Here is a 107,046-nt window from a genome sequence, read left to right as displayed (position 1 = left end):
ACAAGCACTTTAGAACTGCGTGTACACTTGTTCACTAATGGAGAATTAGTTGCTGCCTAAAAATCTTGCAAATTAAGCAACTTGCAATGCAATACAGTAATACGTTTCTTTTACAAACCCTCATGTTCTCCAAAACCAATTTTATTTTCCTAGGATAAACAATATTTCTACTAATTTTATTCATCAGGACTTACTTCAGTCTCAAAATACAAACCTGGAAAATGCAACTGGAGGTTTTCAAGTGATGTCGAACTTTCTTGCCTGTTATTTTCTCTTCTTTCTCAACAGGTTCCTTCTCATTGTGATCAAAGCTTGAACATGTGAATGGGTTTTCTTAGTTTCCTCTCCCCAAACCTTTTAAAAGTACTATACAAAAATGAATTTCGGTCACTCTGATATGTTCAGGGCTGTTGCTGTCTCTGTGATGAGCCTGTGAGCTTGGAGCAACCTCTGCAGCTGGAAAAGAACATGCCACTGACTGGCCATGCCAGTTACTTGTGCTCTGTTTTCTCCTAAGCCTGGACTGCACTGCACGTCATAGGGACCGCATCCCGACTCCTTTTTGAGCTAATACTGGCCAAACTACGGTCGGACTGTGCCGAGGAAATATTTCCCCTCTTCCCGACTTCTGTTCCTCTAAATCCTTGGAATTAAAAATCCTTTCTTTCTGATATCCTAACTGTATGCAAAAGCAAACTTCTGCCTGCTCAGTCTGCCTTTGCTACAGCCCAGCACAAACGCACCTTGTGCTGTCACAACTGTCGCTTTGACTTCAAGTTTCTGAAGAACAGCCCACTTTGCAATTCTAAAGCCTCTTAACTATGGTTTGAGCATCATAAACATCACTTTAGCCAGAGTTAGCACCAAGAGTGGTCCCTCATCCTTTCTCCAAATTTGCTCCTTCCGCAAGCATCTTCCACCTGTAGAGGCTGTTCTGCTTCTCCAGTTTTATTGGAAAAATGGGAGGGTTTTGATTTGTTTTGTAAATCACTTGAGCTGTATTATGGGAAAAGACAAGCCTCAGAAATTCAGGCCCTCTGATTTTGCTCTTGTTGATGAATGTTGCTGCCTTTGTTGAATGATGGAGCAGGTTTCTTCACACTTTTCATTTTGGAGCTCATGCTTAGCAACTAAATAACTGAGGCAAATATCTGATGGACTCAGACATTCTTTTAAGGAACATATTCTGTGTTCTTTGTCAAGAAATAAGAACCATAGGAGACATGCTGAAAGCTTTTATTTTCAGGACTGACGTGGAGAGCTGGAATGTTTAGGACTTAGCAAGGTCATTGGTGGATGAGAATGATCTTTCATGTTCCTCTGGTTGAAGAGATTGAGCCCTGTATAAGGAGTGTGGTGTAGTCAGATAGGGGCTAAATTAAAAGTCTTTTCACTGACCTAGTGGCCTATGGAGTGGATGCAACCTTAGAAGCTTCCCTGTACTTTCTGAGATACTCTTCCACATAGACAGGGTATCTCTGTCTTCGCTTACCTCACCTCTTTTAAAGACACGGAAATGGGTAACAGATGGGAGCGGAGTGCAGCATGGAGCAGCGTGGTCCACCATAGATAGCACACTTAAAACCTCTCTGCTTAAGACATGGGAAGAAATGAAGGAAAAAGGATTTTGCCCATTACTAATTCAAAATGAGAGTAGTTGATACATGATTTAAAGTATGAGGAGTGCTGTTTGTAGCATCGCAGGAAGAACCTGAAGATACAGTGAAGCCCTGAAGTCATGAACAGAGCCTTGCCTTGCTCTGCACAATCTATCACAATCCAAAGGATAAAGCAACGGAGAAGCCAGTATGTTGACATGCAAACTATTTTATGGTCATGTGGTTTTCACCATTTGAGGGCAGGATCTGGTATGACCTGAGAAGAGAGCTTAACAGTTACTACAGAAGATAAGATTCAATTAGGAGATCTGCAAAACACTGTGTGATTGAAGATGTACGAAGATCACAGACTATGTTGAACTGACAGACAAACAAAATGATAGCAGGTAGAAGTCAAACAGGTAAAAGATGCAGATTAGGGCAGGAGGCTGAAAAGAAAGGCTAATGAGGGCATTGAAAGGCAATGCTAAATTTAGCAAGAGACCTAACTTTCAAACCATGAACAGATGATCAAAGTTACTCTGTCTTCTGCAGATTTTCACTCAAAGTACAGCACAGAAGACTTTTGATTCTCACAGACAATATACAGTCTTAAAATAGATCTCAAGACATGCTTTAGGACACTGTGCCTAAGATCTTCCCACACAGAAACACACTGCTAACTCTTGATCTAAATGAGGTCTGACGTTTCCAAGGTGTATTTTCAATGTAGAACAAACCTAGCGTAGAAGCATGTCAGGATTTTTCTTTTTAAAAAAAAAAATTGATTTATTGTTATTGCAAATCCTGATGTTGCAACTTGTGTGATCACTGCAAAAAAAGGTTTTCCATTTTGTGTTCCTCCTCACCACGAAATCCATGCCTGAGCTTCTCACACAAGCTACCACACCACTGCTCACACCGCTTCAGCACGTAAGGGAGCCTAATTGCTGAGACCCATCGCTCTGACCTACAGCGGTTCGCAGCTGACTCATTCTGCTAAGAGGCAACTGCAAAAGTAGCATCCCATTTTTCAGCATCAAAATTACTGCCAAAAAAACCCCCAAACAAAACAAAAACAACTTCTAGAGAAATCATCAGTATTTGGTTATATGTTACTATCACACAAGAAATTGAAGTTTTAATAAAACAGTGATTACTGAAAGATACGGTACTTTTTAAATATATTGTGTGGGAAATGATTACAGAAATAAGCTTCTAATATTCTGTCTTGATAGAAATAATACACACACACACAAACTAAGAGACAGAAAGACAATATGCAGTACAAAAATTTTATTGACATGAATTTGGCATGACTGTTTTACATATAAAGGTGAAGTGTTAGGAAACAGTTAGGTAATCCTTTCCTCTTCCAGGCTTAATTTGAGAAAAAAGCTACTTCGGAAATTATTGGCGTGACCATGTTACTGTCCATAGCTCTCAAAACCATCTCCCGATAGCCCATCAGAAGGCATCGAAGTCTGATCTCAAGAAAACTCTGCACTTTCCTCTGCCTTCCAGATGAGGTATCGAGACAGTGAGCGTTTCCACATTCTTACAGTTCACAAGTCTGTAACTGTAGCTACCGTAAAGAGAGATTGGGGAAATATTCCCTTCACAGAAACTCTCCCTCATGGGAACATGATCTATCTCTGTAATGGGGGGAAAAATGAAAAAGACTTAATTTTAACTGCAACTCAAGTATAATTTCACAGCAATTACATCTTAAATCCACAATAGAAATTGATAATTACATAGTAACTCATATTATCGCTACTACATTATCTCTGATAATACTGTAGTTAAGCTTGTGCTCCAATTCCTTTTCAGTAAAATCTGTTTCTGTAAAACACTATTATTTCCCGGATACTTTTAAAACACTAATGAAGCATATAAAAGTTTTTACAGTATACAAGAAAAACTAAGTTAATAAATGATCACATTTTCTTCAATTCTATCAAAGAATAAGAGTCTGAGAAAAATAACTTTTATTGCATTTTAATTTCTCAATCTCTTTCCTTTTTTAAAAGAGAAAAGCTATAATGGAAATTCATGACATTTTAGATGAAGAGAAGTTTGGGAGAAACAAAAATCACAATTCAGCAGGCAGATGATGGGGAAATCAAAGTATTTAATATGGCTTGTAGCTGAAAGTAATTGATCTGCATTTCCAATCATTTTAGTTATTGCCACATTCCATTAATTTTTCATTAAGTGAAGATAAAAACATGTCTTTAAAATGCATGTACAATAGCTTTAAGCCATTGCTGTACATATTGTGCAACTCATCTGGATGCAGTTTAACACGTGAACTTAATAGAATATATTTATGTACAGTATATACACAAACAGAATCCTGTGGTAGTACCCCTGAATATTATCATTTAAATGAGTAATTTCCATAATAAAAGAAAAAAGAAAATCTATGAAGGTGGCAAAACTGCCTATTTCTGAAGTTTAAATCAATATAATTTCTAGCTGATTTACATAGAAATAAAACTGTGGTCCTGTACAAACTTTACATTACAGGGAAACAGTTTATTTTTAAAAAATATTTACATATTTGAGTACTTGGTTCTTTGCAATAGAGATTATATGAACACAGAAATTGTACGGTAGGCAGGTTTATTTATTAGATTTTTCTATTTGTTCTTTTTTGTGCAAATTCCAAATCTCTCTTTTTGTGTTATTATCTGCTTCTATTTGCCTTGTATTACTGCTGCTGCTTTTTTTAGTATTCTGAGAAGGCTGGGTGACTTTACTTCTAGGAACAGGAAGAAAAGATTTAACTCTTGAAACACCCAACTCTGTCTTTGATTTACTGTTGCTGCTTTCCACAGTTCGACTGCTGCTGAGAGGACGCATTCCATCCTATGAATAAAAAAAAGCATTTTCTGTATAAATAATTATTGCTGTTTGACCTGAAAAACAACCAACCAACCCACCTTACCAGCCCCATGGAACCCTTGTTATTTACAATCTTTTGCAGTTTAATATGACAGCTGCTTACTACTTGGTGAACAAACTATGGCTCTTTTTTGCTTCTTTGACTGAAAGGAAATATCATCAACATCTTGGAATACCAGAATAAGTCAATGCGATTTTTGCATTGCCATTGAAAAAAACTTAAATTTGATTCTCAGAGGTCTCAATTTCAGAAGTACCTAAATAAAAAAAATACATGTTCTTTCTTTCATTACTGTGCAAATATGACAGCTGCAGCCACAGCTAAAAGGAAAAAAATAGGTAGTTATGAGCAGAAAATTCAGCTTTACAGCTTGAATAAAGATATTTAACTTTTTTGTACCATCACTGCCACAAATAAAAACAAAATAACCATGAGAAAAATAATACTTCAAGAACGGAAGTTGAAATGCTACATTTTAATCCACAATCTCATAGATTGTTCTCTTATGAATTAGATTTTAGCATCTCAAATTATTTGTTCTAAGAAGCTACATTCTTAAAAAGTGGACTATATTCACCCTCTCCAAATTTAGATAGCTGAAGTGCCAAAGTGAGGTATGTTGTCACTTTTTGTTCCTTTGTAGTCAAGGAGAAAGAGGTTAGTTAAGCCATTTTACGATGGTCACTAACATACATCATAACATACATAACATGAGAGATGCCTATTTTTCCACTGACAGGAAAGGAGAATTAGGACCTTAACTGTTAGCATCAGTTGCATCCAGATCACCCTCTGGGAAGCAATATTAAAAAAGTTCATTTTCACCATCAGCTACTGCTCCTCACATAAAGGTTGGTAGCATGAAAACAGACTAGTCATTGCTGTCTATTCCTTATTAATCCTTGATTTCATCAATTTGTGTCCTGGATCAAAGATTTTGCATCTCTTACCAGTTTTCTCTTTCTCCTTCACATACTTGAAAGCTTTTTTAGTTTTAGCCAATTAAAATAACATTATGGGTATGTTGCCATTTTAAGTAATTTGTCTTATTACTGTTGATAAGATCTCCACTGCTCATGCAGCATTGCTTTTGTTACCTACAGATTTCTATTTACCTTTTGAACAGAATGCTTTTCTAACCTCAAACTCTTTTTCAGACACCAGTTCTTGCAGCTGCATAGGTTTATCATCATTACTATTGCCTCTAAAAGTTTGACTTCTGCTTCCGAACTGAGTGTGCGCTCTTCTAGATTTTTGATAAATTTGTTGCAGTAATTATTAAATCTAGAAAGAAAGCTTGTCATTCAGTTAGACCTCTTTCCCCTCTAGCAAAATGTTGGCTTGTGTTTCCTTCATTTTGGCCAACATCTCCCCAGAAAGATATGGGAAATAATTTTTTTTGTAATTCTGTATGAAATCTTTTGACTAAGTTCTTCAAAAAATTCAAAGGTAGCTAAGCTTGTCTACCTCCAGAGTCAATATAGTTATGCCTTACATTGTTAGAATGAATTTTAAAAGGAAAAAAATTCACTAGGAAAAATTTACAGTAGGAACAGGTAAGGAACAGGTAAGTCAGCTGACTTACCAAATTATCCAGGCATCACTACTATGTGAAGCTCTGATTTGGAAGGTCTGAAATTAATGTATTTACAGAAATACTCAAAAGCAGCATATCTAAATGTGGATCTGCAATGTTAAAATTGTTTCTGTTCAGCAGAGACTGTTCTCTGGATTTTAAGTGAAATTACAGAAACTATTCTAACATTTTGAATATTTGGATATGAAAAATTCTGATGGCAAGGGTGGCAAGTCATCTCATCCAACTTAACTTTTTTAATGCTTAGGTGTGCAAGTTAAGCTATTTTCAGGGCTACTTCATTGTACCTGCAGAAAATAGACAGTTTCTCTATAAAACAATTTATTGCAGTCAGATAAAAGTGTCTGGATTGGACTCTAGAGGACCCTTTATTGCGGGAACACAGAAGGCCTAGCAAGGGAACATAGACAACAGATTCTGCCCTGGCTAATGTTAGAGCTGTGCGCTCTGAAGCTCTCTTGATGCTCAAAAACACAAGGAGCAAGAAAGAAAAGGGAAAAAAGTGTAACAATGAATAAAGCGTAATTTTTACTTTATTATCCAAAGAATGAAAAGTAAGCGGGATATAATTTCATCTTCATATTTAGTAGGGAAGTTAGCGCCCACAAACAGTGATTTCAATTTCAAGAAGAAGAAAATACAGTGGACCTATTATACCTTTCAGTAGTACTCAGCTTATCTTCCCACTCTGAAATGGCTCTGAAGTTAGTAAAGTGTGTTTATATTTAGACTATCTTTTCCCAGAATCACCAAACTTATAACATAGGGTTTCTTTTGATTTCTCATAAATAACGTGGCAAGACAACAGTTTATTACAACAAATAGCTAGGTAGAAAAAAAGAAACTGAATCCCTTCTTAAAAAAAGATAACGCTATTCTTCACAAACTCTGGTAATATCAAGTCTTCTCAAAATTTCTGCCACTGAGACCTTTGACACCAGAGCAGCTCAATTCTACTTAGATAATAACACTTAGGAAAACAGTGGTTTGAAATCATATATATTTGGGTAATCACGAAAAAAAAAAAGGTACAAAAATAAACCATGAGCCAGCAATTTTACATCAAGAATTTAAAAAAGTTTTGCACTTTTGCAAACTTACTGAATAGCATTAATTGGGGGAAAAAATGAACCTGGGGCTTTTCTCTTAAAATCTGATGCAAATAACTTACAATATCAAAGTAATGTTAACAATACTTGGCCTAGGGAGATGGCTTTATGTAAACATGAAAACTGAAACAAATACATCCATTGTTTAATAAATCTTTAGTTTCCATTAAGACACATGGAAGAAACTTGGCATAGTATGTCTAGCAAGTTTCCTAAGGATCGTGACAGTTTATTCTTGTAATAAACAGGTCACTGGATCTTTGGACCCAATCAGGAATTCAGATTTTGGAGCAACTCAAGACACCTTCCCTATCCTACTACAAAACTTGTTTCACCTACCTTTTGTGCTGTTGTTTTACTTGGGTTAGTACCACTTGCTGAAAACACAGGACTGTTCTGAGAGTTATTGAACATCAATAGCTCATCCTTAGAATCTGCAATCTAAAAAACATAAGAAAATGTTGATTTTTTAATTATTCACAGCACAAATTATGTTTCAATTTGCCAAATTTTGGAGTCCTGATTTTATTTTCATGTAGTTTCTGTGCAATGCAATGCAAAAATATCCAAAGAACAATTAAAATATCCTTCCTTTACTCTTGAGTGCATTTGTAGGAGGTGGGAGATAAAGACAGAGATTTCACATCAACTATTATCAGAGGAAGATTAAACGTACATTTCCAGAGCAATACTATTCAGCAGAGCTTAAAGGCAGTTTCACGTTAAGTTTTGTTCAGCCCCAGGAACATCACAGAAAGGAATGATCCTTTTCTCTTCCTCCTGCCATGTTTCTTCCCTACTATTTTCTATTAAATCTTGTGACCATGCAATAGCAGGTAGAGTCTGATCAGCCTTCCGTCCTCACTAAGAACTAGCTATTTTATCCTGGGGCAAGCTGATCCGATTGAACTCTGCAACTGCAAAAGTACTCAATCCCAGCAAAACAGATGGAGAAGGAACATATTTGAGTGAAAGGGCAAATGAGAGAGTAGAAGCACTTATTTTGATGGCAGCCTGAAATTACATCACACAAAGAAAATATGCAACAGCACCCTTACTTCTGTAAGGCTCTACTAGGCAGCTAGGGAATTAACAACAGAAATTCCAGCCATGGATGGTTCCACCCATGGTGAGGAAACTGAACAAAAGACAGTGACATCTATCTCCTTCCTTATCTAACCCATATTTCCTTGAATTGTCAACAACAAGCAATTACATTTTACATGTTATTAAACACAATTTTAAGTTGGTTACCATTTCTTTAAGCACATCTCATTCTTTCAAGGATAGATATGGTAAATCCCTGCTAACTGACTAGAGATTAGCTTGCCAGCTTGGTGCATGTGACTCATGCAAGTATGGTAAGTACTTTAAAAAAAAAAAAATCTTCCCAAACACAGTGTTTCTTTTTTTAATAAAAACTTGGTTGACTTCTAAGAATAAACAGAATACTTAATAAAGCAAAACTAATGGAACTGCTATTCAGGGAGATCCTAGAAGATATAATGCACAGCCTAAGTGGACAACAGCCTAAGACTGACTCTGTCTGTGTTTTAAAAGAGATGGATCAGCCGCTCCAGTGTGAGCACAGCCTGCTGCCACAGCCATCTACTTCAGCTGTGCTAGGAGGAAAAGAGGAAAAGACTAAATAGCTACAGCCTCAGGGACAACTGGATGCTTTTGGTGTAGAATGAAAAATGAGAGAAATCCACGGCTCTACTCCCCACTCCCATAGGTTATGGCCTCCCATAAATACCCAAAACCCATTCCAGCATAGAACTTAGCCCGAAACCTATGAGCCTTGCAAGCCTCCTCCACCCTCTTCTCCCACTGTTAAAGAAAAAGAATTAGGCCAATCCATTCTTTCTTGCTTGGGGCAGCAAAACTGAATTTTGCCTACACAGCAGAGGAGCTTTGAGCCAGTTCTGTGATGGCTAATGGGATTATATTAAACAAACCAAATGTGCAATGTGTATTAGGAAAAACTTTCTATGTCTTTAAGACTACAAAACAGTTTCCCAGTGGAAGCAATGACAGCGTAAAAGATAACATGGAGAACAATAATGCAGAGAAGGCTATTGTCTCTAGCATTTATGAACTCATAAATTTCAGCCTCCATTGCAAAAACCTCTACAAAAAAAATAGTGAAGGTGTAATTTAAAATAATGTACATTAAACCAGAACAGTTACCCTCAAATGTATAATTTATTAGTTGACTTTGGCTTATTCCCAAATAATTTAATAATTTTCTTCAGTTCAGGCAGCACTTGCAATTTAAAAATTTATTTTAAACATGTAGCAAACAACTGCATATGTTAATGACAAAAATTATTTAAAAACCTTGTGTTTACCTTGCTTATATCAGGCTCAGATTTGCTGGAACACATACTTTGAAGTTCCTGCACAAGATCTACTTCATCATCCGAACCAAGGGACAGCCTTTGCTCCAGATTTAACTTTCTCAGTTGATCCTTCTCTGAAGATCTAATTAAAAAAATCCCCAAGCCAAGAGAGGAATTAAAGTTAATCTATGATATACAATTTAAAAATAAATATTATACACACCTGGAAAATAGTAATTTCTTTCCAGGTGATCTTTACTACCGCGAACAGAAAGAAAATAACATCTAATTAAGCCGCAGCAATAGCTGTCAATAGTTGTTATATCATAACAGATCTTTCTATTCAAATTATTCTCTCCATTCTGAAATTTTAACAAAGGATTCTTCTGCCCACTATCTGCCAAGATTCTCCTCTTTTTAAGATGCAGTTTTATTCTGCTTTCCTTTTTGGACTTAATTCCAAACACTAAAAAAAACCCCTGGCACACTGGAAGCATAAGTGTTTTATGCTCTCTGTGCCTGTGAATATGGTAGAACCAAGGTTTCAGACTGAAGAACAGTCTCAAATGCAGTTCCCTCTGGCTAATTTGTACACTTTCTTAGAGAAACACTGTATCATTTAGACTAAAGTGCATGTACTGTACCATTCTGAATTGCCATTCAGTAAGCTAAAAGAGCCAGAGGAGTTTTTAAAATATAATGCCAGGTGAAAAAAAACATACGGTTGGCTTTTCATGGCAGAGTAAGTGTTACATAATATTCTTAAGTCATAGACTATCCTGTTACATAAAAAGACATGTAGTGCTGCAAGGTTTGTATTACAGAAATGGATTCTAAAATTATATTGAAGTACATAAATTTTATTTTCTCTCGGAAATGAAAATGAAAAAGGTTTCCTTTCGTCAGATGTAGAACCAAAACATTACCAAATACAAACTCTTCGCCTATTCATTATAATGTGCTGCTTTACAACACAATTTTATCATCTTTATTGTTTGCTAAGTGTTACAAATACCAGAAATTAAAACTTACTTTGTGGTGAGAGAAGCTCTTTTCTTACAGTTTGGTGGCAACATAGTCTTAGATTTTATACCTGCACAAGAGAGAATGACTTGTTAGTGTGTTATCATGTGCGTTGATTTCTTCATTCTAAAATCTGTGATAAACAGGGAAAATGTGTTCCCATTTACTGGCTAATTATATCAATGAAGTCTGTTAAAGATCAGAATACATCCCTTGAAACTGCTCAGAGTCGCATTAAGGCCACATGGAACTGCTAAAATGGCAAATGAGGCATGAGTTGCCCAAACTTTGGTGGAAGACAGAACATGAGGTTTCTGTGCGAGGCACTTGAACCACCTTTACTAGTTCTCTAAAAGAGAAATCACTTGTCAACAGGAAAAGATTTAAGTTGGCTTCATTTAAGTAAAGTCAAACAACTTACCCTTACTTGGAATCAGGAACAATTGATTCTGATAGTTGGAAATGGAAGGCTACTAAATTAAATTCACCATCCCATTTTTTACTTATATTCACAGTTATTAACTGGACTCCAAGAACATTCTCAGGTACAAGATACAGTATCAACCATCCTACTTCAAGTTATGTTCACTTGATTTCTTAAGTCCTCTTAGAAGGACTAGATAAGTTCACAATTCAGAGAACTAGCAAGCAAAATCAGGACATTAGAGTTGCAGTTCAGCAAAAGCAGACTTCTTTCTGAACAACAGCTGAAGAGATGAGTATCTCAATTTAACATTACACAGTAGCAGACATCAAGTATTTCAGTCTTTTATATATGAGGTAATTGAGGCTAGAATCTTACTGTGTCTAAAGTATGTGTGTGGGGAAGCCTCTTTCTCTCTAAATCCCTTCCTAACTCTTCTCTCTGAAGGAGTTACCCTCATTTTCTAAAAGCAAAAATAAGTAATTTGATTTTGCCCTCTAGAAGTTTTCCTCTTTGATATTGTATTCGGTTATGGTATTCCTAAATCTTCCTTCTAGACAGATGTGTACTTTTCGAAGAATGATATGTTGCTTCTGCACATATCCAGACGTTATCCTTGTGTAGTGAACTGCTTGTTAGATGGCTTATCATCTTGAGGTGAAAAGACATTTCAAAAGTGTCAGCTACTAATACAACTTTCACATTTATACACATGCATAGACCCAGTCATATAAAGCCTTCTTTATCAAGCAGCATACTGAAAGTGATGTGGAAACTTATTAAAAACTTTGCAGTATCTGTGACTACACAGGGTTTTTTTACATTTATTTTTTGCAATTAAAGTGAAAATCAAACAAAAATCTTCAATTTAAAACCAAATATCTCTTCCTTCCACTACAGGGCTTCTAGATTATTCTACGCAATTTATCTAATAAGATTGAACAAGGGATGCATGATCTGAGGATGCATGTATTAATTTATTTTTACTTGGATTCAGACAATAGAAATTATTGTAGTGAAGCTATAAAGTATATGTAAAAATGCCCCAAAAGTAGGTATAATGTAAATTACGTGCAGAACTAAGGAGTACCAATTAAGTAATGAAGCTTTCTCTCATCCGGTATTGAGGAAGAGAATGATAGAACATCATTCCATGCAATATAAGGTGGAACCACTGCTCAATCTTCCACCATCTGAGCCAAAGCCTACCTCATTATCAGACAACAGGAAGGGCATTAGAACAAACAAACAAACAAAAATGATAAGTAAGATACCTCACAGTCACAAAGAAATATTTTTTTAGGGAAAAAAGTAAACAATTTTTTACTGGTAAACATAAACACAAGTGCCATTTAATTGAGAATTTTTAATTCATGATGTAGAAGAAAAGTTAAATTCCTATCTACGCATCTTAAACCCCCACACCTTCTTTCAGAATTGAAAATAGAAAGCTTTACCTTCAGAATTTGTCTCCTGCTTATTCCATGACTGGGAGGATAAATGGCCTGACTTTTTGCGAGGACTTGTGCTCACTTTTCTCCAGGAAGCATTCTCACCTCTTTTCTTACTACAATTTTTGTAGCTCGAAACCACGGATAAAGGAAAATTTCCTCCCTTAAAATCTGCTATATAATTATCTAGCTCTGAAACAAAAGTAGAACAATGAGAAGAATTGACTGTTGCAATTTGACTACCTTATACAACTACTTAGTTTAGTGACTGTGAATGCTTTTAACCACTCACCTCCCATCATAGCTACAGTTATGTTTTGTTAAGTTTTAAAAAAAGGAATCAAACAGTTAAAAGCCCCACTTCGGCAATGTACAACTACTTGCCTTTCTGACTGTTCACTGTTACCTGTTCTGGGTAGAGGACAGCCATGCAAAACAGCTTTATTTAGCAAGATACTGAGAGCAGCTTTAACAACAGCCTGTTGACCTTGGCTAGGATTTTTTTTGGCTATTGTTTGTCCTGGTACAGATGGTCTTTTCACAGAGGCTCTGGAGAGTATTGCTTCTTGAACTCTGGGAGCTATCACAGCATTCCATAATTTTGACATCCACCTGTAGGGCACATAAACAATCCCTTAACTTCAGAGACAATTATCAAAACCCAAGATTTTATACTTTGGGTAGCATATCAGATTTTGCATTTTCAGGAAGCACATATATTTTGGACTTCCTATTGTACCCCATTTCAGAGAGGAATTGATTTTATTTAAGGTAGGGTTTATTTGTTTGCTTTATATTAAATTATTTGACCTAACTTTCTTCAGGCAAGCTATTTACCATCTGATGCTTTTTCTCCTTCAGATAAAGACTATAAAACATCCTTTTCATTTTAAGGCTTAAAGAAAGAATGTCCCAGAAAGATCTGTGTTCATGTATATACAAAAAAATCCCCTTTCACCTTTGCCAGTGCATGGAGAAGTTTCCATGCTTGCAGGTGTCCATTCATAGCCTATTTGCTGCCAGGGTGGAAAAAAGGAGGTATTCAGTTATGATTGCACCCTTTCCAGTATTCTTCCGTTTCCAAACTTCTCCAGCTTACAAGACCTTTCTATTCATACAGCTGCCTTGCTCTCACTCTCCTTTTGTTTATTTGATCTATGGTGAACTGTGTTTCCAGGATGCCGTGGATATTCCAGATTGTCTGGTTTAGAGACCGGGTCTGATTACAAAAATTTGATTCAAAGGGACATGGTTCTTGTGGGATTTTTGCTTTTCTAAGAGAGAAATATTACATTCTTTTAGCACAGAAGTGAAAAATTTGTATCAGGGAATAAATAAATGCTATTTGTTACAGCTTAGAGTTCTCAAGGGATAAAGGCTAGGAGTTTTAGGGTTAAGGCTCACCTTGCACCTATAACAGACACCGAGACAATGTTTTTTAGATCAAATCCAACTCTTTTTTTTTCCTTATACCCTCTTAAGGGAAGAAGATGGTAAGATTGAGAGTCAGAGGGTTTATATTAAAGGTCTACAGGAAATGACAGGCTATAATACGGTGTTTCAGCTTTGCAGAAATCCTTTTAGAAAAAATGAAGGCTAAAATGTCTGTTTGACTTAAATGAACCATTTTGTTGGATATGTTGATACACAGAAGCCATCTTATTACCCAAAAGATTATGATTTTTTTTGTTAGTTAAAAAGAAAATGCAGGCTTTTTCTTTTCTTTTTTTTTTTTTTTTTTTTTAAAGTTAGAATACATGAATCATTTGATAGATGTATTTTTTGTCAGTTATGAAGCATAAGATTGAGTTTTTATGATATATATCCATGCTACAAAGTGCTGGTATAAGCTTGATAAAAGTTACATTACTTAGAAAAATAATTAGTACAGTTGTTAAAATAAGATGTAAAATGCATATTGGAAATGTTCCTTGAAGCTTCCTTAGCGTGATGTTGTGGATACCATTCCATATAGACACAGTCTGCTTGTGCTAGCTGAGTTAAGCTACCAAAATAAACAATTGCTTTCATTTTAGTGATACAGAACTCTGTCTCTTGATTTCTGCCTAGCTAGTATAAATGGTCAGAAATGAACGACGGAAAGAAAAAATTATTTAAGCCCATTTTAATCTAACAGTTAACAGTGAATGGGCTGTACAATGCCGTCCTCTCAATAAAATTCCAACCTGGTGTTTAAATTCAGTCCTACATTTGCTTTTCATTTGTGCTCGTCTTGATCAAGTCCACAGTTCTTTGATATATGTGATACTTTGGAAAGGTATAACACTCCCCCGCCCCTGAAAAAGAGCTGTAAAGCAAAACTCTTTACTGGTGGAACATCATCTTTAATTCCCCAGATCAAAACCAAGAAAAAAATGTAGCTAAAATTTTCATTTATTCATTCTGCTCTCCAAAACGTGAAGCTACATGAAACAGCACACAGCAAGAAACAATTTCCTGTCACGCCTTCTCTCTTCCTTCCCAGCTGCCTGCTTCTACCCCTTGCCTCGTGCTAATACTTAGCCCAGAACAAACCAAATTTGTAGATAGCTGTCTGCTGTCTTAATGAATTGAACTGACTCAGTGAAGCTTTAACAAATGCAGAAAGTACCAGAATAGCACAGTGGAGAGGAGGGGTAAGAGGACAGGAGTGGTTAATTAGATCGAAATAACAGCAACCAGTGAGCTGCTAATTAAACGTATTTATTGCTAGTTACATGACCACACTGTTAGTCGTCATGCTGCTAAACTGAAAGCGTCCAGTAAGTGCTCACTGGAGCTGTACTTTTTAATTGTTTATTGGTGGACCAAAACTACATTAAAATGAGGAGTCAGATGGCATATCACTACTGTAAAAGACATTTTGGGCTTGTGCTCTATATAAATAAATAAATAAAGCATTATGAATCCAGTCCAAATTACACTTAGTAGAAATCCAAACTCAGAAATGCATAATTAAGGTATCCAAAGAATATTTTTTCTGTCCTCTACTAATGCCATTGCAATAAATAAATGATTAAGACATTTCAGAGGACATCATTCAAGAGGGAGACAGGAGATAGATGCATGGTATACTTCATTCTTTTTTTATTTCACAGCACCCATAAAATTTCAAGTCAATGCTACATCCACATTTAGACTTTGATAATTACTCTGGATATTAGATAATCTGTCCTTTTTTAAAAAAAAAGGAAAATGAACAAGCAAAATGTATCAAGAACTGCAGACAGAACAAAAGATGAGAAAGCCAGTGCACACACTAAGCAAAGGACCCTGGAAGAAGGGTCAGCAGAAACTAGTACACAAGAGAAAAGTCAGAGAGGGAACAGAAGTGGCAATTCAGGAGAAGCAGGGTGAGAAAAATAATGTTGCATCTCCAGAAACCAACGTTATTATTTGAATTCTAAATAAGTTTGAATCTTAATTAGGGGCTCATTACCTTTCTAATATAGCCAAGCAACATCTTAGCATGAAATGAATGTATTTTAAAATTCTATAACTATTTCTTGTACCACTTGCGAGCATTAGCAGAGAAGTTGGAATGTGAGCAGATGTTCATACAATTGTAGGCAAGAAAACATAACATTTTCATCATTCTTCTTTTATGTTACTGGACATCTAACCATGTGTATAGCTAAAAAGTATATATCTGCCTTATTTACTAAGATAATACATCTGTGAAATTGTATGTATGTTTAAAAATTATATCCGGTACTAAAAAGAATGAGAAATCATTCTCCAAATTTCCCTCATATACAACTTCAAAAGGAAACTTTACCAATTTTCAAGCTCATATTTCTTGAATCTTATATTGCTCTGTTCACTAATGAACAGCTTTCTTTACAGTGCTGTCTTGAAATGAAGAACAGAACCTCTAAAGGGTTGAGCAGTATTAGCCATATTACACAAGTAATATTTTGCAACCTCTGTTGTCAGAAAATAACTGAAAGATCACAACAAGACTGAGTTTCAACCAGCATTAGACAGCCAGTTCCTACTTGTGTCCCTCAGAATTGGTCTTCTAGTAATTAAATATAAAAAAAAAAAAAAATCTTTAAACTTTCAATAACTTCTCCACTAAAATACTTTCAAGGTTGCTGAGTCAGATGGGTTTTGGGAAAAACATAACTGCTACATTTGTAATAAATATCTAGTTGGCACTGAACAGTGTCAAACAGGAAATAGAAATCTTACTTCACTGTCGCTTGGCCATGCCCTGGCACCACAGGACAAGAGAAGAAATGTTTTGGCCCCATAAGTGCTTCAGGCGCTCCTAGACGTGATAAGCAAGAGTTCAGCTGGTGCCAAACAGCAAGAATCCAGTCTATGATCTTGCACACAGGATCACATGGAGGAGGTACTTTGCCTCTGAACTGCAGTGAGAAAAGATGTTTGATGTGACATAAGACCTCTGCTGCAAACACTTTCCTTGAAACCCCAAGAAGGCTTGTTTTTTTTTTTCCTGGTATATTGCTATTACAAAAATCAGGAACAGTCAAAAACTGGTCAAACCTTTTTATGGAATATATTGAAGTCTTGTTGTATTAAAACTTATTTCCCCAACTATACTTTAAAAGATACCTCCTTATCAGTAAATTGACATGCGTCTACTTTCTTGTGGGAAACTGAGACACAAATTTGTCAGCAGTGCTTTTTCTATGGTGTTTAAGATTAGGATTACAAGAGATACCTGCCATACCCTATACAATGTATATGATATAAATAAGGCATATAAAAGAACGTACAATCACACTGAACAGGAATGTCTGATTCAGGCATGTTCTCAGTGGATTTCCATATTGATCTTAAGATTTAGTGGCAATGAAAGAAAGATGCCTTCACCTAAGACTTACATTTTTTTAGTATGCCTTGTTAAAGGCAAATTATTTGGTGCCAGAAAAATCTTCTATTTCATCTGACTCCAAATTACAGTCTTCATCATCCTAATCCTAGGATTATCCTCTAGAACAGTTTGAATTAAAGGAAGCATTAAAAGATGCACTAGGGATAGTATTTGCCAGCACTGAAGCCAGAGCTTCTTGACAGAGTCTACATGTAAACAATATAAAGTTAATGTAGAAAAACATTGAAACTGTTCCCATATACCCTAATAGTCCAAAAGAAGGGGAAAAGAACTTTTCATCTGAAAACATAAATATTAAGGCACAAACAAGGTATCAGAATACAGAGCAAGGATCTTTTGAAATAATCTATTGTTCAAAAAATAAATGTGCTTTTACTTTCCCTTAGATTTTTTAACAGATTAATCTTTCTTCTATTTTTAACTTTGGAATCCACTATTTTAAGCCCCACACCAACTGGCATTTGAGTTTGCATATGGCACTTGTATGTATGGAAAAAAAAAAAAAAAGTACTAGTACACTGGGCATTTTTATTCATTATTTAATTAGGGAAGATACAGGAAGACACATGGCTTTTTTCTCCAAATAGCCACTATCTGCATATATGCTTTAGAGAAAATAAGCTCAGTGAGATTGCTACCCAAATTCTGTTCAACTTCAGTCAGAGGTAGGACCCTATTACATTGTTAAACTCTAACCTATGGGACTAAGGATTGCTTTTAAGCCTAAACAAAATAGCCTGAAAATGACATCTGTTACATGATGCTGCAATTTCTGGTAGCCAAAGCAGTTTGGCAGAGTAAGTTTGATCCAGCCTTTGCCTGTGAACAAGTCAGAATACCACTGCTTCTGCAATCGTCTGCATTGCTGTATTTCTTGGCCTTGTGCTCAACTGAAGACGGGTCCTTCTCTTTGATCTTGAATGCTCTACGATCAAAGTGTTTCTGTCCTTTTACAAAGGGGCTTAGATCACTAGATATTCTCTCCAGTGCAGGCTTGGAATACAATCTTCCTTCTCAAGACAATGGAGGAGAATTCTGCTACATAGTTTTATTGCACTGTCCTCTGGCCTATATCTCATTCGAGCACTATAGCGTATCTGCAAGGTACCAGCTTCAACCAACCCACCTACTTGCCTACAGACAATTGCTACCCTCCCCATCCCCTGCAAGGATTCTGGAAACTATTCATACCCTCAACCAGACAACCACTCATAATGGTTCCAGCTTACTATGTCTGCAGGGACTCCAAGATTTAAAGCACGTGGGGAAAAAAGGAAACATTGTTACACACAGAAAAAAGTACTTATAAATAACTATGCACCTGAAAAAAGTAATCAAAGGGAAGTATTCTATTAAGAGTTTCATTAATACATTTCATGATTCTTTTTTAATATTCTGTATTCCTGTTGTTGCTATTAAAATAATACATAGGAATGTTTCTAAATTTCTTCATTATCATAACTGAAATGTTCAGTTACCACACATTTCCTCTTTAGGATCTCTCTGAATCAATAAGCTTTTATAGATGAGAACTGTGGCACAGGGTACAGGAGATGACATCCCCAAGGATAACCAAGATACATGCAGCTGAACACTCATGAGAACCGACAGTAGGTCTGTTGTCCCGAGCAGGACTCTCTACTACTGACAGTTTTTTCTATTCCTAGAACAGTCTCTCTTTTTAAGCCTGTTCAGAACTCCGCTGCCAAGACTATTTTCTTTTGCAGCTGTTTCGATTAAACTCCCCCTCCCAACATCTAACACTGCCTGACTGTCTGCAATAGCTGCTATCACACTGGAATAGTTTTCTTCCAAATAACTTTCAAAATTCCACAATTCTGCTTTTGCCCACATCTTTCTTTTCATTTCCCGTCCTCCATTTATTTATTAATGTTAAAACAGACTTCCGATCTTTATTCTCTTTTGGACTTTTGTTCCAGCTTCAGCAGACCTATTGGCTCAAATCAACTCCCTACTAATATATTTTCACCCCTCTTTCCTCTTTGATTTGAAAATCATGAAAACTCTTTCTGCTGCTTAAAACTCACAGAATGCACGCAGAACATACTAGCTTATTTTAGATTTGTAGAACAGACTTCTCCAGGAAGGGATTTTACGTTTGCCGGACAGATTCTTACTATCATGCTCACACAGAAGATGAAAAAAATTACTCAAGGACATTTTCATACAGTGGATAAGCAAGTATCCACAGTATCATTATTTGCAGCCAACCTGCGTGTTTATGCTAATCAGCCATGGCGAAGCACAAGAAGATACACAGCCTATATCTTCTCAGAAATGAATGCTTTTTCCCTGAAACAACTTAGTTATCTGCTCAGCTTTTGACATTACCATTGTACATATTTCACAGACCTGGTGATGAACAAAATTGCTGAAGCTGATTCAAGTTCTTACCTTGTTTATAACTTTTCTTCTTAAAAACCTTTGAAGCAAGCCACACATTGGTTCCCCATCCCACCTAAGTTGAACCCAACGGAAATGCTGCTGAACCAGCAGGTCAGAGCCATGAAGATGACACTTTGCGATTGTCCCCAGCAAAAAGCAGTTCTCATGAAAGTAAAAGGCACCAGAAACTCCATTTGCTAAAAATGAACCATAAAACATTTTACTGAAATACTCAAAGCTTTGACATGATTCCATATGAAAGCAAGAAGCAGTGACATAATTAGAAAGGAAAAATCACCATAAGGCTAATGCCTTAAAACATGCTATATTTTGGTTAAGAACAACTGTTTGCAATCAAATATGAAAACTGAACAAATTACATTTTTCTCCTGTTCCCCGTTTGTCACGTATTATAATACAACTGTACTGTAGTAAAAACATTTCTCCATCCCAAATTCTTTAAATACCTCTTTGAATAGTGCAAGGATTTTCCGAACTCCGATTCTCAAGAGGTGCCAGAAAATCTCCTAGTAATTCAGATAAAGAAGCTCTCTCCAGATTTTCTAAAATCACAATGGTTGTCTTGCTTACAGGAGGCTGTTTAACTGGGACCAGACAAGCTGAAATATAAAAATCTTATTAATGTCTACTTATGAAAATTGGCTTTTATTTGTGTACACAGCTTTTACTGCTACTAATGCAACAAAGGATTTTTTTTTTTTCCTTTTAACTTGTTCACAGAAACAGACAGACTGTATAATATTTTCAAAACCGGAAGCATAAAATCAAACAATGGAAAGTATATGATACTGTACAATACGAAAAAAAAAAGTAAGCTACTATTAAAATAAATTCCTGAAATGCCTATAATGGGAACTTCATAGATAGGAAGGATTTCAGCACACTGAAAAGAAATACAACGGAAAAGATAGCAAATACCTTGGAAAAATGTCTTTCATTTGCTGTAATACATCTTAAACTTTTAACATGTACTCTTTATAACATGTAGCGATAAAAGGATTCAGAATATTCCATGTTTATAAGAAACTCAATCATTCTATAATTCCCTATTTGTTTGCTACTATCCTCTCTTCAAAACTTCCTTCAATATTTTATGAATCACCCAAATAATCAGAGCTAGTCTGAGGCACAAACAGTAGCACCTGAGCCTAATAAATATTAAAATGATACATATAACCTTTTTTCACATTTCAGATATTTTCCTTTATTTTTCCAGATTTTAACATCTTATTGCCTAAAAGAGATATAGCCTTTGCAATTGTTCCTGTAATACTAAATACCAGATGAATGCTTCTGTAATACAAATATTAAACGAAACACTTGTCTTGAGTATAATGTGCCTTGTATTGTTTCAGAACTTTTTGAAGGTAGTGCTAAAGATGGTCATTAAGGAAAATGATGAGTAATAGGGCAAAACTTACAGCAACTGACTGTAGCTGATGATTGCTATTTATTTGCAGTTTCCTGAATACTACCGCCCTGTTTTACTAAGAAGATATAGCTGGATTACAGGGAGGACAGGTACCTCCTCTGTGTCTGATGGATCCATTTAAAAGAAGAAGAGGAGAGTGCTCTCCTAGGACAGGAGATGCAGCAGAACAATGGAGCAAAAAGCAGGCAGAAAAATGAAAGACTCAACCAGCAGCACAATGCTGAAATACAAGCACAGACTATTAAGAGGAGTGTGTTGCTGACAGAGTAAAGCATCCAAAAGGAGAAGCTTTCCTAAGAGATAGTGGCTACTAAACAAACCGGATTATGAATGATTTTCTCGCCTCCAGGCCAAACACCAAAGCCTAGCTGACTAACTGGTCTCTTCTCTCCCAGCGATGTGATGGCACTCAAAATGACATGTGGGAATAATCACTGGCACAAGCTATCCTCCAAACTGTGACCAGGATTTCCTGGGAGAAAAAACTGGCATAGACTGAAGTTACACCAGGAAGCTAACAAACAGAATGGAGCACTGCACACCATTGTATGAGCCCATGAGATGGCTCTACTTTTTGTCATGAGCACAGATGTTGTCAGAGGGGACCGTGCAGGGTCTGTTGCAACCAAGAAAACCAATGAAAGCTACAGGGTGAAAGCATACTTGAAGAATAGGCCCCACACTGCAAACATACAGCAGGTAGAAGACAGCATTCAGTCTCACTCACTGAACTGTAGTTTTTCTGTTAAAAAGTTAGTAATTCTAGTTTGTTTGTATAAAACATTTGCTTATGAGATTCAAATTCCTCTTGGTGTTTCTGGTCTGCCCATACTGAGAAGGGAAAAGGTAGGGGCTGATCCTCTCAAAGCCCTGGCTGTCTCAAAGTTTCATCACCGTAGCACATGACAATGCATCCACAGGTGTTGCATTGGTACAACTGAAATTGGTACAATTTAGAACGCCTAAAGCCCAGCCTCTTTTAATACAGAAAGTGAAATGTGAAAATCACAGCTCCTGAAACACAAGGTTATTCCAAGCAGTAATGACATTTATCACATTTATTTTTAATGTGAATGACCATATTGAATGATAGATAAAGTTAAGATCCTAGAGCTGTAGAAGAGGCCATAATAATAAAAGAGAAAAGCCCAACATTTTTGGATGAAAATGAGGTCTTGCTACCAAGGTTAGATTCAAACTATATTGCTAGTTTTTGTCAACAAAAAAACCAAAGCCTAAACACTCATAAAACAGAAACGGTAAAAAAAAAAAAAAAGCAGCAAGCTGCAAAGGGGTGAAAGCAGCTACATATCTGAGAACTGCTTGCAAACAGCAAACTGTATTTGAGCCAAAATTAATTTGAACTGCACCAAAGAAAAGGAAGCATCATATCACCTTTCAGGCTCTTATATTATTACTGTATGCATAATATTATAAATTATATGTCATTGGTATATTATTTTATACATTATATATTATATATTAATATTATATACTACATTATTACTGTATGGTTCATACTATAGTGAAATAGAAGAAATCAGAGTTCGAATGCATGAATGTGGGCAAAATGCAGCACAACCTGCCCATGACAAAGCCCTCTACAGAAAATACTGCTTTTTCCTTCACTTTTAGCACTATTCTAGTCCTTTTTTTTAACGTTCTCCTTCCTACTGACTGACCCATGTGCTCCCATTCTTCTGCTTCCATAATTAATTTGCCCATTTTCACTGTCATTCATCTTTGGCTACTTTGTCCTTTTTTCACTCTTACCAATCATTCATCGTGAATTTACACACGTACAGCCTACTGACCACTCTGAGAATACTTCACTGTGGAGCACCCAAGTAACAGGACTTTAATCTACATGTAGCTATTCGCATCCATTAAGAGAGAACTGTTCATTTCAACAGAAATTCAACCACCCACACACCCACAAAAAAAAAAAGAAAAACAAACCCAAACCCCAAACCAAAAAACAAACATTTGCCTGCCTGGGTGACAAAATTTGGCTCAGATCCACACGTAAGTATCTAGTAAACAAGCATCTATCAAAAGCAAGTGGTCTGACTTTTTAAGAACTCTTTCACTGTTCCTTTTATTCCCAGAAAGGTAATAATTATAGCTTCCCTTCTCATATCTTTTTTTTTAAAAAAAAACAACATTAGAACAGCTACAATAAGGCAACAATAGACCTTCATTTCTGATTCAGTAGATCTGAACCATAGCAATCAACTTTTAAAGGCTCACAAACAAAGGGAAAAAGGAATGAGACAGAAAAAAATATTAAGAACTATTAATTTTACTTAAATGACATGAACTTTTGACAGAGCTCCCTATTGGACTGTCACACTTAGTTCTGCCTCAGTTTAGACTCTTATCATTATTGCCCAAGCACCTGGAAAACTATGGGTTCTGTTAAAACATGCCACCCGCTATACAAAATGTTTTAATATATTTCTTTACTTTGTGCCATTAAAAATTTTCCTACAAATTACCAAAATCAGTCCTGCTGAAATAACCTTACCACTACTGATGAACAATTCTGCAAGCTGCTCCTTGGAGAAACCAGCATCCACTTCAACTTTAACGATTTCACATGTGGATCCTGCAGCCACTTGCTTTTGCTGTGTTGAAAATTTACAGATTTGGTGAAATAGTGTAAACTCTAATTTATGAAGTAATTTACTTTACATGTTTGTGTTAATACCTTCATGCAGGCCGCTATCTGATATGCTATATAGTCTTGCAAACTTCCTTCTGGACCGTGGAAAATGACATTACGGTATTGTTCAACCTACAGACAGACAATAAATTATTCTTGAAAGTTCATAGACTTGGATTTTTTTTTTGCCTAGATAGGACAGTCAGCACCTAACAGACAAAATTCTTCATTCTGCACTTCTGGAGTTGATAATCCTTACTATATTAGTTTCAAAATAGGCAATATTTGCATACAACAACTTGGAAATATATTGATGAATTTATATCCTAATTTGTAAAACTACATGAAAAGATATTTTGTCATTCAATCAATCATTAAAACTTGAAAAATTCCTGTAGGAAGGATGAGTTTAGGAGTCACAAATATTGCCTTAATTTCAAATTAAAATAGCTAAACCAGAATGATGTTAATATCATCAAAGAGTAGTTTAAGTCACTCCTAACTTATGGACCTGGACTAAGGAATTTATTTCCAGTTGAAATGGGATCATGTTATCAATACAGTAGAATAAAAATTATTTCATCTAATTTAACTGTAAAATTACTTTATCTCTAAAAAGTCAGTAAGGGACTACACTGATATCATTGTGCAATATTGTTGAATACAGCAGAAACCTATGGCATGTAACTGTTCTTCTAACAGCATAAAATACTATCCAAGGACACAGCAGGAATTATGCAGATTTTAAACTAATTCTGATTTGATTAGCAATATTAAAACAAATGATCTATGAAAGTTAACTCATATTATCCAATTATCCTTACATTTTGAGGTATTAAATAAATTGTAAGGGTTACGGGGGGGAGGGGGGAGGGAGAGAGAGAAGCTAATAATAAAATTCAAGTCCCAAATAATTGCTTACATGAATGTTACTCTAATTTACTTTCCCCTCAAAAAGTGGAATGAAATAACTTTGGAAAGAAATAAGATATCACAGAGCTTTGAATATATTTTCTAAGCAGTTCAGTTAATCAGATGGCAGTTATTTAAAGAAGAAAGTTAATATCCTCACGTGACTAAAGTTCTTGGGCTAAGATTTAGGGGGAACTTTATGTTAAAATAATAGCTTTCATCCCATTTCATTTTTTGGAAGTCTTGACTTCCTTTCACAGAGTAGAAGATAAATTTTTTCAGTCAACATTATTACAGAAGTATTTTCATGTATAAATAGCATGCAGAGAGGAGCTAGCCTAGTACTTACCAGGCGGAGGTAATTCTGAAGTGTCTGAAGATGGATCATAGATGCGTAAGTCACACTATTTAGGCAGCCTTCTTGAGGTCCTTTGAAAAGAGATGCACAAATAACTTTTCTAAATCTCTCACGTTTTTAAGGATGTATGATGGATACATATACTTTTCATGCAGTATTCTACAGCGATCTCCTAAAATTACAGGCTATGCAAATTAAAATGGTGAAGAAATGAAAGGCATTTATCTAGCAGCATAGATGCATCCATGACATCAGTAAAATGGATACTATTATATAACTGAAAAAGGTAGTAGGGCTTTTATGTGCCAGCATATTTTCTAAATGTTGTAGACCCTTTCAAATCTACTTAATTAATTGGATATCATACTTCTGAGGATCAAGTAACACTGAAGAACAAAACCAGCAGCAAATGATTCTCAAATTATGTATTTCATCTGGCGTGTCTTAACATTCAAAACTGGAAATTACAAATTGAAAATTACCAAACAAAAACACTGTGATATGCTCAGCTCTGTTGTTCTTGAGAAAGTCCCATGGTGGCTGGGAAAAAATCTGACCTGTTGACCATGAAATGTTTCCTGTTAAAAAGAAAAAAGAGAGAGAGAGAGAGAGATATTCCCTGTATCTATATAAAGTGTCCTGCTCAAGCATATTCACTTGCTTACAAAGATTGCGTGCATACACTGACAAATTTGACAAACAAACCAGTCCCATGTACCAAATCATACTATTATTTGATACATGACTAAGGATACTAGTACTTCCTGCCAATTGAGGCACAAGTTTCAATAGCTAGCCTGTCTATACATCTTTACATGTAAAATAAAGTAAAATAAGATAATTTGCCCAGTCTAATGTCAACAGGACTTTTTTGGGGTGGTGGGCACGTGGAGGGTGGAAGGGGATTTAAGATGAAGCACATTAATTTTCAGAATCCTATGCAACTGTTACTACTACTGCCACATTTTGGCCAATTTCTCACCATTTTAAAGATTTTTCTGTTTTACCTTGATAAGTGAAGTTACATAAAACAGGAGTAGTTCTGTTCTATCTGTTCTACCTATGCTGATGATTTACAGTCTGGATTTATGGTACATTCTGGATGTACTGCGAAGATGTAGTGTGGGCTTTGCTTTGAATTTTTTTATTTCACCTGTAATACAGGTCTCTCCTCCAGAGTACTAAATTGAGTAAAGGACTAATTAACATAGGGCCCCGTGGTCCCCAAGATGATATTAAAGTGCTTAATGAATTGTACCATACACATAGCTAAAAGTAAAGAATGCTTTCATGCCAGTGCTGTTTGAAGTTTCATAGCTAGTATTGGTCTTTCTTAGTCTAAGCTTTAAAAGATCCAGAAATCTAAAGATATTTTTATCTTTCTTACAAGATTTCACAAATCCAAGAAAATCCCCAGTTTTTCCTTTTCTTATTATTGATACCTAGTTTGACAGATAATATACTGCTTGCACTGAGGCCAATGTTGGATTCTGCAGCACTATTAAATGACAGGTCTTCTAGGCTCCTCCATCCATCAGAAGCAATTGCTTGGAAATGGTTTGTCACTGCCTGACTCACTGCTTTTGAAAAATCATCCCATGATGTCTGTTTGCGGATATTTAAAGCACATATTGTGTTTTCTGTATCAAATTCCTCTGTACCACAATGGGCTGGTTCAATGCCACTGACTGAAATCCTTACAGGTACATTAAGAGCATCTGTTGAAAAACAGAAAACCAAAAATGAGAAAAACTGTAAAACTCAATTAAAAAAATCCTATTATTAAAGACCAGTAACACCTAATATTGCAAAGAAAAGCTACAAAGTAAGTCCTGCTACAGAAAAGCAAATGTTAAAGAGCAGCACAGATCACCACCACAAAATCAGAGCAGTGATGAAAAACAAATATCAAGGTATATATCTTTTTTTACATTACAAAAAAATCAATATTATTATGCTTAAATAACAGGAAGCAGGACAAAACTTACTTAATCTTTTATTCCCTCTTTACAGACTAATTTCTTATAAATTAAGACAGATGGTAGGTAGTGTCTTAATGTTTCAGTTCATTATGGTTGTGGACATTTTTATTATCAATGCAGAAAGGAATTTTCTGGCACTAGTGCACAAGTGGAAAACACAGTTAGCTGAGCCAAATATTTTTAAATAAAAAGCTAAGAGCTAAGACAGAAAATTCACTTGGAAGTGTATATTTGATTTGCTATAGAATAAATTGACAAAATATTAAAAAAAGAAAGTAGGAAACTTACATGTACATTCTAGAAACAAAATTAATTTAATGAAGTTATTTTAAATCTTGCTCTTTGAAAAATGGAATACAACTCAACAGAAGCAGCAGCAGTCTATACAGATCATTTAGATGACTAAAAGTGAAAATGAAACTATCTTCTAACTTTAATGCCAAAACAATACCTTTCAGAAATTATCCCTGAAATTAAAAATAAGTGCACCACAAAAAAAAAAGGTATCAGCTTATTATGAGATCTTGCAACATGATCTTAATTTTGCTTTTGAGTTCAGAAGCCAAATCTTCAGCTGATACAAACCAATGAAGCCTTTCTGATGTCAGAAAAGCTCTGATTTAAACCCACTAGCCTACCATAGGGAAAAGATTATTTAAAGGCATCCTTCAGATGTGGGATTATGAGAAATGTATCAAAGGCTTGCCCTTCTGATGGCTGGACCTCAGGGAAATGAGCAATGACTATAAGAAATACTTCTCTACAAGGAAACAGGCCCCTAGGACAGAGGTACAGTGTATGCCTAAATTCCAGTGCATGTGTCCTCTATGGCATAGCTGACGATTCTGTCCCCCAGTCTTTCAGATCTGTCAGAGCACATTCTCCTGTCTTATATGCATGTAATTCCTTACAGTGGAAACTTTACTGGGCTGTGAGGAAGGTAGAGGATGGTACATACACAGCTTACCCACAATGCAGTCTTGGTTTGTTGAGGCATAAACCCAGATGAGAGCGGTGTTTCCAAGCTTCCACAGATCAGGTATTGTGGAGGCAAAAAAGCTACTTATGATTGCAGTGATGTTAACTACAGGCTTAACAAATGAAAGAGAAGAGAAATGGAGTCCAAAGGTTCTGACCCGATAAAAGCAGTTGGATCCATTATAAGCCCGACCAGAGAAACAGGGTACTAGGACTGATGGAAACAATACAAGCACCGATTTAACAGGCTACAGATTCAGCCATCAGAAATTGGCTTCAGTCTGATAAAGAAGTAGACCACAGAGGAGTTTCTAATAGAAAGTGAGTTGTGTTCCCCTCTGCACCTACAGAAAAATGTTAAGATACTATAATACTAGATACTATAATAGCTGAAGAAGAAAATCAGAAGCAGCACACAGAAAGCTTCCCTAATTTGTTGATAATCAGTGAACTTGACTACCCACAGCCCTACATACCACAACACAAACACAAAAAAAGGGGATAAATACAAAGCATACAAATCTACAAAGACAATACTTCTGACTAAACAGAGAAATGGAAAACACAGAACTTGGGAGTGCATGGACTAAGTTCTAACTCACATAGGTCAGCCTGCTCTACTGAATTTTGAGAAAACTGACAGAGAAGGATGACAGGTTCCAACAGAAGAACAATCTTCTGACAGAAGTTATTGATGTGGAAAAAAGAAGTTGTTTGATGTTATCTCCAAGACATTTTTTGAAGAATAAAACAATCAATCCCCTCAACAATAAACAAGTGACAAATAAAACTACGTTCTAAAAAGAGATTCATATATGACTAGATGATTGTCATAGTCTGAGGAAATTTGACAGCTATCCACCACTAAATGATTCTCCTGAAAGAATTTGAAGAAAAGAAGAGGATAATAGCTTTGGAAGAAGTAATTACTAATATTAAATTCAGAAATTTTAAGAGGATATGGATGCTTGCACATGTACAATATATATCATCTTTTCAAATGCTTTAAAAACTAAGATATAAGTCATTTAATAACATCCAACAAAATTTTATCATATGCTTTTGCAAAATTTGGAGAATAGAAACTTGCTAAAAACTTAATGTAAAAAAATTAATTAAAAAAGAAAACTTAATTTTGTGGTGCCAAAGAAGTGACAACTGCCCTTTTAATATTTCCCACTTTTGTCCCACAAGCTCTTTACTAAAAACTTTTTTATATAGTGCTGATAGCATTTACTTACTTAAGTTTTCTAGGAGGTGTTTGCAATCGTCAGTAGCAACATCATGCAATGTTCGATTACACTTATCTTTTCTCTCAGCCTCTAGTCCACCATGGCTACAAAGTATTTCTAGACAGTTCTGCAAAGGTAAGAACTGTATTATTTACTTGTCCATTTGCTGCATTAAAGAATTCTACCAATATGCAGTTAGACTCATAATTGAAATTCTTACGCATGCATTTCCAAAGATAGTCAGCTATGGAGTTTCTATATATGAGCAGCCCAATGATGTTCCTCACAGAGTTGAAAACCAGGAGTAAAAATATTTTATAGCAGACTTGAAAGTCTCAAATCAAGATTTTGAAAAAGCAGAACATATGCAGCCAGGTTTCTATAGTCTCCAAGCATCAAGTACTGATCAACTGAATTGAGAAATTCTTAACATCTGGTCACTAGTTTAGGTATTCACATAAGGAAATAGATGCCCAACTATGCATCCTGTTTTGAACATCTTGGCCTCAATGTTCAAGCAACACTAAAAACGCAATTCTAAATCTTAATACAGACTAATTAATGAATCTACTCAGATGGCAATCCATAAAACCAGTTTTCACTTTGCAATTCACCAAGCAGGAGTTTCCATCATGCCTGACATCCAAGTGGGACACAGCAAAAGAAAAAAAAACATTTTAAAATCACCTTGCAAGCCTCTTCTTTCAGTTAAAACTGAATTTCTGCAATCATAGTAACAATGCAGTGAAATAAAAACACATTTTTATTAAAGTCAGACCACAAATATTTTGCGGATGTCAACAACATGATGCCCTCTTAAAATTCAAAGACTTAAAAAAAAGTCACATGCTCAACAACAGCAACAATCCATTACGATTCATTAGAAACAAGCTATTAGCAGATAAATTTGGATTGGTACAATCATACTGTAACATGAAAAAATATTAATAACATAGACCCTCCCAAACTAGGAGGGGAAAAAAAAAAGCCCTCATAAAACTACATTCAAATGTTGATTGATCAGTGATTAGAAGACTGGTTAAGTTCTGATTTCTAATGATCATCCATTTAGCAACAATATAGGTGGCCTTCATGAAAGCTTTGCCATCCTCAGACATGTCTTTCAAGGACAGATATCCATATTAAAAAAAGACACCATCAGAAATTATACTAGTTAATACTGTATTGATAACCTCTGGGGTTAATCATAGCAGAGAAACCGAAGCTTGAAAACACAGAGAAGTAGCTATGAATTTTGATTCAGAAGAGTGGTTTGTTGCAGGTTTGGCTACTGTTACCTATTTTGTAGCTGTTCTAACAGAAAGACTTTTGTCTTTCATAAACATTACAGTCATTCAAGCTATACCTCCCTGTGAGATGAAATTTTACCAGATTGTGTTTCCAGCACTTGTAAGAACTTCTAAGAAATCAATTAGCTCACTTTGCCAGAAGAAAATTAAATAGAAAAAAGTGCATATTTTCTTGCCAGGTTAGTAAGTTAACTCTGTATCTCAAATGGGTGCAATGAATGGCAAGGACAGCAGAAGGCAGAGGACTGAACCGTGAGGCTGGAAGTGGGAAGTAAAGAGGGAAGAAGTGGGAGAGAACAAAGAAATGAGGCTTATTTCCTTAGTAAAATGAGAAGTTTTGTTTGCTCTGTTTGCCCTAGCGTAATCCATCTGTAAAGAATGGCACCTACCAATCTTGCAAGAAAAGGGTGCAAGTGCCCGCACTGTTTATATGCAACTATCATGTAGCGTCATGAATGACATGCAGTGCAGATAAAGGATTAGAGATGAAGTCAAAGTTAACAGTACTTGAAGATGGCTATTAAGCTTTCTTCAGCTTCTTAATATCCCAAACACCTCTCTAGTCAATAAATGCATTTAATTAAATACAATTATATAAAATCTCGGCAACATCAAACCCAGGCATCTGACTGCCAGCTACATATTGCCTTCATCACCTAAGAGAATACCCTCAGCCCTCAATGGAGACCTTATTAAACAGTTGACTTGGAATGTGCTCAGAAGCTCAAAACCATGAGTTATTCATGAAAGGTGTATGTGAAGATTTCCAGTATCAGAGTCTTCAGTGAGAATACCTAGCCAAAGCCTCTTTTAGACAGTAAATAAAACCTAGCTTCAAAGTTCCTGAGGATTATATTATTGCAGAAAGAAACAACATATTGCACACTATTTAAGTATTTGCAGACTATAACAAATACCTTAAACTCCACCTAAACTGAGATGAGTGGAACCTGAAATAAGAGTCTGTACCTGCCTAACAGACGCTGGTAATGGAACATTGACTCTGTAATGCAAAATGCTGAGTAAGCAGTGGCTGGTCCCTAAAACCCCATGATTTAATAAACTGAATCTTAAATCTGTGCCTATTTTGAATATATCATAGTAAATTTATCAGGGAAAAAAGCAAACATAATGATAGATATTGAATTAGTCATGTAATCACAAGATGATTTTCAAGTCTTGGACTATACTTTCCTAAAATTCACTTTCTCCTGTGTTTAGTACCCTCTATTTTCTTCCTAGGTAAAAGTTTCACAGTAAGATCTGACTGACAGCTGTCACTACAAAAAAAAAAACAAACCCCTTTAAACAGTCAGTGTTAGAAGTGTAAAGCTTCTGATGTCAAATCCTTCAAGTAATATTCAATTTCCAGAAATCCTCCTGTTTATCATCAGTGAGACCTGTAAGGTCATTCTCCATACCATCAGTTATCCCAGCTCCCAAAAAACTTATTCATTGCCTGCCAGAAAGGCTGCCCAAAATCACAAATTAAACAATGTATTACTGAACAAATCTGATCCCTCCCACAGGAAAAACTGTTCATAGTTAAATGATCCCTAACTGTAACTGGAAACTATGCCCATCTAATACTTATATTAAGTACATGATACCCCATGAACTGACATTTAGGGTGGGATTCACCTCACCTTACGTTTGAAAATCTGAATCTCAAGTAATCATGTTTTCCCTTTTTATGCTGTCCTAAAAGTAAAAGGCATTTAAATATGACAGTTCACCCCATTTGACACCTAGGATGTCTGGGGTAAATTATCCACTGGAATTTTCTCTCTTTCTCTTAATCAAGTGTGACAATAAACTAGATAACAAACTTTGGATTAAGACCTAAGTTTTAGTTCTTCAAAGATAAAAAAGAAGGATCTATCTTGCCTAAATTCTATCAGGTTACTGTAATTTGTTCACATAGACTGACCTTAAAGCCTTTTGATGCTGCTATGTGGGCAGCAGTCCAACCCTCTTTGTCAGCATGGTTGATCAGATCTGCAGAAATAACAGGCTTTACTCTACTGCTATAGTTGTCTTCTCTCTTCTCCAAATCCAAGTAGTCTAAATTAGGCTCTGCATCAGTCAAAGAGTTCCCATTGTTTGGCTCTCCATAGTACATAAGGAGCTTGAGACTGTCAACATTACCAGAATCCACTGCTGCATGAATTGGTGACCAGCCATCCTAAAAAAACAACAGCAAAAAGCACACTCCCACCAAACACATACAAAAATGTTTGCAGAACTTGTATCAGCAATGAAACTGAATGGAGGGCTCTGTTTGGAAACTAAAAAGATAAGCAAGAGTAATATAATAATCCTTTGGGAAAACTGAGTTGCTTGTATGTGTTTGGGGTGGAAGAAAGAGAGGGAAGAAAATGTACCAGAAAGAAAATTTACAGCTTTCTCCAGGGACAGTCCAACAGACAGAAACTTCAAAACTTTCAGAAAAGTCTAAGTGATATATGACTTACATGAGGCAAACAGACTGTTTCCCTATCATATATCAAACATGATTCTAATGATCAATAATTTGTTTCATGTTGCATTAATCAATTTATTAGTCAGATATTTTCCTGGTTTTGACATAGTAACTTTCTCTCATTTCAAGTCAAATCCAAAATACATGAATCAAAAAAATTCAGTGTAATAGAGGAGCAGAATGTATTGTGAAGCTAACGCTTTGTGCTGTGTTTCTGGACAGCCTACATCCCACATCTATTGTCATGTTTACATCACTCTTAAGAAAAGCTTCAGGAAAGCACCTGAAAAGGGCAATACCTAGATGTTAATTTTGAGACAGTCCTCTTCCATTTCTCCTGTATATACATTTTTTTTGCCATATTCTCCCATTTGTGATATATGAGACTTTACAATACTGGTTGGCAAATCTGGGGGTGAGGGTCCCCTCAAGGACAACAATAAAGCACCCTAATATAAAAGGTGGAAGAAAAATCCCTATTTCCACTTCTCTGCCTTAAAATAAGTTAAAACAGAAGAGTTCTCTTTTGCAAATCCAGTGCTGAAAAGTCTACAGCAAACTGCAGGCAGAATCTGAAATATGTAAAATAATATCGAAGCTGCATAATTTAGGAGATTTTAGAGACAATACACAGCTTAAAAAAACTGCAGAAAGTATGGTGAAAAGAACAAAATACTAATTTCAAATTCCATGGTTTATTCCAGCTTTAAGAAAACTTTAAACAAATATTTTAATGTAACCATTTCCTAGGTGTTTGCAGTTATTCAGTACTATACAAGGTACTTTAACTTTACAAATTGTTTTAACTTACACTGGTTTTTACTGTTCGATCTGCTCCACTTTCCAACAATAGCTTAATACAATCATTATTTCCATTTTTACAGGCCAGGTACAAAGGTGTCTGTCCTCTTTCAGCAGCATGGTTAATATCAGCCTGATACATAATTAATAATTCTGCACACCTACAGCAAACAATAAGGTAGTAAAATTATCTTGTATTCAACATCCAAAAACTCTTTATAACTTACAACATTTAAATATTTTTTTATAAAGTACTGATTTTATAGATACGGATCTACCTGTGATTTTATCCATCACATATACACAAGTATAAGGTATAATTTTATACATTCACATAGATATAAAGACAGAAAACCAGGTTATTTTAAACCTGTAAATCTTAAACTGCTGTAGATGCATTTAAAAACTGTGAACATAAAACATTTAATTTTGCAAGGCTGGTAAAATCTTGATGACAGCTGCTTAAGAAAAACCTTCAGCTGAGCAAAGAAGTAACATTTCTCTACTGACTACTGATATTAAAAATAATTTTAAAAAGAAAAAAAAAAAAAAGAAAGGACTAGGACTAGCTTTAGATACCAGAAAAAGGGACACTGGCCTGGGGAAGTAAACTGGTAGGGACAGCAAAACAGCTATGGCTGGTATCTCTGGATTAAGACTTGCAGTGAAAGATGCTCATTACTTGATAAGCTTGAAGTCCTCTAGGAAGTGGCAAGAATGTCTGATAATCCTTATTTACTCATGGAAGACCGTGAGAAGGACAGGGATCCCACTGTTCCTCATTGCTGGGTCAGGGCCTATCACAGTATAATAACACTCAAAGACTCTGACCCCCTATATGTTACTATATCAGAATAAAATCCTTAAAAATAGTAAAATGCAACATTAAAAGAATCAAAAACTGAAAGATAAGCAAAACCAAAGATACATAAATAAAAGGTAAAGTCTGTAATAAAGATTTCTAGCCATGCTGTTTAAGACTTTTTGCATTTGTAAAATAGTTTTATCTGGATAAGGATGCTCTGGAAGAGGTTATCTAGTGGTTGCTTCCAACTTTCAGTTCTCCTTCCTATGATTCTGTGATACACAGTAAAGCTGTAGAGCAGAAACACAACATCAGCCTTCAGCTCCTCTGATGAAGGGAGATAAACCCCGATCATCTGGATGAATTGTTCTGTACTGGTTCTCAGTATAGAAAGAAGACAGAATTTTCTAATAATGCTGTCATAAAACACCAATCTTTACAAAATCAGGAGCTTCAAAAAATAAAAGGAAATTATTGTAAGTGCATTTTGAAGAGTGTTCTTAGAAATACTCTTTGACTCATATTATTTTCTGTTTTTCAAAGTTACTGATACAAAAAACTGTACACCTTAAAAAAATCTGTTTTGTTGTTTAAAGTATTTGATTCTGTATCACTCAGGAGAATACTCAGATAAATGTTCTTTTGTCTCTGAATACGATATTCAGAGTTCTCTATGCTTCAAAAAATCAGTGCAAAAATAATTTCTTTCCTCCTTCCTCTGTTAATCCTGTATTATGGCTGATAACTTGAAGAAAATTAAGAAATTCAAAAGGTATGACGCCCGCAGAGACCAGTATCATATTGCAGTTAGTAAGAATACACTTTCAGCAACCTTAAGAGCTGCAACTAAAAACAAAACTAATGGAAAATATTAAAACCAGAATGGCATATGAATATGAGTTTCAGTAGATGCTTTCAAAACGATAGTTAAATGTGCTTATACGTAAGAATGCAACAGTAATGTAATGAAAAAAGTATATAATATAATGTAAAGAGAATATAAAATTGAGTGATAGCTGATGGGCAAAATCTTAAGACTTCACTTACTTGACATGTCCCTGAGCAACTGCTGAACACAAGGGTGTAAAGCCATTTTTATCAGCAGCATCAACTTGTGCTTCCGCAGTCAGCAGCAATCTCACACAATCTATAAATTGAGCATAAACAGACTGATGCAACAAAAACAAGTGGTTAAAACTACCGGAAGTTAAAACCTGCTCAGGGGGCAACAGCAGCCAGCCTTTTGACTGTACACTACACCCCTTAGTGAACCGAAGTAGAAGCTCAGGAAATAGTTTGTGGGAGAGAGGTGAGAATGGCTCCCTGGGGACACCACCACTCTACTGCAAAAACGGCCTAGGTTGGGTTCTACTGGGATCCAAATTCGTGCCCATTGCTGGCAACTCCCAGTGTTAGCTAATTTATTTATTTTTCCCCACCTCCAAAGCGGGCAATTTGAATTATCCAGCAGCCCCCAAAGGCAGCACAGTCCCACAGTCCCACGTGACACATCCCAGATATGACAGCCACAGGAGAGATGCTCACAAGCTACACATAACTCAAACAACAGGCTGGCCAGTCTTGGTTTTGGACACTGACATGGGATTGCAATGACAAATAAAATAAGCTGAAAACCTCAAACCTCCCCAAACCATTTCCATTCATATATTTCCAAAATGACATGCTAAAAATAGTACCAGCCTGATTCCACCATCCTACAGCTAAGTTAAGATAATTAATTACATAGTAATTAGAGTGCTTTTCATCCTCAAATTGGAAAATCATTTGATGCAATTAAGTTTGAAAATATTTAATCTGCTCTATATTCTTGAAATTGGTTCTAGACCAAAATAAAACAAGTCTTTTGTAGTTGAAACTACTACTTTGAAAATAAGCTCGGCTAGAGCACCAATTATAAACTCCTGACCTGATTTCTGAGCAAGCTTAATGCACTCTGTTCCAGCACTGGGTAAGATCTCGGAGCCAAGCTTTGCTAGTGAAGTTTAACTCTTGATATCAGAAATGCATATTTAGAATTACTCAGAAATCTGACTAATTGAAAACATTCCTGAACGTATTTACTCCTGTTACAATTCTTTCAAATATTAATACAGATGTTGTGGAGTTGATTGAATAAATAATTTAACATTAAGAAATAAGATTTTAAAACACTGTAAACTATTATATCGTAAATTAAAATTCTTAAATTCTTAAGTAAGTAATCCGACCTGAAATGACTTTTTTTTTAGAAGTTGGTTATCAGGATAAGCTACCAGGACTTCATCTGTAATAATTTTTTTAAGTCAGAAAGAAGCTCTCAGTTAACTAACTTTCCTAGTATTTCCACTTATAAGATAATATCCATTAAAATCAAATTATATTTTCAATCACTTTGTAACAGAAAAAATACTCCGCTAACGATGACATTTTTTTTCCTTCTTTCCATTGCCAATCCCAGTCTTATATTAAACAATTGACTTGAAAATACATATTCCTGCTTGACATCCTAAAATACTTCTAAAGTTTATGAAGGATGTTGAAAAAATTTTCTTCTAGCAGTTTCAAGTATTTGGCTAGAATGCTCTTTGGTGTCTTCACAAAGCATATGTTAGCCATGCAAAAGTCACGAAGAACGCACAGGACAAGACCACTTTTGTAGAAAGGTATGGTTAACTCACAACTATCAATTGGCATATCATTCAGGTGATAGCTTACCTACGTGAAAACACTGTTTCTGATGAAGATCACTGACAAGAGCTGTTTATTTTCAGCGATAGGTGCAAGCATGAGGAAATACAGCTACTTTCATAAGGCATACCATGTGAGCTGGTAAGGTCTACATGACCTGTTCTGGTGGCATATCAAGCAAAAAAGCAATAATCTCCAAGAAGCCTGGGTCCTCTGGATGGACTCTTGATTGGGATTTGGAGAAGGGTAATTTGGGCCAGTGCAGGCTCATTAACTCCAGTTCACTGCTGTCTGCCACAGAAGTAATCAGCAGTGGAGGGGACTGGGCAGAAGGGCAGGCACAAGACAGACACTGATGTTGTCACTCAGTTAAAGGTTTTGGTCAAAGCAAAAGCAAAACATGGATGCTTATTAGCACAAACACCTGGAGACTTTACTGCTCTCCACCACAGCTGGGTAGTTCTTCCAGAGTGCTGGCAAACACCATGCAGATATATCCAGTGGCTTGGCAGAGCTGACTCCATGTAGCTGTATGTCTCTGCACCTCATTCCTCTCTACTTCCCACATCAATTCCAGTTTTTCCTATCAATCAGGGTGCCACAGCCTCCAAATACTCAGGATAGAAGAGAATCAATTATACCATAAATGCATATGATTAGCACATAGCTGAGTCCAAAGGATATTATTATTATTCTCTTCACATCTCTCAGTTTCAGGAACTCTTATTATTTCATTCTCTCTTTCTCAACCACCTCATGTGTGGCAGAGAACGGTCAGGACTGGCAACACAATACAGATATGCAGATATATTAGCTAAGTGAACTACCGTACATGTTATCAAGTGCATAGTAGACTAAAGCAGCTCCTGCTTTGTTAATGGATCAAACCGAGACGTCCTGACAAAACAATCTGTTCAGCTATCCCAATCTAGTGGTTAAATCATAAAATCAACAGTTTCCTCGTGTCCATTCAAACACAAAGGAAGTATTTAGTGTATATTTTTAGGGCGAGGTTCTTTCTCTCAGACCTACAGAATTGGGGACAGTGTGTGCAGGAAACAAAGCAGCTGCTATGAGCTTCATGTGCTGGAAAAACCCTCAGCTGCAGCTCTCAAAAGGCAACTGTTTACAAACAGGAAGGCTACACATTTTGCAAATAGGACAGATTAGGAAAGAATGTTTGAGTGCTTTCTTTTCTTGTGTAACCCCATTTTCTCTACAGACTGGGCTGAGAGCACATAACAGCTGCTGCCACCATGCTGCTTACAATGTGGTCTACCTTTCTGTAGTTATCTACACATCTCAAATACTGTATTTCTTCACTGAAAATGTGTGGACATCACTCACTTTCCACTCTTCCCAGACTAGATGATCTTTGGAGGTCCCTTCCAACCCAAACTATTCTATGATTCTGTGGTGTTTGTTTCTGAAGGGAGGTTCTCACCATGCTGGCTCTTAACAAGTCTAGAGCTACTCTTTTCTTCTGGGCAACTATTTCCCAGAAGAAGTCAGAAAATCTGGTTAGCTGACTTAGAAGAAACAAGGGGTCCTGGAAATCTCCAAATCTGTTTGGTCACTAACTCCAGGTTGAAAGTATTCTCAACAAATTAAATCACGGTTGTGATCACCCACCAGGGTAAGCTTATGTGTTAAGTCTTATGGACTCCATGATCTTAAGGGTCTTCTCCAACCTAAATGATTCTATGATTCTAAGGAAAAAAACCAGCCAAAAGACAGTAACTTACCATTGACAATCCTACTCAATGCAATGAAAAAGTTTGTACAATAAATTATTTTATCCTTCTTAAAATTACATCAGTGTCATTTCTTTCCACATGGTTGCTTAAAAAAAGCTATTAAAAAAGACTTTTAAAAAAATAAATTTATTCCTATACTTCCTTTCTTAAGCCTACATATTTTTACATAAATTTGTTTTTACAAGTCTCCACTTTGAAGAGCTGCATCTATCCACGCACTTGGGGACAAAAGGCAAGTAACAAAAAAAAGGGTTTTGTGCTTAACTTCAATATATAATCCTTCTAAAAATATTATAAATCTATTAGTCTCAATGTTCATATCAGTTATTAAGGAGACATCAATATTGCTGCTGTGTGATTCTCTCATTCAGAATTCATACAATCCATTTAGTCACTAAAATGCAGTGATTTGTACAATGAAGTGTTTTTCGCATCCCGTCAACTATAAACAGAAGTGCAACACTAAAACCTTTGTAATATATTTTTTATCTTAAAAAGTAAAAATACTAAACAATTACAGGATGCATATGCATGTGTTTGTTTTTATTATTTCATACTTCTGTCAAGTGCCTCTCTTATTTGAAATTTTGACAATAAAACAAGAAACCAAATTGTCTTTGCTGTCACTAAGAGCTACTCAGTAACTGTAACTGAAAATCAGGGCGTTTGCTTTGAAACATTTTAGGAATACAAGATGAGTAAAGAAGAATTGGGTCAATTACAGTCTCCCACAAACACCAGCAATGATAAATGGATGTAAGCCTAGAAGAATCCACAGAACATCCATTCAGTTGGGAGGGGTGGGGGTGGTGGAATCCACACAATATAATAAACTTGGACTCTTAATACTGAAGATAAAAAGTTGAAAAAAAAAAAAAAAAAAAAAAAGGATAAGTGCCAAAAGAAGAAAATAAAATAAAGAATTTTCCAATATTTTAAGGGTCTTGGCAACAGCAAAGAATCTGTCAGATGAAAAGGCCCAGATGTTCCTACGAAGTAAACCATAGCACCTAGCAAGCAAAGACAAAATATACCATTCTGAACAAAGGGAAAATTCCTCCTATCCCTTTGCCTGGTAGCAAAATTAACCCTGAGCATGTCAGAAAAATGTACACTATCTGCCTAGCTATGGATTTGGGATCCTAATTTTACTTTGATTTTTAAAATACTTGAGAAAAATAATGTAATAGTCTCTCTAAATACTATTTTGAACACTGCATCAGGGTTTTCTAATTGTGTCACTAACAAATACATGGTTAAATAAAACCACAAAGCACCCTTGAAAGCAGTGGCTTTAAAGGCACTATGTTCCACCTTTTACTGTGAAATAAATTTTTTACTTTACTAAAAATTAATGGAATTTTTGTCATTGGCATTGGTGGCTTTCATCATTAGTGTCCAAAACAGCATGATATTATTTGTAATATAATAACCTAGGAGATTTTTACAGAAGTAGAGAAAACGACAGTAACGTACACTGGAATTTTAAAGAAAGCTGCTGTTCGAGAGCTTTATGTTAACAGTCTGAAAACGATCGCTTGGAATTTGTATACATGAAATTCGTATCTGTTACTAACATATTTGCCTCATTTCATAAATATATTCATAAAATTTGAAGACTGACTGTTGAAAGGTTCAGAGATGCTACCTCCTCGAGACCGAGGGTTGGGGTAGTGGGGAGAAGAAAAAGAAAAAATGTTGACTATCTCAGTAGAGCCTAGAGAACAAACTAAGGCTACTTCATCTAGTTCAAAAATAAAGACAGTTCATTTTACTTCACAAGTAACACACTACTCTGAATCCATCTTCCATCATTTTCACCACTGCTGCAGAAGATCGAAACACTGGTGATGACCTATTCTTTCCTGCTTACTCTCTGTAGAGGAAAGTTCATTTGTTCTTTCAAGTTGCCTTTGCTACAAAAGATCTTTGGTTTGTCACAGAACATGGGGTGATGATGTCTGGTGGCTTTTTATAGGAAGGGAGTGGAGAATTAGAATGGATGTTCCTGTAGAATGTTACCACAAGCAAGAATGCTTTCTATGATCCAAAATCCTGCCTCTGGAAGTATTGCTTATATATACACTATACTATGACGTTTGTCATATAATCTATATATCTCAGTTTCAATTTCACATTTTTAAAAAACATGCATTTGACCTAATTTTGTATTTAAAACTTATGAAACAAGCTTTCACTATTTCACTTGAATGTCATAACAAAACTTAGAATGTTACCTGTATGTCCGTTCGTAGCAGCAGAATACAAGGCAGAATAGCCATCTTCACAAGAGTAATTAATGTCCAGTCCTTCTTCATTAAGCAGCATTGATAATAAAGTGACATTTCCCTGGGCAGCAGCTTGGTGAAGAAGGGTGGGCCTGCCACCCAGGGGGACAGGACCACCACTTGTTAACAAAGGGGTTAGGGAGGAAGACCAGCCTGCGAGTTAAAGCAACAGAAGTTAGACGGAAGACACGTAAATAAAGCTCTGCATTTTCTGTGTTCTTTTAAACATTAAAAAGGAACTTCAAAATGACAGGATTTGTTAGTTTAGCAAAGTTTTGTGATGATGCTTTGTCTATACATCAGAAGGCATTCTTAAGAATAAAAACTGTGTACAGGGGTGACAGTTGTTAATGCAAATGAACAGGATCTCATTACAAAAGGTTAACGTGAAATTTGTTATGAACAGTAGTGGCAGCTGGATGTCTCAAAAAAATTACTATTAAAATTCAGAAACTACCAAAAATTTTATACAAGTTTTAATTTAATTGCTAATATCATATGCTGGGAAGTTTTTTTAAAGTATCTAAAGAAAGGTTTCCAAAACAAAATGCTTATTTTCATATGAAATTCCATCCTCCTTTACAGTCTTAGTGAAAACTTTAGTATTTCTATCTCACCTGCAGTTCTACAGATAAATCACACAGAGAGCCCTTAATAACTTTAAGCATCTTTCAATAAGTCTGCAAAAAAAATGTAGAAATCATTTACACAAATAATACTGAAATAAATATCTTTATTATTGAACTGTACCTTAAGGTAATGTTCCTTCTACTCAGCAATACTTAAACTATATATTATAAAATGCTCCAGTGTGAATGAATAACAGGTTATATAAAATTTATGAGTGACAGCTTTCAAGTCACCCCGTTAAAAAAATAATATTCAATTCAAAGCTTTGAAAGCTTAGGAGTTATGTTGGTTAAATGTTCTGTTCATCACTTATCAGATTTAGTAGGGAGTTTGTTAAGAATATGAAGTTTGCTGCATAAGGCATAGAAAATTTTGTGCATTCTTCCTTGATCAAGGACTGCAAGAGAAAATAGGAGAAAGATTTTTTTTCTTATTTTCACTATTACCTTTAGAAGATCCACATCATATTTCTCTCTTGAATAAGTAACTTTGCATTATGTGGCCACACATAAGCTATTATATGAGGCTGAAATCTGACAATACAAAGCAAGTTTACGCAGCTTTTACCGTGGTTCTGCAACATCCAAGACTGAAGAGGAGCTGCAGGGCATTACCTACAGCTCCATCAAGCTGATCAAGTGCTATCCAACCTCCAACACCTAGAACTTGAAAAAGCATGCGGCAGTAGCTCTACCATGCTGGGATGATCTGCTCCGCATTTTGGAAAAACAAAATTAAATATGGAAGTTCTCAGTAGAATTTTATAGAAGCAATAGATCTGGGAACCTTGCAAGATCTGGGCAAATATTAATTAAGGTCCAGACTTACACCAGAATCCGTCATCTGAGCAGGCCCGATAAAGAACACATAGTTTGATCCCAGTTCAAAACAACAAAAAAATAAATGCTTGGAGTATTTTCGTATTTGTTTCTCAAGTAAGCTACATCTGTCATTTCAAATTATGTTTACTAGTTTAGTATGTAAAGGAAATGTACTTGTCATATTTTCACAATGTTAGCTTATTATTCATCTTAATTATTTGATATTGACTATAAGAAGTCATCACTACAGCTATTAAGTTACCTTATAAATGCAACTTTAAACCCACAATAAACTGTAAAGTTAACTCCATCCATCTTCATATAACTTCAATTCTGAAGCTACCTTCTGACTATTAATACTCTTACTAATATTTGTTTCTCCAATATTTTGAATCAGATGATTTTGAGGGTTTTCTTAAGTTTGTAAACAAAAATAAGCAATATACAAATAAACTGCATCCTTAAAGTGGTAAAAAGTATTTATTTCCACTCCCAAGATTTGAGAACAGTTAACTCTTATAAGATCCCCAAAGGTCTGAAGAGTAACTTTGTTCTTCCTTTCCATTATAAAACTGTTTTTATTTTTCCAACCTTTTGTTATTCTTTGAAACTAATGATGCTGCAGCTGTTGCTATATACATCAATGTTTTTAAAATGGTACTTGTGTAGTTTTTACTGTCTTGCCATGGTAGTTAAGTGATAGTGGACATTGCTTGGGTGGCACTCCAGATGATAACATTCTTTGTCCAAGTTATACTGGAATTATTTAGGGGAATCCGGGGAGCCTGACACTAAGCTTTAAGCATGAAGTTCACTTTGCCAAGCAGTTTTGTAATATGAATAGTATTTCTGTGTTCCCTTCCTTATTGAAAAGGGGGCAAGTTTTTTTTTTAAAGCATCATGAGCAGAAATGCCAAAATAAAAGGAATTTTTTTGGTGCCATATGTGGTATCTTATCTTTCATTTCAACTCCTTGAAATGAAAAATACTTTGTTGCAATTCAGTGATGAAATTCATTATACTAGGTTATCATTAGATGAAAACCTTCTACTGAAAAAGATACAAAAAACAGGTAATAACATAAATATAACTTTAGCTTCTATTATCAGTGCAAAGCAATATAATAAAGCTGAATTCATCCAACAAAATACACCAACGTTAGAAAATACCAATAATTAAGGTACACCATTACAGATGCAAAAAAGTTAGGAAATGTGAAGCATCTGTGAAAGCTTGTAGGGCATGCAGTGATGAAGGGCAGAGGGATAGACAAGAACAGCTTCTGGCATCAGCTTCAGAATGTGAGATGGTTAATTTCAGAGCCCAGATCAGTCCCTAACCCCCCTGCTTTTATCTTCGAAGCCAATTGTATTGAGAGACTAAATCAATCATTATAGAAATGAGCAAAATAAAAAACATACTTCATTGAAGAGTGACATAAAAAGCGCAAAACCAAGAAGAAAGTGAAAACAGAAATCCCAGGGGTATGAAAATCCAACTGCCTACATTCGTTTCCATTTTGAAGTCTTATAGCCATTGAAATGTAGAAATCCAAACAGAGCAGAAGCATTTTGGCACCAGTTCAAAGGCTGCTGAAGTTAATGAAAACACTGTCGCAGATTTTGAATCAGGCCATAAATGTTCATCGTAATTTCTCTATGTGCAGTCTGTTCAACATTAATGACAAAAGCTGGTGTCTTTTCCTACCAGGGATGAAAAGAGCAACATGCAGTACCGTGCCCATCTCTAAAAGAAGGTATCATCACATTAATTTAGCAGAACACATAACTGAAACAATTGGTGCTCTGATTTTAAGTTTGCTCTTAATAGTTGCTCTTTCTAGAACCAAGACACTCCCTTACTGAAAATCAGGCTGTTGATATGTTCTTAAAGCAATCTGAGCTAACTAGGAAACCGTTTTAAAATGAATAAATAGAATACTTTAGTGATTAGGTTATTACCGGTTCTTCTGACTCCACAGTAAGAAGAAACATGAATTTATTGACAAACAAAAAAATATAAAAACGGAGGATTCTTCCAAAGTCTTTTTTCATGTTGTTTCACACTGTTGTTTAAAAATATTAACAAATTCTGATTGAAGCTCACTACTTACTATACAATAAAATATGAATAAGATTTTACCATGCTCTGCTTTAACTGAAAGTAAAACTGAAATTCTAAACATTTTCTGAAAAAAGTAAATAAAATAGATTAAAATCAACCAGAATATTAATAAAACTAACTGAATCTGTGCCTAGAGGGCATGAAAATGCAGATGTGGGAAGGAGGTTTCAGTAATATTTGTAAGTTTGTTAGATGTTGTTCACCTCAAGGAAAATCATACTTAAAGAAACTGAAAAAAGAAAGGGAATAAGTGACAGTATTTCCGGCATTACTGACCACATTATCCTAATGAAAACAGTGTTATTAGATTTGGTTTATCTTTTCTAAGACAAAGTCTATTTCCATATATATTTATAAAATCTATTTTTTTTTTCCTTTTCTCAGTAATATCTTTCCATACGTGCATAACATCTGTTGCTCAAAGTCTTTTTAGGTCTGTATTTGCCAGAACACTTGGCCAAAACAGATTAAGGTCAATTAAAAAACAAAAATAAAATGGGATTGGAGAATAAGTGCAATAAAATATAAGCATTAGTTTGGGTAAAAGACAAAGGAGCTCCTGAATATTTACCTGAATATTTCAGATAAAGTTATTAAAGTTCTTGAGCCTGTTTGTAGTCAGTAAAGGAGGGATATTAAAATAACATCTCTATATTAATAAAATAAACCAGCAGACCGCTAACTAGAGTTTAAGCAATCTTTCTTTGCAGACTTCATTTTATGGGGTATGTTTCCCATTTGCAATTGCAAAAATTCACAAAAGCAGTGCCACTTGCAAAATACTAGCAGCGTCAAATGTTCAGAGCAAGGATTGTAAGGGGATTAAATGAATCCAAATGTTTCCATCCCTTCCAAAAACAAGTGAATGGAGTGTAAAAGAAGGAAGGCAATCTGAACACATAAACCAGCACAATTTAAAAAAAAAAACAAAACACAGTTTTTGACAAAAATCCTATCTTCAAGAATTGCCTCTGAGAACTGTCACAAATTTCATATCAAACACAAACTGACTATTTGGTGGATGAGTCCTGTTTAAAAGGCTGATTGTTCTAAGAAAAAAGTTTATACTTCGAAGCACAAACTGAAGCAATAGCAATACATGGCGTTATGAAATCAAGTGGCGGTAATTTCATTTTTAAGACAGAAGATTTTTTTTTAAAAGAATAATCAAAAGCTGTCTTAAATGATTACCAAACACAAACCAGTTAATGTAAGACTAACTGAAATATACAGCCTAATTCACGCTGATAGGATTTGTGGAAGACAGCCTCTTGCCTACAAAAACTATTCACTTTGAAGCTGATTTTGCCAATAATTTGTTGCATGTTAATAAAGTCTTAGTTTTTTTTTTGTTTTAATGACATTTTAATTCCATTATGGAGCCTAATAGCACCTGAAGGTAAATGAGGTTTGGAGAATATCTGTAATACTGGGAGACTAATGATCTATCTGACATGGCAATCAGACTCAGCTAGGAATAAGAATTTAAGATGAAAATCCAGGGCATCCATGTGGAAACCAGCAAACTAAGAGGCAGCTATCAAATCCCATAGTTGTTAACTCTGAGAAGTAGTAGACAAATGGAAGATAAGATTTCTGAGCTCATATTTTTATGGCACAGTTCAGAAATGAGAGAATATTCTGACAGCATGGTGCCACAGCCAAATGTTAAAAACGTGACTATGTTACTCTAGAAACAATGCAGAAAGTCTTCAGTGAAGAAGAATGGGAATAAAAATTCCTTAATACTGCGAACCCTGGAATCTCCTATATATACAGATACAAATTTGCCACATGCTGCTTTTGGAACAGCTTCTCCAAGAGTCGTGAGTGAGTTCAACTGCCTTATCAGATGGTGGCACAGCTACCAAGCTGTGCAGGGGTTTTATACCCTATAGATGATGATACAGGGACTAAAGTTATGAGGGACTGAAGTACCATAACTGAACTGAGAATACCTGTTGAAAGTTTGAGACCATTCAAACATTCTTCAACGCTGATGAAGGTCTAAAGTGTTCCATAACTGTGTGTCCATCTTCCTCGCTGCAGTGCAAGTCAGGCTAAAGAAGGGCTTCTACCTAATGTTCTAGTGCTATTGATCCCAGCAGGGAAGTATGCTGACAAAAAATTTATAGGAGATCTACAATTAACTGAAAGGTAGATCAGGGCTGTCTTTGTTCATTTAACTGCCATCAAGAAGATACCCTGAAGTTGGCAGCACATTAGGCACACAAATAAGTCCCCACCACCATGCAAAATGAATAGCAGATACACGCACTGACTCCGGACTTAGACTATCAGCGTAACATTTAGATTTTAACTCTCCAACAGCAAACCTTTGCTGATATCTGTTGAAGTAAACTTGTGAGATGCAACACGCAAGTATTAACAGAGCCTACAACTAAAACCAGAATAACTATAGAAAAACGGAGATAAAAATGAAACATATTCTATGGGTAGGAAGTGATATATTTGAAACTGCACTGTTATCCAGGCAATTATATATCTTAATGTGCAACAAGCTAATGCCATAGAAGACTACAGTAGCCCTGGCTATGCACTATTTTCTAAAAGATTCACAAAGCACTGAAATACATATTCCATGTTAGATCACCAGCAGAGGTAGTTTTCAAAACATTATTTCAGACTGAGAAAGCATTTTGAAGTCCAAAATAATAGCCTTCACAAAATAAGGCAAACAAACAAAAAACCCAAACAAAAAAAGGAATTTCTTTAATATACCATAATCTGCAGCCCATTTTGTCCTCTTTACCTTTAAAAAAAGCCTTCAATTTGGAGGCCTCCTATAGGAAGCAAACTAATTTATAACATTACTAAATCAGCAAAAGAATTCCCATACCCCTGGAATGTGGAAAAAATATAAATGAAAATTTCAGCTTTTAGAAAGTAAAAAAGAGAAAGGTATAAAAAGATAAATAAAGCAAAGGAGAGACATATAGAAAAACCAAAACATTATTTTAGAGGGAGACAGTTCATAGCATATCAATCCCTTTACCTGATGCTGTTACCAGGAGGCTGTCTGAATCACATGGTCTACAGGATGAAGCACTAACAGGGTTTATGGAGGAGCTACAGGCAATGGTGGTGGGAATGACAAAGGAATTTTCTGAACATGCAGGTTGGTTCAGTCCAGGGAAGTGGGAAGGCCAGGCACCCACCTGAGATGAGGCTATGGCTGGTATGGCACAGCCTGCAGGTGCCACAGATAAATCTATAGCAGGTTTTGGTGGCAGCTGAGGTGAGGACTTAGAAATAATTTCCTCATTTATTACCCTGATTCCTTGTGGTGAACTTGAAAGAGGTGAGGTCACGGTTTTGCTGTCAGTTTTTGCACTTGTATTTGGGGATCGACTACTATCCATTAAAACTTTAAGCTGTGGGTGTGGTGGAGAAGGAGTTTGAGAAAGCCCTGGTTTTTTAGGAGGAATAGGTGGAGGATTTCCTCTGTCAATTCTTGATACACTGGGAGTCTTTAAACTCATTCTACCAACCGGGGGGTAAGTGCCAACTTCCATTGAATGTGACGTCCCTGGCCGCGATGGAGCGCTGCTCTGAGGGCTTGTAAATCTTGAAAGGACTTGGGTAACGGTATTCCGAGCTACCTGTTTGGCAACTAGGTTGTCACGACTAGTAGGGGATACGTCCCTTGAGGGAGGGCTTTGGGTTGTGTTTCCATTTTGGTCTTGATCATTCGCATTTGCTTGAAATCTAAATCTAGCTGCTTGGATTCGTGGATTTAGGCCTGGATGCCCAGTAGTGTTGGCAGATGGTGAATGCAAACTGTGCATAGACGAAGTGAGCGCGGAATTCTGAGCTGCGGCAGTCGGTGCTGCAGGGGTGCAAAGGGAAGTACTATTTGAAAAAGGGGAAGTGCTACTTGGTAAATCAGGTGATGAGCCTGTACTTGGTCCATTTTCCTCAATTCTGTTTTGATTCTGTGTAAGAACAGGAGTTGCAGGAGGGACAAGTTCACTAGATGAAGACTGCCTGTCAATGACAGGCTTCACAAATGCTGCATTGGCACACACATTCATTTTTGTATTGCCAGACACCAGTGGGTTCACTGTAGAAGGCTTTACAGATACAGTCAAAGGCAACTTCTTAACATTTTCTGTGCTACTGTCCATCACTACAGTATCTGTTTGGCAGGCAACAGTTCTTGAACTTGGCTCTTCTGTTTCAACAGAAACAGAAACAAGACTCCTATCTTTATTTTTATCTTTATTTTTAAGAGAAAGATTTGCTTTACTTTCATTCTCCTTTTTTAGTTGCTCAATCATTTTGATCATTTTATCTCTCTCTTCTCTGAGGTCACTGGTGTGCGCTTCCTCTCTATGAAGTTTGGCACGCAACTGCTCTCTCTCTGTGTCAAACTCAGACAGCTGCTTTTCCATTTGAGCTTCCATTTGTGTACTCCTTTGTTTCTCAGCTGCAAGAGACTCCTCCAATTCAGCAGCCTTTTTCTTTTCCTCTTCAAATTTTGACATCACTTCTTCCAGTTTCTGGGCTTCCTCTACAATTCGGCCAGACAACTGCTTACACTCTTTCACTAGCATCAATACTACATGCTTATTCTTTCCACGTTCTTCTTCAAGACGAGCAGATAGCTTTTTGTGCTCCAGCTCAAGATTCTGTAACTGAGATTTTTCCATTTCCAACTGTAAGAAAGCATAGAGGAAAATTCTCATTAAAAAGATGGAGACTTTCAGCATAACCTAGGATTAACCTGACATTGATATTTTAACCTCTGAGAGTATGCCTAAAATGAGCCTGTCCACCCCAGGAAAGTGATTTGTGATATCTAACACAAGTGCCTATAATCTCACACAAGCAAAAAAAAAGAGACAGGTATCTCTGAATAGCAATTCAGAAACTAAGTAATCGCAGCTATTTTCCACTGTTGACAACACAGACACTCCCCAAAGTGATTAAATGCTTGTGATTCCTGAGTGAGGAGCTACCTGTTCTCCAGAAATTAGACATAAGACATCACAGAAAGTCCTCTTCTCAGTAAAGGAACCAGACACAAGCAAGAGATGAGCTTTGCAAAAAAACTTTGAGCCCAGAAATGAAAGGTTTAGGTTTTAGGTCTTCCTCAGACTGAAGGAGATTAGGGTTGAAATATACAGTCCATCATGCCCATAATAGGTGTCTTATTTATAAATGTTAAAACAAGATATAAGACATTCATTTCTGAGACCAACTTTTTGACACAGACACAAATATTCTCCTGTACTTGCTAACAGCGGAAGGTCTCACTGACATCAGTGATGTATAAACTATGTTATAAGCTAGAATCAAAAAACTACCTACTATGTGCAGATAATGGATAAGAATAGTTTTTCCCCTCATTCATACAGTCTTGCCTCTAATTCATCTTGCCTGCTGATTATGCTTTTATTCAAAGACCCTGTTCTAGAAAAGCACTGGAAAAATACGTTAACGCACCATTTTATAAAATACTACTAGTAATAATGCAACCTAAATTGCTTCATATTCTCCCAAGCAAACTTTTACAGAAGTCAAACAACAACAAAAGAAAATTTGATTTCTTTCTTCCTGCTCCTCCCTTCACATACTGATGCAGTAGCTTCCTATATGGCTTATCTGAATGACTGATAAAAAAACAACCAAAAAAAGCCCCAAGCAACTGCTGAGCATTCCATCTCCTGTACACTTTTTATTGGTTTAGCCTTATCAGTTCTGCGTCATATTTACATACAGATTGATACAGAAATAAAAATTCAGATCTATACCACTAAAGTGCATTTTCTAAGTGGGCATTTTTTTCTGGAAAAATACTTCCAGGTACCTATAAAAAAAAAAAATCAGGTGCTCACAAACATGAATTTTGACTGCAAGAGGAAACTGTTTCATACTTCTACAATAGGAGAACATTTCATAATGTTTCATGCTTCTACAATAGGAGAACATTTCATAATGTTCAAAAAATAATCTAAGGAAAGCTGTGGCAAATAGCAGTACTTTTAAGATCTTACTTGGCATAAATGTTTCACTTCAATAGATGAAGGAAGAATCATAGATTATAGATTCAGATTATAGTCTCATGGTAAAATGATACTAATTTCAGAATTTAAGACAATACAGTGTCGTGAATATATTCATTGTAAACTAATGGGGGAAACATGATGGGCTAGGGGATTGATAATAGCTGTGGAATATCTCCTCTCTCAGTCAATGCTTAAAATACTGTCTTGGTTGCTAGATGAAAACAAACAAACAGACACACAGGCAAAAAAAACCCCAGGCATTACGATATAATAGCTTTTCAGGAACCTGTTGCTACAGCACTCTATTCCCTGTCCTCTCCAATAGGAGATCGAATTTCTTAGGTCTGGAAGCTTTTTCCACATCACTGTAGATGTGTCTACAATTCATTTTTAACTAAACTGCATTTAAATAACAGCTAATATAAATACCATTTTTAAATAACAGTTTTGTTACTCTCCAGTTACACCATAGAGTAGAGTTGAAACTCATGCCATCAAGAGATGAGTACAAGAAGGAGAGAGTGTGCAGCTGTAATAGAGATAAATCCCACCTGCTATAGCTTTTTGTCCCCAGGATAATTTTTTCCCACATGGTAAGCAGAATTCAAACACAAGAAAACGCTTAAAAAGGAAGGGAAGTGAAATGACATAGAAAGAACAAAAATAAATCCTGCATGAATTTACACTTATAGATGGATGTGTGTCTCAGTCTCACAACATTTCTAATCACATTACCTGACTGTAAATTTCTCTTCTGTTTTCTTCAGAAGAGTGGGAAAAAGTATAAAGAGGTGACGGCAATACTGATGTGATGTATATTATAGTAACATACCAGTAACATACCTGAAATCATACCATTATCATAAGAAACAGTGAACGAAGAGGAAGAAATCACTATGGGAAATTATACCTACATTATAAATGCCATCTTGGCTTCAAACACCTCAAAACCTGTTTAGTGGTGGAGGGGCTCCACTGGGGTTTTAGAGCTTCACCCCAGGTTAACCAATAAACTCCGTATAATGCATTTCACAAAACCCAGTCCACCCTTTCTTAAAAACAGTGTTAAATATATAAAAAATAAGGTATGGCATTATCAGTCATTGCTAAACAAACAATATCAGCAACAACATCTCTTCAGTTATGTTAATGACAGTACAGCTGCAAATTAAATTAACACGCTATTATGATGACACTGTATTTAGGAATGGTCCCATTCACAGTTCTTCACATGCAGAAAAATCATTATTTTTTCTCAAGCATTTCATTGTTTTTTTCAAGGCATACAACAGCATTTGGATGCTTCACCGGCATTTCAAAGCAAGTGAAGCACCCAACAGTAACGGTGGAGCATCCAACAGTTTCTTTTTTGTTAAAACAGATACAAAAATCATGAGAAATGTATACAATTTTTAAAGCATGGAAATGCAATAAGATTATAGTGAAAATGTTTTTATCAAGATTTTCTATACTTTATTATTCCTCCATTTTGCTTTTAGACAAGGGACTGGTTCTATAAATTAACTGTTGTGAAATTATATTACTTTCAAATAATTACAAGCAGATTTTAACATATAACTGGGATGAAATCAGCTTACCATACTATTATAGTATCTTATGTGTAAGCATTGCATATAAATAAAGAATCCCTTATATATATATGTCTTCTATTTGATTTCAAATTGACAAGAGCAGCATTAGTTTCTCATTTTACACTGTCTCCTATATCTATCTCTCTACCCACCCTTGTTTTGGCTGCATCATCTTGAATAGGAAAAACCTCTGAATATTTACACTGCATTTTTTCCTTTAGATGACAGATTTGGAACTAGCTGTAATTATTTATGAGTTTATGAACTAACTATGACCTGATTTCTGTGAAGTGTACTATATGCATACACTAAATCGTATCAGTAATGTAAGCATCTGGAAATGTGTTCAAGAAGGATTTGAAAAGGGGTAAAAAAAGGATACTGAGGAAAATAATAGTGTCCCAGAAACCAGCAAAGGCCCTTCAAAGGTGAGAGACAGAGTGCATGCCTTGTGAGAAAAGGTCGAGGAAGCTTGGTTTGCTTAGTGTAGTGAAAAAAAGACTTAAGGCATGATCTAATAGCAACATACTGCTCCTTTTGAAGGGCCCTTACAATGATGCCAGAGTCAAATTCTTCTTGGCAGTGGCAGGTGGGGCCCCATAACAAAAGGTTGACATGAGAAATTGCCCTTTAAGAGGCTCAGTCTTGGAAAAAAGTTCTTCACAAGGACAGTAGTTCAGAAAGGCTGCAGTACTGCCATTCCCAGGGGTTTTCAGGACTCAGTAGGCAAATTCACAGGTGACCAGATGTACTGCTGGTGATAATCTGCTTTAAGCACAAGGTTAGACTAAATCACATCGATGGCCCTCTTCCAACCAATGTGTCTGTATTTGGGCATGCGTTCCAATACTAACTTCTGTGCAAACACTTGACAAATCAAGAACTGTATTTTGATTATCTGGTTTTGAGTTCCCAGGAAACCTCAAAATTAATTTCGATAGGAACTCCAGCAAAAGCATTCAGAGAGATGGAAGAGGATGGAGACTTAACACAAAGCAGATGACATCTGGGGATTAGGTGTTTGGTATATGGTAAGCCTATGACTGACAGTAATTTGTGCACCTATAATTTTTCTACATTCTGGAACATTGCTATGACTTGCTTTTTACGATCAAATAAAAATTTTATTCAAAGAATACTTTATTCACAGATAGTAAGTCCCCAGGAATATGGGTTCAGTCTAAGCCTATTTAAAGTTCAGTGATATCCAGATAAAATAAACACAGCTGTCTACAGTCTTCTTACTTAGTGTAAGAGTGAGACAGTGAGGCGATTCCAAACATGAAGATAGAGGCATCACACATTTAGAGAAGGAGGAATCACTCTTGGGGGGAGGAGGTTCAGCTGGCTCTGTATTTAGGTCACATTTGTCTAGGCCTAACTTTTTTTTTGTTACACTGGGTCACTCTGCTGAGCATTTCTAGAAATCCCTCAAAATACCTTCATTACCCTCTTCCATGGAGGGATTTGAGAGATGGAGAACAGACAGAAAAATGTGGAACTAAGGGAAGGTAAGACACTGAATGAATGGTTTGTGAATGAATGGAGATGGCTGACAGGTATGTAATCTGTTGCCACAAACCCAAGAAGTTTAAGAGGGCACCCTGTCCAAATAGCTTTTCTAATTGGCTTTAAGAGAGGAAGATGTAAGTTCTGTAGAGTCATGCACACAGCTTCTCAATACCATGCAGTTTGTTTTCAGATCCTGTGTTATTTAAATTTTCTATTTGTTACAAGGAGTAAAAACAGTAGAATCATAATGACACACTTTCAAAGCAACACATTTTTTCAAGAGTAGTGCTTTAAAGTTTAGCTTCAAAGTTACAGACTTCAGAATTGAGTGTACTAGAGGTTTGGGTACTTCTCCAGGTAAGAATCAAACTGCAAAATAAAGGTCAAACTACTTAAAGTTTAGATTTAAAGAAAAAAACCTTCATGTATTCTTCTAAGAAACAAAAGACAAGAACATCCTTTCCTGTACATGCAGACTTACAGATATAGACTTTGGTAATAAACTTGGACCAAAAAAAAGTACAAAAATGGAATTTACATATCAATACCCTGACTTTGAGACATATTCTCAGTATGTAAGCCCATCTTACATGCATGTATCTGTCCATATACTAAAAGCCAGAGATAGGTGAAGAATTAGGTACAAGAAGAGACTTGTGGCCATGCACTGAGACAAGAAACTAATCCAATTGTCCAGGCAGATGTGTCAGGGTCTCTCCCAATACCATTCATCAGTCAGATTAAGCAAACTTACTCGCTCTTTCCTATGCTGAGACAATCCCTTCCCCAAAATCTCACTTTACTTACAAAGCATATGAAAAAGAAAATTAACATTTAAGAGTCCTCAAAAAGAAGTGCTAGGTAAGTACAAGTAACAGTTCACCACATAGGCCATTACACTGTTTTAAGACTTATATATCATACATACAGTCTAGTATTATTCATTTTTTTTGAATGCAGTATCCGTTTTTCTGAAGTCTTAACAGAGCAGGGTCGCTTAAACTAAACTAAACAACAGAGCTAAGATAACAAGAAAAGGCTTGCTGATTTAATTTAAGCATGTATTTCCAGCATAATTCTAGTACTTTTGCATGCATATTATTTCCCAAAGAGCAATTACTACCAAAATCAGTTTTATGTCAATTGTCTTAGCATTGTCTGTTTTTTTTTTTTTAAACATCAACATAAAACTGTCATCAGAAAGCTATTTCACAGCTGCTGAAGACATTCTATCCATCTTATACCCAGTGAGGATGATTGAATGCCTAGTGAGCGTTTCTTTTCTAATTATTAAAAAATACCTGGTTTAGATTAGTCTATTATATTACCGTTCCCCTCTCTCCTCTCAGAAACCCCTCCCCAACATATTCAAATTTAGCTATACTTTAGGAATGCATGGCTTACATATTAGTGAAGTACATGCAACCAACCAACCATTCACTTACAAAATTACATTGTTTTATCTTCAATATGACTTTTTTGCAACATACTTGTTCCAAAATAATTTTCTCTTTACAGCAAATATTCTAAATATGCAAAAAGTATTTTTTAGAGTTATAATTTACTTTTACTGATTTATGAAACAGAGCCACCTAATATAAAATGCAAATAAATTATTTATTTTATGCTATTTAGGTTAGAACAAAAATAACAGTAGCTCCTCTAGGATTCAGTGGTGTTGGTTTAAAAATATATTGTGATGACGTTTTCTCAGCTATGCTGAGCTATCCATTTATATACTGCATCAACTTTTACCAGTTATATTTCATTTATTCCATAAGCAGAGCTAAATTCACAGAATGAATGAGGCATGTACACAAAACATCACCAGAAAATCAGCACCTCACTACATATGACAATTAAGTGATACTCTTTTAACACTCGTAATGATAACCAAGTTAGACAAAGATGCAAATTAAAAAAGTGGCATGAAAGAACAAATCAGGAGAGGGAAAAGGAAAAAAAGTTGGTAGCAGGATACCTTCTTTTGTCTGTTTTCAGCAGCAGCCAACTGAGCTGACATTCTTTCTTGCATTTTCCTGCAGTGAGCCATAACAGCTTCTAAAATGGACAGAGGGTTCATGCATATTGGCTTCTTTTCTTTATCACCAGCACCTGCCTCAAAGTCTCTCTGAAGAGCCAGAAATGGGTCACTCAGATTAAATCTTCCATATCGCTCCTGGATAAAAACCTCTTTGCGACGGGCCTAACAAAAAAACCAAACAGACAAAGAAATAAAACTAAATGCATTCTTCGGTGTGCATCCACACATAGAAGAGACCTAAGCCACAGGGAAAGTTATGTTACTTATTTGTGTTTTTAAAAATATTTTCTTCAGGTATTTGTTTACAATCTCTGAAAAAATAGTCAGATATGTTGCACACAGATTTCATCATAGTCAATGCAATTCACTACATTAAAAAAAAAAACCACCTTTCCTTTTTCATTTCAATATAGAAATATCAATTTGGAGCAGTTTCAGAAATATCACAAAAATAACATCTTGTAAATTGGCTGATACACAGAAAGGAAAGGGAAGAAAACCATTCTAAAATAAAGTTTTCTATTTCTGTGTATTGAAATGATGCTAGTAAAAGATATGAAAACATACTTTGTGTGTTCACTGCAGTACCAAAATAAGTATTTTTCAAATACAAAAACTGCCGGTATGTTTACATATACAGAGATTTTCATAAGTAATAGCAGACAAGCAGAAAGCAAAAATACCACCAAGGTTTTTCTGAAATGAAGACACTTTTCATATCGCTGTTCAGGAAGAACTTCATGATCATATGTTACTCTATACCATTATTTTAAAACATAATTATATTTCCAAACTACAGTACATCGCTTTATTGTCATAACAAAAAATATTACACAATAAAGATCAGAGGTAGTTTTGCTTGATAAATGTTTGGTTCTTCAGCCCAACATGAAAACAAGATCAGTTTCAGAGAACGTATTTTTATACATTTCATACACAGTACACAGGAAGGCCACAGATAAGTACTGACTTCCAACAGTCTTCATAGAAAATATTGTTCCAAAATCTCAGGCTTAAGACCCATCTAACTGCGGGGGGGAGAAAACCAAACCAAACCAACCAACAAACCAAACAAAGAAACGCCCACCCAAAAACCCCACCTGGAAGATCCAATGATTTCCAAAGTTTTGTTGTGGTGGTTTTGTGTTTGCACGTGTAACAGAAAGCAGGAGGAAAGCCAAACCATTATAGCACAAATTTTGGATGAAAATGAAGTCTTGTTACCTTAAAAATTAAGAGAGTCACCAGAGCAGCTCTTTAAAGAAGTACGTCTCAAAAAATCAGGAAAAAACCCCACAGTGCAGAGAAACACCATCCGAAAGAGGAATCCCTCCAAAAATGGATAAAACATTTATGTGTGATTTGGTTCAAGTTCAGTTTTGAAGAATAAGCAAAAAAGAGGAAGAAAAGCCAATTCTGAGATACAAAAGAGGAGGAACAGGCCTAATGGTTACCAAACGGGTTAGTAGATCATTTGGAAAGCTTGAAGGTAAACTTGTAACATATGAAAAGGTCATAAAAGGTAACACACATTTCAGGGCATGAGAAACCAAAGAATATAAGAACTATGTTAGAAAAACTCTCCAGAGACTAACTACAAATAGCATACCTTAGTGAATGCCCAACTTTTTCCTATATATTGTCTACAAAATTGAAATGTTGTGGGAAATTAAAAGAATTTGACTGCAACAGAAATAAGTGTGCCTACATACTCGGATGCTTGAAATACTTTTAGTTTATTTTTCAATTGAATAGTATAAATAGAACTTGAAAATATTTATAAAACACAGGCCTTTGAGGTATAACTTCAGAAAAAGCTTAGAGTTCATTCAGACCTGAAATCTAGCTAGGCTTACAAAATCAGGTAGTGATTGGTTGAAGAGAGAAAAATAAGCTGATAGAACCTAGGGTTTTTTTTTTTAATAAATTGCCTTGCAAATAACCCCTAATTAGTCTAGTATTTTAATCCCTTGATTTTTAACTTAGATTTTAAAATAAAATAAAATAGCTAGTTCCAAAGGTAATATTACAAAGTCAGGTGGGGATGGGCTGTATTTGTAGCTCCTGGTTCTATATACTGAAGTTACAGGACAGTATGCAGCTTAGGAATTCAACCTTCATGTAAAGGAAACAATCAAAACCAAAAACCTGACCCTCAATGGATTAAAGTGCTAAGCAGCCAAACAAGATGACAAACCCAAGCAGGTTAAGAATTTAAATGGAGATGGAGGCACAATCCATATATAAAGGTGGAAGGTAAGCCTCCCCAGCCGGACAGGGGAGAGAATTGGAAAAAAAAAAAAGTAAAATTCGTGGGTTGAGATAAAGACAGTTTAATAGGACAGAAAAGGAAGGGAAAATAATAATAATAGAAATAATAAGATACAAAATAAGTGATGCACAATACAATTGCTCACCACCCACTGACCAATGCCCAGCCAGTCCCCGAGCAGTGATCACTGCCCCCCTGGCCAACTCCCCCCAGTTTCTATACTGAGCATGACGTCATATGGTATGGAATAGCCCTTTGGCCAGTGTGGGTTAACTCTCCTGGCTGTGCCCCCTCCCAGCTTCTCACTGGCAGGGCATGAGAAGTTGGAAAGTCCTTGACTAGTGTAAGCATTACTTAGCAACAACTAAAACATCAGTGTGTTATCAACATTATTCTCAAACTAAATCTAAAACACAGCACTATGCCAGCTACTAGGAAGAAAATTAACTCTATCCCAGCTGAAACCAGGACAATCACTTAGTTTATATAAAGAATGTGAGCCATCAAAGTAAAGGAAAAAAACACTGATGTAGCAGCTTAGCTGTAAATAATAATAAAAAAAGACCACCAGAGCCTCCATACTTAAATCCAGAGACCAACAGCAAAAAGAGAAGCCAAGTAGATTAACTCATCTCAGAGGTAAAGGCAACCTCTCATGCCTTTATGGAAACACAGGTAGACAACCAGCGAAATAATGTGTGTTTTCCAGTTTTTTCTGTGACCCATGACCAGCTGTCCTCTCAGCACATACTGTATGTATGCAATATGAATGTATTTGAAATGTGCTCTAACATGCATAGCAATTAACAGAGCAAGCAAGGCAAAGGCTCAGTGTGCATCTGCCAAAATAGTAATGGGACTGGGTGTTCGGATTCATTAACTAAGGAAAAGATGAAACTATATAGAAGGGATGAACTCCATCTGAATGAAAATCAAAACAATCTGCTGGCATGAAGAATAAAAGTGGCTACAGGAAGAGCTGAAAGCTAAAGACTGTGGAAAAACCAACAGGTCTCGAACAGCACATGGTTTGGGATGACAGACCCTGTAGGACTGAAGCCGTACCTGTATACCCTCAAGCACAGGGTAAAACAGGCTGGTGACTCTCCAACCATAAAGAGCAAAGTCATCTCAGGATGCTTCAAACTCAAAAGGGAGCTAAATGCAAAATATTGAAACAAATGTTTCCATGTTTCTATACAGGGACTAAAAATGTAAAATAAAATGATGGGATGAGGATGCATGATTTCAAGTGAAGATACCAGAATAAAAGATAAAACAGAAGCTTGGTAGAAGGGAAACAATGAGTAGTTCCCTAAAACTTAGCACAAAGTGGCAGGCACAAAGGCACAAAGCTAGGCTTGGGGTTTTTTACATGATTCCTCCAGCCCCTAAATAATACCTCTGTCCCTTTGCACTTCACTAACATACATCAGATGGGAGAAATAGAAATACTAGAATCAGAAATTTTTCTCTCTTACATCATCTTTCAGCACTGAATTTCAATTCATAAGGACCAGTAGCAATATCAAGATATCTGGTTTTTTATGGCACTCATTATCTGGGGAATGTACAGTCTAATGTCATATGGGTAGTTAATCCTATAAAATCATCTCTGCATGATTTGGTGGCTGTGCTAAAACAGCATTAACAGTGTCTCATATATTAACTTCAAGTACACAGCAATATATACAGAAAATAACATTTAAAATATTGATTTGTCAATAATTAACTGAATGCATTTTCAAACAGAAAATTTTCAAAAGCAGACAGTATTTGCACCCACTATAGGAGGGAATCAGGAGGGCTGCATTGTGAAAGGTGCTATATGAATTTATGAACCGTCAGCTTTATTTTTCTGTACATACCCATTTGCACAGCGACTAGCCTTTTAATGGAAGGACTGAGATTAAAATTATTTAAAGGTATAAAAAGGTGTCCATGGGAAATGATACTTTTTGCAGCCTATGCCTGTACCATTGGTCTATAGCATTATGTTAGATCAAGGACAGACTACAAGTTTATACTTAAAAAAATACAGTAGAACTGGAAAAATCTTCAGAGAGGAGTGAAAGATGATCAAAAGGTACAACATGGCTTCTCTTCCAGGAAGAGCTAAGTAGAAATAGGACTTTTCAGTGTGAAACAGAGACAATCAGGGAGAAACGTGCTAGAGATCTGCACACTGACAGGACAAGTAGCAATCGTCATCCCATGATCTAATGAGGAAAATCTGAGTTGGACACAAATTCTTCTTGCTGAGAGCAGATAAGCACTGGAACGTGTTGCCAAGGGAAAACATATAACCTCTGTCATTGGGAGATTTCCAAAACTAGATTGGATAAGGCCATCAGCAGCCCGATCCATGTTTGACGTTAGTCCTGCTTTAAGCAGAAGATTGGACTGAACGATCTCTTGAGGTGTCTTCCAACCTAAATTACTCTATGATTAGTGATTTCTTCTAGGACTGTTATTTTTTATCTTGTAGATGCTAGCAATCTTTTCAAGTAACAAATGACAGAAATGAGCTCTCAGAGGAAGGAAAACCAACCAAATACTTATTGGTGGAACAAGTCTTATGTCTTGCTTTGGATCATGAAAATACTTTTTATGACTTAGAACTTTTAGTCTGTGATATTTTCAAAAATAAAAAATCAGTACTGAACAATCGCAGGGATTACACAGCTGTGCGACACAAGGGGGAGGCTTACTCTCAAATTTTCTCTCCTAGGTCTGCAGCCAACAAGAATCTAGAGGATCAGGCTGTAAAATAAACTGCTGCTTTTATTACTCTCCCAGGCATCCTGTCTCCTACCACATACAGCAAGACACCTCATTCACCCCTACACCAACTTTTTTCACACTGTTCAAGTCACCTCCAGGCATCTATCTGCCAGCTCCCTTCCGGACACTTCCGTCTCTCAAGCTGACCCTTTGCAGTCACTGACCCCATTTATCTACTGGCAGATGAAGACTGGCAGTGGGGTGTGAAGGGAAAGGAACAAAAGGAGTGGAGGTATGTGGATGATGGGCTGTGGGAAAAGCTGCAAATCCAGTACAAGAAATGGCCTGCAGTCACTTGTTTCTTAGGTTCCACTTCAGAAGGAAAAAAAAAAAATCTATTTTGAGTGACCAGACTGAGAATTATGAAGTCTAATTAGATTTCTTCCCTCTGTTATTGGAACAAAAATGTAAGGGGGCAGGGAGGCCTTCAAATAATATCCATCTTACTGCAGACTTAAAGCTAAAAGCATAAAAAAAGCAAGGAAAACCAAATATGACCAATTAATATATAAGCAAGAAATAAGCCTAATAACAAAAACCGAAAACCTAATCATAATAATAAGTTATATTGTTAGTTTTCTCCTGGTAATAATCTGCATTGATATTAGTTGCACACGTTTGCTGAAATAAGTTTTCATAATCAGCTTACATAATCAGTAACAGACTATATAAGCAACAGTATTTTTAAAGTTAATACTGCATTTTTCCCCCAACGTATCTCAGAGTTTCCTCTTCGTTTACCTGCCAAGTTAAGAGTTCAGCAAGTCCAAGCCTTCCATGCAGCAATTGATGATAAACATCAAAAATAGGACTGCATGTCCTACACTGCTGTGGAACAATGGAACTGAATTAAAGCTGCCCCAGAACCCTTAAACAAAATTTCCTTCCTTTCAGGAGCGTTTGTTCCTCTGATTAATTTCCTTTTCCACCTATACTAAAATTGTTTCAACAGATGTTGATAGGTTCATATTAATATTTTCTCTTGACATATGTGTTAGGGAGTGGTAAAAAGTTTTAGAAAAGTAACCGGCACAGAAGGGGAGGCAGTAAAAGCTTATTTTATGTGTTATGCTAAAGACGAGGGTAAGCCCTTCATTCTAAATAAAATTGAAAGAGTAATAGATTTTTTAAAAGAGGAAGGTGGCTGAAAGAGAACATGTTTATAAATCTTATTCAGTGGCATTATACAGTGTCTTGAAATTATTTGCTGGAGCTATTCATTTAAGCAAAAGAGAACTATCAATGAGTATAAACTCATAATAAAAGCAGTACTTTTGGAGATACCTGCAAAATACTGCAGTGTGGGGGGGTGGATATGATGTCTTACTATGATTAATTAAGAATTACTCTTTAAAGAATTTTGTAACACAATAAGGTTTGGGGGCTTTGTCGGTTTTTTGTTTGTTTGTTTGTTAGTTTTTTAATGCAGATGTAAATGAATGTTTTCAAAGTATCATATGAGATGTTACTTCCATATAAAGTTTTACAGAACAAACTAAAAATGGAAATGTAAACATCAATGACTGCTGAAGAAATGCTATCCTGCAGCATGATTTTTGTAAGTGAGCATGTGATTCTCAATTTCTCCTTACAATCTTAACTACAGTCTAAATTCCCTTCTTCAGCACTGTGACTGCATACGTATGCAAAGTCTACAAGTGAGTTAGATTTTAATGAACTCAATATTATATGAAAAATATTTAACCGATATATTCAAACTGTCTTCATGTTAACTCTCAATCATCATAAGACAAAAACTTGTGTGTACACTTTCAGATGAAAAAAATGGAAATTCTCTGAAGATGACTGATGATCATAACAGGCTGCTAGCTCAAAAGAGTGAAAACAGTAGAAAGAATTGAGCAATAGGAAGATGCAATCAGCAAGCTAAACAAAACCAACATACAGGTTGATTATGCGCTGACAGACCTACATAATTTTTTCATACTATAAAAAATGCTCTTTACAGATGAGTGATCAGGATCATGAAAGAATGCAAGTCTTTTGGCAGAGGCACTAATAAAGAAAAGAAAATATACCTGTTTAGTAATTTTTAATGTAAGGCACACATAGTCATAAAAAGTATTCAAAACTATCAGAGAAGTGTCTCATAACAGTCATAAGCCATGCAAATATATCAATGAAACTCGTTAAAGTGAAGTAGGCTGCATGAAAGTGGATTTATAATCAGTTTTTCTAGAAAAGTTATCCCAAGCATGAACCATGAAAATGAGAGTAACAACAAAAAGTTGCATTATTCTCTCATTCACAACAACCCATAGAACTTTTCAAAAAATTTGTAATTCGCAGTCCTGTTCTCTCAGAATCACATAGCTTTAAATCCAAGCTTTCAAAAAGCATTCTTCAAGGTAAAAGGAAAGCTCTGAATATAAGACTGTATGTTGTTTTACAAGGCTATCCTCAGTAACCGCCATTTAAGAACCTATAAAAAATCCATCATTTTGAGGCATAAAAGGTCAGATCTTACCTAGCAGTTGATGAAAAAAACAGCAAACCAGTTTTTCTCTATTATCCAAATACTGAAGTGGTCTGCAAAAAGCTGCACAATTTCCTCTTCTCTGCACTAAAAAGCAGGCTTAACCAAAGTACAACATGCCTAACAATTCATCCAAATCTCTCTGTGTATAGGACAAACATTTAATTAACACTTAAACAATCCTGACTTACAATATAACAGAAAGCACTGAAGAAGAATTATACAACCAAGGTAATGATCAAGCCTGAATTTCCTTAGGGGTCTTGACTCCATAAAAAGAGAATATTACCCCATAGCACCAGTTTGCTATTACCCCAATATTGCTAAGTAGCACAACCTCCTTCCTTTTCTCCCTGTTACCTGACAATAACCTCCATGAAAGAAAGAGGTACAGACAGAACAGACAGACATACATATTCTTCCAATTCTTCATTACTTATTTTCTTCCTTAGAGTAATGAAAATCCACGATTTTGAGGCTGCGGATTTAAAAATGAAAAAGCCATATTACAAAGCTAAGGTCAGTTACTAACATATCAGTACCAACAAGAAAAAACAATATTGTCAATATAAAGTGTTCTTCACTTACAGATCTAAAAGGTGAAACTCAGGCCTTGCACTAAGTTTCTAAATGAGGAAGGAGAAAAAGCTCATCATGATTAATTGAGAAGAGCCATCCAGATGTTCTATATAAAGATGATGACATTAGAACCATTTTATGACAGGTTTGTTGCCTGATGCTTAAACATTTGAAAATATAGGCCGATATTTTGTAAGGAAGTATCACTGTTCAATGCTCTGATTATCTAACCACCCAGACATTTATTTCTGAAAATCATACAGATTTTCATACTGCTACTGAGTCTCAATGGATAGAATAGTTTTCTGGTTACTTTAAATAACGGTTTGTCATCTAGACTTTTTTGCATGTTCAAATTTATAGGTCAAATTCATGCAAATCAATTCATGATTCTTTTGCATGGAAATCTGTCAGCCGTTCCTCTGAAGTTCTGAAGGAAATCTTACTTCACCTCAAACCAACGAAGAGTACTTTAACCTCCACGCTTAGCAGTTAAAAAGTGTCTTCAGCTCAGTAACAGACAAAAGATACCAATGGCATAACAGAAAAACTTCAAGTAAATCAATGTGTTCTTTTTTCATTTACAGCATTTAGATTTTCATCTTTTCAAGCTATCAAAATCTCAGTTAAAATAACATCCCATATTGCTGCATGGCAATTACATGATTACCAAACTTTAATTATTTTAATGAAAAGGTATGCAAATTATGAGTTTACAAAGCAATCATCACGTGCAGGCAACATGGGTTCACAGAGGGAAAGTCCTGTTTAACTGATTTCATACCCTTCTATGATAAGGTCACCCACCTAGTCCATGAAAGGAAGGTGTTAGATGTTGTTTTTCTGGATTTTAGTAAGGCTTTTGATACTGTCCCTCACAACATCCTTCTGGACAAGTTGTCCAGCTGTGGGATGAGCGGGTTCACAGTGCGCTGGGTGAAGAACCGGCAGAAGGGCAGAGCTCAAAGGGTTGTATTGAATGCGGCTACATCTGGCTGGCAGCTGGTCACCAGCGGTGTTCCTCAGGGTTCAATTCTAGGGCCACTTTGGTTCAATACACTCATCAACAATCTGGATCAGGAGTTGAATGTGCCATTAGCAAGTCTGCTGATGATACCAAACTGGGAGGGGCTGTTGACTCTCTTGAGGGACAAAAGGCCTTGTAGAGGGATCTAGATACATTGGAGCATTGGGCTATGGTTAATGGGATTAAATTTAACAAGTCCAAATGCCAGATTCTGCACCTAGGACAGAGTAATGCCAGGCACAAGTATAAACTGGGAGAGGAGTGGCTGGAGAGCAGCCCTGCAGAAAGGGATCTGGGGGTGCTGGTCGACAGCAGGCTCAGTACGAGTCAGCAGCGTGCCCTGGCAGCCAAGAGGGCAAACCACATCCTGGGGGGCATCAAACACAGCATAACCAGCCGGTCAAAAGGGGTGAATATCCCTCCGTATTCAGTGTTGGTGCAGCCTCACCTAGAGTACTGTGTGCAGTTCTGGGCCCCACAATTTAAGAAGGATGTGAAGGTCCTTGAATGCATCCAGTGAAAGGCAACAAAGCTGGTGAAAGGGCTGGAAGGCATCTCCTGTGAGGAGTGGCTAAGGACTTTGGGCTTGCTTAGTTTGGAGAAAAGGAGGCTGAGGGGTGACCTCATTGCTCTCTACAGCTGCCTGAGGAGGGGAAGTGGAGAGGAGGTGCTGAGCTCTTCTCCCTGGTATCCAGTAATAGGACATGTGGGCATGGTTCAAAGCTGCACCAGAGGAGGTGTAGACTGGACATGAGGAAGCATTTCTTTACCGAGGGCATGGTGAAACACTGGAACAGGCTTCCTAGAGAGGTGGTCAATGCCCCAAGCCTGTCAGTGTTTAAGAGGCATTTGGACAATGCCCTTAATAACATGCTTTAACTTGGTCAGCCCTGAATTGGTCAGGCAGTTGGACTAGACAACTGCTGTAGGTCCCTTCCAACTGAAATAGTCTATTCTATTCTATTAACAATATAGATTTATTTGAGATATAGTAAGATAATTCAGTGTTTTCAAATGATTTCCAGTATTCACCGGATGGTAAATTGTGAGAGTATTATGTATTACCTCCAAGAATAATTTTATTGTTGTTACTACCCCTAGTGAAGAAGCTCAATGAACTAATAAATTTAGCCAAATAAATTTGATTTGTAGAATGAAACAGTTTAAAGTAAACAGATTACTCATTTGCATTCTACATTTTGGATTTTATGCCCTTTTAAGCAATTTTCCAGCTAGTACTCTCTTTACAGATACCATTACCTAAAAGTTACCTTTTAAAAACCGTCATAGAACAGCTTATATTTCCACAACATCTAGCTAAAATTTTACTCTGCTATTTCAGAGAGAACTCACTATAATCACTGTTGCTCTATTTTCTCAAATTTTCCATTTATTCATACAAATGGAACACTGGTTTTTACAAGACACCTAGGCCTAACTATTTTTACTACACTGGCAGAGCTTCTGAGACAGACGCCTCTCTCTGGGAGAACTGCAGGTGAAAAGACCTATCCACCAGTCAGAACAGCATCAAAATGGAGTGGGAGGGGAAAAAAGCATGGGAACACATACACCCAAGCATAACAGAAGTAATTGCTGCTATGTGAGTATTTTCACAAGTGTTGGATTTGAAAAGGACCCCAGTCAAATCTCTTATCTTATTCATAATATTTTTTTTTTTACAACTTAGTTTCTTGGAAGAACCAAGAACAAACCTTATACATTTTTTCTTCACCAACAGTAACATGAAGAGACATACAAACAAAAGAAAGAAGTGTTATAATATCTGTTGCACTTCAGCGTTACCATCAACAAAATTACCTGTACCATTTATTGGCACAGAGAAAATAGCCTGTGTATGTTCCCTTAACTAAAAATGGAAAATTTCAGTTAACATAATAATACAGATAGGATGACCCAGTTACATTTCTTATTGTCAGCAACGTGAGTAATCATGGCAAACAGATAAAACATTTTAAGTCACTCTAACAATGAAGTCACAGCTGTATTATTCATAAAGATCACAGAAACCGAGAAACAGTTACATCAACATGATGTTGGAATTTTTTATTATTATTTTTTACAAACACTGTGTGTATCTCTACTCACTAGTTTATCTTGGATTACGCAGAAAGATCAGAGGGTAGGAGGAATCAAGTGGGAAAGGCAAGGCAATTATCCAAGTAAGAAACCAACAGAATACTTTCAGCTAAATTAGTAGTTACATGCCTGGCAACAATAAAGGTATTCAGATCTCATGTGAAAAACAAGAAGAGAGTATTACCAGTTCGACAGCCACTGCTGGAAAGGACACAGTGAAAAGGATGGCCTTGCATTGCAAGGCCATAGAGTTTTCATACTAGAAAACTAGTCTCATAGTTTCATACTTGTAGTCTCCAGTTTTAGGAGAGACTAGAATAAGGGTATTTACCTGAATAGTGAAGCTTAAGCTTAGTAAAAACCACATATACAGGACCATTTTAATATGGGTAACCAAAAGTTTTGCTTTGCTCAGTGCTTAATAGCTCCCTTTGGCAAATAGCAAATAACTACCACAAGAAGTGATGTAACACAACTGAAAACTTATTTTGTCAGTGGCTTCTACAAGAGGCCTTTATATGTGTCAAAATATGAGGATCCCTCAGATCAACAAAGTTAATCAGTCCAGGGACTGCTGCTGCTACATCCCCAACATCTATTGGAAAAGGTGAGACTTGGTTCCATTCATAATGAAGTGCAAGAAATACAGGTGTTACTTGAAGGAAAATCCAAATACAGTTCACTTGATACCTTTCACCATGCAAAGAAAAGTATTTATTGTTAGTTATCCATGCTTACAGAACTATTACTACAAAAAACCCACAAATATAAGAAAAGTAAATACTTTCATAGGCATCTGAAATGTCCTTTTAAATAAGACACTATATATAAAGCCAACCCACCAATACAATAAGCAGAATTTCCAAATTATTACAACATAGACGCTGGCAGTATCAAGGGTAAGGTATAAGACTGTCCTTTAATTTCACAACATTTCCTGAAGCATAGTGTTAGGTTTTGCTGTCTTAGGCAGGCTTGGTCATTTTGTTGTGCAACAAAAGCTATATTCTTACATTGTAACCAGTCATGCAATTCTCAAAAATTGAGGTCCACACAGACATTTACTGGAATAGTGTTAGTTTCTTGAACTGTTTGGCAATAAAGCAGTGTATCAAAACATGTCAAGTAATTTTATAAAAATAAATTTAGCTGATGTAATATAAACTAAAAAAAACCCCGAACCAATACATAAACCATGATCAAGATGGGGTAAAAAAATAAAAATGCAACATTCTTTAAAGTTGTGTCTAACAACACTTTTTCAATTAGGTGAAAAAAGAGCATGCTGCATTACTTTAAAACTTTAAATAAGCCACAGATAAAGAAATCATTCCAAACAAAGCACTGAAAAAATAATTTCATTTACTAACCTGTCTGAGGTTTATTCATATTTCATCATTTCCTTGTTATCAATTTTAAATAGCTTGCAATAGTGAAATAATACTTTTTGACAGCCATGTTCAGAAAATTACAATAAACTAATATTAAAAATGTAAAAGCTTTAATCATAACCAGAATCATTGGACAGGTAAGGACAAACTATATTTAAGAGCAGAGAAAATGCATACGCAACCATAATTAATGTAAATAAATCAAAAGTAGTGATCAGATGAGCAAGGACACAAACTGCAGATCATTATCTCTGGAAAATTTAGTAAAAATTAAATTTTTGCAAAGAAATTGCAACATGCAAAAATGACAATGCAAACAAGGCATTATCTGACTTCTATTTCATGGTCCACTTCTGCCACCAAGGCCAACAACTGCCACCATACTGTCTACAACAATAACCTTCTGTTACATGCAGTTTAACATCTTCTGCTCCTCCTTCTAGCTAATCACCATTTTTCAAAGACACCTGCTACAAAACAGGCTGTCTTACTGGCTGCCAGAAACCTCCAAAGCAGCCTTCTGTGTGCTCTTAGCTCCATTCTTTGGTACGAGAGAGCCATGGGATTCAGACGTATAGGAGAAGTTCAGATTTGCATTTTAAATTCACAACAACTTAGCACAATTACTGCAGGTAAGGGTCTTCATAATTTATAGGTGGTGTAGCTTCCTTTGACAGATTGCACTTAATATACATGTAATTTTTCTGTCTATCAGTCAATTTGAGAACAACTAAACTATATGGATTCATTCCCTTTTTCCTGATAGGTCCAAGAGTTCTTCGCCGCTAACCCCAAAGTTTGTTCTAGAAGTACTAAGCCTTATAGTACATTTCTTGCTGACTTTGTGCAGTAGTTTGGGATAAAAACTTTATCCATACACAACTGACCATTATGGTGTTGGTAATAATTCTATTTTAACGTGTTAACTTCCAGAGTACAGGCAAAACCAAGTATCACCCCATCACAAGATGCAGAAGACAATAAATAACATAAAAAGGACATGAAAACTCTAACTGATAAATCAAATTTTCTTAACTAAAATCTCAACCTGCAGTAGGCAAAAGTCTGCCTTGGCCAAGTGAAGCAAGTTCTTTTGCTAGACAGAACTCACTGGGAAGCAGACAGGTCAAATTAGGCAAGTATAGCTTGTGAGTATCTACAGCTTTCTTTCCAAATATTTTACTTAATATTTACCTGAATTTTTCTTTCAAGTAACAGCTAAATCATTACTGAAAATGCAGAGCCAGGCATGAAAGGCTCCACATTTTGCATAGTTATTCCAGTATCGTTCTCAGTCACCCACCAAAAATCTAATATCGTTACGTAGTATACTGTCATGACAAACTATGATACACAGGTTGGGGTTTTTATTTGTTTTTTAATATTGTTTGATCTTCACATACACTTAAAGAATTGCAGAATTAGTACAGAAATATGTCCACACGACAGTTATCATGAAAACAGTTCATGTTTTCAATGAGATTAAAATAAAACTATATTGTTCAGTGCCTAATCATTGTCGGCTGAAATTGAAAGACAAGTTTACTAATAGTAGCCTTCCACAATGCACAGCTCAGGAATTGAAATCAAACTAGCTTGAGCAGAAAATGCATTCTGCCCTTTGGGGAGAAAGAGACTCTAGAAGAGCATTTTACAATGACCCATCTGGCAATTTCACAAGCAAGGTCCATCTGTCTTAAATTCAAGAATGATGGTAGAAAGCATAATGGTAGAAAGCACTGGGGAATTTCTGGTTTTAGAAAGTGAACATGAGGATATAAAGTTTGGGTTTTTTTTTTTTAAATCTAGACAAAGTCAACTCATATTTCCTACTATATTTGCACAAACAAGCCTGGAAAAGGGCTTTTATAGGTATACGGTGACTATGTCAACATTAGCAGGTAATGCAGCACAACAGGAACAAATCTGTAGAGCAACACAATCGGTACTGGGAATCTGCCTATTTCTCCTGTCATTTGGAAGGAGGTGTTACTTAGGACTAGTTCAGTTTATACAGTCTGAGAGTGGCCTGTGAGGCAAATCAAAGCAAAGTTAAGTGGGGACAATGCAGAGAGTTTCTTCAAAAGTGCACTCTTGGTCTGAGTGCTAAGGTAGGTTCACTCAAGTAGTTCATTCACACACACATGTTATATAGATATGTAAAAAATGGCCTTTATCATAATGAATGCCAACATCTTATAAGCTACACATATCACCAGAATTTTCTAACAGAATGTTAGTAGAAAGAAACTTTTGTTGTTGTTGTTCTAAAATGCAATACTTTGCAAAACAACATTCAATTTGATTATATATACTTTTAGAAAAAACAGAGCAGAGTTTTGAAGTAATGTTGGATTATACCATTACAGCCTTGGAAAAGGAATGTCTTTTCATTGCAACTAGTTATTTAAGAAATTTCTGAAACAATCCGATCGTTTCAAAACAAATGATCCTCCTAAAAAGTATTAAAATTTTTTTTTAAGACTTGCTAAACTACTGAATTTGTCATGGAATTGAATACTGACATCCTAGTAGTTCTCTGAAATGATTAATAGGAGAGCTGGAACCTGAAAACTGGCATTCGACATACTATGCATTATCTATTTTAAAGAAACATTGTGTAATCTACACAGTAATCACTATACTTTCTAAAAGCTGTTTATCCTTATTTTAAAATCTTGTCTTTTTAGACTGAAAGCTTTTTAATGTAAAACTAATACAATGGGTTATTAAACTTAAATGTGGCTATGAGGTATTATTATTACATGGTGCATTAATTTCTGTCTTTTGACGTACCTATTTCATTGCATTAATATCCACACCTTCATTACAAAATTCAACCACTCCTCTTCAAGAACTCATATGCCTTGCTAGGGGAAGTCAAAAATTATCTTATATGGATTTTCTACTGGGACATAATATAGAAAGGATGATTCATTTCCAGCTCTATTGATTAGCCTGCAGGCCTGTCAAAATGCTTAGATTCAGGGATTACAATTTGGGCAGAATTAACCCCCACAGCAGAGATCTTTTTCTTCTCACCTTTTATAAACTCAGATAGCCTAACTTAAATTCTCTGAGCAGCTAAATTAAGGAAATCTGATTTTTCCTAACTCTGTATTCTACAGTTTATATACAGTGCTCAATAACAGACACCACAAATCTCTGCCCTTCCTTCAACTAAGGCCCTAACAACAGTATGACTTTTCTTACCTAGCTGCCTGGTTTTATGACACTACCTATTTCTGAAATGCTTAGCATTTTGTCAGATTTTGCAGAAACTGGCTAAAAGATTCAACAGACATTGGTACAAACACATACATAGAAGATAAGCTTTCCTGCCTTAGCAAGTTATGGTAAAAATTAAATACAGTAGGGCTTTATAACACTGAAGAAACACAAACAACCAAATTCACCTTGCCATTCTCATACTGTCCTCCTGACCTGGCCATCACACCCACAGAATTTGTTGATTTGGAGCTCACTTAAGCTCAGAGAAAAGACATTGCTCCACAGCAATGTCATTAATATTGTAGTCAATTTTAATTAAACAAAAATATATCCATTGTTGGTATTGGAAGTTCTTTTAGCCAGTTTTTTATTTCATTGGTGATTTCCCAACAATCCAAAGAAGTTGTTCTAAATCTATGCAGTGTAGTATATTAAAGGATCTAATATGAGAAGAATTTGCATTTTTTTGTTCACATTAATTAATGCATACCATAGAAGCAAGTATAATATAAATTTTCATTTTACCATTCACCACCTAGTAAAATTTACATAGGTAAATAAAATTACTAAAAAAATAAACAAAAATCCCAACTAAATTGGGCTTTAAAATTTTAGAAGAAAAATAACCTACTAATTATTTAACTTTATGAGAGAATCACCACTAAAAGCAGCATTTAGTGTTTGTAATTCCATGCTTGACAGCTAACACTAGCACTTCAATTCATCATATGGGGTCAATGCACTTTAAAAAATCCTCAAGAAAGCAGGCAGATACAGCAACCACTTTACCGCTGGAGAAAAAAAAAAAAAACAAACCAACAAATGAATGCTGTATTTGAGATCACAGTTGTGGGAGGCCAGACCTGTGCTTTGATTATGTGGCCACATTACCTCCACATTAGGAATATATTATCCCCTTATTACAGGCAGACAGTTTATTTGGATAATTGAGACAGATGGAGGCAGCAGCTATAGTTAAGTCTCCCTCCTTTTTTAACTATATGCATTCCCAATTAAACAGCATGTAATTTCTCATTAATGAAATAACTTTAATGCTTTAAATGTTAATCTGAATTTATTTTTAATTGTAGTGCAACCCTGATTATGGAGCTACTAAAATAAATAAATTACAGATTCAAAAAGAACAGTCTTAACTCAGTTAGTGTAGGAATTATACAAAATCAGAGCGCTAATGAGAAAGATTTACACAAAGATCACCTCTTTTGAGGTGAATCCTGATGCTGCTCTCCACAGCAAATTAACTGTTCACTTGGAGAATAAATCTGGAAATTTGACCCTAAGCATGACAAAGGTCTGCTCTTCCAAAGCTGTTGGTCCTCACAAGGCTGAACTTGTCCAGCAAACTTAAATTGGTCTGGTTGATAATAATTACTCTAACTTTTTCAAATCTGAATTTCTCTGACTTCTAAATTCCAGACAGCTAATGTTCCCCAAAAAAGCAACAGTGTTCAGATAGAGATTAATTCAGCAAAATACTGTGAGTTCTGTATTGTACAAATCAGAGTACACTATAACAAATTTATACATGCTAAGGGCAAAACCCCCATCAGTTTCTCTGTTTATAGCAAAGCACCAAACTGCTTTTACAGCAATAGTAGCAGACATTGACCCAGTTAGATAAAGTTTCAATCGCTGAAGCAAGAAGCAACAGCCCTTTTTTAGAAATAGGAATGCTGTGTGTCCTTATGTATCTGCAGTTGTGCATATTATAAAGGAACAAAAACATACTGTGAGAATGTGGAAGTATACAGATGTCACCTGCATACTTCTTATGAATGTAGTCTGGATTTGAAGTTTTGTTCTTGTTTCAAAAGCAGACTTCAAGGCATCAAAACTTTATATAAAATACAATGGAAACTCTACAATACATTATGCGCAAAGATGCAATAAAAAGAGTTAATTGTTATATGTGACACCTTATGCTTGGTTCTCTCCATTTTATCATGTGGCACAAATTCAAGTGCCTTAATAAAAATCTATTATATCAATGCTATTAACTGTTAACTTTACTAACTAAACTTATCTCCCTCCCAGATGACTAGACTAGTTATTTTAACAAGACTTCTTCCCATAATCCCAAACCACTGGCCTCTCTCACTTTTTATTTTTTTTATTTACATAGAATAGACAGAATGGACACTGCACTGGAACAATAGCCAGTGGACAGAGTTAAAATTCCCCAGTTCAATCTTTTCAAAGCAAGAGTAACAAACTCTGAAGCCTTTTGTCTTTATTCTCATTGGACTGCATAAGCAGAAAGGTATGCAACATCTTAAAAGTGCTAAATGAGGAATTAGTAGCCATCTTCTCTGATGGCTACTAGCACCAAAAGAAATTAAACTTAAAGTCATAAGATAGAAATTAATTTTATGATAAAATGAATACATTGTAAATGAACAGCCATAAGACAAGCATCTGAAGACAATACAATTCTGAAATCCAAGGGCATTATCTCCTTGTCAGAAAAGCAATATTACAGCAGTATTAACTGATACAGGGTATCATTTTGGAGTTTAATTTCTTTCACTGACACCTCAAACTGCACATAATTTTACAGGTATTTTTAAATAAGAGAACAAAAAAACCCCAGAAGTCACAAAACCACAACACATTCAGATTATTATTTTAGATTTCTATGAGCTATTAAGTAATAGAGTTTGCTCCATACATAGGACTGAGGCTCAATCCACAAAACCAAAAGACGTCATAAGTGTTTTCTGCTTAATCCATCAGAACCCACACAGGCAAAATTACCATTTTACAATATATCAAGAAGCATTAACCTGTAATCCTGAAAAGCAAATTTCTAAACTAAGTGAAAAGAATTCCTTTAAAACAAGATTTTAAAAGTGATTTAAGTGAGAACTCCATAATACATACACATACATGATAAACATGGCATAGAAAAAAAGAACCCCAACAAAACCAGTAACTTCCAACTCCGTATCTTATCCAGAAATGCTGTTCCTGCTCCCTAGTTCTTACCCCTTAACTCTCTGTCAGAAATCTCTGTTCCATTCCACCAGGGAATACTATGGATAAGGTGTGGATTGTGATGATATGACATGTATACCAAAAGAAAAAACATTTTGCACTGAGTACCATGCTCCTGTAACAGTCAGCCTCAAAAGAAACCCTACCTATGGATGTTGAAGATAGGTGTGGGGTTTTTTTTACATAACTAGCTTTACAGACAGAGAAAAAACAATCAATCAGAGCTGTCTCAGATCTTCAGTAAAGCACATGATGTGGCTCATACAAAATTAGTGAAGAGGGAAACAAGAGAGGTCAGTGCAAGAATTTACATAATAGGAAAACGACGGACTAACAGAAGCATCAAACAGGTCTTGTTAAAACAAGAAACTTCATGCTAGGTGCAGATTAAGAGTTGTACCATGTGAGTCAGTCTTTAATTGTATTCAGTATTATCAGTTCTTTTGTGATCAGTCAAGACTGACTCACTTTAATGCCAGAACTTTCCAGGAGAGGTATTTTCAATAGAGACATAAGTACTATTTCTTGCACAAATTTTACAAATGCTCAGTGAAATCCTGCAAAATGAGTACAGATAAGGGCTCACACATTTAGGAATGATGTAGTTAAGTGATTATAGAGAAAAATCTGAGACGACAACCACAAGAATGAACAGTTACTTTCTAAGAGAGGATTAAAAGATCCAGTTCTATAGTCTTCCAAAAAGACCAAGAACATATAAAACTGCTTAATAAATGTATATAACACAGTGACTGAAAACTGACAGGAAGATCACTAAAGAGGGAAAACAACACACTAGTGTATCTAGTATAGGGACGGAAATTATCAGGTTTTTACCTCTCAGAGAAATTAGGCTTTGAAACAGCCCTTGCAGTACTAGTAGGATTAAAAAAACAAAAACAAAAAACCCAAACAAACAACAAACTCCCCAAACACACACTCACAAATTTTCCTAATTTTGAAACAGAGCTTGATCAGCTTTTGAAATAACAACATAAGAAGTCTTTTCCCTTATATGAAAACCATTTCCTTCTTGCTTTAAGGATATACAAAGCGTGTATGCCAATTTGTTGAAACAAATCAAAGTACCAAATTTGACACAATTCCAATGGAATTCTCTTGTTACTTCTATGGAAGACCTATATTTGGCTACCTAGTAGCTTATTTTGTGCACTGCTTGGATACTCTAGCTGCTAATACTGCTCACTTGTGGCTTCCCAAGTAAGAAGCCAGAAGATCTAGAAGTATCTTATTCCAAGACATCAGGCTACAGCTCTTCAGCAGGTATAACTTCCAAGTTTTCTGGTACTAGTACAGCTAACAAGGCAAGCTGCCTAGAAGATCTGAGTTCCATGTGGGTTTTGTTTAAAGGATTTTACTACAAAATACAAGAACTGGAAATTGAGATGCAGGTGAAGAAAAAACCAAAAAGACAAACGAAAACCAATTTTCAACATTTATATACCTTATGTGAAATTGAGCTGGCTTTTATATTGATCTATATTAGCCATCAAAAAACACTGTGTACATACTACCCATTTCAGCAGGTGCATGGGAATCTGATATAGAGTTTTTCTCTCCTGGGACTTCACGATCCTGAACATTTAATGTTTACTATCATTAAATATGTACTGTATTCTTTTTTTTTTTTTTTTTTTTTAATTTAGTTCAATTTTAATCACTCAATTATTCGGTATGTAGTGTAGTGGCTTGTTCATGAATATGTATTAGAGAAAATTGTCTGAGTATTCTATTTGCATTCCTCCAAAGTTAGAAGAGTCAAAAAAAAAAAAAAGAAAAAAAAAAAAAAAGAGAGAGACATGCATATACCTGAAGGCCAAACACCAAATAACTTCAAAGTGCAGTAACCCCCCAGAAACATATTGCTTCCAGTGTCTTATTGTCATTACAAAATGAAAACTGTATTCTACAAGAAAGGTTTATACCTATAAAGTCTTTAGTTATTAATGCAGGTACATCAGTGGCATCTACTTTAAAGCTCCATTTGCATCAAGTGATCTGAAGCCATCACAAAACAAAATTGAATAAAAGTGCATTTACAATTGTTACTGTGACATTCAAGTGGAAAATGTTCCCACACTACTTGATAATTGTTACACATACTACTAAAAACTAGTATTAGATATATTTTATTACACTGAGGTTTTGCTTTAAGAGACCTTAAAGGGCATAATTTCCCTATGAAGCTATAAATATTTTCAAACTACTTAAGGCTGTTTTTCCCCCTAAACCTACAGTATGTTTGGCAGCTCTGTTAAATTTTATTCTGTTCCAGATCAATTTTAAAACCATAACAGTCATAAAAATTTATCATCTTTTGATTAAAATACAGTTTTGTTTGTACATTTCCGGTCAACTAAGTTGCCTTTCAGACTGCAACCTTATGAAGTAGAAAACCAACATTCACGTGTGCCTAGCACAGCAAAAATCTAATCAAATACTTGTAAGTGCTGTTAAGAGTATATATCCCACATTTCACCTTTTATTTAAAAAAAGAAAGCAAAACAAAAGAAAACAAAAAACCACCACAAAAACTTTTCCCTAAGTGGATACGACCATCCAATTTTGTCCCTCCTTCCATCTCACAGTAGATGAATGCATTGAATAGACTAGATGCACAAATATATAGACCATTAGAACAAATGATGGACTGAATTTTCCTTTGAAGTTATTCCCTCCTTTCACAAATAACAGACTCTATAATACAAAAGAATTTAAAGAGGAAGTAATTTTGCAGTTTTCACACTTACTTCTCTGAAATTTGTTGGTATTTTATACCAAAATTACATAGAATTACCGAATGGCAACAATTAAACAAGAACATATTTTGTGATTACTGAGATTTAGTCAACCTAAAACTTTAAAAATCACAATTTACTCTTCCACTAATAATATTCTATGCACAGTATAAAGGAAGTGGCAAAAGAGAATTTAAAAAAGAAAAGCAAACCACAACAACCCAGTAACTTACCCGCAAGGCTTCAATTACAAGGTCTCGTGCTTCTAGTTCTCCTTCCATTATACTCAAAAGCATTCGCAATTCTGGCTTGCTCAAGTTATCCACATCAAACTCTCTTTTCTGTAAGAAACAAAACACTGATGAACACACTAACTAACTGATTGCCATAGTTACTGTAGATCTGAAAGACAGACATATCAGCATCCTAACTATGGGTTCCTCAAACATCTATAACTGTCAAAAGTTGAGATGGCTCTATTTGTAGTATATAGTCAAAATTAATAGCAAATAAGAATCGATTCTGCAAAGTCTTGTGAATGATATGGGTGAAATGGTAAAGAAACTAACTTTGTGACTAACAGTTCCCATATGCAGCCTCACAGAGACTGAAACAATTTAGCAGACCTGAAATAGCACATCGGGGATGAAGGCAAGAGAGGGTGAAAGAACCTAAACCACAGCGCACCTAATCCAGTGTAACCTGTGCCTCACTTGTAAATAACTACCAAGTCATCACAGTATACTGGGCTGAATGTGAATTTTTGAAGCACAGCTTATGACAAAACATGAAATCTTCTCTGCATGCTTTATTTGCAGTCCCATTTGTTTGGCTGGAGGGTACAGTTCAGGTTTAAGGGGCACTGACAAATAACAGTTCATAGCAACAGTATCTTCTCACTCCACAGTTACCAAGATCAGTGTAAGTCTGACTTCCACCCCTAGCAAGACAAGAGAATGAGTTTATACTGACGAATAATATCACTGAGCACATACATAAACACTGCATGCTGGGAATATCAGTATGGCTTCTGTAAAACCAAATCCACCTCACAAGCTACTACAGTTCTGTAACTGTCAACAGACACGTGGGTAAAGGGGATCCACTGGACACTAATATATCTGGATTTTCAAGAATTTTTTGATAAGGTTCTATATCAAATATTACTACAGAAACTCCTATCCAACAGTATTGGATGAAAAGACACTTCATGGATAGGAAGCAAATACTATGGGTAACAACCACTTTTCAAGATGGAGACAGGTAAGCAGTGGGGCACCTCTGGGACCAGCTTTATTCAACTTCTTCATCAATAACCTGGAAAAAAGATAGAGAAGTGGCAGGGACATCTACCTCATGTGGGAGTTGGCACATAATTCCTCGCTTACAAGGTTAACATGCTCATTTTGCCACTACAGAAAACCCTGGTAAACCCACATCTCAAGTACTGCATAAAGTCCTCAGCTAAAGGTATAGAATTGGCCAACTAAAAGAATGAAGAGAGAAAGAGTAACTACTATATGAGGAAAGACTACATGGCTGGAAGTCTTGATTTTGGGTGTGGGGTGGGGGGAATGTTATTAATATTTACAAAATCACAAAGGTACAAGGTAAGATTTATATAAATCTCTTGTTCATGTACATCCACAATGCTAACACAAGGAGATGCCTAGTGAAATTAGAATGGAATAATTTAAGGGACAGAAAACAATATTTATTCCATCTGCTAGATTCAGCTGACCAGCTTGATTTCCAATACACTATTCACTGCACGGGAAATACTAGAGCCCTTGCCATGATGTAGATATGTGTCCTAGCAAAGCCCTGAGATGCAGACCCTCAGCTATCTTCAGTATGAAGTAATCGGTTGCCAAATTAGCTGAACTGGGTATCTGGATATACTGTCTATTTTCCTTGAAGGACATAAAATCTAAGAGTTCAGATACCCAGGAGCTTAACTTCACAGGAAAAATCCAGTAAAAATTAAAGCAAGTACCATTTCTGCTTTCTCAAGGCAAGAAGAGGGCAAAACAGTTGTTCTTCCCTCAGGCTAGAAGGCCATAGATCCAAACTACCCAAAAGCTGTAACTGTTATTAGATCTACTCTATGTTCCACTTTTACTTTGTAGTTAAAACACAGAGGTGCACACATGGCTAGTGAGAATTGTATGCCAGAACTTCATCTGATGTACATTGGATTGAGCTGCTTCATTTATGTGAACAACATGGATCAACAGGAGGAGCAATGATTTCTATCAAGCGTAACTGTTTTGGGGACAGGGCCATCCACTCTAACCAATATTTCTAGACTGAACAACAGTTACCCTCTATTTTTGCTGCCTGAGTCACCTATTCCTCTAATCCAAAAGATACCTCTTACCCTCCATACCAATGGATCAAGAAAAGCAACTGGTTTCTCTGAAGGCGTTTTCTCAGCATACGCTGCAGCAGCCTCTCACAGTGCTCCTCACAATTCTATACAGTGCTCACCAATCTATGGACATGTATAAAGTGAAAAGTTACTAAACTGTTCCTCATGTAATCTAGTGTCAGTAGACTAGATTTTACCTCATAGGCTGCAGCAGATCTCACTCTCAGCAATTCTAGCTACTAAATTTAATTCAGTCAGATAGCAGGACCCACTTATGCACCCTCCTTCTTCTATGAACTACTTCATAATATCTAATAGCTCAAGGACAGCAATTGATTTATTCGTATAACCTCCTTTATAATAGAGAAAAAACGTCTCCATTTTTCAGATGGAAAACTCATGCAGAGATATTTTTTTCCAAACAACATAGAAAGCAAGTAGTATAAAACACAATATTCAGTAATGGTCTTTTAAGTCTCCATTCAGTGGTTTAACCACTACATTACCTTTCTTTTCTAAAATATGCTTGCCTCCTCTGACAAAAAAGGCACCCAAGGTTTCTGATAGACAGGGACAAAGTATGTCCACAAAAGTCCAGTGCAAGAAACGTGATCCTACTCTTTTCTCCAAGTCAGTAAATTCAGCTTGTCAGGAGGTATAACACAGGAGAGCTCTTTTCAAAAGACTGACTGTACATCACAGGTGAAACTTTTCATTTCTGCAGTCTTCCACAAGACATAAATGAAAACACTCTTACATTCTTAACAAACCAGAGGCATTCTTCAACATATGCGATGCAGTGATGAGCTTTTTTAACTAAGCATCTGATCAAGCAATTAAAGTAAATCTTGCTCAAGTACACACCCTGAATTAGAACACATGAAAAGACAGCAACAACAAGCAATTAAAAGTACTCTCTGGTAATTTATAGTTAGATATAAATAAACACAAAAAATGTTAATAGAAAGACATACCAACAAGATACACAACTTAGTTTTTATATTTTTCATTTTAAAAACTTGAAATAAGAACTAGCAAAACCACTTCATATGTGAACAGTTCTAGCATATCAGAGTAAAAACCCACTTAGCCGAGCATCCTGTCTCCAAAAGCAGCCAATAATGGATGCCTTGAAATCAGTACCAGAGCAAGACAAGCACATAATGATATTTCCCAGAAATACTCTCCCAGCCTCCAGCAATTTTCAGCTTATGCACCTTCTGAGCCAGAAATTGTGATTTTGTATGTAGTAGTCCTTGGCTGACATGCCTGTTGAGAATTTACCCTGTTGCTTTTTGAATCTCTGTGTAATTTTAGCATCCACAACATTCCACAGCACAACTACACATTTTATGAAGAATCACCACCTTTGCTGTCAGTCTGCCATTGGCTACTTTTGTTTGATGTCTTCTGATTTATTAAGCACAGAAAACACAATTGATTATTACCCACCCTCTCCATGCTACACACTCTATCAGACAAGTCTTCACATACATACAAAGAACAAAAAAATTTTCCCCAAACTGATGTCCAAAATCAACCAGAAAAGACACACAAACAGAAAAAGTGAAATAAAGAATTTAAGAGCTTTTTAGGGTGAAAGAGGCTGCCATCATTTTTCAAGTCTTGTTTATGAATAATTCTATGCCCACTGAGGCTTTCTTATCATAACTTTATCCGGCAAATTCCGAAACTGGAATGAACACTTTTTTCCAGTACTTTAAGGATATCTTAGATATGTTCACTGTGGATAAGCAACCTTGAATCCCCTCACACAGGGTAAGAGTGTGCATAGCAGTTGCTGAAGAAGCTACCACACCTCCTCCCCATGCACATCTCTGAATCAGCACTTAGGGAGCTACAATGCAGCTTACCCTGACTGGACCAAATTACATAGTTTGGTATGTATGAGATTGAATATATTCTCAAGCACAGTTGTAAAAATGTTTTTAGGATTTGAGTAGATAAATCATATGATGAAATAAAACTATCCTTCCTCTTAAACGCTCCCTGACATCTTCTGGGGATCAAGATGTCAGTCATGGCAGGCTTGCCTGAAGTTCTTATTCAGATGGACCACTGTTTGCCTAGATCATAGAGAAAACTGTTGTTCATACCTAGAAAAGTAATCTCCGTAACATCTTCCAGTGGAGCAATGAGTCTTAGATCTCCAGAAAATAAAGACTGCCTTAGTAGCTCATGGCTTATGCGTCATCTGGGGTTTAGCTACACCACCTCTGGTAGAGTGCCAAGCTGTAACAATTTACACAACAATTTAACAACCGTGTAACTGACCCATACTTTATATTTGGTTTATAACAGAGATACATGAGTATCTTGCCCTGGGGTTACATTTGGCTTACACAACCAAAACACAAGAGAATTTTTTTCTCTACCTCTATCGGATTTTAAAATGTCTGGTTTATTTGATATATAAGAATAAAGTACCTGAGAAAGACTACAGCTTCAGTCCTCTATGCCTCTAAAACTCCACGTTATTTTTTCAGATCAGTTTTATAAGGGGTGTCTGTTGCCTGGCAGCAAGTGCACTGACAATAGAGCAAACAGCTAATCAGCTACAACTCATTCAACTACCTTCGTATGCATCAGAAAAAGAGTACAGGCAAAATGATAACCTGCATTGCTAAAGATTAAAAGAAGCTCTACCATGAACCAAAAAGAAGACAAAAGCATCTCTTCTGAATAAGAGAAGGATGACTTAGGACAGCAGTGAACAAACTGGACAAGCATTTTCCCACCTCCAACATTTTTTGGAAAGACAGAAAGAGGATGAAATTGGAAGGTTGCCAAGAGGCACAGGAACAGAACGGACTCTTTCCTACACGCATAGTTATTTAGAACAGAGACGGTAAAAGTCTTTAGGGTTAAATTTATCCCACTACCCTCCCTCAAGAAAAAAAAAAAAAAAAAAATTCTTGTGAGGGATTGGCAGTGCCAGTAGTTTGGTTTTGCTGACCTAGCCCAGTTGATAGTACTGGCAACTTCAGAGGCAAGAGTGCTGTTCATCGTGCTACCACAGCAGCTGCTACAAACTCTGCTGCCTTCAGCAGAAGTCTGAATAGGTAAAGCATAAAAGCCACAGCTTTGTACTTTTCCTAAGCATAACAGAGGCAAAAACAAGTTAGCTGTGGATTAATCACAAATTACTATGGAAAAGAAGCTCCTTCCTGCTCAGAAAGCAGCGACACAGCCTTTTTAAAGATGGAGCTGGGTAATAACCCAGGACTTGGGAAAGAAACCTGTGGAGCATAATTGATGGCTGAAGTGGAAAGACTGGGTGGTGGGTGGGGGAGAATTATAAAAACCACGTCCTTTCAGAAGTATTTAAAAAAAAAAGAGTCCTTCAGAAGAGAAGGGAAAGGTACATATCTACATTTGTTACATATTTTATACTGAGTTCCATTAAATACACACAAGAATCCTCTTGAGTATTCACAAAGCAGACTTCCAAGATTAAGTTCTAAAAATAAAAAGGTTTGCTATTACTTATTAGCCTATACAAAGTAACTTTTAATATCATGATGGCTTCACATCTGTCAGACCCATGAAACAACTGCGCCAGGGAAACATAACCCTGATTCATACAATCTACAATATCAAGTATGTCACCCAGGTACAACTCATCTGACCAAGTATAAAGATCTGTTTTGACTAATCCTACTTAGTTGTCTACAAAGAAGTATCTAGTGTGATTTGAAACGTCTCGGGGACCAGAAATATCTTTTGGGGACAGATAGATACGATACAGGACTTAGGAGAATCATCCACGCCCTCTGGACTTGTAGGGGAAGGCCAGCTGGGATACCCCAGAGTATCACATATGGACCACTAAAGGAAGTCCTTGAGATAGGACTAAGACACCTAAAGGCAGGTGTGAGCTATGTAAGCTAGGCACCTAATGTCCCTTTATTTTCAACGGAGAACTGATCAGCTGAGTCAAAACAGCCAGGAAAGCTATCAGCTAACCAGCCACCAGAACTATTTGCTCACGGCTCCACTGACTGTAATAGGATATTAAACAGTGTGCATACATGCAAATTTAAGTGATTTGAACCCCATCCATACCTCCACGAGTCAGCCGCCTAAGTCACTGCATTCAAGAACAGAGGCCCACAAACCTGTTTCTGAAACAGGTTATTCCTTCTAACCACTTACTTCACCAACTATAAAAGGAAGTTTCAAGACTAGCTCAACATAAACATGGGTATGTGGTCAGATGAATCCTAACCCTTTTCTAATAAAGAAAACTCTGCAAATGAGAGAGAATTAGAAGAAGTGGTTATAATATCCATACAGTATTCATGAATACTTCAGAGAAAACCACAATTTATTGCGTTGGCTGTGGGAAGGCTTATTCTTTACTCTGCAACTAGGGTAAGAGTCTGCAACCCCATGCTTCTCCAGAAATTATCCGACACAAAAATACATGTCCATCTCCCACCCCATTCAAGATGAACATAAGAAGTAAGATGTGACCTATAGGAATGATCTTGGCAACAGAAACAAATATGAAGGCAGAGAAATATCTTTCAAGGAAAAGCAATGCTGTGGAACTTGCTCCTCAACTAAGACCGAGTTTCTTGCTGAAGAGAATATAATCTGATGTTAACATCCAGGACTTACATACAATTTCATACAGTCATATCTGAGGGATCCTGAGGGGACTGTACATGCATTTAATTATGCCCATACATTGGCTCAATGACTTTTATTGGGTTGTTCACCACATGAAGTTACCTGCTTATTCTGCCCTCCTCTTCCCCAAGCACAGATCCCTTACTTTCTTGGTTTTTCAAAGGTTTTCTTTAAAAGGTATGGGGGAGGTTTTGCTTAGTTGCTGTGGGTTTTTTTGGCTTGAGCTAACTGCAAAACTTTTAACAGCTTCAACATTAACCATAAACATACCTCAAAACTGGGAAATTTATTTTGGAAACAAAAAAACCAGCCCCCGACCCCTCCAAAATTAGTAAGACACTGACCTTTACACATACCCAGATACTGCCATAGCTGTTAAAACATGTTTGCAATCTATTAACAGGCACAAAGATACTTAGTCATTTTTTATTTCAGTGCAAGTTAGGTAACTAAGTCTTTTTTTAATGGATCTAGGCCCACAACCCTTCAATAACCATGTTTAAATGCTTATTTAAATTTAACAGGTAATTTCCAGTCAGAAAGTCGCTTTCAGATAAGTCAATTCTAAGGCAAACAGCATATGATTAGAGCCAGACAGAGGTACACATTGTTGAAGCTATCTTTAGAAGTTTTCCAGAAGCTATCTTTAAGTCTTGCAGAATTTTACACCTTACCCTGTGGTACAATAGAGCTAAAAATCAATGCCGAAGAAAGCTTTAATTCACATACCGTAGACGCAGTACCTCTCCCCTGAGCCTACTTGACACCTTGCCATTTACATATTCAGGGATTACATAGGTATTGTAAATCAACTGACCCCTTTCTTGGGTAGGAGCGGGTGTGGAGGCAGACCTCAAACTGTTGTCTTCCTGAGCTCTTTCCTTCCTGTCCCAATTTCCATCTCTATTCCTATCTTGCTATATCACCTCTGAGGCCAAAGCAACACTTACACAAATGAAGTCAAAGCGGTTGGGAAACCAACAGCACGTACTGCATCCTACAGATTTGCACCTCCATGCCACTTTCACACATCCGGCTCACAGCATTGCCCGCCTGCACTTCACCTTTAATGACAGACAGTGCGACAAGTCCACAAGACTTTGGAAGAGAAAGGAACATTTACAAAGTGGACTACATTCAACAGCTTTCTTTTCTCACCCCCCAGGACCTTCACAACAAGGGAAGAGAAGCTGTGCTGCAGGTTGTGGAGTAGGAGGCACAGAAAAGGCAATGCTGTAGTTTGGCGTAGGGGGAGGAGAGGCATGAAAGGAGGTTTGAAGTACATCACCGCAAGATGGATCAAGACCAATCTCTCATCACAGAGGAGCACCAGGACTAAAACAGACTGAACTGTGCTGTCTCTGCATCTCACCTACACGCTGGAACACCACAACAGCATCGCGCATCTGACTAGATGAAAATAGCTTCTCTGAACAATAACGCTACGCTGAGAACTCGTATTCAGATGAGGACAGTGGCAGTTAATCAAAGTCCTTTTGCAAGTAACCATTTTCCAGGATGTAGTCCCTAATAAGAGACACAGTCTTTGCTTTTCAAGGGTTATGGTCTCATTTTCTGCTACTTCCAATATTTTTTTCAGATAAGAATCTTTCCAACTAATCTAAATCAGCCTGTATAATTGTTCCGATTAAACCATTATTTAGCATTCACTATATTGGCCAGAATTGCAGTTCTACTACAAGCATTCTCCCAGATCAATAGATGATGAATATACCAAGCTAAGCATAAAATCCTACACAATGACACCACAAAGTGTCACGGAATGTCTCTCCATTTATAATTTTTTTAAAATATTGACAGTTTTTTCTGTAGTGCAACTTTTTTGTACTGTTATGTGACCCACAGCAACCCAGACTGATCCTTTTGGGTATGCACACATCATTCTCAATAACATTTTGATGAGGACAGTAGCAAAATCCCTACTCACTTTAGAGGAGTCAAGATTCCACTCTAACAATACCCCCTGTACCTACAGCTTTACAGACAGGGGAAGGTACTGTCTTTCAGAGAAAAATAACATTTATGCTTTTGATCACTGGTCAAGCAAAATCAAACCCAGAAATTTTACTGAATAATTTTAACAAACTTCATGTTTGATAGAACAGGCTTTTCATAGGCTTTGTTAAAGCTACACTGAAGCTGTAAGGTGTGACAAGCCAGCCCTCTACGCACAGCAGACTGATGTTCAGTGTCTCAACAAAAAGACTGTCAAATTGGATTATTTCTTGCTATTATATAATCATTCTTGGTAGACGTTATGCAGATGGAAGTCATTCAAAGATGTTTTAAAATACACACACATGTTTTCTCTCAATTCTAGTCCAAATTGCATCAACACAATTTCACTGGCTTCAGTGCAATCAAGCTGTGCAGGTATGAAAAAGGACCAGAACCACTCCCCTGCCATTTTTCCTTGTCGTCCTTACCACGATAAGAATATGAATATTTTGTGGGAAAGAAGTGGTGGGCTTACCAAATGCTGTGCTCCATCCAAGGAAACTCAGAATGACAAGATCATCAGCTTTGCTGCTAAATGTAATGCACTATAGAACAGTCTAGGCTTTTTCAGTCAAATTCCCTGGTGAATGTAAAAAATGGAGGGGGGGGGGCACTTTTAATCCTTTTCGACAGTGCTTCTAAAAGCAGCAAAAAAAGTCTTTTTTTCCAGTGATGTTACTGATAGTGTACCAAGATGCAGTAACAGCATTTATCATCAAGAAACCCTACGGTACCATCCCGTGTTATACATGTCCTGCTTGCACCATAAAATTTACACATTAACATATTACTATCCCAAATACTGTTCTTACAGTTTTTTACTGCATCATTTGTGCAATCAGGATTCTGAGAACTGAAAAAAAAAACCCCAATCTTAAACTGTATTAAAAACAATATTTCATTATAAGTTGAAGTTTAGCATGACTTTCAAGATAGTCACCTGGATCCTTACTGTCATCCTAAAAGTAAGCAAGATGATCCAATTCATAATTCTGTATCTTGAGTTTGAAGACAGAAAATAAAAGTTATTCATACCAACCATTCAAAATGAATTTTGGAGTACTGTATAAATATTTTTTTAAATCTTTTCATTGCACATAGGAGTTCTTTTTACTTCCCTGTACAAGGGATCAAATGAAATCAACAATGCAACGTTTATATTGGCACGGAAGAAAAGGTGAAAAGGAATATTAAATATTTAATGACTGAAAGCAAATTAAAAATAAAAGTAATAATTTTAAAATATTTTGTTATTGCTTAAGTATAGCTATTACTTTTGTTAGGGAGCAACACGCAGGTTACTTCTTAGCATCTGTTCAGTTTTAAAAAAATATTTTAAAAGCAGTGTGCAGTGCAGAGCTATCGCTCCTACCTTCCACAATGAGAACACCAAATTGCATGAGTGGCTCTACACTGCACTGCCTAACAGGACAATATTGGAGTGCTACTTGACTACGAGCTACTTGTTTTGAGTTTTTACAACTGAAACTTAAGGCAGTAATAATGTGAGTATACTAAAGAATTTAGTAGAAATATTTTTTACTCGAAACTAGGGCTTTAAAGTATTTAATAGTCTGCTTTTATGAATTCTTACCTTAATATTCATTTATGTCATGGTTATGTCATTGTTTTAAAAGACAGTGATGTTATAAATATTCACTGTGTAAGGTTTACTTTTTTTAAAGTAAAACTCAATTTCCACAACACTGCAGAAGTTAAAACACGCAAGGAAGATTAAGCGCACAGTTGGAACTGGGTTTCAGATAAGAATTAGTGCCTGTTTGAAAGAAAACAAAATAATAATAAAAAATGCCAGCAATAACCTCAATTTCACAGAAACCAGTGTCCCCTCCCTTCGGGGGTCATCACCTCCAGAAACGATCCCAGGCAAAACGTGCACCACAGCGGTTTTACTGCCCTAAACTTTGCATGTCGCTACGAGGCCAAGCACTTAACCCCCCGATTCTGGATCTGGCCACCCCGCCCTCACGACGGCTGTCAGCCAGGCCATTAACACGGGCAAACGAGCCCGGGTGGGTCCCCGGGCAGGTCTGACCACGCCAGCTCTGGGATGCGAGGGGAGAGCTGCCGGGCTGAGAGGGGGGGTCTGCCGCTGCAGGGCTGCGGAACCGGGGCCCCCCAAAAGGGCAGACCGCCCGAGGGGACGAACCCCCGCTCCCCTGCCAGGGGGTCGGGCCGCTGAGCGGGAGAGGAGCCCACCGCTGGCCGAGGGGAGCGCAGCCCCCGCCCCGGCAGCGTTTTAAGCGGCTGGCACCGCACCGCGTCCCTCCACCTCCCCGGGGGCCTCACCCACCCGCGGAGAACACACGCCGGGAAGGGGGTTTCTCGGCTTTTGGGGATATTTTCAGCCAGATCCTCCCGCCCGACGGGAGGGAGAGAGGAGAAAGCAAGCTCCCCAGCGGGGCGGGCAAAGGGTTAAAGCTCAACACTCCCCCCCCCCCCACACACACCCCCCGGTCTGACAGGTCCCACCGCCCCGGCCGCTGTCACCACCTCAGCCCGCCCGAAGAGACGGGGCGCAGCCGCCCTCGCCGTGGCGAGGCGGCAGGGAAAGGAGGGGTGGGTGTGAGGGAGGCGAGGCCGGGGAGCGGACCCCCACCACCACCACCACCCCCCCGGCTCCGTGCCCACCCCACGCCGGGGAAGCGGGAAGGAACAATGAGGGAGAGAACCCGGCGCCCCCGTTGAGGGGAAGCGGGAGGCCGGCAGGGAGGGAGACCCCGCGCCCCTCTCTCTTCTCCCCCGGGGCGGGACGGGGGAGAAGGAGGGCGGAGGGAGGGAGCGGGGGAGGCAGGTCTCCAAGCGCCGCTTCGTCCCGTCCCCACAGGGAGCCCTCCTCGCCCCGGCTGGCTCGAACCCCCCTCTCCCGCCAAGCCGGTTACCGCTGCCGCAGCCGCCGAGTCCTCCCGTCCGCCGGAGCCCGGCTCGCCGCTCGCGCCCTCCGTCGCCATCTTCCCGCTCTCAGGGCTCCGGCGCGGAGAGCGGCGCGGAGCCGAGTGGCGGCAGCCGCCGCCGCTGCCAGGCGCTTAACCCTCTCCCCGCCGGCAGCGAGCCCACCGGCAGCGGCGGCGCTTAACCCCTCCGGCGCCGGGCAGGCGGGGCTGCCGAAAACCGAGCCGCCCCCTTCGCCGGCCGAGGCGAGCGACTCCCGCCGGCGGGCGCTCGGCTTTCCCCACCCACCCCCTCCCCGTCCGCCATCAGGCGGCCCGGAGCCAGGCGGAGGAGGGGGAGCGGGACCCCGCCGCGGGCGGCCGGCGCGCAATGGTGGCTGAGGGAGTGCCCCCGCCACCGCGCTGCCCGGGCCCCGCTCCCGGAGAGCGGCCACCGCTCTCCCCCCTTCCCTCCCCCGTGGCTTGGAGAATGAAAGGAAAGGTTGTGGATGGGGCGAAAGAAAAAAGAAAGGGTGTAAGGGTGTTTTACGGTGGGCTTGGCTCACCTGATCGGTGAGATGCTTAAACCCGCTGAAGCCTTTGAAGGAAGGGCATCTCTGCTTCTTCTGGGGGTGCTGACAGGGAGTCACCTCTCCCTCCCCGTCCCCTGTGGAGGGGCTGGGGGAGGACATTTCATAGAATCAGAGAATCGAATCATAGAATCGTTTACGTTGGAAAAGACCTTTAAGATCATAGAGTCATAGAATCGTTTAGGTTGGAAAAGACCTTTAAGATCATCCAGTCCAACCATTAACCTACACTACCAAGTCCACACTAAACCAATCAAGGGTAGACTAGACTAAACCATGTCCCAAAGTGCCACATCTACCCGTTTTTTGAACACTTCCAGGGATTGGGACTCCACCACCTCTCTGGGCAGCCTGTTCCAATGCTTGACCACCCTTTCCGTAAAGAAATTTTTCCTAATATTCAATCTAAACCTCCCCTGGCACAGCTTGAGCCCATTTCCTATCGCTAGCTACTTGGGTGAAGAGACCAACACCCACCTCACTACAACCTCCTTTCAGGGAGTTGTAGAGAGCGAGAAGGTCTCCCCTCAGCCTCCTCTTCTCCAGGCTAAACAACCCCAGTTCCCTCAGCCGCTCCTCATAAGGCCTGTGCTCCAGACCCTTCACCAGCCTTGTTGCCCTTCTAAGATCATCCAGTCCAACCATTAACCTAACATCACCAAGTCCGTTTCTGCCGCCAGCGCTTGCTTACTGCCTTATTTTCAAGGCAGCGTGGCTTCAGAGCCTGCGTGATGGTGGGCCTTCATCCAGGCCCCACGTGTCAGGCCCAACGCTTCAGTGCCTCTCAGCCCCGGCCCTGCACCTCACCCTGGCCTGGGGCTGCCCTTTGCCAAACCGAAGCCAAAGCCCGTTCTAACTCCTCCAGAGGAAGGTTCGGGCTGCTGAGCTGAACCCGCCACCACACAGGCTAACTGTTCCCCCCCCAGGACACCCCTCCATCTGTGCCGCGCTATCTGCGTCCGGGGGATGGTTCCTCAAGGTCTTGTCCCGCTGCTTTCCACCCCCGCAATGCGAACCTACCAGGTGAACCGAAACCAAATCCAAATGTACCCTCTTCTGGAACCCACTTACATCCATTATAAGCTGAATTTGCAACACTTGTTTACTCTGCAGCCACATACAACTTCCACCAAGAGCAGGCTCCTCTGAGCCTTGCTGGTGTCCTCCTTTCATTGGGCTGCTTCAGGTCTGGGTTCATGCTGAGCTCCCTTGGCACCGCGACCAGACAGAAATGGGCCAGAGCCTTCCCTTCATCAAAGACAGCAAATGTTCTTCTAAGCGTGCTGTACTTAAAAGATGTAAGTAAAAACATACATGAACTTTTCCCCCTTTACATTACCAGAAGGGGAACCGACGAGCGATCTGTAGAATAATCTCCAACTGTAACGTAAATGTACACTGAACAGAGTGAGTGGAAGGCAGTGTGTAGGTTCCATTACAGGGCAGATAAAATCCAGTCAAACAGATGCTTTCTGGGTTTAGGGTTTGTTTTTCTTTTTCCTTAAAAATCATCTAGCTCTCCTCCTACTCAAGCTTTACACTTTTTGTAACTCTAGTGAGTGCCTGCATCCTTTCCACCACCAAAGCTGAGAAACTCCATTGATGACACAGAGCCTAAACCAACTTGTTTTTCTCAGTTCCCAGAACTCTAACAGCATTTAATTGGTTTTAGGATATATTGTTGCTTGCTTACTTTATTGACAGCAAAGTACCATACATTACTCATAATTATTATTTATATAAATTTTGAAGAGTATGTGGTGCTTTGCCATCAAGAAGCTCAATGAAAAATCGTTTGTTTCCTATGGACTTTGTCATACTTACTCCTCCCCAGAATGGTTTTAAACGCTGAAGTTTTTAAAACAGTTTGATAATATCTTTTCTCTTATTGATCCCTGTCTACCATTATCACTGCCAGTATTTCCCTGTTGCATTACAATCATCTGCTGACCATCACAGTTACTTATGTGTCTTTCTAACCGAGTTGGTACAAAGCATGCACGCAACATACTGTGTAAGTACTATTTTTTAACTCCATCCACATCACAGCAATGAGGTAGTAAAGGCTGCAGCATTTCTCTCTTGCTCTGCTGAGATCATAAACTCTGGTTTAGCTGATATTTTATCAATTACCAAGTGCACATTTATCAAAATAACAATGAATATTAGATTAGTCATAGCTTTCCATCTCAGACTTGAGAACTGATCTCTCTTTCCTCATCTGAAGATAAATTTAGAGTGATTTCTGAGAGAGGGGGGTGCTCAGGTCTCAGCCAGCAAAAAAATTAATAGGATAGGTGGACAAGCAACACTTCACTTAAACCCCCATCCCCAGACAACAAATATCCAGCACATCATCCAAGCATTGGAAGCGGTTTGACCTGCTATTGTGGTCAAAAAGATGACAGGCATGCTTTTCTTTATGCCATAAAATGAATCGTCACAACATTTTGAAAATGTTATTGATTTTTGTAATTGTATGAGCCTATACTGCATGTTTGTGTTTCTTCACTCTCTCTCCTAATGACAGTAACAAGGCTTGTTGTTGGCATGAGAGCACTAAAATTTGTGTTAGATATTACCAGTTGCTACTGGAAGTAGATTCTCATGCTGCATAGCAATTGTTGCTGCATCATCAGTGATGGTGGTAGGGCCCAAATGTCCTTGAGATTTTGCTGCATGAAGAACATCTTTGGACTTGGGGTCATCTTCAAAGTAGGAAATGTTTTTTCCTTGATTGTTAGTACTGCATCACTGGACACGGTCTTACTTATTCTCTGGTTACTCTGTTTATGCTACTGACATCCTCTTTCAGAACTGGCTTTAAACCCTCAGTAATATGGCATCTACACACATAATAAATGAGTTCAGAGAGAGGGACAGCATGACTTCGTGGCTGCTCCCATAGTGCACTGTCATTGCTATGTCTGCATTATACAGGGTAAAACACTTCTTTAACGCATGGCTAAGCCAGAGCCTTTCTAGGAGAAGAAATTGCTTGTGCTTTTACAGATAATTTTATCACTACAGTAAGGCAAAGGAGTTGCTTTTCTCAGAGGAAGGTGCTCACTGTTTTACTACTAGCACGTAGCTGGCAAACTGAATGCAATTAACTCTTTTTTTGCTGTTCCAGTTTTATTTGGCTTGAGTAACATAAAGAAAAGGCCAAGCCTAGGAGCAGGCCTTACAACTGAGCTTTGAATGTATTTCTTTCCTATGATTAGAGAGCTGGCACGCAGCGGTGGAATGTCCACACCTTACAGGATGCAGCTGCTGGACTGAAAGGTGCTCATTCCCTCCATTAGCACACAACTGCTGTGATAGAAAATGCATGCCTTCGCTTTACTTTGGCAGGGAAGCAAACTGCTATGTATCTAAATCATACAGTGCACTGAGGCTTTACCACCTTGCTACTAACCATTTGTATGAAAGAAAAAAATGTAAAATGGTATTTTATTCACCCTTTTCTAAAAAATAAGCCTGTGCCTGACTTTAAAACAGCAGGAGACGCTGAAGTCCCAAGTTAAATTTTTACAGAATATTGGATATCTGAGAAAAAGTAATTAATCATTGTATCATCTCAATCTTTTCAAAGGTTGCCCCAGTGCTAACTTAAGGCATTTCTGCCATCACTCTTGTCTAGGACTCATCAAGCCAAGCCAAACAACATGATTCAAATACTGCACTGATTACCTCTTGAGGGAACTTTGGTCTTGGAGACCCATAAGCAATACAGAGCACGGATAACTGAAACATTAGCTTGGGTTTTGTGAGGAAGGGGTTGCTTTCTCTGGAAGATGGCACATCACTGTCGGTGAAATTAAATAGAAAAAGAATCAATATTCTAGAAGGCATGTTGGCTGTTTCTGAGGATGTTACACTAACATCAAAAAGAGAGGTGAAAAGGAGATAAAAATCAAAGCATTGAGAACAAAATGGAATCTCCAGTAGTCATCAACAGAAGAGATTCTTTAATTGACTATGCACAAGGAGCATAGCTAATAAATAAAAAGTGTTGGAATTGTTGATTTATGTGCATAAATTCAACAGTGCTGCATATTACTATAAGCTGGTGATGTGATTCACATGACTGGAATGTTGAAAACTGGCTATAATCTACTTAGGCACAAGTGGACAAAAAGAAGGGAAAACTATCAAAATAGAGTGTTCTGTGTGTCAGCATTACTGACATCTCAGGAAAGGTTATTTGAATGTTATGAATTGTGTTTTAATGTTTAAAACATACAATGAAGTATTAGATAGTGCCTACTGCAAACCTCGCATCATATTAAAGAACAAAATGACAAGATCCTTAAGTAGATACTTAAGTAACATAGAAAGAGAAAACTGCTATCACTGAGGCTTCACCTTAAATGACATCATTCTGCCAATACTGTAACATCCTGGAAATATGTAAAAATTACAGGTCACAATTCAGAAAGTTAACCTTGAGCAGGAGGATCCTAAATGAGACCTCATTTTAACACATGAAGAGGGAAAGATAGCTCCAACTGGAATCTAAAATTTGAGCATTTGCTGTGCCTAACTTTTACAAATCTGAGCCCAGAAAGGAATCCAGAAACTAAAAATGGGTACAGCCTATGAATTTGAAATGTTTATTTTAGAGAAGTCTTGCAGTCTGTGTTATGCAAAAAGAAATGATCACACACTGATCTCCCTGGAGTTGAAATCCATAAGCTTCTACTAGAGTATCAATATATTTCAAGTCTATGCTGTAATGAAAAAGTTGGATATTTGCTTCTTTTGCATGTGTTTCCCTATGAGGAAGAAAATGATAACTCATTTGCTGTCAAGGCAAAAAAAAAAAAAGAATGTACAGCTTTTTAAATACCAGAAAGGTATAGGGCAGTTAAAATTATCAGACAGAAAATGTATGAAAATATCCAGAAAAGCTAAAAGGCCTATCGTATTTCTCTCTTTCACTCATCTTCTCACAGGTACCAGTAAGGAATGTGAAGTAGATCCACAAGAGATTGCTAAATGAAGCAATAAAGGTGCAGGAATCAAGAATTCTCAGAACTAGTTTCCCTGAGCAGGCATGATGACTAATGTACTTTTACAGGCATCAGCTCTTCCAAGCAAAAAACCACTTTTTTTCTGGACATGGAGAAATGCATGCTGCTGTGATCACATTGGCTGTAGTGGCAGGAGGCAGGGGAATTCATGCTGCAACTGCCAGACGTGGAAGAGTTTGTTCCTTCACTGGCAGGAGTTATGCAGTGATCTGCAGTGCTGGGAAGTACACTACCTCATTTCGGAATTTAACTCTTAGCCCACAAATCACCACACCACGAAATTAATTTTTTTCAGTGATTGTTAAATCACTTTATTGCAGAATCTCTTCTCTTTTTTTTCTGTTTTTTTTTTTTCCTTTCTTTTTGAGAAAGAATCCACTGATTGCTATCTCCGCTGTTTTGGCATTTCTCCCTTTTCATTACGCAAAAGGTTAATTTTGAAATTTTCTTATGCCGCTGACATTCTGTGAACAAAATTGGACTGCTAAATGCCCCCCTGTAGCGACGAAGCTGTACCACTGCCAAAATGGACTGCTGTATCTTAGAAGAAACTCAGCTGGAATTGAAATGATAGTGCACACAGTGGAGGCTGTCCTCTCTGCCAAAGCTCAACTATTGCTCTGAGAGCTCACTGTGTGAGTGCAGCACTGTATGTGGGCATTCAGCACATGAAACAGCTTCAAGAAGACCTTTACGCTGTAACTGTAGAAATAAAATCTCAAGGGAGGTTAATCAATTCATTGGCAAGAAAGATCAGTCTCGGTAAGGTAGTAACTACCTTAGCACTTGGATTGAACTTCTAGATGGGGACTGGGTAATGAAATGTTGTTTGTATTGAAACGCTCCGCTAGGGAGAAATTCCCTTGCTAATGAAACAAAACTGCTTCAATAGGTTGTTAGCTCCACCACTGACACTGTAGAACCACAGCCCAGGAGAATTAGCTCCTGTGCTGCTGACACAGAACAGAAATCATGCGCTGAGGAGTTAACTCCCTCCTGGAAAAGAAGCATTTGCTAGAATAAAGGAACAAATTTGCTTGCCTGTAGGAAAGTGATGCACTTAATGATGCAATTCAACTTTTGCAATGTAACTTTATTTATACTCTCAAAGTTGAAAAATAATCCTGTGAAAAGACAAGAGCTCTGAGAGTGTGTGTGTTCCATAAACTGAACTAATGTGATCATATTGCCAAGACTCACAGTAACCTGAAATAAAGACAGGCAACTCGTGTGTAAGCCTGGTTCAAGTTTATGGGAAGCACAAGTGCTGACGAAAGTTTTAATCAAGAAAAAAAAAAAAAACCAATAAGACAGACTTTCATTTTGAAGCCACAAGTAAAAAAGGTGAATTTATAATTCATGTGGCATTCAGTATGTGTGCAAAATTCACTTATTTACATGTAAATGAGGCAGACAGAGGAAAAGCAATGAACAGGCGAGAGATAACCCTGTCAAGTCTTTCCTGTCAAGCACAAGCATCTTTCAATGTACAACAGCACTGAAATCTTTAAGTCAGGGATTAGGGATTCTGCCTTTGCTGTACTGTTTACATTCTGGATAGCCATAAGACTATCTTTCATTAGAATTTTGCTCAGCACTTCCCTCAAGATGGAGATGTTTTACACCATCACTTAGACTGTATGGGACTTTGGTCCCCAATGTGTCATTTGGCTACCTTACTGGGAATTAAGTGGGAATGCAATTCAAAAAATGATTATGAACTAGCTGTGGTGCAAAACCAAAAAGACTGTTTTAGGCTCCTGAGTTTCATCAACTCTCAGTGGATGCTGGGGACTCTCCTGCCTTCTGTGCCTTGACAATTTCCTCTGAGATTTCAAGACTGGGCATGAATATAAAACCAAAGCTCTACAGAAGATCTGCTGCAGCCAGAAATCTGTATGACTATAATGACTTTACAAAATATCTCAAAAGACTGAATAATCTTGCTGCAGGACAAAGGCAGAAAAAAAGGAAAGTCAGTGGATTTGGAATGAGGAACATTTACGTAATATTTGATCTTTGTTATTTTAACAACTACAAAGTATGATTCATAGGAACACAGGACTGGATTACCAATCAGTTAGTCTAACCTCTTCCAGATCCTAGCAAACATATTACATAGTCTTGTCAATAAAATGATGACTTTAAGATCAGAATTTTTGCTGTATCGTTTCTATTCAAATAGAGCTGAATGTCTTAGCTTAAAACTATATAAATTCTGCATTATTTATGACAAAATTAAATATGTCCTGTTACCGGTGACTTTTCCTTAAGGGCCATCAAATAACATAGTTGCTACTAATTAAACACCACAATATCTTTCTGAGTCTGAAGATATTTGAGCAGTTACTTCAATGTAAAAACAAAGATAAAGGAAAAATCAGTGACTTGCTAAGGACCACAGAACAGTTCAGAAACTGTAACTGAGAAAGGAAACCCTGGAATACTGGTTTCTAGCCTCTTGCTCTTATTGAAGTGACCATCTGAGTAAATGTGTACATTTAATGAAATGAGATTTAGATGTTCCTGTGCCAAGATAAAGAGATTGCACTGGAAATTAACTGGTACTTAAAAAAATGGCACTATCAAAAAGGAATGCTTTCACAGCTGGGAAAGACTGCATTTCAGTGAAGTTTGCTCTGCACTGTATATACCACTGAGATACAACAATATTTGTATAAAAACACTTCACAGCCTAAGTTCTCTTTTAAATTTAATGTATGGTTTGTCCAAAAAACCAGTTGACTAAAAAAATCAGCCCTGTCACGAAGGGGAAACTATTCCAATTAGAAGTAGAAATGAACCCACAGAAACACTTCCTTTGGAAACAAGGCTCTGTTATTGGAGGATAACAAGAGGATAGTGGCTCTATTTCTGATTGTAAAAGGTATCCCAGAGTATAAAAAAAATCAACATGCACAGCATTTGGCTTCTGTTTAGCCTTTGAAAAAGCTTTTCAGACATGCAGCCTCTTAAGGGAGATTTATTTTGCAGAGATCACTCTAGAAACACTCAGAACAGGGCAGCAGCCTAGAACATGGTGGTAGGAAAGGGTCCCTCTCCTGCCTTTATTTGAGGCCCCTTAGGAAGCCTACAGGATGCTGGTTGCTAGGCAACACCCAAAGAAATGGTGTTTATAGCATTAGGTATTAATTATTGTCGTGGGCCTTTTCCACGGAAGATCCTGAAAATATGCAATTAGATACGTCACAGGATAAGTCATTTTGCATTCTGATGGACAAGCATTATTAATCTGCAGAAAATTCAGAATTTGACAAATTGTTCAAAGGTGACTGACTGTTTCAAGCCTTATATTTTCTTTTTGTCGTACTGTTTTTTTTGTAATTGCAGCAAGGGGATTTGAGCAACAATATGGTTACAGTAAGCTGTTTAAATGTTCTGAACTAGAATATAATAGTTTCATTTGTTTCCCTGATTAAAGTGCCTAGCCCTAAACTGATCTTTACCAGCACTTTATTTTGAGTAGTTCAGGTCAGTAGCTGAGCAAAAAAAGGACGACTTAGAATATGAATATGAAAGCTATAAAATAAAATATTCAATCGAAGCTGCATGTTGCAACACAGAAATAGAAACAAATAAGAAATTAAAACTTGTGAAAGAGGCAAGGTTTGGTCTGGTAGTGTTGTCCTTGAGATTCGTATCATTCCTGACACTGGCTTGTATTTATGAGAAAGGAGAGCTGCACTTCCTTCTCTAGCATTGCCTACCTAGCTAATCATCACTAGTGTAATGAGACGTATACATGGTACTTTCCACTTTTAAGGGGATGTTTATCCATTGTATGAGACTGGTTATACCCCTTGAAATAAATTGGGGCAGCCAAGAAAAGACTCCAGTTACTACAAAGAAAAACGGAATTCATGCTAAAGCAAGTCATTACCAAAGGTGAAAACATAACCAGCAGCATATTGGAAACTCCTGTGAAGTGACAGTGACAAAATGTAACCAACACCAAAGCAAATAAATTACTGTCTCAGCACATGAACTGAGTAATAAGAAAATTAGAGAAAGAAGTGATTAGACTTTTATCAATTACTGCAAGAGAAGAAGTGCTAATTATTTTCCGGTTGAAGAAAGAAGTTGAGACTGTGGATGGGAGAGGCTCAAGGAGACACTAATAAGAGGTTGTGTGGCTGAAAATCTTTGTTCACCCAAGGATGCCATCTGCCACATCTTAAATACACTAATATTTGTGCAGAAGGAGAGTGAAATGCAGCAAAGGGGAATGGGAAGCACTTTGGTTTGTTCTGCCTGTAGATGAGGCACATGATAGAGGGTAAAGCTCCCGTTCTGTTTCCCAGGTCACAACTCGTTAGACAGATATGTGGCAGAAAACTGTCAGGAATATTGATGTCTGATAATTTGCCTTGGGATGCTTCAGAAATTGGAACACTAGTCAGAATGGTACTGTGCAGCTTCAAATGCCCATAGAGCATGCTAGTGAGCAAAATTATCAGGCAGGCAACAAAAACAATAAAATCAGCGAACAGTCTGAACCTGTCTTCTTCCAGTAGTCAGTGAAGAGTCCGGACATTCAATTTTGATCAAATGGGGGCAGAAGGCATGAAAATTTCACAGCTGTCTCCATAGCAGTTTTCAGCTCCAAAACATGACTGCCCAGTTTTTGAGGCTGCTGGCTGTTTTTCTTTTCACTGCTTCCAACTGGAAAGGTATGAGGAGCAGCCATTTCATTCACCATTTTTATGGACACAGAAATAAGACAAAAATAATTTCTTTTGGCCATTCATAATGACAAATGGTCTTCCGTGCAAGCTAGAGGAACATTATTTTGGACACTGTTTTTTCAAGCATAGCATCTTACCAATAGTACATGTACATTTTAATGAAGTGGTATGTTAGTTACTTAAAAAAAATTGAAAGGTTGTTCCACAAAGACATGCTACAGGCAGAGAAATGTGGAAATTTAATTAGTCCTCTTGAAAAAGAAAACTAACATACTGTAATTTCATAATGAATGTGAATGCATATGTTGATAACATCATATTGCTCAAACATTTGTCATATGGAATATCTTTATATCAGCTAGCAGAGATTTTCCTTTGGTAGCATTTCCAAAGCAGGTGGATTTGCTGTCACTGTCTAGTTCTGAGGAGCCAGGATGTACTGCATGATGGCAACCACAAATTTCAGGCTGGCTCAGGATGTGTGTCTGTACTAGAGCCTGACCAATGCAATTTGTTTATGTGACAGAACTCACACAACAACCTACAAATACATGTGACTCACGTCCTGCCTTATTTTAATACTGATTTTTGTCTACCTGCTGCAATCCTATGAATCTTCATAAAAGCCTCCTCCTCTTTTCCTGATATTTGTTTGATCGAGATGTTTGTCTTTTCTCTCACTTGTCTGGTTTGAAAATATTGGATAAAAATGGAAATTAACTGTGTATTGATGTTCTCTATTTTTCTTACATTTCGGGGTGTAGCTATATTATTGTGAATTATTCTGCAGCATTGCTAGTCATTTGTCATAGTGAACCCTGGATCTCACGTCAAGATTTATTTATTTACTATTGTGTATCTTCTTTAGTTCCTTCATTTTTCTCATCAGAAATAGCTCAGATTTGTTTTATGATTCTTTGATTGGAAGTTTTTTCTGAATCAGGTATTATATTTAGTTACAGACTCTGCCTAAAACCTTTATCTCATTTCCACTCCAGTGTCTGTCTGTGATATTGTTATGCTTAATCCAGTTGTCTTCAGCAATGTTTTCTCTCAGGCCCAGATTCACAAAGAGACCTGGTTCTCATTGCCTAGCAAGCTAGAAGCTAGCTTTGGACGTGCCTGGATCCAACAGCAAAATCACATTGGGTTAGGAATTTACACTCACAAAATCGGGTATTTTGGAAAAGAGGCAGCAGTGGCAGGGCTTTTTTCAAGGCTTTTTAAGATTCTGTAGCCTCAGTCCCACTTTGTGGATATGGAGTTTAAAGAATCTGAACACAAGCTGTTGTTCTAGGTGTGGAGTGATTTCACCTTGTTTTGTATCCTTGAACTTTGTCAGAACTAACATAATAAAATGTCATATTTATTGGAGACCGCATTCTTGGCTGTTGTACGAAATGAACAGTCAAAAGAACAAAACAAAGCCAATGCACTTCAGCTGCAGACCTGACCCCAGCCTGCAATTTGCTTAAGCCCAGTACAGTATTTTTCAGTGACCTATTTAAAAAAAAAGAAGCAGCCTATAAAAAATTTCAATTCAATTCCACCATGCTGGGAAATAAGAGCTTAAGCCACTTGTCCCCTCCAGTTCACTTTTTCTTACAGCTTTGCCGAAGGTTATATTACTATTTAACATAAAGAACTGTTCTTGCGCAGTTTAGTCGGCAAGATTACAGCAGGAAACAAATCACTTGTTCCAAGAGCTGAGAGAAACACAAGTGCAAGTGATGACTGGTCCCTGGCCTGAAAATGCTAAAAGAATCCTTTTTCCTCCCATCAGAGACGTTGCTTTGGGGAGAGGCTTTGTAAAGTCCTTAAGTCTGCTTCTAATGGATGTACCTTCAATAAAACACTTGGCAGCATTTGTGGCAGGGCTAAAGATGGACTCAGGTTCAAAGTCAAATAACTTTCTATGGGGTTTCAAGTTGATTTCACAGATTCATATTCACTGAAATGATATAAACCTGACATTCAGTAGCTATATCTCAATTTCTATCCCTGTAACACCCTGGGGGTGTTGGTTGACAGCCAGCTGAACATGAGCCAGCAGTGTGCCCAGGTGGCCAAGAAGGCCAACAGCATCCTGGCTTGTATCAGGAATAGTGTGGCCAGCAGGAGTAGGGAGGTGATTGTCCCCCTGTACTCGGCGCTGGTGGGGCCGCACCTGGAATACTGTGTCCAGTTTTGGGCCCCTCAGTACAAGAAAGACATTGAGGTGCTGGAGCGTGTTCAGAGAAGGGCAAGGAAGCTGGTGAGGGGTCTGGAGCACAGGCCTTATGAGGAGCGGTAGTACTTACACAGTATGTTGCGTGCATGCTTTGTACCAACTCGGTTAGAAAGACACATAAGTAACTGTGATGGTCAGCAGATGATTGTAATGCAACAGGGAAATACTGGCAGTGATAATGGTAGACAGGGATCAATAAGAGAAAAGATATTATCAAACTGTTTTAAAAACTTCAGCGTTTAAAACCATTCTGGGGAGGAGTAAGTATGACAAAGTCCATAGGAAACAAACGATTTTTCATTGAGCTTCTTGATGGCAAAGCACCACATACTCTTCAAAATTTATATAAATAATAATTATGAGTAATGTATGGTACTTTGCTGTCAATAAAGTAAGCAAGCAACAATATATCCTAAAACCAATTAAATGCTGTTAGAGTTCTGGGAACTGAGAAAAACAAGTTGGTTTAGGCTCTGTGTCATCAATGGAGTTTCTCAGCTTTGGTGGTGGAAAGGATGCAGGCACTCACTAGAGTTACAAAAAGTGTAAAGCTTGAGTAGGAGGAGAGCTAGATGATTTTTAAGGAAAAAGAAAAACAAACCCTAAACCCAGAAAGCATCTGTTTGACTGGATTTTATCTGCCCTGTAATGGAACCTACACACTGCCTTCCACTCACTCTGTTCAGTGTACATTTACGTTACAGTTGGAGATTATTCTACGGATCGCTCGTCGGTTCCCCTTCTGGTAATGTAAAGGGGGAAAAGTTCATGTATGTTTTTACTTACATCTTTTAAGTACAGCACGCTTAGAAGAACATTTGCTGTCTTTGATGAAGGGAAGGCTCTGGCCCATTTCTGTCTGGTCGCGGTGCCAAGGGAGCTCAGCATGAACCCAGACCTGAAGCAGCCCAATGAAAGGAGGACACCAGCAAGGCTCAGAGGAGCCTGCTCTTGGTGGAAGTTGTATGTGGCTGCAGAGTAAACAAGTGTTGCAAATTCAGCTTATAATGGATGTAAGTGGGTTCCAGAAGAGGGTACATTTGGATTTGGTTTCGGTTCACCTGGTAGGTTCGCATTGCGGGGGTGGAAAGCAGCGGGACAAGACCTTGAGGAACCATCCCCCGGACGCAGATAGCGCGGCACAGATGGAGGGGTGTCCTGGGGGGGGAACAGTTAGCCTGTGTGGTGGCGGGTTCAGCTCAGCAGCCCGAACCTTCCTCTGGAGGAGTTAGAACGGGCTTTGGCTTCGGTTTGGCAAAGGGCAGCCCCAGGCCAGGGTGAGGTGCAGGGCCGGGGCTGAGAGGCACTGAAGCGTTGGGCCTGACACGTGGGGCCTGGATGAAGGCCCACCATCACGCAGGCTCTGAAGCCACGCTGCCTTGAAAATAAGGCAGTAAGCAAGCGCTGGCGGCAGAAACGGACTTGGTGATGTTAGGTTAATGGTTGGACTGGATGATCTTAGAAGGGCAACAAGGCTGGTGAAGGGTCTGGAGCACAGGCCTTATGAGGAGCGGCTGAGGGAACTGGGGTTGTTTAGCCTGGAGAAGAGGAGGCTGAGGGGAGACCTTCTCGCTCTCTACAACTCCCTGAAAGGAGGTTGTAGTGAGGTGGGTGTTGGTCTCTTCTCCCAAGTAGTTAGTGATAGGAGGAGAGGAAATGGGCTCAAGCTGTGCCAGGGGAGGTTTAGGTTGGAAATTAGGAAAAATTTCTTCACGGAAAGGGTGGTCAAGCATTGGAACAGGCTGCCCAGAGAGGTGGTGGAGTCCCCATCCCTGGAAGTGTTCAAAAAACGGGTAGATGTGGCACTTTGGGACATGGTTTGGTGGACATGGTGGTGTTGGGTTGATGGTTGGACTGATGCTCTTAGAGATCCTTTCCAATCTTAATGATTCCTAGTTTTGACTTTCATTATAAATAATCCAGCCACCAAGCCAGGAAACATGAAATTGTTACCCTACCCTTAATTGGTTTAGTGGTGGACTTGGTAATGTTAGGTTAATGGTTGGACTGGATGATGTTAGAGGTCTTTTCCAACTAAACAATTCTATGATTCTAAACTCATTCTGATTAGCCTCTTTTTCCCCCATGCGTGTTACTGAAAGGTAGAGCACAGTGATCATTAAGGAACACTCTTGCATTGATATCTACCCATCCTCACTACAAACCTTCACATTTTTCTAGTTGTCTTCCATTGAAATGGAAACTTGTGACTTGCTTTAATTTCCTTTGCCAAGGTTTGCCTCAATATAATCTAGCATTCCAATACTTTTATTAAAAACATGATTTAAAATCAGAGAAACTATACGTACTTAAATAAACTGTCTGAATAACATCCTTGTTTTCATACTCAGTCATAGCTAAGCTACATCAGTACATTTTGTATTACTTGTGCTAGAAGAACAATAAATCATTTCTAAGGAAAGTTTTGTCTTTATCTACTAGCTGTCCCATTCAGTGACAAATTCTTGAATTCCCTCCTTGTTTGGAAACAGAGGCCTCCTTCATCATACACACTCATAATCCAAGAGAACAAAAAATCATTATAGTGGCTGCTGAAGGCTAAAAAGACAGATTGGTGTAGACAATTGTGAAGTGTTTTCAGTACATAGAATTAGAAAAGCTCATTTATCTGATTTACAGCTGCCTTCTTAAAAGGTAGATCAGAACATGAGATCTGCCCTGTGCTATATGCATGTTATGGTAAATAATAGCCCGAACCTCAACTAAGCAGAAAGAGCAATAATGGATTTTCTGAAAACTTTCTTAGCCTCCTTTTTTTTGTTCTTGCTAAGCCCCTGGTGTAGCTTTTAGGACTCAATACTTCTGTCTCTGTAAAACTAGTGTGCTCTGACTTTTTAACTTCCATATCTTTCAGATTTTTGTTTCTGAGCCCTGTACTGAAATTATCTATTTTTTCTACCTATTTTCCTAATTAGTGTTTACTTATGCTCTGTTTTCCCAACATAATGGCACATTAATAGGCAGGAACACGGTACAGTTTTTCAGACTGTTCTAAATATTCAGGCAATTTTAGAAACTTGTTGGTCTCATTGGCTGCATATAAATATAATGACCTACATGATGCAGGAATGAAAGAAACGCAGTTGAAAATAATGCGCTCATTGACGTCAGTAAACCATGACTGATAGGAAATGAGCCTGCGCTAGTGGTGCCAAGATCACTATAGAAACAGAATGATCTTGTGGCAAAATTCAAAATGCTAATCAACTCAAGAGAGGCATAAAGTCTGTGAGCGCAACAGAGGAGAAGGAAAACAGCTACCAATGCCCCTACTGATAAGGCAGTAAGGAATTCCACCACTTAAAATGCCATACCAATGTTTGTGGTTCGCGTTGCTCCACATGGCTGGAACCAAAGGAGATAAAACTTTTCATTTTGGAATTACAGTCACTCACACTTCTATATTTGTTCCAGCTCTACTGCCACAAAGCAGGTATTGTAAATCTCATGTGACCATCTGAAGAGGTTTGTGAGGTTCCTTGGTGTATATCTGTGTTAAACCAGAGGTTCCACTTTGAACATGGAACTTCTCAGCCTCCTGTGCTTCCCTGTCACATGAGGTAATGAGAAAAATCCTGTTTCCTGTACAGAGATGAAAAGATGTGGTCTCTCAACTTCTGTGATGATCCATTCAAATGGGATGCCTCTGAGTGAAAGAAATCATTTTTACTCAAGACAGATTTTTCAAATCTGAACAGAGCAATGGATTTTTTCCTGAGAGCTTTGATCATTTCTTCTGGCTGATCATAAAATCACCTGAAACAGAGGTTTAGCAAATATACAAGGTAGATTTTCAACAGATTGCTTCAGAGGAAGCTTAATCAGGACAACATAGAGGGAAGTCAATGGACTGACTAGAGGTGAAGTCATATATTAGAAACAGAAAAAGAATCTGATCTAAGCTTAGAGAGTGCTTACTCGGAGGAAGAAACCAAGGAACAGAAATACATCCTAGTATTTTGTCATTTTATTTTAAGTGCCAAGTAAAGGTTAATTGTAAGCCAGGGTCCCAATCAGAAGAAACTTTTAGAAAGGGAAAGCAACTGGATAATCAGTGATAGCCACCAATAGCTTTGGAGCCCTAGGGCATGTGGACCAAAATGTCTTTATAAGAAGATTTAGCAGACACAAAGGAATTGTTTCAGAGAGACTAAAGAAAGATACTGTGCTGGACCGTACTTGCTCAGAGATGACCTAGATATTTTCCACTTAAATTTCCATTGTAAGCACCTTGACTTCTTAAGTAATGGAATACTAGAAAATTAATAATTAATGCTAGAAAACCATCATTCATTTCCATTGAAATGAAATCTCTCGATATGTTGGGAGACTCTAATCTTCACCATCTTCTAATAATAACTTTCAATAACTGGTAAAATTACATGTTCAAATACAAAGCAAAAGCCTCCGTCAGCAAAGACCCTTTCTTGGTTAGATGCATCGGAGACTGAAGAGACCGTCATCAATTGCTACACAAACAGCCTTGTTAGCACATAGACTGACATATGAGATAGAACCATACTTTTGCTTTCACCTTACTCTTCCCTCCCCTCCTATGGTCATCTGGGTTCCAAATTTAATGAAAGTTAGGCCTTTTCAAAGGGAGAGTACACTGATGCGCCTGTAGCATTCCTATGTGGCTGGAGCTTTCTAGGTGGTCAGCATTGGTTCATAGAGGTT

The 107,046-nt window shown here is 37.4% G+C and overlaps 1 protein-coding gene across 1 annotated transcript; it reads right to left on the bottom strand.

The window, feature by feature from the left end:
• Window positions 1-4,226: 4,226 nt before the first annotated feature.
• On the bottom strand, window positions 4,227-89,864 carry CTTNBP2 (cortactin binding protein 2). Its single transcript, XM_075724079.1, has 23 exons — window positions 89,796-89,864; window positions 78,080-78,187; window positions 56,129-56,353; window positions 48,028-49,690; window positions 41,386-41,589; window positions 35,751-35,850; window positions 33,909-34,059; window positions 32,546-32,800; window positions 29,315-29,432; window positions 26,556-26,831; window positions 25,596-25,691; window positions 25,105-25,184; window positions 23,889-23,975; window positions 23,706-23,805; window positions 20,193-20,345; window positions 19,735-19,922; window positions 16,650-16,828; window positions 12,862-13,067; window positions 12,462-12,647; window positions 10,590-10,650; window positions 9,567-9,699; window positions 7,555-7,656; window positions 4,227-4,472 (listed from the first exon to the last, which is right to left on the bottom strand). Exons 1-23 carry the CDS (start codon window positions 89,862-89,864, stop codon window positions 4,227-4,229), a joined length of 4,986 nt encoding a protein of 1,661 aa, XP_075580194.1.
• Between the last annotated feature and the right edge of the window lie 17,182 nt (window positions 89,865-107,046).

Source organism: Pelecanus crispus, chromosome 1 (genome assembly GCF_030463565.1).
Source record: "Pelecanus crispus isolate bPelCri1 chromosome 1, bPelCri1.pri, whole genome shotgun sequence".
In the NCBI taxonomy this organism is placed as follows: Eukaryota; Metazoa; Chordata; class Aves; order Pelecaniformes; family Pelecanidae; genus Pelecanus; species Pelecanus crispus.
Note: the sequence above shows the minus strand (reverse complement) of the source record. Positions and strands in the feature narration are given on the sequence as shown.

Excerpts from the sequence above, each read along its gene's own strand:
- CTTNBP2 (XM_075724079.1), bottom strand. The coding sequence starts at position 89,864 with ATGGCGACGGAGGGCGCGAGCGGCGAGCCGGGCTCCGGCGGACGGGAG. Across the intron at positions 32,801-33,908 it reads ATCGAACAGTAAAAACCAGT|GATGGCTGGTCACCAATTCA; the intron begins GTAAGTTAAAAC and ends TTGTTTTTTTAG. Across the intron at positions 20,346-23,705 it reads AGAATTGTTCATCAGTAGTG|CTTGTCTGGTCCCAGTTAAA; the intron begins GTAAGGTTATTT and ends TTTATATTTCAG.